The 144,179-nt window shown below is 39.1% G+C and overlaps 7 protein-coding genes across 31 annotated transcripts in view; 3 read left to right on the plus strand and 4 right to left on the minus strand.

The window, feature by feature from the left end:
* LOC110623887 (ribosome biogenesis protein slx9) overlaps positions 1-261 on the plus strand; it is a 9,254-nt gene extending 8,993 nt beyond the window's left edge. For all 3 annotated transcript variants that reach the window (XM_043961221.1, XM_043961222.1, XM_021768903.2), the window contains exon 6: positions 1-261. This exon is cut by the window's left edge and continues 156 nt beyond it. In XM_043961221.1, coding sequence (XP_043817156.1) covers positions 1-49 — 49 coding nt within the window. In that variant the 3' untranslated portion in view covers positions 50-261.
* A 39,496-nt stretch (positions 262-39,757) lies between these two features.
* Positions 39,758-53,775, plus strand: LOC110625176 (putative disease resistance RPP13-like protein 1). Of its 22 annotated transcripts, none has more exons than XM_043961036.1 (9): positions 39,758-40,321; positions 41,279-41,350; positions 41,940-42,398; positions 44,757-44,849; positions 47,823-52,106; positions 52,258-52,299; positions 52,838-52,969; positions 53,043-53,104; positions 53,213-53,775. In XM_043961036.1, the coding sequence occupies exons 4-5, from the start codon at positions 44,804-44,806 to the stop codon at positions 49,478-49,480; spliced, it is 1,704 nt and encodes a 567-aa protein (XP_043816971.1). In that variant the 5' UTR covers positions 39,758-40,321; positions 41,279-41,350; positions 41,940-42,398; positions 44,757-44,803; the 3' UTR covers positions 49,481-52,106; positions 52,258-52,299; positions 52,838-52,969; positions 53,043-53,104; positions 53,213-53,775. The 22 variants fall into 22 exon arrangements, with proteins under 22 accessions (XP_043816971.1, XP_043816974.1, XP_043816963.1 ...); XM_043961039.1 differs by having other exon boundaries at positions 41,986-42,398; XM_043961028.1 differs by lacking the exon at positions 41,940-42,398 and having other exon boundaries at positions 53,213-53,261; positions 53,390-53,775.
* Positions 49,812-53,251, plus strand: LOC122721274 (putative disease resistance protein At3g14460). Its single transcript, XM_043960680.1, has 5 exons — positions 49,812-49,924; positions 50,038-51,970; positions 52,064-52,165; positions 52,228-52,299; positions 53,213-53,251. The coding sequence occupies exons 1-5, from the start codon at positions 49,812-49,814 to the stop codon at positions 53,249-53,251; spliced, it is 2,259 nt and encodes a 752-aa protein (XP_043816615.1).
* A 1,700-nt stretch (positions 53,776-55,475) lies between the features above and the next one.
* LOC110624127 (ADP-ribosylation factor) lies at positions 55,476-60,046 on the minus strand. 2 transcript variants are annotated; one of them, XM_021769233.2, is made up of 7 exons: positions 59,834-60,046; positions 59,595-59,674; positions 57,823-58,842; positions 57,595-57,665; positions 57,340-57,459; positions 56,963-57,081; positions 55,476-55,838 (listed from the first exon to the last, which is right to left on the minus strand). In XM_021769233.2, exons 3-7 carry the CDS (start codon positions 57,977-57,979, stop codon positions 55,748-55,750), a joined length of 558 nt encoding a protein of 185 aa, XP_021624925.1. In that variant the 5' UTR covers positions 57,980-58,842; positions 59,595-59,674; positions 59,834-60,046; the 3' UTR covers positions 55,476-55,747. The 2 variants fall into 2 exon arrangements, with proteins under 2 accessions (XP_021624925.1, XP_021624924.1); XM_021769232.2 differs by lacking the exon at positions 59,595-59,674.
* Positions 60,047-81,046: 21,000 nt separating this feature from the next.
* On the minus strand, positions 81,047-84,303 carry LOC110624863 (D-3-phosphoglycerate dehydrogenase 1, chloroplastic). The gene is made up of 4 exons (XM_021770278.2): positions 83,666-84,303; positions 82,268-82,755; positions 82,083-82,178; positions 81,047-81,952 (listed from the first exon to the last, which is right to left on the minus strand). The coding sequence occupies exons 1-4, from the start codon at positions 84,198-84,200 to the stop codon at positions 81,281-81,283; spliced, it is 1,791 nt and encodes a 596-aa protein (XP_021625970.1). The 5' UTR covers positions 84,201-84,303; the 3' UTR covers positions 81,047-81,280.
* A 7,673-nt stretch (positions 84,304-91,976) lies between these two features.
* On the minus strand, positions 91,977-94,182 carry LOC122724819 (myosin-4-like). Its single transcript, XM_043960681.1, has 2 exons — positions 93,304-94,182; positions 91,977-93,233 (listed from the first exon to the last, which is right to left on the minus strand). The coding sequence occupies exons 1-2, from the start codon at positions 94,180-94,182 to the stop codon at positions 91,977-91,979; spliced, it is 2,136 nt and encodes a 711-aa protein (XP_043816616.1).
* A 38,228-nt stretch (positions 94,183-132,410) lies between these two features.
* On the minus strand, positions 132,411-134,345 carry LOC110625162 (probable carbohydrate esterase At4g34215). The gene is made up of 2 exons (XM_021770713.2): positions 133,679-134,345; positions 132,411-132,889 (listed from the first exon to the last, which is right to left on the minus strand). The coding sequence occupies exons 1-2, from the start codon at positions 134,219-134,221 to the stop codon at positions 132,689-132,691; spliced, it is 744 nt and encodes a 247-aa protein (XP_021626405.1). The 5' UTR covers positions 134,222-134,345; the 3' UTR covers positions 132,411-132,688.
* Positions 134,346-144,179: the final 9,834 nt, after the last annotated feature.

A 144,179-nucleotide genomic window follows, 5' to 3' on the forward strand; every position in this document is an offset into this window, starting at 1 on the left:
GGGGAAAAAGGCTAAAGTTTCAAATCAATGCCAATCAATGGATTTCTGAATGGGCCTTTGTCTGGATTTCTAATGTGGTGACATTCAGTTTTCCTAGTTTGGAATGTTATTGCCTTTGCGTGTTAATGAACAATTCACTTTGAGAATTCAAATTTTGGTCGATGTGTTATTATTCTTTATTTATTTATTTAATAATTTATAAATAAAATTTTTGTAATTATTCACGCATAGCGCGGGTATTTAACTAGGTGATATTATATCTTTTTTTCTCTCCCGAAAAACCAACATCTAGTATAGTGAGTGCCGTTATTCTCTTTCTATACTTGACAATTTGAATCTGACTGATGCTTTTGATGATGTGGATGTTTTGCTTTGTGGATGAAGATCTTGCTGTTCCCCCACATTCCTCTGTTTCTTTTCTACTTTGTGTCCCTGGGTGCTTGTTAACGGATGATTGATAAATTTTCTAGCTTTTCAATCTAGTACTTTTTCTCATATTTGAGAACAATTAGGATTTTTTCTCATATTTGAGAATAATTTTTAAGTTTTTAAATTCATCAATAAAAATAGGTTTTTTTTTTTTCGGTTTATTCTTCTTGAGAATGGATTACAAGTAAAATTGTTATTTTGTTATTAGTAGTCGTAATAATCCAAAAAATATGAAAATGTAAATAATTTAGTAAATAAAAAATATATAAATATAAATAATTTAGTAAATAAATTAATATTAATGCGATAATAATTTTTCATTAAAATATAACTCTCAATAAAATTAAATTATTATAATAATAATATTTTAGTGAGTTAAAATTTATATTCCATCTAATTTCAAATCAGTTTTGGCATGATACTTAAAATTAAGTTAATTAAGTAGGTAATTTCTTACCAATTATGTAACTTTTAGATTATGAGATGTTCACATCATATGTCAAAAAACATTAAATAAATGAATATTACTCATCCTATCTTACTATGAATGCTTTAGCAAAACCTACATTGTTAATGATCTTAGTTTTGATAAGCATTTAATACATGAGTGGCATTAAAACTTAAAATTTATAGTAAATGATTATATTGTCTTGCATTTATATATCATGGCATTCTATATATATATATATATAAATTATCAAGTATAGTATCATATAATAATATGACAAAAAATATGTAAACATGACATAGAATGACCAAAATTTAAAAATGATCTTCATAAGCTAATATAAAGATCATAAGGACAACTTAGGTGTAATCCTGTTACATTAGTTGCAATTGAACATATCTTTATATCTTGAACTTGCTTGTCAACATCATAGAATCTACTCGTAATTAGAAGTCAACTTCACCATTACCATGGAAGCATGAGTCTTCTCTCTTCTATCTTGTGGATCTCTATTTATAAAATAAAAATATTACATAAAAATAAACGACATGCAGCCCGTATTTAAAAATTACATTTCATATGAAGATAACAATAATCAATCTTGTAGATTAATATGGCTATGCTATGCACCATGTCGAGACTTCACATAATCACAATATATTTCATATAAACATGTTATAAATTTATTATATTAAAGTTCATTTGTTGCGAGAACGATATCTAAGGTGCTATGCAGACGACAGTCCCGCTATGTGTACTGTAAACTGTCTTAATTATCTTATTCTGTATATCAATCAAAACGATTTTACTAATATGATCAGTAATCATATGATCATATCAAACAATCATTGACAATACAGAAAATGATACCATCATTTATTAACCATATTAACAAACAACAGTAACGTATATGTGTTAATCACTATTAACATCTTTCTAAAACCCTTAATCGAATAACCTATTAATCATATCAACACTTATAATCAAAATAATATCTTGTTAATCCAATTAGCAGAAAAACGTATATGTACTATATGAAAATGATTTTCACATAAAATCTACAGATATAATTTATTCATATCACATACAAATCTATTGTTTTTAACATCATATGCAAAATGAATTGAACAATTCAATTATCATGCCATTCTAATAAATCTATATCACATATAGTACATCAATCATGGCATATTCGACTTAAATGAAAAGCACAAGTTAGCTCTAATACCACTGTAAAGAAGCCCAGAAATTACTGCAATTCAAAATTACGCAGCGGAAAAATAAAAAATCTCTACTTTTCCTTTCAGGATCCGAGTGCTTCGTTTAATTCGAAAGAAAGGATAAAGAAACTAACATTTTAGATTCCGAAAATCCTAGCAGGACTGTAACTTTACATTATTTTTTTTACGAAAAGAAACTGTTCCGAATTGATGGTGTTGTTTCTGAAACGAATACTCTCAATGGTATCCACACGAACGTTTCCGTCTAGAGTGCTAGCTCTCTGAACGGATGGATTAGTTATGTGCTACAAAACTGCAACACAGAAAATAATTACAAAAACCCTCCTCATGCTTTTGTAAAACTCTCAAAGAAGGTGTTTTATATTCATTTGTTTTCTCTCAATCTTTTCATTTTCACACTCCTCTTTTCGTAAAAGAGTTGTGATCATCGTAACAGGTATAGAATTGCAGCTACTAATATATTTGTGCGATAAATACTTTTCAAAAGATAACGAAAAGATCTTTTATCTTTTATAACCATTATAGATAGGCTATAGATCTTTTAAAATATTATTATCATATAATAATTACAAATAATTAATATTATTATTAATTATACTAACGGGCTCTTAGTCCATTAATATGACATACCACATCAATGGCGTTCTTTTGTGTGTGACTCAATAGACTCATATTAATTGGCAATAGGCCCAGTCTAACAAGGCCCATAAATCATAAGCGGCCTCAAGCAAGACGTTATGACTACCCAATTAATATGAGGATCGCTAGTCCGATAAAGTATAATAAACAGAACATGTATTAATCCCTTTGTCACACAATATCTAGTTTGAACATAAGTCATGGTAAATGTCAAACTTATAATGTTCAAACTTATGATTTCTCGATCTCTAAGTAGACTTATAAAACCAAATGATATTGATCACATTATCTGAAACAGTCCAGCCCAAATTGGCCCAAATAACTTTTGGATCCACTCTCCACTTGGTCCAAAATGGTTAATCCAAATTATTTAGTAGTTTCATGCTAACTGTTATATACAATTTCGATTTTCTATAATCTCCCGATGTGGGACGGCTTCCGCAGCGGAAGCAGGCAGCTGACCGTTACACTCGGTCCCTCTAAATTTGTGACGTTCTCATCACAACTGTAATACCCGGCTAGATTCCGGCATCAGAATCCCTACCTTTCGGCGGAATCTCCGTTAGAATCTAGAATTCTGATGATGCCAGAGTCTTCTAGAGGGGTAAAATGTGTTTCTAAAATATTTTCACATGATTTTATGGTTTTAAATGGAAAAGAAATTGAGTTTTGAAAAGAAAAGGCCAAAGAGAAGGAACCCAGATTCGGCCGCCGAACCTCAAGTTCGGCCGCCGAACATAGGGCTGTTTCGGGAGTGCTTTAGGCCTCCGAAAGCTTTGAGGGCAGAAACCAGGTTCGGCCGCCGAACCTCAAGTTCGGCCGCCGAACATGGGATAGTTTAGGAGGCACGTTAGGCTGCCGAAGGTGGTGAAGCTGCGGAGGCAGCTTAGGCCGCCGAAGGTGGTTGACCGGCCACCTATAAAAAGGCCCTCAGACCGAAAATGGGCGAGTTTTCTCCCCATTCTCGAGCTCAGGTGTGTTCATGCCCTCCTTTGGTTGATTTCATGTCTTTTCTTCAATCTCCCAAGGTTTTTATAAGTTTTATGGTTGTTTTGAAGAGTTTTAAAGCTTAGATCGAAGTTTTGGAGCTTGGAGATCTTTGGAGCTTGAGTTCTCCATATCTTCAAGTTAGGATCGCACCAACCCTCAATCTTCAAGAGGTAAGTGTAGATCCTTGATTTCCCTTATGTTTCATAAAGTTTTAAGTAAGTTTAAAGAAGTTTTAATGCTTGAGTATGGGTAGATATGCATGTTAGGGTTTATGTGGGTTTTATGCCCAATGTATGTTTATGTGATGTTATGTTGGGGTTTTAAGTTAGTTTATGCCCTTATGTGCATGTGGGAGTGTGTTTGCATGTTTGGGTGAGAGCATGTAAGGTTTTGGGTGGTTTGGAGGTTGGTTTTGCATGTGTCGGATTCGGACCTGCTGTTCGGAGGGAACCAGGTTCGGCCGCCGAAGGTATGTTCGGCCGCCGAACCTGCATGGAAGGCAGCTTAGGCCGCCTAACGTGCCCCCGAAGGCCAGGACTTTCGGATCTGTGAGAGGCTTCGGCCGCCGAACCTGCCGCCGAAGGTACCAGGCTTTCGGCTCTGGAAGGACTTTCGGTCGCCGAAAGTGCCCCCAAACCTGCATGGCTTTCGGCTCTGGAAGGAACATTCGGCCGTCGAAAGTGCCGCCGAAAGTGCCCTGTCCAGCCCTTTCATGGTTGTTTTCTATGCATGTTTTGAGGATGTTTTAGGGGGTTCTTGGGGAGTTATTTATGAGTTGTTTAGAGTGTGTTTGGCACCTCATTCGAGTCCACCTGTGTAGGATCGGACCCGAGGGACCGAGGAGGCCAGCAGTGTTAGCTGTTGTAGAGTCAGTCCAGCGTCTGCTGAGGTGAGTAGAACTAACTCAAATGTTTTTAGCATGTTTCACGCATCATGAATACCATGTGTATATATTAGGCTATTGCATTAGATTTCACGAAGATGTTGCATTGCATAATTTGATGTTGATGTGGATGGACCAAAGCGACCCCAATAGCCCTAGATATGTTATGTTAATGAAGTCCTGAGGAGCTCGAAGGGCCGGGCATAATGAAGTCCTGAGGAGCCCGAAGGGCCGGGCACCATGATATGTTACAGACAGAGGGAGTTTTGGTGGTCATGTCCATCCGTGATGTGAATTGTTTGTGCTATGACGCATTCCATGATAACATGATATATTATTATTTTCCATGTTTTGCTCACTGGGCTTTTTAGCTCACCCATTTCCTCTAACCCCCAGGTTTGCAGGTCAGAGGTAGTTCAGGAAGACGTCAAGGGTAATGTCATGCTTATGTAATAGTAATAGATTAGCATGTTAGTGTGGACATGTAATGTAAATTGATATAATGTATTGTAAGATAATGTGATGTAATGTAACGTAAAGTAAAGTTATGTTATGGATTAGTATCGTGCTTGGCCCTAAGGCTTGGTTAGTCCCTTTTTAATACATGATGTATGTAATGTTTTAAATGTTGAGTTGAGTTTGAATCAAACTTGTGGCATGTGATGTTAACCACGCTAGAGTATTTGATGAGGACTCTAGTGGAGGTCTTATGTTTATGGTTTCGATGCATGCACAGGTTAGGTTTTGGTCCATCGGATGTGATCCAAGCTTGATGTATGTAATGTTGACCCAGCTAGAGCATTTGATGAGGGCTCTAGTATGGGGTTCTTTTATGTTTTCAGTTATGTAGCATATAGGTCAAGCTCGGTATATACATTAGATGTTTAAGTTTTATGTTAATGTTTTGATCATGTATGGGATTTGACCAGGTGATAGAATGTATGTTAGGCTTGCTACGGGTCCCGGCGGCCTTAAGCCGATCTGGATCCTAGCGCCGGTAGCGGTCCGATTTCCGGATCGTTACAACAACTGAATCAGATACAATTACTAACCAGAACCGGACTCTCGGATATTGTGGTTCACTAGTACCTCGGGCAGCTCCACCTCATCTCACACGGGTAGCCCTTTCCTCACAGGTCCACTAGCTTCGCACAATTTGTCTGATCCAGGGTGGCTCTGATACCAAATGAAATAGTTCGGCCCAAACTGGGCCAAATAACTTTTGGATCCACTTTCCACTTGGTCCAAAATGATTAACCCAAATTATTTAATAGTTTCGTGCTAATTATTATATACAATTCCGATTTTCTATAATCTCTCGATGTGGGACGGCTTCCACAGCGGAAGCAGGCAGCTGACCGTTACATTATCAATTCATTTGAGTACGGTCATGCATTTTTCAGTCTCACTTATCGAGGGGCCCTTAAGATATCTCTCTAAAAAAGATGGATTAATTCTATATTGATTGTTCAATATTCTCTATATAATCTCTATTATACTCAATCATAACCTTTATGATTATTCCATTAAAGATAATGTTTGGTTATGTCAAAACATAACTGATAATCTGAGATCCAGTAAATAGGGTTTTGCAAGGGTTTTGTGAACTTAGAAAACTTAGCCCTAGAGGAGAGTGTTTCCTTCCTTTTATCCTTTTTTTTCCCTCCCTCACGCGGGATGGCTTTCCTGCTATAGGACCACCTACCCCTTAGTGTAGGTTCGTATGCACGGATGACCTCAGGACCATCCCTGTGTCAGAAAAGCATTTAATTCCCTTCGGCGTGTGCGTGGACAGGGCTGCGAAATGACTGGACCCGCAGTCTTTTCTTCTTGTGGCCGGGTTTGAGGGAAAAGGACCGAAACCTAGGAAAGGGCTGGCTTTGGGGCTGAGATGGGCTGGACCAGTCTGATTGAGTGACTTAAATGGAAGTCCGATTTAGGAGGATGAACAGATTGGGCCTGGCTTATTCGGGGGCTTAGGAGCCTCCTGATTGTGGGCTGCTACTATCGGCCCGGCCTTGAAATGGGATGGAGAAATCTGGCGGTCATCAAATGCCCCTTTACCTTCTCATCAGTTAATGCCCGACTGATGAGGGGGTAAATACCGAGAATCATAATGACCGCGCCATCTAAATATAGTGCGCCTCGGAACACCCTTTCACCTTATCATCATATCAATTTCCAAATTTTCTCCGTCTTCTCCCAGTTTCTGCTTTCCTCAGTTATTCGTGCTCGCTGCTATCTGCAATCCTCTGTCTTTATTTTCACGGTACATTTCTTCTTTTACGTTAGCGCCCCTTGCCAGAAGGGGAGTATCGTTCTCCTCGATCCTCATCCTTCTGGCTTAATCGACTCTCAGAAAGATGTGAGCTTGATTTTGTCTTCCTTCGAATCTGTTTATCTGAGCTGGGGGTTCACACCCACGGCGCGTCTGTTCATCGCCTTTTTCGGGGAGGTCAAGATAAGCAAAAAAGCTTATTACTTTGTCCCTCGTGGAGGCCTGTTTTAACCTTGCTTTTGTGATTTTCACCAAGAAGTCTTCTGACTTGCCCCGATCTTGGATTTTTTGCAGCTTATGAAATGAAAGTGGATCAGATCGAGTCCTCTGAGAATTTCGTGCTCTCCTGGTAAGACATGAATACTGCCTCGGGCTCCTTCCTGGCGGGGCGATCGAGAGGGGAGACTTCCCAAGAAGTGGCCGAAGTAAGATCGTCCAAGTCGTCTTTCCGGCCTCCTTCCCCTGCACCTGTCCGAGCTCCGAAGCTGGACCTTCGAGATGCTAAATCTTCAAGATCATCAAGCTGCAGCAGGTCGGGCTCGACCACTCAAGCTGTTCAAGCTCCTAGGTCTCCACGGACTTTGAGATCGAGCGAGAACTCTGGGTTGACGGGGACGAAGCCTGCCTTGCCTTCTGGTGATGCTCTTGGAAGGGGACTCAGGACCTTCGCAACTGAGGTGAAGATCCTTGCGAATGAGACTAAGATCGCATCTGTGGGGAATGTTCAGGGGGCCCCAGTCGAGGGTGCACAGGTTACAGAGGAGAGGGAGTCCGGCTCTGCAGATGGCGAGAGTGTAGCGAAGGAGGTCGGAGACAAGCGTCCTGTCCTTATCAAAGTGCCTGCCCCGGTTCCCATTCCCAAGGAGTCCCAGGCTTCTAGGAGACCGGCTCCTGTCCTCCTTCCTCTTGAGAAGAAAAAGAACGCTCCCGTAGTGTCTCTGATGTCTGCTCCTGACTCAAATTTAGGGAATAACATGATTTCTGAAGCTTATTGTAGAATACAAGATGCGGCTCACATATGTAATATAAAGCAGATCATGGTAGATTCGTGTCAGGATTTCCTTGCTGGAAATGGTGAAGATGATCAGTTTGCTGTTGATTTTGATGTAGAGCGCTTGTGCTATGAGAAACAGAGATCTGCTGCACCCAGTCAAGCTTCCGTTGATGCTTCCCGATGTGTGTTCCGTGATATTCAAAGTTCAGCTCACAAATATACAAGTAGGGACAATGCGTTGATGGCTATGTTTAAACCAGGAAGTAAGGGTAATTTGCTAAAATTAGTCGAACATAGTATGCGTGTAGGTTTGCAACATTTACTTGTTCCATTGCCCTTCAGAATGGTTTACTGGCCTTCTTGTGCTGCTTTAAGTAAGCAAAAGGGTGACAACACTACTGAATTTTCCAAGTTTCATATCCCATCTGTTGTCGCTGAAGGTTCTCTCTTATCCGGCTGGAATCTCCTTTTGAGGGTACTGGGAGGTCTGAGCCAGAGAGTGCTGGGTCTCTCACAATCAGAAATGTAGATAGTATAGATGCAGATTATGTAGATGATAGCGCCCCTAGGCATGTAAGTCCTTTAAGGATGGTCTTCCTTCTATCCCGCGTAGGTGATGAGAACAGGCTGTAATGTACTTTTCTTTTAATGAAAATTTATTTCAGTCTCTTTCTTCATGTTCATACCTGAGTTATTTCCTGTCTTGTGTTTATGCTTGAATTGTTTTTGCCTTTGTCGGTTTTTTTAATACTCCTACCGAGATATCTAAACCATCACAAACACAATGTGTTAAAGGTTTTTCAGAATGAAATACTCAAACTATTCCCCGTAATTCATAAGGAATTGAGCACACAGTCCTTTATTGCTTGCTTTTAAGCTAACCAGGGCTGAAGACTTAGCCCAAGACTTGACTTCTGGCTTGTAAATTTCTTCAATTTCTCAGGGGCCGTCTCACCCGTAGGCTTTTTCCAAGCTGGATTTACCGTAAGGATAAGGCTCCGAGCTGTGCGCCTTTACGGGTTTTGACCCCATTAGGTCCTCAGACGGAGCTTGGTTTTTAACAGTTGACCAATCGTCCTCAATTTCCTTTTCATTACTTCATGCATATGATCTTAGGCGTATAGCCTTTGTATAATTAAAGTAGAATAGATCATGTACCTTTTAAGGGGATAAACGGGGCTGGCCTTCTTAGTTTTAGTTCTGTTCCGGCAGGATTTGAGGCTGAGGCCTTATCTTCTCACGCCATTGGGCTTTTGCTTAGCTTTTAGGAGGTGTGTTTTCTTTAGTTTGATTTTTGAGCTTTCTGAATACCCGGCTAGAGTCCCGCATCGGAATTCCTATCGTCCGGTGGAATCCAGGATGTCGGAATTCTCTAGAAGGGTAAGATTTATGTTTTTCTAAAGTAATGTAGTATGTTTTATTGTTTTAAGCTCAATGAAAAGCGGTTTTGTAAGAAAAGAACCAAGGCAGAAAAGCCAGGTTCGGCCGCCGAAGGTGACATTCGGCCGCCGAACTTGCATGGCTTTCGGTTTCACGATAGGCCGCAGAAGGCGGTCTGGCTAGCCATCTATAAAAGGCCCTCAGTCGGTTGAAAGGATAAGTATTGCCGTTTTCTTTCACTTTCTGAGGTGAGACCCTGACCTGCTTACGTTTTCTTCCTGTTTTCATCAAATCATGCAAAGGTTTGATTGATTTGTATGTTCTTTTGAAGGTTTTGAGCTAAAAACACAAAGTTGTGAAGTGTGGAGAGTTTGAAGGAGAGTTGCTCCAAAACTCCACGTTAGGATCGTTCATCTTCTTGGTTTCAAGAGGTAAGTGAAGATCCTGAGCTTATTTTCATGATTTATGGAAGATTTTTAAGGTTTTGGGGGAGAGTTGCATGATTAGGGTAAAAGAGAGTTTTTTGATATTTTTGTAAGAAAAGCTTGTATATGTGTTATATGTTTTGTGTTGTTGGGGTTTTAAGGTAGTTTCTGACCCCTTTGAGCATATAATTGGGTGTATGCATGTTGAGGAGTTGAGGTGTTTGAGTTGGAGGAAGATGGGTGCGTTTTGGCGTGAGGCAGAGCAAGGTTCTGCCTTGCTGATGAACCCAGCTTCGGTCGCCGAAGAATGGTTCGGCCGACGAATGTGCTGAGGAGGTGGCTTCGGTTGCCTAAGCTTGCCCCCGAGCCTTTGGACTTTCGGCTCTGGAGGGGAGTTTCGGCCGCCGAAGATGCCCCCGAAGGTTAGAGACTTTTGTCTCTGGAGTGCCTTTCAGCCCCCGAAACTTGCCCCCGAAAGGGTTCGGCTACCGAAAGTTGAGATTCGGCCGCCGAAGGTACATGAGTTTCGGCTCTGGAGAGGACTTTCGGCCGCCGAACCTGCCACCGAAAGGGTCCTGTCCAGCCTTTCTTTGCATGCTTTGCATGAATGTTTGAGTGAGTTTAAGGGGATTCTTGGGGAGTTTAATAGAGTTGGTCATAAGCTAGTTTAGTCCCTCATTTGAGTTTATCTGTGCCTACACAGACTAGAGGAACCAGAGAGAGCAGCAGTGAGTACTGCTCCAGAGTGTTCAGAGCCTGCAGAGTCAGTCCAGATAGCCAGAGGTGAGTGGAACTAACCGTAATACTCGTTTTAATTGAGACATTAAATGCTTTTAGCATATTTCATGCACCATGATTATGCAATAGGGTGATTGCATTAGACTTCACAAAGATGTTGCATTGCATACTTACTTGTTAATGTGGGTGAATGCTGAATGATCCAATAGTTCCAGACAGGAAGTCCAGGACCCCATTCTACGGCCTGGCAAGTATAGTAAAGTCCAGGACCCCATTCTACGGCCTGGCAGGTATAGTAAAGACCAGGTGCCCAGTCTACGCCCTGGCAATGGTAAGTACAGGTGTTATATACACGTATACATATACAGTACAGGAAGACCAGGACCCCAGTCTACGGCCTGGCACGGAACAGTTACTGGGACTATGTGGTGACAGGTTTACCCTTGATGTGAATTGTCTGTGATATGATGCATTCCATAAGATCATGTGTTAATGACTTACTTTACTGTTCTAGTCACTGGGCTATAGAGCTCATCCCACTCCCTTAACCCCAGTCTTGCAGGTTCAGTGTACAGTGTACAGGGAAAGTCCAGCAGAGTACAGGAAGAGAGAAGAGTTTTGTAATAGAATATTGTGGACATGTAATATTAAAGAGATGTCACAGTTGTGTATAAAGTTAGACTTGTGCTTGACTTAGTTATTTTTGTGTTGTAAATCTTTTGTATACATGGTCTGTTTATATAATTATTTTACAGAGGATGTGAAAAACCAGGCTTAACAGGTATGAGTTAACCCATCTAGAGCAAGCTCTAGTCAGGGGTACAGAGTACAGAGATAGTGCATGCACAGGTTAAGCCTTGGACAGAGAAAAGTTTTTATTTTCATAGGAAATGTATGATCATGTATGAGATTTACAGGTACCCAGAGAGTATAGCAGGCTTACTACGGGTTCTGGCGGCCTTAAGCCGACCTGCATCCTAGCGCCGGTGGCGTTTCGATTTTTCGGGTCGTTACAGATTGGTATCAGAGCCCAAGGTTCAAATGATCGGACCTATAGAGGGAGTGTCGGGCTCATAGTGGTTAGAGGTGATCAAGCACAATGGGAAATCATGTCCACTAGGATAGGATGTTGCGTCCTGTCTATTTGATACTATGATTTATGCATGTGCTTTATTTTGTAAGTTACTTATCTGTTGTGATATGTGTTGTTTTTCAGAGGTAAGATGAGAGGAACTCGTCGATCAGCTCGATTGACTGGAGTCCCACCAGATAGTGAGAGAACAGCTGCTCATCCTCCTGCATTGCCAAGGGCAAGGTCTCAAAGATCTAGCAGGGAAGGTACGTCAATGGACCCTAGAAGGTCTTTAGACGAGAGCAGAAGAGGTATAGCTAGAGGAGGGAGATCAGAGGAAGTGAAGGAGGCTATGGAGGTTGATCAGTCAGTAGATGAAAGCATGGGTGTAGGCGGATCTGACGAAGGTATGGGAGAGTCTCAGGGAGGCGCTCAGGCCTTGGGGTTTGGTTATTCAGCCTTTCCTCAGGACCCAGGGTATCCGATGGGAGGTATGTCGGAGTACTCTAGTTTTGTCCCATATCCTACTTACATGCCATATATGCCTTATCCTCATTATTACCCACCATATCCTATGTATCCATCTTCCCCTACCCATCCAAGTGCAGCACACCCAGAGCTAAATGAACCAGTACCTCCACCACCACAACCAGAACCAGTAGCTCCTGTTGCCCAAAGACATCGACCTAGGTCATCTGGAGGTAAGGTGCAAATGACAGAGTACTTGAAATTGGATGCTCCCAAATACAACACGGGAGATGATCCATTTGAATACCTCAGATCAGTTAGGATGATAACCAGTGAGTTGGGAGCTGATGATAGTAGAGCCATTAAGATGGCGGGGTTCACACTGAAATGCAAGAAAGCCAGAGAATGGTTCAAGATTATGTGGAGCCCAGGAGGGACAGTATGTCATGGGGAGAGTTCGCCAATGAGTTTGCAGGGTGGGCTTTTCCTGATAGCTCCAGGGAGATGAAAATCATAGAATTTGAGCAGTTACGACAGACGGACGAGATGAGTGTTGATGAATTCACAAATAAATTCCTGGATTTGCTTCAGTACGTGGGTCAGGCCTATGATACTGATCAGAAGAAGGCAAGGAGATATACTATGAGATTGCATCCCAGGTATTCTTCCTTGATTCTTCCAGCAGAGAAGGAAAGTTTCCACTCTATAGTAGATGCAGCCAGGAAAATGGAAGCAAGTGCCAATATTCAGAGACAGTCATAGGCACAGGCTTCGGGTTCTAAGGCCCCCAGTGTAGGAACTTCAGGCAGCAAAAGATGGGAAAAGGCAAAAGGAACAAAGACTAAGTTCTAGAGTAAAGTCAAGTCTGGTCTGGGAATGAGTAGTGGCTCAAGCTCTGGCGTCAGCAGTCCAGTATGTAGGAGATGAGGGAGACCACATAAGGGAGCTTGTCAGTTGGGATCTTCAGCTTGTTATAAATGTGGACAGGAAGGGCATTTTGCTCGGGAATGTCTGCAGGTGACTTTTGCACCATCCCAACAGGTGAGTTCAGGCAGTGTAGTACAGCCAACAGCTCCAGCCGTGCCTCAGAGTAGTGGCAGAGGTAGAGGGAGAGGGTCAGCCTCTACTTCAGCAGCAGGTTCCCGAGGTGGAAATCCAGTAGCCCCAGCACGGATTTTCACTGTGACACAGGAGGAGGCGAACACGTCGAACACAGTGGTGTCAGGTAATCTCATCATTGGGTGTTCAGATGTGTATGCTTTGATGGACCCCGGTGCTTCTCATTCCTTTATTGCATCGAGAGCCATAGAGAGATTGGGTTTGATCATTTCTGAGTTAGAGTATCCTCTCTGGGTCAGTGGACCCAAGTGTGACCCATCAGTGGCAGCGTCAGTCTGTCGTTTCAGTCCAGTGTTCATAGAGGGTAGATGCCTTCCAGCTGACCTTGTGGTTCTTAGTGATGCCGTTCGGGTTGACTAACGCCCCTGCAGCATTCATGGATCTCATGAACTGAGTGTTCAGCGAGTTTCTGGATCACTTTGTTATTGTTTTTATCGATGACATTTTAGTGTATTCCAGAGATGTAGAGGAGCATGCCCAGCATCTGAGGATAGTTCTGCAGACACTGAGAGAGCATGGTTTGTATGCCAAGTTCTCTAAGTGTGAGTTTTGGTTGAGGAGCATTTCCTTCTTGGGACACATGGTATCAGCAGAAGGGATTGAGGTAGACCCCAAGAAGATAGAGGCTGTAGCTAACTGGCCCAGACCCACTACAGTGACTGAGATTAAAAGCTTTTTGGGACTGGCAGGTTACTACAGGAGGTTCGTTCAGGACTTCTCGAAGATAGCTGCTCCTATGACCAAACTGACTCAGAAGAACCAGAAGTTTAACTGGTCAGACCAGTGCGAAGAGAGCTTTGAGGAGCTCAAGAGGAGATTGACATCAACACCAGTGTTAGCTCTGCCTGTGAGTAACGAGGAGTTCACAGTGTTCTGTGATGCATCTCGAGTGGGATTGGGTTGTGTTTTGATGCAAAGTGATAGGGTGATTGCTTATGCTTCTAGACAGTTGAAGAAGCACGAGTTGAATTACCCCACCCATGACCTAGAGATGGCAGCAGTTATCTTTGCACTCAAGATGTGGAGGCATTACCTCTACGGGGTAAAATGCGAGATCTTCACTGATCACAAGAGTTTACAGTACATCTTGAGCCAGAGAGAGCTGAATTTGAGGCAGAGAAGATGGGTAGAATTGCTCAGTGATTATGATTGTACGATCCAGTATCATCCGGGTAAGGCGAATGTTGTGGCAGACGCCCTAAGCCGGAAGTCACTAGGCAGTTTATGCCATATAGCAACAGAGCGGAGACCAATAGTGATGGAGCTTTATAAGCTCATTGAGGAAGGGTTACAGCTAGAGTTGTCTGGTACGGGTGCATTGATCGCCCAAATGAGAGTGACACCTGTGTTTCTGGAGCAGATAGCTTAGAAACAGCACGAGGACCCAGAGTTGATGACGATTGCCAGGACTGTTCAGTCAGGCAACAGTGCAGAGTACAGATTTGACAGCAAAGGGATCCTTCGCTATGGGAGTCAACTTTGTGTACCAGCTTGTAACGACCCCAAAATGGACCGCCACTGGCGCTAGGATTCAGGTTGGCTTAAGACCGCCAGAATCCGTAGCAAGCCTACTACACTCTCTGTGTACCTGTAAATCTCATACATAATCATACATTTTCTGTGAAAATAAAAACTCTTTTCTGAACCAAGGCTTAACCTGTGCATGCACTATCTCTGTACTCTGTACTCTGTACCCCTGACTAGAGCTTGCTCTAGATGGGTTAACTCATACCTGTTAAGCCTAGTTTCACACATATGCTGTAAAATATATACACATATAGATCATGTACATAACAAAAGATTTACAACACAAACATCACTAAGTCAAGCACAATTCTAACTGTTTACACAACTGTTACATCTCTTTAATATTACATGTCCACTAACTATTACACAGCTCTTCTCTTTTCCTGATCTCTGCTGGACTTCCCCTGTACACTGTATACTGAACCTGCAAGACTGGGTTACGGGAGTGGGATGAGCTTTATAGCCCAGTGAGTAGAACAGTAAAACATATCATTAACACATGATCTTATGGAATGCATCATAACACAGACAATCCATATCAAGGGTAAACCTGTCACCAAATAGTCCCAGTATCTCATCCCAGGGCGTAGTCAAAGGCACCTGGATTTCCTGTCTCATATATGTATATGTGTCTATAACACCTGTACTTACCATTGCCAGGGCGTAGTCAAAGGCTCCTGGACTTTACTATACCTGCCAGGGCGTAGTCAAAGACTCCTGGACTTATCTCAGTGACTATTGGATCATTCAACATTCACCCACATCAACAAATAATGATGCAATGCAACAGATTCGTGAAGTCTAATGCAATCAACCTACTGTATATCCATGATGCATGAAATATGCTAAAAACATTCCATTTCTTAATTCACAGAATTAAGTTTAGTTCCACTCACCTCTGGCTATCTGGACTGACTCTGCAGGCTCTGAACACTCTGGAGCAGTACTCACTGCTGCTCTCTCTGGTTCCTCTGGTCTGTGTAAGCACAGATAAACTCAAATGAGGGACCAAACTAGCTTATGAACAACTCTACTAAACTCCCCAAGAATCCCCTTAAACTCACTCAAACAGCCATACAAAGCATGCAAAGGAAAGCTGGACAGAACACTTTCGGCGGCAGGTTCGGCGGCCGAAAGTCCTCTCCAGAAACGAAACTCATGCATCTTCGGCGGCCGAATCTCAACTTTCGGCAGCCGAACCCTTTTGGGGGCAAGTTTCGGGGGCTGAAAGGCACTCCAGAGACGAAAGTCTCTATCCTTCGGCGGCACCTTCGGCGGCTGAACTCCCCTCCAGAGCTGAAAGTCCAAAAGCTCGGGGGCAAGCTTGGGCAGCCGAAGCCACCTCCTCATGGGTTCGGCGGCCGAACCTGAGTTCATCCGCAAGGCAGAAACTTGCTCTGCCTCTCGCCAAAAGGCACAAACCTCTCCCAATCTCAACCACCTCAATTCCTCAACTTGCATACACCCAAGTATATGCTCAAAGGGGTCAAAAACTAGCTAAAAAACCCCAACAACACAAGCACATAACACACAAACAAGCTTTTCTCCCAAAATCACCAAAACCTCTCTTTTTACCCTATTCATACAACTCTCCCCCAAAACCTCATAAAACCTTCAGAAAACATAAAAATAAACTCAGGATCTTCACTTACCTCTTGAAAACAAGAAGATGAACGATCCCAATGTGGAGTTTTGGAGCAACTCTCCTTCAAACTCTCCAAACTTCAAAACTTTGTAGTTTTTACTCAAAACCTTCAAAAACACATAAAAATCAATAAAATCTTTGCATGATTTTATGGAAACATGAAGAAAACTTGAAAAAGGACAGGGTCTCACCTCAGCACGTCAAAGAAACGGTGATCTTATCGTTTCAACCGACTGAGGGCCTTTTATAGGTGGCTGGCCAGACCACCTTCGGCGGCCTATCGTGAAACCGAAAGCCATGCATGTTCGGCGGCCGAACCTCACCTTCGCCGGCCGAACCTGGCTTTTCTGCCTTGGTTCTTTTCTTTCAAAAACACATTTCCTGAAGCTTTAACATGATGCACATATCAAAACATTTTAGAAAAACATAAATCTAACCCTTCTAGAGACTTCCGGCATTCGAAACTCCATCGGAAAGTAGAATTCCGATGCCGGACTTTAGCCGGGTATTATATTCTCCCCCCCTTAAGAACATTCGTCCTCGAATGTTCCGAAAACAAATAACTAACACATAAAAAAGAGGAAACTAACCTCAAAACAAATATGGATACTGCTGAAGCATAGACTCTCGCGTCTCCCAGGTGCATTCTTCTAGATTATGGTGGTTCCACAGAACTTTCACCATCGGAATTTCCTTGTTCCTTAGCTGCCTGATCTGCGTGTCGAGAATCCGTACTGGCTACTCTATATATGTGAGATCTCCAAGGACCTCCACATCAGGTGCACTCAAAACCTGATTCGGATCTGACACAAACTGCCGTAGCATAGAAACATGAAATACCGGGTGAATTCTCTCCATAGAAGCAGGTAAATCCAGCTTATACGACACATTCCCGATCTTCTGTAAGATCTCAAAGGGTCCAATGTATCGTGGAGCTAACTTACCTTTTCTTCCAAAACGAACCACTCCTTTCATTGGAGACACCTTCAGCAATACCATAGTACCCTCCTGAAACTCTAACTGCTTTCTGCGAACATCTGCATAACTTTTCTGTCTGCTCTGCGCTGTTCTGATTCTCTCTCTGATCATGGGCACCACTCTACTGGTAATCTCTACCAACTCTGGCCCTGCAAGAGCCTTCTCTCCTACCTCTTCCCAGCAAACAGGGGATCTGCACTTCCTCCCATATAATGCTTCATAAGAAGCCATCCCTATGCTAGCGTGATGGCTGTTATTGTAGGCAAACTCCACCAAAGGTAGATGCTGCCTCCAAGAACCGCCAAAGTCTAACACACACAATCGAAGCATATCCTCTATGGTCTGGATGGTCCTTTCTAACTGTCCATCAGTCTGTGGATGGAAAGCAGTGCTAAAATCCAATCTCGTGCCCATCGCACTCTGCAGACTTCGCCAAAATCTGGAGGTAAACTGAGGTCCTCTATCTGAAACTATAGATACTGGAACTCCATGCAATCTCACTATCTCCTCCAGATAGACCTGTGCCAACTTATCCACAGAATAATTACTCCTAACTGGAATGAAATAAGCAGATTTCGTGAGTCTGTCTACAATCACCCATATAGAGTCTATCTTGTTGGACGCTGCTAGTAAGCCCACTACAAAATCCATAGCTATGTTCTCCCATTTTCACTCTGGAATTGGCAGTGGGTTAAGCATTCCAGCTGGTTTCTGATGCTCTAGTTTCACCCTCTGGCAAACCTTACAGGCTGTCACAAACTGCGCCACTTCTTTCTTCATGGCTGGCCACCAATAGACCCTTTTAAGATCCTGGTACATCTTGGTGGCTCCAGAGTGAATACTATACCTCGCATTATGAGCTTCCCTCATAATGTCTTCTTTCAAACTGCTAACATCTGGGACACAAAGTCGACTCCCATAGCGAAGGATCCCTTTGCTGTCAAATCTGAACTCTACACTGTTGCCTGACTGAACAGTCCTAACAATTGTCATCAACGCAGGGTCCTCATGCTGTTTCTGAGCGATCTGGTCCAGAAACACAAGTGTCACTCTCATCTGTGCTATCAACGCACCTGTACTAGACAATTCTAGCTGTACCCCCTCCTTGATGAGCTTGTAAAGCTCCATCACTACTGGTCTCCGCTCCGCTGCTATATGGGATAAACTGCCTAGTGACTTCCGGCTTAGGGCGTCTGCCACAACATTCGCCTTACCCGGATGATACTGGATCTTACAATCATAATCACTGAGCAATTCTACCCATCTTCTCTGCCTCAAATTCAGCTCTCTCTGACTCAAGATGTACTGTAAACTCTTGTGATCCGTGAAGATCTCGCATTTAACCCCGTAGAGGTAATGCCTCCACATCTTTAGTGCAAAAACAACTGCTGCCATCTCTAGGTCATGGGTGGGGTAATTCAACTCGTGCTTCTTCAACTGTCTAGAAGCATAAGCAATCACCCGATCACGCTGCATCAAAACACAACCCAGTCCCACTCGAGATGCATCACAGTACACTGTGAAATCCTCATTACTAACAGGCAGAGCTAACACTGGTGCTATTGTCAATCTCTTCTTGAGCTCCTCAAAGCTCTCCTCGCACTGGTCTGACCAGATAAACTTCTGGTTCTTCTGAGTCAGTTTGGTCATAGGAGCCGCTATCTTCGAGAAGTCCTGAACGAACCTCCTGTAGTAACCTGCCAGTCCCAGAAAGCTTTTAATCTCAGTCACTGTCGTGGGTCTGGGCCAGTTAGCTACAGCCTCTATCTTCTTGGGGTCTACCTCAATTCCTTCTGCTGATACCACGTGTCCCAAGAAGGAAATGCTCCTTAACCAAAATTCACACTTCGAGAACTTGGCATATAAACCATGCTCTCTCAGTGTCTGCAGAACTATCCGCAGATGCTGGGCATGCTCCTCTGCATCTCTGGAATACACTAAGATGTCATCGATAAAAACAATAACAAAGTGATCTAGAAACTCGCTGAATACGCGGTTCAATCCATGAATGCTGCAGGGGCGTTAGTCAATCCGAACGGCATCACTAAGAACTCATAACGCCCATATCTGGTCCTGAAAGCTGTCTTTGGCACATCTGCCTCTCTGACTCTCAACTGATGATACCCAGATCTTAGATCTATTTTCGAGAAACAACCTGCTCCAGCTAGCTGGTCGAATAGATCATCAATTCGAGGTAACGGATACCTGTTCTTGGTAGTGACCTTGTTCAACTGTCTGTAGTCGATACAAAGTCTGAGGGATCCATCCTTCTTTCTGACAAAGAGCACTGGAGCACCCCAAGGTGAGGTACTAGGGCGGATGAAACCCTTATCTACCAAATCCTGTAACTGTTCTTTCAACTCCTTTAACTCTGCTGGCGCCATCCTGTAGGGAGGAATAGAGATAGGTCTGGTCTCAGGCAGCAATTCAATTTCAAACTCTATCTCCCTACCAGGTGGTAGTCTTGGAAGTTCGTCTGGGAACACATCTAGAAACTCTCAGACTACTGGTGCTGTGGCTGGTTCCCTAACCTGACTGTCTAGCTCTCTCACATGAGCTAGAAACCCCTGACAACCCCTCCTAAGCAAACGACGAGCCTGAAGGGTTGAAATCAAACCTCTGGGTGTACCTCTCCTGTCTCCCCTGAAGACATACTCTGACCCATTCTGGTCTCTGAGACTCACTACCTTCTCTCTACAGTCCAAGGTCGCACCATATGCAGATAACCAATCCATCCCTAGAATGACATCAAAATCTGTCAAGTCTAGAACCACAAGGTCAGCTGGAAGGCATCTACCCTCTATGAACACTGGACTGAAACGACAGACGGACGCTGCCACTGATGGGTCACACTTGGGTCCACTGACCCAGAGAGGATACTCTAACTCAGAACTCATCAAACCCAACCTCTCTATGGCTCTCGAAGCAATAAAGGAATGAGAAGCACCGGGGTCCATCAAAGCATACACATCGGAACACCCAATGATGAGATTACCTGACACCACTGTGTTCGACGTGTTAGCCTCCTCCTGTGTCACAGTGAAAATCCGTGCTGGGGCTACTGGATTTCCACCTCGGGAACCTGCTGCTGAAGTAGAGGCTGCCCCTCTCCTTCTACCTCTGCCATTACTCTGCGGTACGGCTGGAGCTGCTGGCTGTACAACACTGCCTGAACTCATCTGCTGGGATGGTGCAAAAGTCACCTGAGGACAATCCCGAGCAAAATGCCCTTCCTGTCCACACCTAAAACAAGCTGAAGATCCCAACTGACAAGCTCCCTTATGTGGTCTCCCACATCTTCTACATACGGGACTGCTTGCGCCAGAGCTGGAGCCACTACCCATTCCCAGACCTGACTTGACTTTACTCCAGAACTTACTCTTTGTTCCTTTTGCTCTATCCCATCTCTTACTACCTGAAGTTGCTGAATTGGGGGCCTTAGAACCCGAAGCCTGTGCCCTTGCCTGTCTCTGACTATTGGCACTTGCTTCCATTTTCCTGGCTGCATCTACAATAGAGTGGAAACTCTCCTTTTCTGCTGGAAGAATCAAGGAAGAATACCTGGGATGCAATCTCATAGTATATCTCCTTGCCTTCTTTTGATCAGTATCATAGGCTTGACCCACATACTGAAGCAAATCCAGGAACTTATCTGTAAACTCGTCAACACTCATCTCATCTGTTTGTCTCAACTGCTCAAATTCTATGACTTTCATCTCCCTGGAACTATCAGGAAAAGCCCACCCTGCAAACTCATTGGCGAACTCTCCCCATGACATGCTGTCTATCCTAGGCTCCACATAGTTCTTGAACCATTCTCGAGCTTTCTTACACTTAAGTGTAAACCCCGCCATTTCTATGGCTCTGCTGTCATCTGCTCCCAACTCATCAGTGATCATCTTCAAAGTTCTCAGATACTCAAATGGATCATCTCCTGGATTGAATTTCGGAGCATCCAATTTCAAGTACTCTGTCATTTGCACCTTACCTCCAGATGAGCTAGGTTGATGTCTTTGGGCAACAGGAGCTACTGGTTCTGGTTGTGGTGGTGGAGGTACTGGTTCATTTAGCTCTGGGTGTGCTGCACTTGGATGGGTAGGTGAGGATGGATACATAGGATATGGTGGGTAATAATGACGATAAGGCATATATGGCATGTAAGTAGGATATGGGACAAAACTCGAGTACTCCGACATACCTCCCATCGGATACCCTGGGTCCTGAGGAAAGGCTGGATACCCAAACCCGAGACCTGAGCGCCTCCCTGAGACTCTCCCATACCTTCATCAGATCTGCCTACACCCATGCTTTCCTCCACTAACTGGTCAACTTCCATAGCCTCCCTCACTTCCTCTGATCTCCCTCCTCTAGCTGTTCCTCTTCTGCTCTCGTCCACAGACCTTCTAGGGTCTATTGACGTACCTTCCCTGCTCGATCTCTGAGACCTTGCCCTTGGCAATGCAGGAGGACGAGCATCTCTTCTCTCACTATCTGGTGGGACTCCAGTCAATCGAGCTGATCGACGAGTTCCTCGCATCTTAACTCTGGAAAACAACACATAACATAGCACTTTAGCACATAAACAGCACATACAACTCATGGCATGTCATAATAGTAAACAGATAGGACTCAACACCCTATCCTAGTGGACATGATTTCCTATTGTGCTTGACCACCTCTAGCCTCTATGAGCCCGACACTCTCTCTATAGATCCGATCATGTGAACCTAGGGCTCTGATACCAATCTGTAACGACTCCAAAATGGACCGCCACCGGCGCTAGGATTCAGGTCGGCTTAAGGCCGCCAGAACCTGTAGCAAGCCTACTACACTCTCTGTGTACCTGTAAATCTAATACATGATCATACATTTCCTGTGAAAATAAAAACTCTTTTCTGAACCAAGGCTTAACCTGTGCATGCACTATCTCTGTACTCTGTACCCCTGACTAGAGCTTGCTCTAGATGGGTTAACTCATACCTGTTAAGCCTGGTTTCACACATATGCTGTAAAATATATACACATATAGATCATGTACATAACAAAAGATTTACAACACAAACATCACTAAGTCAAGCACAATTCTAACTGTTTACACAACTGTTACATCTCTTTAATATTACATGTCCACTAACTATTACACAGCTCTTCTCTTTTCCTGATCTCTGCTGGACTTCCCCTGTACACTGTATACTAAACCTGCAAGACTGGGGTTACGGGAGTGGGATGAGCTCTATAGCCCAGTGAGTAGAACAGTAAAATATATCATTAACACATGATCTTATGGAATGCATCATAACACAGACAATCCATATCAAGGGTAAACCTGTCACCAAATAGTCCCAGTATCTCATCCTAAGGCGTAGTCAAAGGCACCTGGATTTCCTGTCTCATATATGTATATGTGTCTATAACACCTGTACTTACCATTGCCAGGGCGTAGTCAAAGGCTCCTGGACTTTACTATACCTGCCAGGGCGTAGTCAAAGGCTCCTGGACTTATCTCAGTGACTATTGGATCATTCAACATTCACCCACATCAACAAATAATGATGCAATGCAACAGATTCGTGAAGTCTAATGCAATCAACCTACTGTATATCCATGATGCATGAAATATGCTAAAAACATTCCATTTCTTAATTCACAGAATTAAGTTTAGTTCCACTCACCTCTGGCTATCTGGACTGACTCTGCAGGCTCTGAACACTCTGGAGCAGTACTCACTGCTGCTCTCTCTGGTTGCTCTGGTCTGTGTAAGCACAGATAAACTCAAATGAGGGACCAAACTAGCTTATGAATAACTCTACTAAACTCCCCAAGAATCCCCTTAAACTCACTCAAACAGCCATACAAAGCATGCAAAGGAAAGCTGGACAGAACACTTTTGGCGGCAAGTTCGGCGGCCAAAAGTCCTCTCTAGAGACGAAACTCATGCATCTTCGGCGGCCGAATCTCAACTTTCGGCAGCCGAACCCTTTCGGGGGCAAGTTTCGGGGGCTGAAAGGCACTCCAGAGACGAAAGTCTCTATCCTTCGGCGGCACCTTCGGCGGCCGAACTCCCCTCCAGAGCTGAAAGTCCAAAAGCTCAGGGGCAAGCTTGGGCAGCCGAAGCCACCTCCTCATGGGTTCGGCGGCTGAATGTACCTTCGGCGGCCGAACCTGAGTTCATCCGCAAGGCAGAAACTTGCTCTGCCTCTCGCCAAAAGGCACAAACCTCTCCCAATCTCAACCACTTCAATTCCTCAACTTGCATACACCCAAGTATATGCTCAAAGGGGTCAAAAACTAGCTAAAAAACCCCAACAACACAAGCACATAACACACAAACAAGCTTTTCTCCCAAAATCACCAAAACCTCTCTTTTTACCCTATTCATACAACTCTCCCCCAAAACCTCATAAAACCTTCAGAAAACATAAAAATAAACTCAGGATCTTCACTTACCTCTTGAAAACAAGAAGATGAACGATCCCAACGTGGAGTTTTGGAGCAACTCTCCTTCAAACTCTCCAAACTTCACAACTTTGTAGTTTTTACTCAAAACCTTCAAAAACACATAAAAATCAATAAAATCTTTGCATGATTTTATGGAAACATGAAGAAAACTTGAAAAAGGACAGGGTCTCACCTCAGCACGTCAAAGAAACGGTGATCTTATCGTTTCAACCGACTGAGGGCCTTTTATAGGTGGCTAGCCAGACCACCTTCGGCGGCCTATCTTGAAACCGAAAGCCATGCATGTTCGGCGGCCGAACCTCACCTTCGCCGGCCGAACCTGGCTTTTCTGCCTTGGTTATTTTCTTTCAAAAACACATTTCCTGAAGCTTTAACATGATGCACATATCAAAACATTTTAGAAAAACATAAATCTAACCGTTTTAGAGACTTTCGGCATCTGAAACTCCATCGGAAAGTAGAATTTCGATGTCGGACTCTAGCCGGGTATGACACAACTAGTAGCAGTCTGAAAGAAGACATTATGAGGGAAGCTCATAATGAGAGGTATAGTGTTCACCCAGGAGCCACCAAGATGTATCAGGACCTGAAGAAGGTATATTGGTGGCCAGCCATGAAAAAGAAGTGGCGCAGTACGTAACAGCCTGTGAGGTTTGTCAAAGGGTGAAATTAGAACATCAGAAGCCGGCTGGAATGCTTAACCCACTGCCGATTCCAAAATGGAAATGGGAGAACATAGCTATGGATTTTGTAGTGGGCTTACCGGCAGCGTCCAACAGGATCGACTCCATCTGGGTGATTGTGGACAGACTCACGAAATCTGCTCATTTCATTCATGTTAGGAGTAACTATGCTGTGGATAAGTTGGCACAGGTATATCTGGATGAGATAGTGAGATTGCATGGAGTGCCAGTATCTATAGTCTCAGACAGAGGACCTCAGTTCACCTCCAGGTTTTGGCGAAGTCTGCAGCGTGCAATAGGCACGAGGTTGGATTTTAGCACTGCTTTCCATCCGCAGACTGATGGACAGTCAGAGAGGACCATCCAGACCATTGAGGATATGCTCAGAATGTGTGTGTTAGACTTTGGCGGTTCTTAGAGGCAGCATCTACCTCTGGTGGAGCTTGCCTACAATAACAGTCATCATGCTAGCATTGGGATGGCTCCTTATGAAGCGTTGTATGGGAGGAAGTGCAGATCACCTGTTTGCTGGGAAGAAGTAGGAGAAAAAGCTCTTGCAGGGCCAGAATTAATAGAGATTACCAGTAGAACAGTGCCTAAAATCAGAGAGAGGATCAGAACAGCTCAGAGTAGACAGAAAAGCTATGCGGACGTTCGCAGGAAACTGTTAGAGTTCCAGGAGGGTGATTGGGTATTGCTGAAAGTGTCTCCAATGAAAGGAGTGGTTCGTTTTGGAAAGAAGGGTAAGCTAGCTCCACGGTACATTGGACCCTTTGAGATTTTGCAGAGGATCGGCAATGTGTCGTATAAGCTGGATTTACCTACTTCTATGGAGAGAATTCACCCGGTATTTCATGATTCTATGTTACGGCAATTTGTGTCAGATCTGAGTCAGGTTATTAGTGAGCCTTATGTGGAGGTCCTTGGAGATCTCACCTATATAGAGCAGCCAGTGCGGATTCTTGACACACAGATCAGACAGCTAAGGAACAAAGAGATTCCGATGGTGAAAGTCCTGTGGAACCACCATAATCTAGAAGAGTGTACCTGGGAGACGCGGGAGTCTATGCTCCAGCAGTATCCATATCTGTTTTGAGGTTAGTTTCCTCCTTTTTCTATGTTTTATGTTTGTTTTAGGAACATTCAGGGACGAATGTTCTTAAGGGGGGGAGAATGTAATACCCGGCTAGAGTCCGGCATCGGAATTCCTGTCGTCCGGTGGAATCCAGGATGTCGGAATTCTCTAGAAGGGTAAGATTTATGTTTTTCTAAAGTAATGTAGTATGTTTTATTGTTTTAAGCTCAATGAAAAGCGGTTTTGCAAGAAAAGAACCAAGGCAGAAAAGCCAGGTTCGGCCGCCGAAGGTGACATTCGGCCGCCGAACTTGCATGGCTTTCGGTTTCACGATAGGCCGCCGAAGGTGGTCTGGCCAGCCACCTATAAAAGGCCCTCAGTCGGTTGAAATGATAAGTATTGCCGTTTTCTTTCACTTTCTAAGGTGAGACCCTGACCTGCTTACGTTTTCTTCCTGTTTTCATCAAATCACGCAAAGGTTTGATTGATTTGTATGTTCTTTTGAAGGTTTTGAGCTAAAAACACAAAGTTGTGAAGTGTGGAGAGCTTGAAGGAGAGTTGCTCCAAAACTCCACGTTAGGATCGTTCATCTTCTTGGTTTCAAGAGGTAAGTGAAGATCCTGAGCTTGTTTTCATGATTTATGGAAGATTTTTAAGGTTTTGGGGGAGAGTTGCATGATTAGGGTAAAAGAGAGTTTTTTGATATTTTTGTAAGAAAAGCTTGTATATGTGTTATATGTTTTGTGTTGTTGGGGTTTTAAGGTAGTTTCTGACCCCTTTGAGCATATACTTGGGTGTATGCATGTTGAGGAGTTGAGGTGTTTGAGTTGGAGGAAGATGGGTGCGTTTTGGCGTGAGGCAGAGCAGGGTTCTGCCTTACTGATGAACCCAGTTTCGGCCGCCGAAGAATGGTTCGGCCGCCGAATGTGCTGAGGAGGTGGCTTCGGTTGCCTAAGCTTGCCCCCGAGGCTTTGGACTTTCGGCTCTGGAGGGGAGTTTCGGCCGCCGAAGATGCCCCCGAAGGTTAGAGACTTTCGTCTCTGGAGTGCCTTTCAGCCCCCGAAACTTGCCCCCGAAAGGGTTCGGCTGCCGAAAGTTGAGATTCGGCCGCTGAAGGTACATGAGTTTCGGCTCTGGAGAGGACTTTCGGCCGCCGAACCTGCCGCCGAAAGGGTCTTGTCCAGCCTTTCTTTGCATGCTTTGCATGAATGTTTGAGTGAGTTTAAGGGGATTCTTGGGGAGTTTAATAGAGTTGGTCATAAGCTAGTTTGGTCCCTCATTTGAGTTTATCTCTGCCTACACAGACTAGAGGAACCAGAGAGAGCAGCAGTGAGTACTGCTCCAGAGTGTTTAGAGCCTGCAGAGTCAGTCCAGATAGCCAGAGGTGAGTGGAACTAACCGTAATACTCGTTTTAATTGAGACATTAAATGCTTTTAGCATATTTCATGCACCATGATTATGCAATAGGGTGATTGCATTAGACTTCACAAAGATGTTGCATTGCATACTTACTTGTTAATGTGGGTGAATGCTGAATGATCCAATAGTTCCAAACAGGAAGTCTAGGACCCCATTCTATGGCCTGACAAGTATAGTAAAGTCCAGGACCCCATTCTACGGCCTGGCAGGTATAGTAAAGACCAGGTGCCCAGTCTACGCCCTGGCAATAGTAAGTACAGATGTTATATACACGTATACATATACATACAGGAAGACCAGGACCCCAGTCTATGGCCTGGCACGGAACAGTTACTGGGACTATGTGGTGACAGGTTTACCCTTGATGTGAATTGTCTGTGATATGATGCATTCCATAAGATCATGTGTTAATGACTTACTTTACTGTTCTACTCACTGGGCTATAGAGCTCATCCCACTCCCTTAACCCCAGTCTTGCAGGTTCAATGTACAGTGTACAGGGGAAGTCCAGCAGAGTACAGGAAGAGAGAAGAGTTTTGTAATAAAATATTGTGGACATGTAATATTAAAGAGATGTCACAGTTGTGTATAAAGTTAGACTTGTGCTTGACTTAGTTATTTTTGTGTTGTAAATCTTTTGTATACATGGTCTGTTTATATAACTGTTTTACAGAGGATGTGAAAAACCAGGCTTAACAGGTATGAGTTAACCCATCTAGAGCAAGCTCTAGTCAGGGGTACAGAGTACAGAGATAGTGCATGCACAGGTTAAGCCTTGGACAGAGAAAAGTTTTTATTTTCACAGGAAATGTATGATCATGTATGAGATTTACAGGTACCCAGAAAGTATAGCAGGCTTGCTACGGGTTCTGGCGGCCTTAAGCCGACCTGCATCCTAGCACCGGTGGCGGTCTGATTTTTCGGGTCGTTACAAGCTCGGCTTTCTTTTCACCTGGTTCTCTGAGTTTATATTTACGTGTCTCAGGTCGGCACCCTCATTTTGATGTTACTTTCATTTGATAATTCAGTTCTTGATACGGATCCAATAGGGCAAATTTCTAACAATGGTGTGGAGAAAACTTATGTCATTCAAATGGATCTAAAAGGAGTTCAAAATCATATTCATATGATCCATATATATTTGGGGCATGCTTCAACTCATATGGGACAGATTTGGTGCAACACTTGCAATCATAGGCTTAGGAAGCCTAATCAAACCTATGGGCTAAAACTACACAAAGGGAAGCCTAAAGTGAAGATCAAGTAAGGCTTTTGTGAAGATTCAACTTTGTTATGATGGGCTTGCTATATTTTTATTATTTAACACTTGTTTTATTTTAGCTTTGTTTGGGCTTGTATTCTGGCCATACTTTATCTTTTAAGTTTTAGAGTGTTGGGCCATGTTTTGGGCTTATGTTTTAATACTTATGTGTTATTTTAGTGTGTGATTGGGCTTGGGCCTTATGTGTTTAAGTCAGGTCCAAGAAGAGTGTCTTAGGGTTTTATTTGTTTTTCTCCTGACTATATAAGGATAAGAAACAATTGTAAGAGGCAGCTTTTAATCAAAATTTCAAAATTCTTCTCATGCCTTTGGCGTGTATTGCTTTGACTGAGAGTGAGGATTTGCTTTCATCAATTGCACCAGGAATCTTGGCTAACTTATCAACTATTCGTTGTGGCGTTTGTTAGATTCTCATCTAAATCCTTTGATCATTGGTGTTTCAGCTTCTCTAAGTTTGGGGTGCCATAGGAGGTGGGTTTATCAAATCTTTGGATTCAATATCTACTTGTGCGTGTGGGTTTGAGGCTTGTGCCATAGGGTTCCGCGTCAGTTGGTAATCTTGGCTTACTTATCAACTATTCGTTGTGGCGTTTGTCAGATTCTCTTCTAAATCCTTCGATCATTGGTGTTTTAGCTTCTCTAAGTTTGGGGTGCCATAGGAGGTGGGTTTATCAAATCTTTGAATTTCATATCTACTTGTGCGTGTGTTAGCCTCCTGCTAAGTCAGAGTGAAGATCCGAGCCAAAACTGACGGACCTTCCCTACGGGAACCTACCGAAGAAAAGGCTGACCCTCTCCTTCTGCCTCAACCACTGCCCTGACACATGGCTAGAGCCACTGGCTGAACCACACTGCCTGAAGTCATCCGTTGGGACTATGCCAACCAAGGCGCAATAGGACACTCACATGCCATGTGACCGTGCCCCTCCTGCTCAGATCTATAACATGCCGTAGTCCCATACCGACAGACTCTTTCGTGTAGCTTACTACACCTCGTGCATCCAGAACTATCTGGACTAGAGCTCAACCACCACCTAATCCCAGACCGAACTAAAATCGCTCCTGAACTTACTCTTACTTCTTCCTACTCTTGGTGCTATTCCACTTTACTCCTCTTGTGGGGGCTGCACTCAGAGATGAGAGATCAACTCTCTCTGTACCCGAGGTCATAAAACCCGAGGCCAGAACACCTCTTAGCAACTCTCTTAGCCCCTCTCTGACACACTAACCTCTAGCTATTACCTCTTCTCTGAACATCTAACTCTGCTAAACTCTCACATCAACTGACCTCCTTCAGGATCCAGTCCTCCTCTGACTGCATCAAAAGACCTTTTAGGGTCCCTTGCTGAACCCTCTCTGCTGATGCTACACTACTCCGCTCTTGGCAGAACAGGGGGAAAAGTCTCTATACCTTTCCTCTCGAGCGAAACTCCTGTCAATCACGTAGATCAACGAGTACCTCGCATCCTGCCTACTAGAAAAAGAGCACACACACAGAAACCATAGCCTCACATGGCCCATGCGGTTACACATGAACCCACATCAAACACATCATATGGTCCAAGTGAAAACATATGAACCCAATCATATACATAGCATATCAAGGATGAACTTGGCACCAATAGCCCTCTACATAGCATAAACTCTATGCCAGGGGCGATTAAGCCACACCTGGTCTTCTCTGCTCATATCCGATCATCACATATGATACTGAGGGCTAAAGGATCATCCAATATCATCCACACTGCACATGCATAAAATCATGGCAGTACACATCATCATACAAGACAGGACTCCACATCCTATCCTAGTGGACATGATCTTCCTATTGTGCTTGCCCTACTATAACCTCTATGAGCCCAAAAACACTCGATAGGTCCGATCATATGAACCTAGGGCTCTCATACCCTTTCGGTCCGATTAAATGAACCAAGGGCTCTGATACCAATCTGTAACAGCCCAAAAACCGATACCCCTCTGTAACGGTCCGAACCGCCACCGGCGCTAGGATCCAGATCGACTTAAGGCCACCGGGACCCGTAGCAAGCCGCTATACTCTCTGTGTACCTGATAATCCCATACATGATCTAGCATTTTCCATAAAAACTGAAAACTTTTTCTTTATATACCAGACTTAACCTGAACATAGTCTGTATGCACTATGAAAGTGATACCTGCTGTGGTACCATACAGAAGCTATAAACATACATTAAGCCTGGTTCATCATAAAACATAAAAATATTTACATAAAATAAACAGACCATGTATACAAAAAGGATTTACAACATGGGTCAAGCACAATACTAAAATATTTCTTTACAATATACATGTCCACACTAGGCTATTACAAAACTCTTTACTCTTCTTGTACCCTGATGAACTTCCCCTTAACTCTGATCCTGCAAGACTGGGGTTAAAGGAGAGGGATGAGCTATACTAGCCCAGTGAGTAGAACAATAAAAACATGTTAATAAACATGCTCACATGGAATGCATCACATCACAAGTAAATCACCCATCTCAGACGGACAGATTCAAAACTCCCTCTGTTCTGTGCCCGGCCCGCGAAGGAGCTCCTCAGGACTTGATTACGCACCCTATGGTGCTTTATGCCCGGCCCTCTCAGGGCTCCTTAGGACTTTACTCGGAGGGCTAATGAATCCAAACTATGTTCGTTTTTGCTTATGTTTTAATACTTGTTTGGGCTTGTATTTTGGCCATACTTTATCTTTTAAGTTTTAGAGTGTTGGGCCATGTTTTGGGCTTATGTTTTAATACTTATGTGTTATTTTAGTGTGTGATTGGACTTGCGCCTTATGTGTTTAAGTCAGGTCCAAGAAGAGTGTCTTAGGGTTTTATTTGTTTTTCTCCTTACTATATAAGGATAAGAAACAATTGTAAGAGGCAGCTTTTAATCAAAATTTCAGAATTCTTCTCATGCCTTTGGCATGTATTGCTTTGAGTGAGAGTGAGGATTTGCTTTCATCAATTGCACCAGGAATCTTGGCTTACTTATCAACTATTCGTTGTGGCGTTTGTCAGATTCTCTTCTAAATCCTTCGATCATTGGTGTTTCAGCTTCTCTAAGTTTGGGGTGCCATAGGAGGTGGGTTTATCAAATCTTTGGATTTCATATCTACTTGTGCGTGTGGGTTTGAGGCTTGTGCCATAGGGTTCCGCGTCAGTTCTTGGGTAGGCCTCAGCTGGGTCCTTTACTGCTTAGATCTTTCTTCAAGCTAGTCGAACTGGTTTAGTGTCGGCAATTAATTAATCTTTTGGGGGTCAGCGTCTTGCTAGCTTGCAATCCGAGTTCGGATTTAGACCTTTTATTTCTGCCTTAGTATCTTTTTGAGGTCGGCACGGCATTTTGTCTCCTTTGGCTGCGAGATCAGAGTTCTGTTCCTCTTAGGTCCCAAGCTCCTTTGGGAGGTCTGGGTCTGGTCTTTCATTGGCGATTCAGGGTCTATCACTGCGTTTTTATGAGTTGTTTTTGCGTTTTGTCTCTGTATGCCGATGTTTGCTGTTGAGCATGTGACGCTGAAGATTCTTTGGGGATCCCGGCCTTTGTCGCTCCGGGAGATCTTTGAAATCTTCGCCGGCCGTTTTTGCTCCGGGAGACCTTTTAGATCTTCGCCGGCCATTTTTTGCTCCGGGAGATCTTTGAGACCTTCACCGGCCGTTTTTGCTTCGGGAGATCTTTGAGATCTTCTCCGGCCGTTTTTGCTCCTGGAGATCTTTGAGATCTTCGCCGGCCGTTTTTTGCTCCGGGAGATCTTTGAGATCTTCACCGGCCGTTTTTTGCTCCGGGAGATCTTTGAGATCTTCACCGGCCATTTTTGATCCGGGAGATCTTTGAGATCTTCGCCGGCCGTTTTTGCTCCGGGAGATCTTTAAGATCTTAGACGGCCGTTTTTGCTCCGGGAGATCTTTGAGAAGATCGCCGGCCGTTTTTGCTCCGGGAGATCTTTGAGATATTCGCCGGCCGTTTTTGCTCCGGGAGATCTTTAAGATCTTAGACGGCCGTTTTTGCTCCGGGAGATCTTTGAGATCTTCGCCGGCCGTTTTTGCTCCGGGAGATCTTTGGGATCCTGGTCTTGTATCTCCTTGGGGTTTTCTGTGAGATTCGGGCTTTGCCACTTTACTGCTACTTTCAAGCTCTTTAGTCTTGCATAGGATTCAGGCTCATTGGCCCTACTGTTGCTTCGTCATCTCAGCTGGTTTTGTGGTGGCGGGGGCACTTTGTGAGCCTGTCCACTTACCCTACTGGAGTCTTTTGGGATCTGTTCTTTTCTCTTTCAGAGAGAGTTAATACTCACAGTAATAAAGATAACATTGCTTTGTCGAATAGTGATTTTATTCCATTCATTCATGTTTTTAGAGTATAAGAATTTTCATTACAAATATTTTAAGGGAAGTACATCTTTAGGTGTTGGATATTCCAGGCGTGAGGCTCAAGGTTTCCCTGCATATCCTCGATTCTATATACCCCTGGCTTGACTACTTTTGCTATTCTGAAGGGGCCCTCCCAGGTTGGTGCCAACTTGCCAGCTGCCGCTCTTTTTCCTGTAGCTTCCAGGTTTCTTAGGGCCAGGTCCCCTACTTTCAAGCTTCTTTCCCTGACCCTTTGATTGTAATATCGGGCTGCTCTTTGTTGATAAGCGGTAGTACGGATCTGAGCTTCCTCCCTGACTTCCTCTAGGGAATCCAGATTACTTCTCAATTTATCGTCGTTAGTGTTTTCACTGTTGAACTGGACTCGGTGTGTGGGGACTTGTAATTCGACTGGGACTACGGCTTCAGTGCCAAATGCGAGTGCAAAAGGCGTTTCTTTAGTGGACGTCCTGGGGGTAGTTCGGAGTGCCCACAGGATGCTATTGAGCTCTTCCGCCCAGTTCGCCTTTGCCCCATCTAGCTGTTTTTTCAATCCCTGGAGGATAGCTCGGTTGGTGACCTCTGTCTGGCCGTTGGTTTGAGGGTTAGCTACTGAGGAGAATTTGTGCCATATGCCCATGTTTGCCGTAAATACTCTGAAGGCGCTGCAGTCAAATTGTCTGCCGTTGTCTGAGATGAGTACCCTCGGTACACCAAACCTGCAGATGATGTTCCCCCATACGAAATCTATCATTTTGCGGGCTGTGATTGTGGGGATTGCCTCCGCCTCTGGCCATTTTGAGAAGTACTCCACAGCCACCACTACAAACTTTTTCTGCCCCGTGGTTTTGGGAAATGGTCCCAGGATGTCTATTCCCCATTGTGAGAACGGCCACGGGCTGGATATGCTAGACTGAGGAGTGGCTAGGACATTGATGGCGTTGGCAAACCTCTGGCATACATCACACCTCCGGACGAACTCTTCTGCCTCCTTCTTGACAGTGGGCCAGTAGTACCCTTGTCTGAATATCTTATTAGCCAGCGTTCCTGCTCCTTCATGAGCTCCACACATCCCCCTGTGTATCTCTTCCATCACCTTTATTGCCTCCTCCGGGCTCACACATCGGAGCCACGGGCTGGATTTCCCCCTTCTGTACAAAGTCCCTCTTACTGCCTAATAGTTAGCAGCGCGAGCTGCTATCTTTTTTGCTTCATCTTTGTCCTCAGGGAGCTTTCCTTTTTCTAGGTACTCTAAGTACGGGGTCATCCAGTTCTGGTTTTGTTCCACCTAAAATACAATGACTGTTTTATTAAAAGCAGGCGTGCTGACATACTGTATGTATACCTCCTCAAGAAGTTGTTCTAGTTCTTCTTTGGTCAACCGACTGAGCAAGTCTGCTTCCTCATTCTCCTCTCGGGGTATTCTTTGGTATTTAACTGTGATTCCTCGACCCTTGAGCTCGGCCTCTATGGCTTTTACCTTTGCCAGGTAATTCTGCATGGTTGGGTCTCTAGCCTGATATGCCCCGGTTATCTGATTAACCACCAGCTGGGAGTCACTGTTTACTTCGAGGTCGGTTGCCCCTACCTCCATCGCTACCAGCATCCCATTTATTAGGGCTTCGTATTCTGCCACATTATTGGAGGCCTTGAATTCTAGGCACAGGGCGTAGCAGACCTTAAACTCCCCAGGTCCTTTCAACATTATTCCAGCTCCACTACCCCCAGCGCCTGATGCCCCATCCACATACAGCTTCCAATTAAATTCTTTAGAGGACTGCCCTTCTCTCTCATCTTCTGGTTTCCCCGAAGGCGACTCACTCCTTTCCTTCTATTCTTCATTGAATGAGCATTCTGCTATGAAGTCAGCCAGGGCCTGAGACTTTATAGTTGTTCGAGGTCGATACTCCAGACAATAAGGACTGATTTCAATATACCAAGCCAGCATCCGACCTGAGGTTTTCGGTCTGTGCAGAATCTTCTTCAGAGGCTGGTCTGTCATCACTACTCCCTGGTGGCTTTCTAGATAGACCCTGAACTTCCGGACTGCTAGCAACAGAGCGTATGCCATCTTCTCGATGTTCAAATATCTGGTCTCGGCATCTTTAAGCACCCTGCTGACATAAAAGATAGGCTTCTGCACTCCCTCATCTACCCTTACCAACACTGCACTGACTGCTTGTTCAGAGGCCGCTAAGTATATCAGAAGTTCTTCTCCTTCTAGGGGGCTACTGAGTACAGTCCTCGGTCCATTCGAAGTTCGGCACTTTTCTCAGCTTTTTAAAGAACGGCAAGCATTTTTCTGCCGACCTCGACATGAATCGATTGAGTGCCACTACTCTTTCAGTAAGTCTCTGGACATCTCTCACGCAGGTTGGCTCGGGCATGTTCAAGATAGCTTCTACTTTCTCCGGATTGGGCTCGATGCCTTTCCCGCTCACCATGTAACCTAGAAACTTTCCTCCCCTGATGAAGAAAGCGCATTTTGCTGGGTTTAACTTCATCCTATACTGTTCTAGCACTTCAAATACCTCCCTTAGGTCTACCAGGTGTTGCTGGAAAGTAGGGCTTTTCACCACCATATCATCTACGTATACTTCTATGTTTCTGCCGATCTGATTTCTGAAGATTTTGTTCATCAGTCTCTGGTATGTTGCCCCGGCATTCTTCAGCCCGAAGGGTATGGCCTTATAACAATAAGTCCCATCTTCTGTTATGAATGAGGTCTTTTCTTCATCTGACCTGTCCATTGGGATTTGGTGATAACCAGACATAGCATCCAAAGAAGACATATAATCAAATCCGGCCGTAGAGTCGACCATTTTATTAATGTCGGGGAGGGGGTAACAATCTTTAGGGCATGCTTGATTAAGATCAGTGAAGTCTATACACATCCTATATTTTCCATTGGCTTTTTTGACTAATACAGGATTTGCTAGCCACTGTGGGTACATAACCTCCCTGATGAATCCAGCCTCTTCTAACTTTTGGACCTCCTCCCTGGTGGCCTGTTGCTTCTCCCTTCCTACTACCCTTTTCTTCTGCTTCACCGGTCTGGCTTCTGGGAGGATATTCAGCTTGTGCATCATCACTCCAGAGTCAATTTCGGGCATGTCAGCAGGCTTCCAGGCGAAGCTTGACGCGTGACCTCGGATTAGGGCCATGACCTTGATTTTCTGCTCTTCGGTGAGGTCCGCGTTGAGACTGAAGACTTTATCTGTCTCTGCTTCTGATAAGGGAAAAGTCTCCAGCTCCCCCACAGGTTCTGTCCTAGCCTCTTTCTTTTCGTCTCTAACCTCCAGCACTTCTGAGTCTAACTTCTCTCCTGCCGAGCTCGGTTATGCCACTGTGGCTAAGTACACCGCTCTCGCTTGTTCCTGGCTTCCCCGAACTACTCCCACTCCTGCCTCTGTCGAGAATTTCATCGTCAGATATCTGATACTGGTAACGGCTTCGAAATCAAACAGTGCAGGTCTTCCCAATATCGTGTTGTAGCTCAGTGGGAGTTTTACCACTAAGAACACCGCATAATGAGTGCGAGTTCTTGGTGCTTCGCCTAAAGTGAGAGCCAGCTTTACCTTCCCCTCCACGGGCACTGGTACTCCTCTAATCCCCTTGACTGGTGCCTGATCCCGGACTAACTGCTCCTCGGGGATTCCCATCTGCTGAAAAACCCAGTAGAGCAACAGGTTCACCTTGCTCCCATCATCCACTAAGATCTTTTTAACCCGGTAGTTGTGAATGACGGCTTCAATGACAAGAGCATCGTCATGGGGAATCTGAACACCCTAAGCATCCTCTGGAGAGAATGTGATGGCCACTGAAGAGTGCTCGATGACCTGCATGACCTCAGCGTTGTTGCTTTCTCCCTCTCGACTCCTCTTCTTCCCCCTTCGGCTCATCCGGCCTCCTATGCCTCCAACAATCATGTTGATGGTCCCACTGGACCCATCATTCACCGGTCCGGCTCCTGCTCTCCTTGGTGCTTGGGCTGCCGGGTTAGGCTGAGGCCTCTGCCCCTCCGGCTTCTTCACGAAGTTTCTGAGGTGTCCCCTTTTTATCAGTCTCTCGATTTCAGCAATCAACTGGTAGCAGTTGTTGGTGTCATGGCCATGTGTACGATGATACTGACAGTATTTATCAGGGTCCCGCTGGTTTGCTTCGGCTTTCATGGGTCTGGGCCATTGAAGGAACTCCTTGTCCTGTACTGCTATGAGCACCTCGGCTCTGGAGGCATTGAGTGGGGTCAGGCTCTCTGGAATCCACGGAGGGAGCGATTTCTATTCTGGGACCCTTGGAGGGTGGGGTCTTTGGTCCCTTCGCTCCCAGGGCTATCTGTAGGTTTCAGGCCTTCTGCTTTGTTTCTTCTCCTGCCTCTCCAACCTTTTTTCTTCGGGGGATTTTCCTCTGTCCTCTGCCCCTTTGGCAAACCTGCTCGTCATTAAGGCATCATCCTGCCTTATGTATTTCCCCGCCCTCTTCATGAGCTCTGCCAGCGAGGTCGGGGGTTTCCTGCTCAGCGAGGTCGGGGGTTTCCTGCTCAACGAGCCAAAGAACTTGGGCGAGGTCGTTCCTTTCTGCATGGCCTCCACCGCTCGACTCTCATCCAGCTCGGGGATCTATAGGGCCTCTGTGTTGAAACGGGCCACGTACTCCCTCAGCGATTCATCCTTCCTCTGCTTGACCGTCTCCAAGTAACTGGTCTTTCTCTCTGCTGGCACTCCGGCTATGAACCGGCTGATGAAGGCATTGGCCAAATCCCCGAAACTCCTGATGCTCCCTGCCTCCAGGCTGTTGAACCAAGCCCGCGCTGGTCCTGTCAGAGTTGTAGGGAATACCTTGCACATTAAGGCATCCGACATAGTCTGCAATTCTATAAAAGTTTTGTAGTTGAGGACATGCTCCCTCGGGTTGCCAGCCCCGTCATATGCTGCCATGGGAGGCATCATAAACTTCTTGGGGACGATCTCCTGCTGCACCCACTTCGAGAAGGGTGAAGAGGTGGGCAAGAGAGTTTGATTCTGATCCTTCATTCCCAACTCGGCCAAGAGCTGCTCTCTCATCTTTTGCAGCTTTTGGTCTACACTCTCCTCCTCCTGCCTGGGTTTCTTCTCCCGGTGGTACTCCTATTCCTCCGCTTCGCTTCTCGTCCACTTGGTTGTTCCGACAGAATAACTGTCGGCTTCGTCATTCTCAATCAACTCCCTTACCCTCCTTCCGTGAACCCTTGCTTCTAGCTCTTCTTCTCCACCGGCTCTCCTGCTTCTCTCTCCTATTTCTCGGCTGGTTGTTTGAGGAGGATTGAGGGTAGGTTGGTGAGGTTCATTGGTTCTGGGTTCTTCTACCATTGGCAACACATTCACCGGGGTGTTAAGGCCCCTTTGTTGCATCATCAGCCCCAACCAGCGAGCGGTGTTTTGTAGTTGCAGGTCCATGGTTTGAAGGTCCTGGTTGGATAGAGCAGCTCCAGGCACGTTCCCTGCCAAGCTTGGCGAGGGGTTGAAGGGAATTGGTGTTTGGTTGTTTGGGGTTGTGGGACTGGAAAAAGAGAACTGTTGTCCCTCCTGAGCGGGGCTCAGGTCATTAGGGGTGTTGACAAAGTTGTTTTCGTTGTGGTTAGCCATCGTGGATCTCAATGGGTATTGTGAAAGTGGAACTCCGGCGATGAAAAGATCTCCTTCGTTTCCCACAGACGGTGCCAAATGATAATCTGAGATCCAGTAAATAAGGTTTTGCAAGGGTTTTGTGAACTTAGAAAACTTAGCCCTAGAGGAGAGTGATTTGATGACCGCTGGATTTCTCCATCCCATTACAAGGCCGGGCCGATAGTAGCAGCCCACAATCAGGAGGCTCCTAAGCCCCTGAATAAGCCAGGCCCAATTCGTTCATCCTCCTAAATCGGACTCCCATTTAAGTCACTCAATCAGACCGGCCCAGCCCATCTCAGCCCCAAAGCCAGCCCTTTCCTAGGTTCCGGTCCTTTTCCCTCAAACCCGGCCACAAGAAGAAAAGACTGCGGGTCCAGTCATTTCGTAGCCCTGTCTACGCACGCGCCGAAGGGAATTAAATGCTTGTCTGACACAGGGATGGTCCTGAGGTCATTCGTGCATACGAACCTACACCAAGGGGTAGGTGGTCCTATAGCAGGAAAGCCATCCCGCGTGAGGGAGGATAAAAGGGAGGAAACACTCTCCTCTAGGGCTAGTAGAATTTCTTTTAAATTGTGAATATTTATCTTTTTGTTGGAGAAAAACTTATATAAAGGCTTCCCTAGAATTAACCTAGGCATCTCATATTTTTTTCTCTTCTTCTCCTCTCTCATATTCGGCCACCTCCTAGCCGCCTTCTTCTTCTTCTCTTTTTTTTTTTTATTTCTTTGCAATTCTATTATGACCCTTAGAGGCTAAACACTTCTTTTCAGTTAAAGGTTAATCAAAATTGAGGTTTATTCAAAGTTGTGAGATTTTGTTCTTAACTTCTCTCCATCTTATTTTTGTTTTCAATTAATTTCTATTTTCGAGGAACACTATCTCCATTGTTTTCATCTTAGGAATTCAAGAGGCCTATTGAATATCATGGGAAAACAACATATTGTTAATTAACTCAATCACATTCGTAATTATTTAATTAGGTTAATAACAAGTAGCAATTAGCATATTCGTTTATGTTAAGGAATTAATTTATTTGATTTAAATAATTTGTGTATTATTATTGATCAAGTTTAGGTTTTTCTCTTTTAAAATAGTTAACTAATTAAATCTACACATGTGTTGGTGTTATTAGTTAACTATGAATTAATTTAAGCGCGTAGCGAATTAATTTAATCATAATAAAAAATTGGCGGGATTCGAATGTTTGAACACTATAACCAAATAATAGATAATAAAATGAATTGTCTTTCTAATCAATGATCAACTGTTAACCCCTCAATTTAATTACCTTTAGCTGAATTTTAATTTAATTATTTATTTTACCATCTTAATTGCATTGTTTTTCTTCTTTAAAGTTTTTGGCTTACTCAAGGCAAAATCAATTTCTTCCAACAAAGATTCTCTTCTTCTCTTTTTTTATTTTAAACTATTCTTTTTATTCTATCAGTCATTTAAATTAAACAAAATTAAGGTATGTGGGATCGACACTCATTTGTCCTATCTACAAATTCTTTTAAATCAAGAAAAAGAAAATAAATTTTAAATTGATGGATTCGACGACCATGAGTTTTGAGCTTAAGAAACAATATGAAAACATGGATGCTCACACCATAATCTTTCATCTCAAGAGAATTGTTTAACTCTCAAGGTAAGAGTGAGAGGTATGAGACCTTAAGAATTGTTCAGCTGCAAGATGACGCAAGGCTCCTCAGTCTATGCCCATGGTTTGAAGATGATTGGGTTCATAGAAAAATTAGCCCAATCAGGGTTTATCAAGGACCATGATTTAAGTGTTGACTTGGTCTTAAAGGTAGCGGCTGAGCGGCGGATAACAGAAGGCACAGAATCAAGAACGAGGAGTCTTTTCGCCGCTAATGCGGCAGGACATGGGCTCGGCGGCACCAGCACCTCTCTTTACACTAGGCACATTCAATGAGCAAAAATATCAAACAAATTAAAGAAGATACAAGATTATGTAACTTCTGACAACTGCGATCTCCTCATTAGCTGCAATGTGATCCCCATATTGACTGCTAAAATCTTCCTCCTTTGTCGTTTGAGTCTGCAACATGAAGACCAAAGGCATGACTATTCGCCGAATGCACAGATTGAAAGCTTTGAAAATGGGTACGATGAATTTGTTTTTCTTTTTCTTTTTCTTTATTTTTGGAAAGCGAAGAATTTGTATTTTTTTCAGGCCTGATTGTCGTTTAATTTTGATAGTATTACTTTTTTTTTTTTTTTTGAGATTAACGAAGATGAACTATCTATATATAAAGCTAAATTGTTTATTTTGATAAAATACAGAGACTTACTAATAATTTACCCTGTAAAAAATTAGAAATTCTTAGACTCAAATGTATGGTTTCATTCGTCTTCCTACCTAATATTGTTTTCTTTTGGTTCCTTAAATTTTCCTAGAAGTGGAACTATTAGGATTTAAATTATTGACTGCTATGGTGTAGATCAGTTTGGTTTTGGTTTTAGAATTATTAGGATTTAAAATATAGAACTGAAAGTTTTACCTCAGTTCTGATTGGAAAACATTTTTATTTGAATGTGATATGAAATGATTCTTAAAATAATGAAATTTCATATTCATTCTAAAAAGCTATTTATATGCGAAATGGTATAATTTAAAATATATAATGTATTAAATTATATTAAAATTAAATTCAAATTCTCAATTGCAAGTATATGTATCCAAGCGTTGCATAAGATATTTTTTCTGTTTTATTTCCAGTTTCAAACCGAACCATGCCCGGTCTACTTCTTATAGTAGGAGTATCTTATATCAACAAACATATGTTTTTCCTTTTATTTATTTTTAAGATAAAACCGTGCATCCACAATTCTTTGTTAGTGTGGCAATCTTGGATTGATGAAGTATATAAACATTTCCTATCAGCTCAATGTGAATGTAGGAAAAAATGGATATTTTTTAAAAAAAATATTTCAACTTCCGTGTATAAATTGCAAGCAGTAGACAATTAGGTTACTGGAGTAAGTCAGTCAACTAAAAGTCTAGAAAGAAAAGTCTTTCTTTTACTGGTTACATTTCTATTTCCATACTTTGCATTTCAGAATCTTTACCAAGAAAATCCCAAGCATCAGCCTGCCTGCTCAAATTAAGCTTCTGGTCTTCTTCTGATAAAGGTATATGCATAATTTCTTTACAACATCTATAATTTGTTGTCATAAAATTTAAGCTTAATCTCATCTCCTAAGATTAATGTGTTAGGTTTGGTACTAAACTCTAGATTTTAAATCCAGATATTAGCAAATAGGTAATTCCCAAACCTATTTTCTTTCTTTACTGGCTTGTTAATTCATCACTCAGGCAAAACAAGTGTTAGTATTATGATATTCTAGTAATACTAATAACCAGTTTGAGAGTCTTCATTAACAATCAGTATATGGTATTTCAATAATTATTTTGGCCCAAATATATGTTTATATCCCGTACTATTTTAGATTAATCTATTAAACACCTAAACTAAAATTGTAACCTATTAAACACCTTGTTGAGATTTTTTCTATAAATAGTCTAGATTTGTAGTAATAATTAGGATATGATTATGTGATATAATTGGGACATAATTAGGCTATAATTAGGAAATTAATTTATTTTCTTACCTAGTATGTACTTTTGTAAGTAGTATATATACTCCAATTGGTTTGAGGGGAAATAATCAAGTATTTTCTCTCAAAGATTTTGCTTTCTTTTTCTTCTTTTCATCATCAGTTTCACGGTATCAGAGCCAAAAACTTGATTCACCTGTGAGTGGCAGATTTGCCTCCTTGCTTTGGAGACATTTTGGAAATCAATTGGTCTCACCACCTAGCCATCCTCCTCGCCAGCTTTCGATCGGCTTCCTGATGAAGCGCTGCCGTCAAAATCGGTCCCACGCGCCGCTCAAAGCAATCTGTCTCCGGTGCACATGCCGGCGCGTGAACTGTCCTCCGACGACCGTTTCATGCCGGCGACTCTTCCTCCAGCATCGTCCGATGCCGGCGACTCCAGCCTAGTAGGTCCAGTCACCTGCCCAGCCCGTCTTCACATGCCCCTTGTGAACAATAACATCAGATTTACTGTTCAAAGGCTCAGATCTTCCTTATTTGGCAGATTCAAGTCCCTATTCAGTCCCTTGTTGTTCCAGAATCTCTCTCCTCAGGTCTGAGAAGCAGAACACCCTCAATACAGGTTCTGAGACTTAAACCTTTCTTTTCAATTGCTACAGTAAAGTTGCAAAAAAGTAATAATTATGTGTCTAAGGCTGCATCCATAGAATTATGGTTTTTAAGATAGAGGTATGATGATCATTTAACAAAAAATGCCACTGATATCACTGCCACTGATAGAATCAACTGGGTTAAGATTGATACTCAACTATGTTGTCTTCTATGGCATTCGTTAGATCCAAAATTGCTTGCTTTGTTTCAGTCTTGCAAAATTTGTTGTAAAGTTTGGACTAAGGCCAAAACATTGTATACTAATGACATATAATGCATCTATAAGGTTGTGTCAGATATGGTTCACTTACAACAAATAATCATCAGGATATGGCTAGTTACTTGGGTCAAGTAGAAACTCTGAAAGCTAAATTTAATTCTCTTATGCTTTTTACTGATGATGTTGATGCGCAAGAAGAACAACGTGATAAATTCTTTATGGTTTTGACATTAATTGGATTGCAATTTGACCTTTGCTCTGTGAAAGATCAAATTTTGACTGGTTCAATTATTCCAACTTTAGAAGATGTGTCAGCTAGGCTCTTACATATTTCCCTTAGTATGAGTGACGCAATAGATATGGAATCCTCAGTTTTGGCTATGTAATAAGAGAATAAAGGACAAAGAGGAAATCGCAAAGATAAAAGGGAAGAAGTTTCATTGCTGTTATTGTGATAAGAAAGGTCACACACGGGATACATGTTGGGCATTGTATGGCTGACCACCACGGCCCAATCAACCCGATAATACTAGCAAGTCAGCAACTCATCTTGCCCAATCTAATGAAGAAGGCTTGCTTCCACAACCTACCAATAAACATCAGGAACTAGATTCAATCATTTTAACTGGAGAAGACTATAAAGAATACTTGCAGTTCCAAACAGTTAAGCAACATCTTCCATCTTCCAGCATTGCTCACTCCAGTAATTCCTTTGCTTGACTAACTAAGTCTTCACCTGTTGGTCCATGGATCCTTCACCTGTTGCTTCTGATCACATCTCTGGTAATCACAATCTTTTCTGTACTATTGTTTCACCTTCCACACTATCTAAAGTCACCTTAGCTAATGGTTCACAAACTCAAGTTAAAGGAATAGGAAAAGTACAACTTCCTTCTATTTCCTTAACTACTATCTTATTCACTCCTGCATGTCCATATAATTTAATCTCCATTAGCAAATTATCCAAAAATCTTAATTGTTCAGCAACCTTTACTGTTGATTCCGTTGTGGTGCAAGACCAGAGTACTGAGAGAATGATTGGAATAGGATCTGAGTCATAAAGATTGTACCACCTCTCCACCTCTCCAGTTGCTTTTGTTTCTACCACTTCCGCTGAGCTTATTCATAACCGTTTGGGACATTTTAGTCTTCTCAAATTGCAGAAAACCGTCCTAGTCTTTCTTCTTTGTCTTCTGTAGCATGTGAGTCATGTTAACTTGAGAAACAAACTCGAGCTTCATTTCCCAAGCGAGCCAATAACAGTGCCACCTCGATGTTTGACATTGTTCATTCATACATTTGAGGTTCAAGTCATGTCAGTACAACTTTGGGATTTCACTTTTATTGATGATTATTCTCGTTGTACTTGGCTTTTTTTAATGAAGAATCGCTTCAAGTTATTCTCCATTTTTCAAAAATTTTGTGCTAAAATACATAATTAATTTGGTGTTCGCATTAAGGTTTTGCGTAGTGATAATGCATGAGAATATCTTTCCTCCTCTTTTTCTCATTTCTTGTCTACTCAGGGTATTACTCACCAAACTTCTTGTACCTATACTCCTCAACAAAATGGTGTTACCGAGCAAAAAAATGGACATTTGATTGAAACTGCCCACACCTTACTCATACATCATAATGTTTCGCTGCGTTTTTGGGGCGAGGCGGTCTTTACTGCCCGCTACTTGTTCAACCATATGCCTTCCTATCTTGCAGCATCAGAGTCCTCATTCGGTTCTCTTTCCTAACCAGAACTCCAACCAGTTGTCTCTGCGAGTTTTTGGATGTATATGTTTTGTTTATGATCATACCCTTGGTAAAGACAAACTCCAGCCCTAATCAGTTAAATGTGTCTTTCTCGGCTATTCTTGGCCTCAAAAAGGTTACAAATGCTATGATCCCACTAACAGATATTTTATCTCTGCAGATGTCACCTTTTTTGAAACCTCTCCTTACTTTTCTTTTAGTCCAATGCACAAAACCTTTGTTCCTAGAGTTTTGCCTATACCTGCAATTCTTATCTCTCCCCCCCTCCTACACCACCTCTTCAGGTCCACATATGTTGGCCTCACCCATCTGCTACTAACAATGATACTTCTCTCCCTGATGCAGGTGCTTTTAATGACTCACCTCCAGTTCCATCATCACCTACTTCGGTCATGCCTTCAATAGCAACAGCTACTCCTCCTCTTGCTCTTTGGAAAGGTATTCGCTCTTCTCGAAATCCTCATCCCATTTATAATTTTGTGAGTTACCATTATTTGTCTCCTTCCTGTTATATTTTTGTTTTTACCATGTCTGTTGTTTCTATACCCAAGACAGTTAGAGAAGCATTGGATCATCCTGGTTGGTGTAATGCAATGGTTGAGGAGATGACTGCTCTTCATAATAATGGACCTTGGAAACTGGTCTCTTTACTACCTGGCAAGTATACTATTGGTTGTCAATGGGTTTACACAGTTAAGGTGAGACCTGATGGCAAAATTGAACGCCTTAAAGCTCGCTTCGTAGCTAAAGGTTACACACAGATTTTTGGACTTGATTACAGTGATACTTTCTCTCCGGTAGCCAAAATAGCTTCTGTTCGCCTCCTTATCTCACTTGGTGCAATTAATCACTGGACCTTTCATCAACTAGACATTAAAAATATATTTCTTCATGGTGAGCTCGTCGAAGAAATCTATAAGGAGCAACCTCTAGGGTTTGTTGCTAAGGGGGAGTCAGGTGTAGTATGTCGTCTTCGACACTCCTTGTATGGTCTAAAACAGTCTCCAAGAGCATGGTTTAGACGATTCAGCACTGTAGTTCAACAGCTTAGAATGTCTCGAAGTAATTCTGATCATTCTTTATTTTTTCGTCATAATGGCGATAGATGCATCTACTTGGTGGTCTATGTTGATGATGTTGTCATTACAGGAAATGATCATGATGGAATCTCTCAGCTTAAGCAATATTCATTCAATCATTTCCAAACTAAAAACCTAAAAAAATTAAAGTACTTCGTGGGGATTGAAGTGGTACAGTCTAAAACAGGTATTGCAATTTCTCAACAAAAATATGTTTTGGACATATTGGAAGAAACATGCACGTTAGACTGTAAACATGTGGAAACTCCCATGGATCCAAATGTCAAACTGGTTCCTGAACAGGGGGAGTCACTTAAAGATCCTACTAGATACAGAACATTAGTTGGTAAGCTCAATTATCTCAATATCACTCAACCAGATATTTCCTTTGCTGTAAGTATAGTTAGTCAATTTCTTCAAACTCCATACAGACTATAAACATGTGGAAACTCCCATGGATTCAAATGTCAAACTGGTTCCTGAATAGGGGGAGTCACTTAAAGATCCTGCTAGATACAGAAGATTAGTTGGTAAGCTCAATTATCTCAATATCACTCGACCAGATATTTCCTTTGCTGTAAGTGTGGTTAGTTAATTTCTTCAAACTCCATACAGTAGTCACTGGGATGCAGTTATTTGCATTCTTAGATATATCAAAGGAGCTCCAGAACAGGGACTACTCTATGAGGACAATGATCACTCACAAATTATTGGTTATTCTAATGCAGATTGGGCAGATTCCCCTTCAGATAGACGATCTATTTCAAGATATTGTATTGTGATTGGAGGGAATCTTATATCCTGGAAAATTAAAAAACAGGGTGTGGTTGCAAGATCAAGTGCAGAAGCAGAATATCGAACTATGGCTTTAGCAACATACAAACTCATTTGATTGAAGCAACTCCTAAAAGAATTGAGATATAGTGATACTGGCCAAATGAAGCTGATATGTGATAATCAAGCTGCCCTTCATATTGCATCAAATCCAGTTTTTCATGAGAGGACGAAGCATATAGAGGTGGATTGCCATTTTATTGGACAAAAGATTGAATCGGGATGCATTTCTACTGGCTTTGTCAACTCAAATGATCAACTAGCTGATGTTTTCTCAAAATCTCTCCGAGGTTCACAAATCGAGTATATTTGTAACAAGCTTGGAGTATATGACATGTATGCTCCAGCTTGAGGGGGGGAGTGTTGAGATTCTTTCTGTAAATAGCCTAGATTTATAGTGATAGTTAGGGATATGATTAGGCTATAATTAGGGAATTAATATATTTTCTTACATAATATGTACTCTTATAAGTAGTATATATACTGGCTTGAGGGGAATAATCAAGTATTTTATATCAAAGCTTTTGCTTTCTTCTTCTTTTCATCATCGGTTTCACACCTAAACTTATATAAATCATAATAATTAAATATAAATTAAGCATATCATTGATATTTTATCAAAAGAACTCAAATATAGTTCGAATTGTTGCTAACTGTGCGCGAAATTTTAATAATTGGACTATAAATTTTCATAAATTGATAAAATTACCCTCATATAATTTTATCAATTTATAAAAATTCAGAGTGTAATTAATAAAATTTAGAATACAATTAGCAATATATGTGATCAATTTTATTTTTTTACGATACTTTTAATATTATGACTCATTTATATTTAATTGTTATACTTTTACAAGTTTAGGTGTTGAATAAGCTATGATTTTAATTTGAGTATTCAATGGGTTAATTCCAATTAATATAAGGGTGTAATATATATCTACCTAATTAGTTTGTATTAATTTTTTAATCTATAGATTAATATGAAAAAAGATCAATTTTTTTATTAGTAAATCTTAGTTTATGTAATTTTGCTTATATGCAAATCTGAAACTAGCACTGATTATGGCAAAAGCTCCAATACATAATTTTTATATTTGTTAGGTGTTGGATGCCCCTATAGATGAATTGACTTGCTTATTGAGGATCAAATAGAGATTAGCCGGCTCAACAACTAAAACAAGCAAGCCCTTGAATTACAGATCAAAATACAAACTTGGCCCGAAAAGATTTGGAGTAAAAATAATATACGAGGCCAATAATAAAAACTATTGTAGCCTTAGGATGAATTTTTTTTTTTGGAGGGGGGGAGAGATCATTTATAGCTACATGGCTGAGCATTGTATTTATGACTTTATTATGATCATTACACTAAAGCATGAAGGTATCTATTTCCAAAGAAATTAAAATCACTTAGAAATAGCGTTTGAAAAATAAAATTTAATTGTGTATATCTAATATAAATTGACCAAAATTTGGTGAACATGATTGCATTCTACAGAGAATACATCTTGTAAGATGGAAGTTGTTGGAGAAGCTATTCTCTCTGCCCTTCTTGAGCCTTTGGTTAAAAAATTGACCTCCTCAGAATTGCTCAAGTTTGCAAGGAAAAAGCATATGGATGATGAGGTTAGGAAGTGGGAGTCAAAGTTGTTGGAAATTCACGCAGTGGTCAATGATGCAGAAGAGAAGCAAATAACAAACCCAGCTGCAGAAATATGGCTAAGCAAGCTCCGAAGCTTGGCTTATGATCTGGAGGATATACTGGATGAATTTGAAACAAAAGCTTTGCGCAGCAAGCTAAAGGCAAAATCTCAAGCGAGCACTGTTACAGCACAGAAGCAAATCCCAGTCAATTGCTATAGTCTGAAGTCAGGTGGAGCTGTATTTAATATGAAGAAAGGGTACAAGCTAAGGGAGATAACAACAAGATTGCAAGAACTTGCAACAGAGAAAAATGACTTGCACTTGAGAACAAGTGAGGAAGGAAGGTCCAACAAAGCAAATGAAAGAGTGCCAACAACATCCTTGTTGAAGGAATGCAATGTTTATGGGAGGGAAAAGGATAAGGAGGCTATACTTCAATTGTTAATGAGTGATGAAGCAAGTGATTCTCGATTCATGGTGATTCCCATAATTGGAATGGGAGGTGTTGGTAAAACAACACTTGCTCAACTCATTTACAATGACAAGGGAGTGCAGTTTGGTTATAAATCATGGGTTTGTGTTTCTAATGATTTTGACATCCTCAAGATAACCAAAACAATTCTACATTGTGAAAATTGTGAAGCTAGTGACTTAAATTCACTTCAAGTGCGATTGAAGGAGAGGTTATCTGGAAAGAGGTTTTTGATTGTTCTAGATGACGTTTGGAGTGAGAAGTATGAGGAATGGACTGCCCTTTGTAGTCCTTTCACTTCAGGCGCACCAGGAAGTAGAATCATTGTCACAACTCGTAATGAAGGAGTTGCAAAACTAGTGGGTTCTGTTGATCCATACCCATTAAAGGAGCTGTCACATGATAATTGTTTGTCTTTATTCACCCAACATGCCTTAGAAGCAAAAAATTTTGATGCGCACCCCGAGTTGGCAAAGATTGGACAAGCAATAGTTAAGAAGTGCAAGGGATTGCCTTTGGCAGCGAAAACTCTTGGAGGCCTCCTACGTGGGAAACAAAGTTTTAAAGAGTGGAAATATATATTGAATAGTGAGATATGGGATATACCAGAAGAGAAAAGTGGCATCCTTCCCGCTTTAAGATTGAGCTACTATCATCTTCCCTCCTATTTGAAGCGATGTTTTGTGTATTGTGCAATTTTTCCAAATGATTATGAATTTGATAAGAGTGAGTTAGCTTTATTGTGGATGGCAGAGGGCTTTTTGCATCAGCCACATATGAAGGATGTGGGTTACAAATATTTTGATGACTTATTATCAAGATCCTTCTTTCAACAATCCATGAATGACAAATCACGATATGTTATGCATGATTTAGTGAGTGATCTGGCTCGATTTGTTGGAAGAGAACTATGTTTTCAGTTGGATGATAAGTCAGAAGCTGAAACATCATATGCAGAGATTCGCCATTCATCATTCAGTAGTCATTACAATGATATTGCACAAAGGTTTGAAGTTTTCTACAAAATGAAGAATTTGTGAACCTTCTTAGCATTACCTTATGAATTATATGGGAATTTAAGTAGTAAGGTTTTGGATGATTTGGTGCCAAAACTAAAATGCTTAAGGGTTTTGTCACTGGCAAGCTATTTTCTGCTAGAGTTGCCTAGCTCTATTGGTGCACTGATTCATCTTCGGTACCTTGATTTGTCTGACTGGTATTGAAAGGTTACCTGAGTCAATAACTGAACTCTTCAACTTGCAGACATTAAGACTGTATGGGTGCGAGAGACTTATTAAGTGTCCTGTAGGTATCAGCAACCTGGTCAACTTATGTTACCTTGATATTAGCGGTACAGATAGTTTGCAAGAGATGCCACCACATATGGGTAATTTGAAAAATCTCTCTGTGCTGCCTAAGTTTATTGTTGGAGAAGGCAACGGAGTTGAGATAAAAGAGTTGATGAAATTGCCAGATCTACAAGGGCATCTTCATATCTTGGGGCTGCATAATGTGGAAAATGTTCAAAATCTTGCTATGCCAATTTGAAGGGAAAACAGGGCCTTCGTGTATTAACCTAAGAATGGGATTATTTCAGTGGCTCAAGAAATGAAAGATATGAATTGCAAGTCCTGAACACACTGCGGCCCCATCAAAATCTGGAGAAGCTCTATATTGACGGCTATGGTGGTACGAAATTTTCATTGTGGATAGAGGATTCTGCATTCATTAACATTGTAGAGTTAAATCTTCGAAATTGTCATAGAATCACATCTCTACCACCGCTCAGACAACTGCCCTTACTTCGGTACTTAAGGATACAAGGAATGGATGAAGTAAAGACAGTGGGTGTTGAGTTTTGTGGCAATGGATCTCTTTTCAAGGCTTTTCCATCATTAGAGACTCTATACATAGGGAACATGCCAGAGTGGGAGCAATGGTCTTGGTCTATCGGTGACCATGAAGAGACTGCAGGAAAATATCCAAATCTTCGAGAGCTTACGATAAGCAATTGTCCCAAGTTGATTGGAAAATTACCCAGGTGCCTTCTTTCTCTTGAAACACTTTGTATAGACTGTTGTCCACGCTTAGAAGATTTACCTGAAATGCTTCCGGCTCTTTGTGAACTGGATGTTGATGATTGTCGAGAGGTGGTTTTTAAAAGTGTGTCTGATCTCACCTCACTCACTACCTTAAACATTCAGGGAATTCCAGGCCTTATAAGTTTAGATGACGTGCTTATACAGGCATTGGTATCACTTAAACATCTGAAGATTGTATGTTGTGAGGAACTGAGATACTTGTGGAGAAACGGAACCAGTTTAAGCAAATTGTCTTCTTTGAACAGCTTAGAAATTTCTGGATGCCCACAGCTAGTATCATTGGTGGGGGAGAAGATGGACTTCTACCTTTCCAGTCTTGAAACTTTGCAGATAGGAACTTGTGATAACCTGGAGCAGCTACCACATGATATGGGCGGCCTCACATCTCTAAAGAACTTGGAGACTGATGATTGCAAATCACTTGTGTCATTGTTAAAGAGAGAGGAAGTGCTTTTACCTTGCAATCTTGAAAATTTGCTGATAACGAGATGTTGGAACCTGGAGAAGCTTCCAAATAACCTTGGCAACCTTGCATGTCTCAAAAATTTTGAAATCTATGATTGCCCAAAACTTGTGTCAATTCCAGCTACAGGTTTGCCATCTAATCTTAAAAGTCTTAAGATTTTTGCCTGTAATTCTCTGGAGTACCTGCCTGAGACATCTCATCTTGAGAAGTTTGAAATCTCCAATTCTCTGGGTTACCTCACATCTCTAAGTCCCTTTACTCCCCGCTTTCAAAACTGGGATTCACAGAAGAGACTTGAAATTTACAATTGTTCGAAGCAGTTATTAGAGTGCCTGCACGGGAAGATTGTTCATCTTACTTATTTGGAATTGATAGACTGTCCTGCGTTGGAGTCATTCTCTGACAGGGGATTATACATCCCCACTCTTACTTCTTTTACCATTCAGAATTGTGAGAATTTGAAGTTTCTGCCTAATCAGATGCAAATCCTCACCTCTCTTCAGAACTTAGAGATTAATAACTGTGGTATATATTCCTTTCCAGAAGAAGGTTTGCCCTCAAATCTAATCAAACTTTACATCAATGATTGCAATAATCTGACACAACCAATGTCAGAGTGGGGACTCCATGCACTTACATCTCTTAGAGAATTTGAAATCTATGGTTATTGTACAGAAGTGGTTGCTTTTCCAGATGATGAGGGACTGTTGCTTCCTGCTTCTCTAATCCATCTTTGCATTGGAAGATTCAAGAATTTGAAATCCATATCCAGAGGCCTTCACAATCTATCCTTTCTGAGAACATTATACATTTCTAACTGCCCTAAACTCCGCTTCTTGCCAAAGGAAGGTTTCCCTGCCACACTTGAAGACATAGAAATCCGCAGCTGCCATCTTCTGAGTAAAAGGCTAAATCAGAAAGGAGACTGTTGGCCCCTAATTGTCCATATTCCCCATGTTGAGGTAGATGGTGCTCGCATCCATGCAATGAAAAGGGAAGAAGAAAATCACTTGTTGCATTTCAATTGGCTTTGATGAACTATGGATGATTAGCAGTTACTGGCACCAAAAAATGTGAAGCACTCGGCGTTTCTTGCTTGTATGTTTTTCTATTTATTGCTTTCTTTTTACGGATTACTTGACCAGGATTTTCTTATGGTGTGCTTGACCTTTCTCAGCTTATCATTTACATTGTGTAAGGTTTCTTCGTGCTTCACTAGCTATTGACAAATAGGCTGTATTTCGTGCAGAAGTTGCAAAATGAAGTTCTGTGTCAAAGTTGTGGTCACCTGGTAATCTTATATTCTCTGTTTTTTCCTGTTTTGATTTATAGATATTTTCTTAATTCTCTTAATTATGATACATGCTTTGTTAATTGTTATTGCACTATTGAATTCTGGTCTCCAGTTCTACTGTTTAATGTGCGCTTTAAGGGGACCTTGAGAAGTATATCTTGAATGATTATGGTTGATGCATTTGCATATGCATACACTTTAGAATCTCATGGAAAGGAATAAACAGAACCTCATAACTCTTTTCAACAGTAAGCAGCAATGCAACAGTGAAATTTCAGATCACTACCTTCCGAATATGTTTCTCTTGGACCCTTGGCATGAGAATTTGATACGAATATTTAGTTTCAGAGACACAAAGACACTATTGTTATTGATTTGAAGATAATATCCTGAATTATATTTCTTGAATGGATAATTTGCTCTGCATGCCTATTTGTGTTGCTTTTGTGAAGTCTAGTAATGAATAAATAGTTTTTCTTTTTTGGGGTTACTCATCTTAACTTGCTTCACAACAGTGATTAGTTGTTTCCTCCAGATAAAGATCGAACTCCTTTGGGGTTGAAAGGCATACAAATCCACACCACAACCTCATCGAGTAGTCATGAGAATTGCATATTTGGACATTTCCTAAGCTTCTTGTCTGGATAAGCTGATGTATTTCATCAAGGTAGGCCCATTCATGTAACTCTAATGTAATAATATCCATTAAGTGTGTGTCTTAATACATTTTGTCCATGCAGTTAGGAAGGAAGAAAAGGGAAGTTGGTGATCTTCTGTAATCAAACATTCAACTCTTTACATGGTTCGTCTCTTTCTAGTAATAATTTGCTTCTGTTATTGCACATGCAATTTGGCATTAGTTGCTGGTGTGTCATAATTTTAACAGACTGACCTGATTTTTTGTTTGCAGGCAAGTTTGACATTTCTAAGCAATGAAGACTGGCTTTAATGAGGTAGATGTAAGCATAAATCTCTTTTGTTCTGAATGCTTGACCGCTATCCTTGTGCTTGAGAATTATGTTCTATGTAGTGACATAGGCACCGTGTGGCATTGTTTTGTCTAAACAAGTATACTATGATGTCCCAGAGACAGATTCCAAGGAAAGGAAATGATACTGCCATTGATTAGATGGATAATATTTCACTGAATCTTAACCAAGCTTACAAGGTGACAACTATCATCGGAGTGCTGTCTTCTATTTGCCCATTTTTTATTCTGCAATAAGCTTTCGGTCCAAAGGTAAATACCATTTTCTCTACAAAATTTAAGCTAAATTTCGTCATTAACTTTTTGGCAAGAGCAAGAGAAGTGACATGATTGGCTAGTCGGCTACACAAACACAGCAGAAATCAATTGTACTTTTGCCAATCTATTTTAAGAACTCTCAGATGGTATTAGGTTAGTTTGGTATAAACTTTTTTGTAACAAAGCTCAACGTTCATGTTTGATATGCAAATACATTTTGATTTTCATGTTTTTTTCTTTTCTTTTCATGAGTGGTCTTGCGGTTGAAATGGGAAACAAAATTCATTACTTCTGTGTTTATGCTTGCATAACATTGTCAAGCCTCTAGTTAAAAAATTGAGAAAAGCAAATATAGATGATGAGCTTGAGAAGTGGGAGTAAAAGTTGCTAGAGATCATGCAGTAATCAAGAATGCAGAAGAAAGCAAATGAAAAACCCAAATTTGCTGCTATAGCCAACGGCAACCTTATGCTATTCTGGCTTGCCACGAGCAAATGTGTCTGAATAATCCACTTTGTCTTGTCTTTTGTTTTATCTATAGTACTATAAAGGATGAATATTGATTTTGTAAACCCAGTTTACACCCATTATCTTCTGATTTGGTGGCAATGTCAACAAGCTTCCAAGTTGAGTTTTGTATCTCATCTCCTCTTGCATAGCTTTTCTCAAACCAAACATCAATTACTGCCTCCGTATAACAAGTTGGCTGTAATTCTGCTATGCTGCGTCTCTCACAAGTGGAGTGACTACTATTTAGTTCAAACCGGAAAACTCAATATAATTTAAAATTTTGATTCAGTTTTTATAATTAATTTTAAATTTTGATAATTTTATCTGATCGGTTTGATTTTAATCGGAACCAAACTGACTGCTTTTCCATTAGATTTAAATAATTTTATTTATTGAGTTCAAATTATAGTAGAGTTCATAAAATAACGAGATATTGAGGTCCAGTTAAATAATGCATGCAAAATCAGTCCAAAATCAATTTTTGACCGCAACAAATTGAATCAAATGGAATTGATGCAATTCATTTCTCTTTCGTGCGATTTAATTTAATTTTCATATTTCAAGAATTTTCATATTTCGATTTTAATTAGTTTTGTTTGATGAACCGAACCGATTGATGCTCTTATCTACCCATAAGTTACAATAATAGCTCTATTTCATCTGATAGCAACATCAAAATTACCATTTTCTGATAGATTGGCTTTTAGAAAAGTGCATGCAAACTAAGGATGATAGTGGGCAAGGTACCGCAAAATTATATTAACAAAATCCGCTCCAAATGCAATTAAAATTTACTCAACCCAATTATTATTACCGAATGTGGACACATTTAATTTTATAATTTTTAATTTAATAATTATATAAAATATAATTGAAGGATTAATTTATATTTAATAATTAAATAAAATATCTACAGTATATTTACTATATATATAATGTGTAAAAAATATAAATATTATTATAAAAACAAATACAATATATTTAGTTATTTATGTATATACTCCAACCAAACCTAATAAGGATATTATTCAAAATCTACTCGATAATAAGCTATCCAAATCTTATACCTGCAAAAACCCGATCCAATAGATGTTACTTGAGTAACTTGGCCACCATTTATTTACTAAAAAATATTTTTTACATTTTTCCATGTTCGTAAGATTAAAAAAATTGATAACTTAATTTTAAAAAATTAAATTATTTTAAAAAAATAATTTTTTTAAAAGAAAAGTTATTTTTCGAACTTCAAAGATTTTATGATTATGTATATAAATTTATTAATTTTTTTTTAAATCACAACTAAAAAATGTAAAAGAAGGTTATTTTCTTAAAAAATCTTTTATTTTCACGAAAAAATGTTTTTTAAATAACGGAGCAAAGCATCATAAGCATTTTTTTTCACCTTTGAAAGGGGAAGTGAATCCAATAACAAGATCCACCATTATACTCAACACATCCACAAATAAACAAAGCTTCCTCCCCTCTTCTTAAAGTGAAAAATAGTACTGCAATTTCACAAATAACAAGATTCACCAGAATGATTGATCACCAACCCCTCCCTATCAGAGCAGCACTTGAAAATTTGCATTGCGATTCCAGTGAAGCATCCACCATTATATATATATATATACATATACAGTGGGAATTATGCCACAGAATGATTGTCTCACAAAGAGTCATGTTCTTACATCATGTTGCCTTGTTAGCGATATTGTTGGCTAGCCAAGCTAGACCCTCATAGAGTCCTTGTCCAGCCAAGGCAGAACAACTCTGGATGTACCTGAACAAATATTTTACACATAAACTACCAGTCAAAATAATCATTTTTCTTTTCTCTTCTCTTGTGGCACATCAAAAAAATTGAAAAGAGAGAGGCATTGCATGCCTAAACTCCTGCATCACAAGGCAGGCACAAATACCGGTCCATGGTATCCAAAAAAAAAAAAGGAAGGAAGGGTTAAAAGGGAGCTTCTCCAAAGTTCTCCAAAACTTTTCAAGTTCAAGCAACCACTTTTGCATGATTTTACATAAATTCATTTAAAATTTTTTCTTGCAAAATGAATCATGTCAAACGAAGAGTTGTTAGACCCAAATTGCTCTACTCAATAAATATGATAAATTACTTTCCGTCCTCAAATTGTGTTCAAATTAATTTATATGTGCATCTGTTTTTAAAACTCAATAACCCAAATCCCCTATTTCACCTCTATTAAATTGAGAGTCCCTCCATCCATGTTTGAATGCTATTTTTCAGTTTGATAAACTAAAAATATGGGGATTAAGTTATTTATATTTGAAAAATCGAGGAATATAAGTGTTCATTTTGTCATAATCTAAGGATTAAAAAGTAGTATACCTTCGAAGGTATTTTGGTAATTTCTCAAAAAATAATAGAAAGTTGATGGAAAATTGGATGCGGAGACCTCAATTTACTAGATTGGACATACATGGACTAAACTTTTGAGTTTTAAAAATAGAGGGACATATATATTAGTTTTGACATATTTTAAAGACAAAAAATAATTTACCGCAATAAATAGTACCTAATTGTTTGGAAGGAGATAGAGTAAAGATTTTCCAAGATATACTTTTATAAGGTAAGGTTTTTCATGATTTTTAAACCTTAATAATTTTTTGTTTAGGAGGAAGAGAAAATTTTCTAAGGTATTTGAAAATTTTCAAAATAAAACCTTTTAAATCCACCAATTTGGTAGGTTGTGAAATTGAAAGGTTTTAAAAAAACTCAACAAGCATAACTTTAAAAACCTCCATTCTCTCAAACACAGGTTCAAGATTTTTAAATCTTGAAAAACCTCCAATTACTTTAAAAAATCTCCTCCTGAACAAAGGCTAAGAGACTCAGGAATCAAACAGATGAAATTAGATGAGGGTGTTGTTATTTACCAGCAATGTTGGCGAAGAGCATGGAGCCCAAGTTTATCTGCAACCTCATCAACACGCATAGCATCCTGAATATCTTGCTTGTTGGCAAATACAAGTATTGTTGCATCCCTTAGCTCACTCTGTAAAAACCATATAGATTAAAATGTGATTCTTAATACATTAGTAAATGAATCGAAATCAACAGAATTTCAAGACAATGACTGATTAGATATACTGAAATTACAGGACATAGTTAAAGAGCCTAAGAGAAAATGGTGATCCAGTTGCAACAGTCTTTAATTTTCAAACGTTCTTTTTTTTTTTTTATTCTTTCCTTTGCCTTGCAGTGGAAGGCATTATTCAATATGAAGACAAGAACAAATGTAGAGATTACTAACATCACCTAAAATCTGATGCAGCTCATTGCGTGCTTCTGAGATTCTATCTCTATCGTTGCTATCCACGACGAAGATTAGTCCTTCAATGTTCTTTAAGTAATGTTTCCATAAAGGCCTAATCTGTTTTGCATCAGATAAAAAAATAATAATAAAAATAAAAATAAAATCTTAATTGCATATAACAGATCTCTATATTCCTTGAGTTAGTTCAATTTTTCCAATGCATGAACAAGAAATTTATCCAAATCTTAGTACCTTTTTTTGTCCTCCTACATCCCAAACGCTAAAGCTTATGTTTTTGTAGTCCACTGTCTCAACATTGAAGCCTGTTCAATTAAACAAACTTCGCAGTATATCAAGAATCTCAAAGAAAAGGCCAGAAGCGCAGAGAAAATTAAACTACAGGAAGAAGCAAAATGAAATTAATCAAGATCAACTAAGAATTCTTTGAAGCCATGTATAGAGTTTATTGAGGGTAGATACCAATTGTGGGAACCGTTGAAACCATTTCTCCTAGCTTCAGCTTGTATAAAATGGTTGTCTTCCCAGATGCATCTAGCCCCACCATCAAAATCCTGACTTTACACTTTGCAAGAAACTGTTTTGCAAGCCGTGATACGATTTTGCCCATAGCAACCATTAGTTAAACTCCAGAAACAAAACACTGTTCATGGAAGAAAATGCAAAAAGAGAAAGCAATCTATCTGCAACTGAGGAATATAAGTTCATATTTATAGAAACCTGGAAGAAAGAATTTGATCAATATGAAAAGCGCAATTCAAAATAGCATGGTAAAGGAGATCTTCTTGTGCTTAAAGTGAATATCAGGTATTGCACTTTCACATGGAAAAAGCTAAGAGAATAAATTCTCAAGAAGTAAAGAATGATTTTTCTTTGTTTTGTTCCTCTTATTTCTTAGCAGTCGCTACAATTTCAAATAGATTCTGTTCAATAGTTGCCAGGAATCCAATAATATAATTAGAGAGAGAGAGAGAGAGAGAGAGACTTTACTCAGCACTCACAATTATGCTTCCTTATCCAGCAAATTTGTTTATCATAAGATTATTGTAACTCAATCTAATGAGATTCTGACATAATCAAAATAATAGCAGCAGTTGATTCTCAAAGCTAATCAAATGTCTTCTTCATATCCTGTCTATTCAGATATTAAACAATTCCCAGAATCATATAGAAGCTCTAATTGAACTACATTACAGTGAACACAGCACCATAGAAAGAAAGGGGTCACAGAGACTATATTTTCCATCATTTTACATTCTCGAGTATTGCTCCGTTCTTGACTGTAAGACAAATTACAACTAGCCATCAACAAAAATGTAAACTTAAAGATCTTTTGAATCACAACTTTACAAACACTGAAACCCAACAAGAAGTGTAGGACCAATTCTTAGGGCTGGCTGGAAGGAAAATAGCTGTCAAAACACCCACTGATCCCGTTATTGCCAATGTTAATGTACGTAGTGATGTTGAAAGCCCAAAATTCTGCAAAAACAAATTGTACATAAATTTGAAAAGATATTGCTCATAAAAATAGAGAATATTATGTGCAAATGCAAAATGCATATGATGAGCAAGTGCAAGGGGAGACAGAAAACATCATGGTAAGTTGTGACATAAATCAATGACACAGTAAACAACTATTTTTTAAAACAGTAATAATAAAAATCCTTTACTTTGCCATAAAACAGAGGAAAAGATTTAGAACATCACTGCTGTAATTCAGAAAGTCCAATTGTAGCGTTTTCAAAAATATCATTTTCTGGCAAAACTTCTTGACAATCAGTGTTGAAGCTCTACATACCAGGCTCCATTAGGTCTAAAAAAAAAAACAAAAACAAAGACCAAAGGTTGGATGTGATAGACATGAATTCTACAGGGTTCATTTAAGTAAATTTTCATGTCTACTCCCCTTCCTGCACTTCTTTTCCCAAAATCACAATAATCATAATTGGAGCAACTAACAAATTACACCAAAAGGAAAGATGATAATGAAATGATTAGATTTAACCCAGTTGCAATTAATCCTAAAACGGAAACAATGAACCAAAATGAACAAGTGCTATGGAAGAAGGATTAGGAATTATTGACAAAAAAAAATCAGTGTTAAAACCTAAACGCAAGTAAAAACCATCTAGCTTCAAAGTTGCCACCAAGGTAGGTTTGCTCAACTATTAACACCAAGCACGCAAGAAAGAGAAATAAAAAATTTGAAAAAAAAAAAAAACAACGGTTACCCTCTTGACAATTGAAGCCATTTTTATATATGTTGCAATCGGATTCAGAGCAAAAACATGTGCATTCCTTATGCATCACACTGTAAAGGGAAGTAAATATAGACAACAATCATGCAATCCAATCCACTTCAACGACCTACCCATTAATTGGAATTTAAAACCAATGCACAATTAAAGAATGACAGTGCTTCATTGAATCAATAAGAAAGATGCAAAAAATGAATGATGATGTATCTTACAGAGAGATCCGGGCGGCAAAATTGTCCCACTTTTAACAAAACTTGAAGTCTTGTTGCAGAGCTAACAGCACAAACATCTGCAACATGATTTCGGCAAAGCTTGAACAAAAAGAAATCTATGAATCATAAAACCTGTAAAAGATAGCGAGGAGAAAGAAAGTAAAGCGGATGGAGAGGGAGAGAGAGCAGATTTGAGCTACAGCCATGGTTGAAGGCGAGAGAAATACGTGTGGCACTGCCCTTTATTTAATGGAATTTATTTTCTGTTATGCCTGTTAATTTTTGCCACGTGTTATTATTCATGTGGACCATGGTGTAAAATAAGATTTATACCTAGATAAAACTCATATTTCATCCATTAATATAATAATATTTTTTGTTAATAATAAAATTATTAATTAATTATGCTAAATGCAATTTAGATTTACACTAATTATTGTAGTAGAAAATTTATACTAAAATTTTCAAAAACCTTCCATATTTGGTGAGTTAGAAGATTTTTAATTCTTCAAATACCTTTAAAAATTTTATTTCTTTTTTAAATAATAAAAAATTATTAAAATTTAAAAACTATGAAAAACTTTTTCTTATAAAATCATATGGTAGAAAATCTTAATTTACTCTAATCCTACCTCCTCCCAAATATAGCTCTGTCATTATCACTGCATCTACTTTTCTTTGCTTGTGTTTTATATTTTAAAATTAAAAAAAAATAATAATATAAGTGATATTTTATTAAGGGGCTTTTTGAGTTTTTAGGGTTTAAAAAACATTTAACCTTTTAAGTTTCACTCAAAACTATGTGCCAAATAGTAAGGCGCTAGGCGGCCGCCACTGTCATTCAGGTGTCTCTTTTTTTTTTCATTAAAAAAAATTAATGACTTGATGCGGTAACGACAACAAATTTAATATTAAATATTTTTTATATAAATTAGTGATTAAAATATATAAAATTAAATAAATTTAAATTTTATTTGAATAATAATAATTAAATTTAAATAATTTAAATTAATTTTTAATTAAATTCAAAATAAATTTAAATATTACTAAAATAAATTAAATTCGTATTCAAATAATTTAGATTAATAAATTAAAATATACTATTATTAATAAAATTAAATAGTTTTATAATAAAATAATAAAACATATTTTATTATAATATATAATAGATTAAATATATTTTTTAATAAAATTAAATGTAATATAAAATATATTTAGTATTATATTATACAATATAAATTTATTGTATATAAAATAAATGAAACAGTATCCTTTATTAATAATATTTTTTAATTGTTGTCGTATTGAAATTAAATAGCACTCAGAATAATTTTTTTTTTATAAATTTACAAAATTTTTTAATATTTTTTATTTTTATAATATAATATTAAAAATAATTTTAATATTGCTAAGTGGTCTGCTGCATGACAGGCCTTTCAACACAATCTGTCATGCGGTAGGTTGTAGTTTTTTAATTAATACGAATATTTAAAGTTATAAAAATTAAATTTATATTTTATTTACTCTTTATATAATTGTATATGTTTAATTGGAATATAATATTAATTTTATAATATTAATAATATTTTTTAAATTTAAATAAAATAATTAAAATATAAAAATTAATTAATATAATCTAAATTAATTATTTATATTCTACTATTAAATTTAAATTTAATCGTTAAATTTAAAGAAAATGTGTTGTTATTATTTATAAAATTAATATTTTAATATAACTAATAATTATTTAAAAAAAGCTTTAGATTTTATGAATTTCAATCATTATATTTTAAATTTTTTAATAAATATATCTAAATTAATTTTTCAATTTAATTTAATTTTTAAATTTAATTTATTTTATTTATAATTTCAAATGATATATTTTTAAAAATAGATAACTCATTTTTAATATGTTTTTAATCAACAAATATAACTTTTAAGATAATTATAAATCAATAGAGCAATAATATTAACTCTAGCAAATTAAAAAGCACAATCCTCTTTACTTAAAAAATTAGTTATATTTATTATATTTTTTCTTATTAAGGTTGATGACCGCTGGACTTTTTCACCCTGATTTGGGGCCAGGCTCAGGGTACCAGCCTATTATTTGGAGGCCTTCAAGTCTCCCGCATGAACCAGGTCCGGTCCGCTCAGTTTTAAGACCGGGCTCCAGTTATCTTCCTCAATCGGGCCGACCCAGTCCATACGGCCCATTAAACAAATCCTATCTGGGCTCAGCTTTAATCCTATCTTCAGGCCCAGTTCGACATCGGGAAGGGGATCAATCCATCTGTCTTGTGGGTCCATCCGCATGCGCGCCCGGGGAGAATCAGAGGTCGTTACGCATGGGGTAGGGATCTGATATTCTCGTACGTCCGAATCAACATGGCAGGGACAGGTGGCTCTATGAGAGACAGTTTGTTATACGTCACTAGCAAACAGAAGAAAACAGATAAAAGGAGAAACACTCTCCTCAGGGAGGGGGCTTTTTTTTTGCTAGTTTTACATAACCCTTGTAAAACCCTATTTTCTGGATCTCAGATCATCAATTGGCGCCGTCTGTGGGAACGAAGGAGATCTTCTCATCACCAGAAGTTCCACTCTTACAAAACCTACTGAGATCCACGATGGCTAATCACAATGAAAACAACAATATTAACACTCCCAATGACCTGAGCTCTGCCCAAGAGGGGCAGCAGTTCTCTTTTTCCAGTCCTACAACTCCAAACAATCAATCACCCATCCTTTTTAACCCCTCGCCAAGCCCGGCGGGGAATGTGTCCGGCGCTGCCTTGTCCAACCAAGACCTCCAAGCCATCGCCCTTCAGTTACAAAACATCGTCCACTGGCTGGGGCAGATAATGCAACAACGGGGCCTCAGCACCCCAGTAAATGTGTTGCCGGTGGTAGAAGAGCCCCGGACCAATGAACCTCAACCTACCTTCAACCATCCCCAAACTGTCAGCCGAGAAACTGGGGACGGGGGGCGAATGGCTATAGAAGAGGAGGAACCGGAAGCTAGGGTCCATGGAAGGAGGGTGAGGGAGATGATTGAGAATGATGGGGCCGACAGTTATTCTGCCGGAACGACCAGGTGGACGAGAAGCGAAGCGGAAGAGGAGGAGTACCACCTAGAGAAGAAGCCCAGGCAGGAAGAGTAAAGTGTAGACCAGAAGCTGCAAAAGATGAGAGAGCAGCTCTTGGCCGAGCTGGGAACGAAGGATCAGAATCAAGCTCTCCTGCCCACCTCTTCACCCTTCTCGAAGTGGGTACAGCAGGAGACCGTCCCCAAAAAATTCATGATGCCGCCCATGGCCGCATATGACGGAGCTGGGAACCCCCGGGAGCATGTCTTGAACTACAAGACTTTCATGGAGCTGCAGACTTTGTCAGATGCCTTGATGTGCAAAGTGTTCCCAACGACGCTCTCGGGGCCAGCACGGGCGTGGTTTAATAGCCTCAAGACCGAAAGTATTAGAAGCTTTGGAGATCTTGCCACTCGCTTCATCAGCCGCTTCATCAGCCGGTTCATCGCCGGGGTACCTACAGATAGGAAGACGAGCTACCTAGAGACAATCAAGCGGAGAAGGGACGAATCGCTCAGGGAATACGTCGCCCGTTTCAATACGAAGGCCCTGCAGATCCCCGAGCTAGACGAGGGTAGAGCGGTGGAAGCCATGCAGAAGGGAACGACCTCACTTGAGTTCTTTGGCTCGCTGAGTAGGAAGCCTCCCACCTCACTGGCGGAGCTGATGAAGAGGGCTGAAAAGTATATAAGGCAGGATGATGCCTTGGTAACAAGCAGGTTTGCTAAGGGAGTGGCAAATATGGGGAAAGCCCCGAAGGAAAGGAGGCCGGAGAGACACGAGAAGAAGCACGGCAAGAAACCTGAGCCTTACAGACAACCATGGGAGAGAAGGGACCAAAGACCCCTCCCTCCTCGGGTCTCAGAGCAGAATCCACTCCCTTCATGGGTTCCAGAGAAGCCGACCCCACTCAATGCCTCTAGAGCCGAAGTGCTCATGGCTGTCTAGAACAAAGAGTTCCTACAATGGCCCAGACCTATGAGAACTGAAGCAGATCAACGAAATCCTGACAAATACTGTCAGTATCACCGCACACACGGCCATGATACCAATAACTGCTTTCAGTTGATTACTGAGATCGAGAGGCTGATAAAGAGAGGATACCTCAAGAACTTTGTGAAGAAACCAGAGGACAGAGACCTCAGCCTAACCCAGCAGCCCAAGCACCGAGGAGAACGGGACCCGGACCAGTGAATGATGGGTCTAGTGGGACCATCAACATGATTGTGGGAGGCACAAGAGGTCAGATGAGCTGAAGAAGGAAGAAGAGGAGCCGAGATGGGGAAAGTAGCAATGTCGAAGTCGTGCAGGTCGTCAAACACTCTCCAGTGGCTATCACTTTCTCTCCGGAGAACGCTCAGGGAAAGAAGCCTGAAGCTGGGAGACCTAGCCCTGAGAAACCTAGAAGCTACAGGAAAAAGAGCGACAGTAGGCAAGTTGGCGCCGACCTGGGAGGACTCCTTCAGAATAGCAAAAGTGGTCAAGCCAGGGGTATACCGAATTAAAGATATGCAGGGAAACCCTGAGCCTCATGCCTGGAATATCCAGCACCTGAAAAGGTACTTCCCCTGAGATATTATCAAATGTAAAAAACCAAGTGTACTCTAAAGCATGATAATAAACTAAGACGTTGATTATCGTCTAACTTCTTTATTTGTCGTTACTCACATTGCTTTCATGAAAGAAACAAAAAGAAAAATGGAACAGGCATAAAAGCCCACAAACTGACCTGAGACATAAAGACCTCAGGGAGGTAGAAGACCGGGATCCCCAAGATCTCCTGGAGCAACAAGTCCAGGATCCCCAAGATCTCCTGGCATAACCGAACTAAGACATAGAGACCTCAGGGAGGTAGAAGACCGGGATCCCCAAGATCTCCCGGAGCAACAAGTCCAGGATCCCCAAGATCTCCTGGCATAACCGAATTGAGACATAGAGACCTCAGGGAGGTAGACGACCGGGATCCCCAAGATCTCCTGGAGCAACAAGTCCAGGATCCCCAAGATCTCCTGGCACCACAAACCGACCTGAGACATAGAGACCTCAGGGAGGTAGAAGACCGGGATCCCCAAGATCTCCCGGAACTATAAGTCCAGGATCCCCAAGATCTTCTGGCATCACAAACCGATCTGAGACATAGAGACCTCAGGGAGGTAGAAGACCGAGATCCCCAAGATCTCCCGGAACAACAAGTCTAGGATCCCCAAGATCTCCTGGCATCACAAACTGACCTGAGACATAGAGACCTCAGGGAGGTAGAAGACCGAGATCCCCAAGATCTCTCGGAACTACAAGTCCAGGATCCCCAAGATCTCCTGGCACTATAAACCGACCTGAGACATAGAGACCTCAGGGAAGTAGAAGACCGGGATCCCCAAGATCTCCCGAAACTACAAGTCCAGGATCTCCAAGATCTCCTGGCATAACCGAACTGAGACATAGAGACCTCAGGGAGGTAGAAGACCGGGATCCCCAAGATCTCCCGGAGCAACAAGTCCAAGATCCCCAAGATCTCCTGGCACATAACGGCCGGCGAGATTCTCAAGATCTCCCGGAGCGAAGCTAGGCCCCGACCTCCCAAAGGAGCTCAGGTCCTAAAAGAAAGGGACTCAGATCTCATACGACAACCAAAGGAGGCAAAGCGCCATGCCGACCTTAAGAATACGCTAAAGTAGATATAAAAAGTCTAAATCCGAACTCGGATTACAGGCTAGTAAGATACCGACCCAAAGATTGATTGATGGCACTAAACCGGCTCGGCTAACCCAAAGGAAGATCTAAGCAACAAAGAACTCAGCCGGGGCATACCCAAAAACTGAATCATCGGATGAAGAACAACAAGAGGCCAAAAGTGCCGACTTGAAAACACGAACTCGGAAAGCCAAGCAAGAGAGAACTGTAACGACCCCAAAATGGACCGTCACCGGCGCTAGGATTCAGGTCGGCTTAAGGCCGCCAGAACCCGTAGCAAGCCTGCTATACTCTCTGTGTACCTGTAAATCTCATACATGATCATACATGTTTTGTGAAAATAAAAACTCTTTTCTGAACCAAGGCTCAACTTGTGCATGCACTATCTCTGTACTCTGTACTCATGTACTCTGTACTCTGTATCCCTGACTAGAGCTTGCTCTAGATGGGTTAACTCATACCTGTTAAGCCTGGTTTTGTGCCGGATTCTAGCCGGGTATTACAAGAACCGAGCTCGAAAAGCTCAAAAACAAACTGAAGACAACAAACCTCTTATAAACTAAAAGGAAATCCAATGGCGTGAGCAGATAAGGCCCCAGCTTCAATTCTCGTCAGAACAGAACTAAAAAACAAGAAGGCCAGCCCTGCTCATCACTTTAAAGGGTACATGATACATTTCCCTTTGGTTATAAAGGCTATACGCCTGAGCTCGTATATATGAAATAATGGAAAGAAAATGAAAGTGTAATACCCGGCTAGTTCAGGCATCGGAAACTCTTACCGTCCGGTGGAGTTTCGAATGTCGGAGTGTTCTAGAAGGGTATAACATGGGTAAAACAATGTTTAACAAAGGTTTTCTAAGTGTATTTTAATGTATGTTATGGTTTTAATGCAAAAGAAACTGAGTTTTGGAAGAAAAGACCAAGGAGGCAATTGCCAGGTTCGGCCGCCGAAAGTGAAGTTCGGCCGCCGAACATGGAAAGGCTTCGGGAGCGCCTTTGGCCTCCGAAAGTCTTGTTTGAACGAGCCAAGGTTCGGCCGCCGAAAGTCAAGTTCGGCCGCCGAACTTGCATGAGTTTAGGGGGCACGTTAGGCCGCCGAAGGTCTTCGACCAGGCCACCTATAAAAGGCCCTCAGATCGGAAATGGGAGAGTTTTCTCCCCATTCTCGAGCTCAGGTGAGTTTTGTCCTCCCTTGGCCGTTTTCATGTTCTTTCTTCATCTCCTTCATGTTTTCATGAGTTCCATGGTTATTTTGAAGAGTTTTAAAGCTTAAACGGAGTTTTAGGAGCTTGGAGCTTTTGGAGCTTGGATTCTCCACATCTCCAAGGTTCGGATCACACCAACCCTCGATCTCCAAGAGGTTAGTGTAGATCTCTGCTTTTCTTTATGTTTTAATGAGTTTTAAGTAAGTTTTAAGGAGATTTGATGTATGTGTTTGGGTAGAGATGCATGATAGGGTTTATGTGAGTTTTGTGCCCAATGTATGATTACATGATGTTTTGTTGGGGTTTTAAGTTAGTTTATGCCCCTTTTTGCATGTGGGAGTGAGTATGCATGTTTAGGAGAGTGTATGTAAGGATTTGGGCATGTTGAGTTTGGTTTTTGGCTTAGCAGAATCGGACCTGTCGTCCAGAGGGGACCAGGTTCGGCCGCCGAAAGGAGTTTCGGCCGCCGAACCTGCATGGGAGGCAGTCTTTAGGCTGCCGAACGTGCCCCCGAAGGAGGGACTTTCGTTTCTGTCCCAGGGTTTCGGCCGCCGAACCTGCCGCCGAACTTACCCGAGTTTCGTCTCTGGAAGGGACTTTCGGCCGCCGAAGGTGCCGCCGAAAGTGCCCTGTCCAGCCGTTTCTTGGGTGTTTTCCATGCATGTTTAAGTGATGTTTAGAGGGGTTTTTGGGGAGTTGTTTATGAGTTGTTAGAATGTGTTTGGCACCTCATTCGAGTCCACCTGTGTAGGATCGGACCCGAGGGATCGAGGAGGCCAGTAGTGCTAGCAGTTGCAGAGTCAGTCAGCGTCTGCCAGGAGGTGAGTAGAACTAAACTTAATCTTTTATGCACAAAATCTAATGCCTAAAGCATGTTCATGCATCATGATTATGTTTAGTAGGTTGATTGCACTAGTTCACGAATATGTTGCATTGTATTATTTCATGTTGATGCTGAGGTAGGTTTGGACCAAGGCGACTTCAATAGCCCATATCTGTCATTGAGTCTTGGGTGAGTCTTTTGAGAGCCGGACAAGTACATATAGGAAAGTCCTTGTGAGCTCTCTGTGGACTAGGCACCCTGTCATGTATGTGAAAGTCCTGTGTGAGCTCCTTTGGGGGAGCCGGGCACCGACAGAGGGATTTTTGAGGTCATGTCCGATCCTTGAGAGTAAAGATGCTAGCAATTCAAAGGAAACTCTCTAAAAACAATCCGTGGGGAATATGCATCTGCATGAACCCCGAGACGGACCAGAGAAAGTTATGTGATTTACTTGTGTTATGACGCATTTCATGAGAGCATGTAATTAATGAACTGTTTTCTATGTTTCTACTCACTGGGCTTTTTAGCTCACCCCTCTCCCCTAACCCCAGTGTTGCAGGTTTAAGTCAGAGCTCAGAAGTCAGCAGGGTAAAGATTAAGAGACGTGTGTTTTATGTAATAGTTTATGTTTATGTATCAGTTTAGTAGTTTTAGAAGTGGACATGTAATATAAGTTGATGTAATGTAAATTGAGATAATGTATGTAACTGATAGTAGAGTTTATGTTTATGGATTAGAGTGTGCTTGGCCCTATAGACTGGTTAATCCCTGTTGATGCATGGTTATGTAATGTTTTTATGTTGAGTTGAGAACCAGGCTTGTTGTATGTAATGTTGACCCAGCTAGAGCATTTGATGAGGGCTCTAGCATGGGGAAGTGTATGTTCACAGTTATGTTGTAGCATACGGATCAAGCTTGGTGTATGTTCAGTTTTACAGGTTTTATGTTAAAGTTTTTGATCATGTGTGGGATTTGACCAGGTGATAGTATGTATGTTTGGCTTGCTACGGGTCCCGGCGGCCTTAAGCCGATCTGGATCCTAGCGCCGGTGGCGGTTCGGGCCGTTACAGAGGGGTATCGGTTTCCGGGCTGTTACAGAATGGTATCAGAGCTTTGGGCCTCAAGAGTACGGTGTTTTGAGCAAGGATGCTCAGGGATGAAGGTATCCCACATCGGAAAGAGGTTAGCCTTAAGGTCATAGAAGGGCAAGCACAATAAGAAAGATCAAGAGTAGAATCATGTCCACTAGGATAGGATGTTGAGTCCTGTCTTGCTATGATGATGTGATATGCCATGATTTCATGCATGTGCATAAATGCTATGATGTATGACATGTTATGTATGCTATGTATGTATGATGTAGGTTCATGTGTTTCCACATGGACCGTATGATGCTGATGTTGTTTGATTGCTTGTGTGTTGTTCTTCAGAGGAGCCAGAATGCGAGGTGCTCGTCGATCTGTGGAATCGACTGGAGTTCCATCTGAGAGGGAAGGTATGGACACCTTTCCCCCTGCTCTGCCAAGAGCGCAGTCTTGGGGAGTTAGCAGATGGGAAACATCAAGGGACCCTGGAAGGTCTTTTGATGCAAGCAGAGAAGCGATGGCTCCAAGAAGGATGTCAGCTAGTATGAGGGAAGTAGAGTCAGATGTTCAGAGAAGGGATGTCAGTATGGGAGTCAGAGTACCTGAAGAAGGTATGGGAGATTCTCAGGAGGATGCTCAGACTCAGGATTCTAGGATTTCAGGTTCAGGAGGGATTGATCCCTCCATTCTGAGTACAGCCGCCACTAGAAGAGCGAAGTGGGGCAGAACCCTTAGGGGTAAGAAGAAGAAGTTTTGGCAAAATTTGAAGGCTAGTTTGGGTTTTGGTGGCTCAAGCTCTGGCTCAGGCAGTTCAAGGTGCTTGAGGTGCGGAAGGCCGCACAAAGGAGCCTGTCGAGTTGGAACGACAGCTTGTTTTCGGTGTGGACAGGAAGGACACCTAGCACGTGAGTGTCCTACTGTGCCCAGGTTAGTACAGTCTCAGCCAGTAGCTCCAGCCGTGTTTCAGGTTAGTGGTCGAGGCAGAGGAAGAGGGTCAATCCCTCATTCTTCAGGTTCCCGTGGAGAAGGTCCGTCAGCTTCAGCTCGGATCTTCACCCAAGCTCAGCAGGAGGCAGACACATCGAACACAGTGGTGCCAGGTACGCTCACTTTGAATGTTCTGATGTGCATGTTTTTTGTGAACCCTAGTGTTTTTCTCTTTCTTTAGTTACTCTAGGAGCCGTCGAGAGGTTGAGTTGATAGCTTCTGGGCTAGAGTGTTCTCTTTGGGTCAGCGGACTCACGTGTGATCCATCTGTGGCAGAGTCAGTCTGCTAGTTCAGTTCTGTGTCAGTTGAGGGTAGATGCCTTCCACCCGACTTTGAGGTCCTAGACTTGACTGTCTGGACGTCAGTTTAAGGTTGGACTGGGTTTTTCTGCTCGCGGTGCTATCTTGGTCTGCAGAGACAAGGTAGTCAAGTTCGGAGGACAGGATGGGTCAGCGGTAGTCTTCTAAGGACAGAGTAGGGATGCCTAGAGGTTTGATGTCAGCCTGTCAGGTTCGTAGGGTGCATAGGAGGGATTGTCAGAGGGTTCTAACCCTTGTTTGGCAGTTTAGTAGTCAGGTCAGGGAACCCGCCTCCATGCTTGTTGAAGAGAGAGAGAGAGAGAGAGAGTTCTTAGATGTCTTCCCAGATGAGTTGTCAGGTTTACCATCTGTCAGGGAGACAGAGTTTGGAATAGGAATGGTGTCTGGACGCAGAACCATTTCTTTCCATCCCTACAGGATGGCACCTGCAGAGTAGAAAGCAGTTGTGGGACTTGGTAGACAAGGGTCTTATCCGACCTAGTACCTCACCCTGGAACACTCCAGTGTTGTGCGGGAAAAGTAGGATGGATCCTTGAGTCTTTGTAGACACTGTAGACAACAGTTGGACAAGGACACTACCAGGAGTAGGTAACCTCTACTTTGGATTGATGGTCTATTGGGTCAGCTGGCAAAAGTCGGTTGTTTCCTAAGATAAATCTGAGATTCGGGTTTTGGGTTGCTGAAGGCTAGAGCAGAGGAGAGGTTAGGAACAGAAGAAAGAGAAGAACCGAGAATAGTGATAGTAGAGAGAGAAAAGGTATAGCAGAAAGAAAAGTAAGAGCAGAGAAGGAGGAAGAAGGAAAGTATCAGAGTAGCGCAGCAGGAGCCTGTAGAGTTCAGGAGCTTGGAAGTTCTTACTCCAGCGTATCGGTATCTCTCTTGGAGAGAAGTTAGGCATCGCTTGCTTGTTGTATGTTATGTGTTGTTTTAACATTCGAGGACGAATGTTTTTGTAAGGGGGGTAGAATGTAATACCCGGCTAGTTCAGGCATCGGAAACTCTTACCGTCCGGTGGAGTTTCGAATGTCGGAGTGTTCTAGAAGGGTATAACATGGGTAAAACAATGTTTAACAAAGGTTTTCTAAGTGTATTTTAATGTATGTTATGGTTTTAATGCAAAAGAAACTGAGTTTTGGAAGAAAAGACCAAGGAGGCAATTGCCAGGTTCGGCCGCCGAAAGTGAAGTTCGGCCGCCGAACATGGAAAGGCTTCGGGAGCGCCTTTGGCCTCCGAAAGTCTTGTTTGAACGAGCCAAGGTTCGGCCGCCGAAAGTCAAGTTCGGCCGCCGAACTTGCATGAGTTTAGGGGGCACGTTAGGCCGCCGAAGGTCTTCGACCAGGCCACCTATAAAAGGCCCTCAGATCGGAAATGGGAGAGTTTTCTCCCCATTCTCGAGCTCAGGTGAGTTTTGTCCTCCCTTGGCCGTTTTCATGTTCTTTCTTCATCTCCTTCATGTTTTCATGAGTTCCATGGTTATTTTGAAGAGTTTTAAAGCTTAAACGGAGTTTTAGGAGCTTGGAGCTTTTGGAGCTTGGATTCTCCACATCTCCAAGGTTCGGATCACACCAACCCTCGATCTCCAAGAGGTTAGTGTAGATCTCTGCTTTTCTTTATGTTTTAATGAGTTTTAAGTAAGTTTTAAGGAGATTTGATGTATGTGTTTGGGTAGAGATGCATGATAGGGTTTATGTGAGTTTTGTGCCCAATGTATGATTACATGATGTTTTGTTGGGGTTTTAAGTTAGTTTATGCCCCTTTTTGCATGTGGGAGTGAGTATGCATGTTTAGGAGAGTGTATGTAAGGATTTGGGCATGTTGAGTTTGGTTTTTGGCTTAGCAGAATCGGACCTGTCGTCCAGAGGGGACCAGGTTCGGCCGCCGAAAGGAGTTTCGGCCGCCGAACCTGCATGGGAGGCAGTCTTTAGGCTGCCGAACGTGCCCCCGAAGGAGGGACTTTCGTTTCTGTCCCAGGGTTTCGGCCGCCGAACCTGCCGCCGAACTTACCCGAGTTTCGTCTCTGGAAGGGACTTTCGGCCGCCGAAGGTGCCGCCGAAAGTGCCCTGTCCAGCCGTTTCTTGGGTGTTTTCCATGCATGTTTAAGTGATGTTTAGAGGGGTTTTTGGGGAGTTGTTTATGAGTTGTTAGAATGTGTTTGGCACCTCATTCGAGTCCACCTGTGTAGGATCGGACCCGAGGGATCGAGGAGGCCAGTAGTGCTAGCAGTTGCAGAGTCAGTCAGCGTCTGCCAGGAGGTGAGTAGAACTAAACTTAATCTTTTATGCACAAAATCTAATGCCTAAAGCATGTTCATGCATCATGATTATGTTTAGTAGGTTGATTGCACTAGTTCACGAATATGTTGCATTGTATTATTTCATGTTGATGCTGAGGTAGGTTTGGACCAAGGCGACTTCAATAGCCCATATCTGTCATTGAGTCTTGGGTGAGTCTTTTGAGAGCCGGACAAGTACATATAGGAAAGTCCTTGTGAGCTCTCTGTGGACTAGGCACCCTGTCATGTATGTGAAAGTCCTGTGTGAGCTCCTTTGGGGGAGCCGGGCACCGACAGAGGGATTTTTGAGGTCATGTCCGATCCTTGAGAGTAAAGATGCTAGCAATTCAAAGGAAACTCTCTAAAAACAATCCGTGGGGAATATGCATCTGCATGAACCCCGAGACGGACCAGAGAAAGTTATGTGATTTACTTGTGTTATGACGCATTTCATGAGAGCATGTAATTAATGAACTGTTTTCTATGTTTCTACTCACTGGGCTTTTTAGCTCACCCCTCTCCCCTAACCCCAGTGTTGCAGGTTTAAGTCAGAGCTCAGAAGTCAGCAGGGTAAAGATTAAGAGACGTGTGTTTTATGTAATAGTTTATGTTTATGTATCAGTTTAGTAGTTTTAGAAGTGGACATGTAATATAAGTTGATGTAATGTAAATTGAGATAATGTATGTAACTGATAGTAGAGTTTATGTTTATGGATTAGAGTGTGCTTGGCCCTATAGACTGGTTAATCCCTGTTGATGCATGGTTATGTAATGTTTTTATGTTGAGTTGAGAACCAGGCTTGTTGTATGTAATGTTGACCCAGCTAGAGCATTTGATGAGGGCTCTAGCATGGGGAAGTGTATGTTCACAGTTATGTTGTAGCATACGGATCAAGCTTGGTGTATGTTCAGTTTTACAGGTTTTATGTTAAAGTTTTTGATCATGTGTGGGATTTGACCAGGTGATAGTATGTATGTTTGGCTTGCTACGGGTCCCGGCGGCCTTAAGCCGATCTGGATCCTAGCGCCGGTGGCGGTTCGGGCCGTTACAGAGGGGTATCGGTTTCCGGGCTGTTACAGAAAGATGTTGAGTCAGCTGTTAAAAACCAAGCTCAGGGGAAAGACCTAATGAGGTCAAAATCTATGAAAGAGTACAGCTTAAAAATTTTTTACCCTTAAAGTAAATCCAGCTCGGAAAAAGCCTGCAGATAAGAATACCCTTGTGAAATTGGAAAGTTATTAAGTCAGAAGCCAAGTCTTTGGTTAAGTTTTCAACCCTGATTAGCTTAAGAGCAAGCAGTAAGGGACTGTGTGCTCAATCCCTTATAAATTATGGGGAATAACTTAAAGGTTTTATTCTTAACAAATTAAACAAGTTATACTTGTAATAGTATAAGTAGCCCGATGAAGTTGAAAAAATAAGCAGAGACAAGAGCTGTTCAAGTATGCACAATAAACAGAAATAAATCTTCATTAAAAGAAAAGTATATTACAACGTATTCTAATCACCCACACGGGATGGAGGGAAAACAGTCCTTAAGGGACTTATACTCCTAGGTACATCATCACCTACACTATCTTTATCTACATTTGCACTATTTACATTATCATCTGGGAGAGGTCTGGCACCCTCCTGCACAGACCCCTCAACCCCCGTGAAGGGCACAATCTCCTGCCCTGGAGGCCCAGCGTCTTCATCCCTTGACACGGAGCCCACCTCAGAAGGTCCAGTGGCAATACGAGGAGCCCCTTTGGGCAAAGGCCTATCGTCCTCCCCGTAAAGTACCTCCTCGCCATCAGAGTCTTCCTCTGCAGCTCGGAGTTCAGTCAACGGGGTAGAGGGAGCGTATCTGGCTGTCCTTAGGCCCCGGTTGCATCCAGAGACGAACATGCGAAAGCCCTTATTCCATATGGCTGTCTTCATTTCGTCAGAAGCTTTAAACTCCGCAAGTGTAATACCCGGCTCGAGTCCGGCATCGGAATTCTACTTTCCGATGTAGGTTCTTAATCCTAGCGCCGGTGACGGTCCCTTTTGGGGTCGTTACAGCAAGTCGCTTCTCGCAGGCCTCAGCAACCTCGGCTTTAAAATCAGAAGAACTCTTGAAATTCTGGAGGCAAGCTTCACAGGCCTGCTCGATCTCTTTCTTCAACTTGGGAGACTCCTTATATTCCATCAAACGCCTCTCACACTCCAGTTGGACCCTATCTTCAGTGAGCCCGGCATCCTCGAGCAGGGCTGAGCATCTATGCTCCAAAGTCCTGACCTCATAGCAGAGCTTTTGATTGTGAAGCTTAGACTCCTCTGCCGCTGAAGCTAGGTCTCTGATACGATCAGAACTCTTACTCAGCTCCTGCTCGAGAACCTCCACCCGAGCTAGTGCTCCCTCTTTTTGAATCTTCACCTTATCAAGGTGAGCCTGAGCTCCTTCAAAATCAGCCTTCAAGGCTACGTACTAACGCCGGACCTTGTCCCTCTGACTCACAGCCTCATCCCTTTCGCGAAGGGTCTCTCCACCATAGAGGACAGCTGCTTCAAGACTTCTTCACAGCGGACCTCAGCTGCAGCTGCCCTCTCGTCAGATTCCTCAAGAACCCTTCGGGTGTGAGACAACTCTGCTTCCAGGGACTTGACATGCTCCTGTGCCTCAACTGTCTTCCCGTCAGCCCTTTTTAAGGCCTCCAGTGCTGTGTGCAGCTCTATCGGGAGGGACCTAGAATGCTCTCGAGCTGCCGCAAGGTTGCTCCTGGCATCACTGATTGCAGAAAGGTTCTCCTCCAGCTGCGCCTCCTCAATCCGACGATCAACAGATTCTCGGAGAGAGAGGTCACGAGCGTCCACCTCCATAGAGAGGCCCATCACCTAGTACAAGAAAGAAAACAACCGTAAGGGTAAAGAAATCAAGGAAATTAAAATGAAAACAAAAGGGATAACTTACCATCAGGAGCATCTCCCTGATCCTATCTCCGAGCTCCCCTCGAGGTAGAGACTGGAATGCCGCCTGCTCTCGTGTGAAGCCAGCCAAATGGCCGATCAAAGCAAGCAGACGAGAGTCCGAAGCCTCTGTGATTCCCCCGAACATTTGCTCCAGCAAGATCTCCGCTACAACGCTCGCCGGAGTTTGATGAGTGATGTCCTCCGCGTTCAAAATGTCGTTGTCAGGAGCAGACAACAGGGATATCACAGGGACAACCTTCTTCTTTTCAAGAGGAGGGAGAGTTGGAGCTGATCCCTTGGAAGCTTCCTTTTTCTTTCCAATAGGAGGGAGAGCTGGAGCTGATCCCTTGGAAGCTTCCTTTTTCTTTCCAATAAGAGGGAGAGCTGGAGCTGATCCCTTGGAAGCCTTGGATTTCTTCCGAGCAGGAGCTGGGACGGACATTTCAGGGGGGGCAGGACGCTTGTCCCCAGCCTTCTCTGTGACACCTCCGTCATTAACAGGGCCGGATCCAACCTCCTCAGGAGTAGGGGCATCTCCGGTAGGGGCCTCCTGGACATCTTCTTCCACAAGAATAGCCTCCATTCTTTTCCCTGGAGCTTCCTCTTCAGTAATGGGGGCCTCGAGCCTCACCTCGGGGACCTCCTCCTCAGCAACAGCGGAGACCTCAAGCCCCACATCAGAAGCGTCCACAGGAGGAAGGACAGGATCTGTCCTCACCAGCCCGGCATCCTCAGCCACTTCAGAAATAACTCTTGGAGCCTCTCCCATCCTTTCAGTAGAAGCACGTCGAGGCCGGGGGGCTTGAGAGGACTGGTGAGCCAAGCCCGACCTGCTGCGGCTGGAGGGACGAGATGACTTGCTACGTTAAGAGCTCGGTCTAGGAGCCTGAGAGGAGACCGGAGGAGGAGGAGGAGGTCGGATAGCTGACCTAGAAGAGATAGCTTCGGCCACCCTTTGAGTAGCCTCCCTCACGGATTGCCCAGCCAGGAGGGCATCCAGAGCAGCGTCCATGCTCTCCCGGGACAGCACGAGATTCTTGGGGGGCTTAATCTGGTCCATTTTCACTGAAGAAGCTGCAAGAGCCACAAAAATAAGACAGGTTAGGACCATTTTCAACAAAACGTCATAAAGACAAAATTAACGCAGGCAGATAAAATAAGATACCAGCGTCCTTAATATCCCGAAGGTTGGACGCGAACAAGCACTTTTCGACGTCATACTTCTTCTCCACAGAAGTCAGTCGAAGGTATCCGACCTGGTCGGAAAGGCTCAGCTGGGGCAGGTCATTGCAACCCAGAGAGACATCCTCCCAAGGGAGATCAAACTCCCAAGCCAACCCCGTCTCCTTCTTCAACTCTACCACCAAAAACCCCTCTACCCAGCCTTTGATAGAGTCCTTATAGCCCGTGAAGATGGACAGTCCTCTTTGAGGGGCAAAGTAGTAAAATTTTTTGCTCGCTTTGACCAACCTGAAGAAGCTGACGAACAGATGAACCGTGGGTGTGAACCCCCAGCTCAGACACACAAATTCGAAGGAAGACATGAAAAGAATGGAGTTAGGGGTTAGCATTCAAGGAGTGATCTCGAAATACCGGAAGACCTCTTTGAAGAACGGAGAAAATGGGAAAGACAAACCATACTCCCTCTGCTTGAGGAAGAAGACTAGACTGAAGTCCCTTTGAGGGTCGACTAGGCCAGGGGGAGAAGGATCAGGGAGAACGATCCTCTCATTCCGGTAAGGAGCCCAGATGTGAAAAAGAGGGGTATCAAGGTACTCCCTGGAGATGAAACTCCTAATGTTGGACGGGGTGATGCTAGACTCTAGGTTGATGACATCGGGGAGGCTAGAGCTATCCATGGCAAAAGAAGAGGCGTACTTGGAGAATAAAGACAGGGAGGCAAAGACAGCAATGTGCTCGGGGAACAAAGGAATGCAAGAATTTGGAGAAGACAGAGGAAATTTGAAATCTGAAATGACAATAAGGTGAAAGGGTGTTCTGAGGCAAATCTTACTTAGACGGCGCGGTCATAATAATTCTCGGTATTTACCCCCTCGCCAGTCGGGCAATAACTGGCGAAAAGGTAAAGGGGCAATTGATGACCGCTGGACTTCTTCACCCCAGTCTGGCGCCAGGCCCAGGGTACCAGCCTATTATTTGGAGGCCTTCAAGTCTCCCACATGAATCAGGTCTGGTCCGCTCAGCTTTAAGACTGGGCTCCAGTTATCTTCCTCAATCGGGCCGACCCAGTCCATACGGCCCATTAAACAAATCATATCTGGGCTCAGCTTTAATCCTATCTTTAGGCCCAGTTCGACATCGGGAAGGGGATCAACCCATCTTTCTTGTTGGTCTATCTGCATGCGCATCCGGGGAGAATCAGAGGCCGTTACGCATGGGGCAGGGATCTATATTCTTGTACGTCCGAATCAACATGGTAGGGACATGTGACCCTATGAGAGACAGTTTGTTATACGTCACTAGCAGATAGAAGAAAACAGATAAAAGGAGAAACACTCTCCTCAGGGAGGGGGCTTTTTCTTTGCTAGTTTTACAGAACCCTTGTAAAACCCTATTTTTTGGATTTCAGATCATCAAATGTGAAAGTTAATAATTAATTTAATAAATTTAAAATAATTAAATTTATTAGATAAAATATAAATTTAGTTATAAATTAGATTGAAATTAAATATTTTCGATTAATTAGACTGATCAATAAATTTTAGCTCTATTAAAATAAATATGATAAATACAATTAATTTTTTAAATAGTGACAATTGTGATTTTTAATTTAATAGTGATATTATTATCATAACATTTATAATCAATAACTTATACATTAATAAAAAATAAAAATATTTTTTTAAATGAAAATTGGGGATTAGACTTTTAAAATGTAAATGAAATTGAAAATAAAAATTAAATAAATTAAACAAAATTAATTTGGTATATATTTATTAAAAACAAGTTGAGAATATAATTATTAAAATTGATAAAATTTAAATTTTTTTTAATATTATTATTTAAATTATATTGAAATATTAATTTTTAGTGCCTAATTAACATGATGATTAAATTTAATGATGAAACTGAATGGTAAAATATAAATAAATTTAGTTTATTAATTTAGAGTATAATAATTAATTTTTATAGTTTGAGATATATTTATTAAAATGCTAATGATGAGTTTTTTATTATTATTTTTAAAATATATTATTGTAATATAATTAAATATTTTTATAATAAATATAATAAATTATTCTCTTAAATAAATTAAATATATTTTTATTAAAATTAAATATAATATAAATTATAAATTAAATATATATAATTTATTATATTTACATGTCAATGTTATTAATAATATTTTTTAACTGTTATATTTTTTTATTTATTAGTACTGAATTATGTAGTAAATTTTTTTTTTTAACCCTCCAAACCCAAAAACCCAAGCCAAAAACTCTTATACAATGTTCAAAAAAGGATTTACTAGAACAACATTTTACAGGCTTTTTATCAATTTAGCAGTGGAAAAATTTTAATTTGTGAATTTGAAATGAAAAAAAAAATATTTATGAATTTAAAATTAGACTCTCCTGATAATCGAAAAAATTATTTAATGCTTAAAATCTAAATTGTGGGGCGCCAGACATTATTTATTTTTTTAAAAACAATCGTGGGCAAGTGTTGTCAGGATTTTTTTTTTTAATTATTAATATATTATAATAAAATATTTATATTATATTAATTTAAAATATTATTTATATTATATTTTTATAATAATAAATATTTTTTTATAATTTTAATAGAGTAATATTTAATAAATTTTTTATTAATTTTTAAATAAAAAATTACTGATATTATATAATTTGAAAGGCATAAAATTAATATTATATTGTAATTAGATATATAAAAATAATTGAATTGTGATTAAATGCATAAAAATAATTTAATAATATAATATATATTTATATAATCATAAAAATTTTTATTATTTTATTCAATTAATACAATAATATTATAATTAAATAATATCAGTAATCTTGTATTGTAATTAAATAATATCAGTAATCTTGTATTAAGACAAGCTAAAAATAGTTATTATATTTTATAAAAGTATTTTTAATATATAAGGATTTAATAGCAAAGAGACTGCATATAAAAATATTTATAATTATAATATTATTCTGCTATTAAAAATATAAAATATCACTTCACTAAATTAATTACTTAATTTATTTATTTTTTCTCTTTAATAAATTATAAATAATTCAATAATCACATAAAATATTTAAAATTATTATATTATCTACATGTTATATCACAACACTAAAATTATTTATAATTTATCAAAAATAAATAAATAAATAAATTTAATTATAAAATAAATTAATTAAATTAATTATCTTTAATAAATATTAATATATTTTATATATTAATCACATTATAATTTTATTTTATAATTTTAAATATTAATATAATTAATATATTAATATTTAATATATTTTATTATTAATATTTAATTTAAAAATATTATTAATTCTATATAATTTCAATATTATAAAATTAATATTATTCTGTAATTATATACGATACTATAAAATTAATATTATTCTATCACTCCACAATAACAATTTAATAAAATTAATAAAATATATTATAAAAAATTTTATAATTAAAAAATATAATATAAATAAAATTATTAAATTAATATAATATAAAAATAATATATTAATTAATTTATACTATTATAATAATTTAATAATTAAAAAATACACACAAAAATATTTAAAATTATAATATTATCCTGCAATTTAGAGAATCGCTTGACTGAATTAATTACTTAATTTATTTTTTAATAAATTATAAATAATTTACATAAAATATTTAAAATTATTATATTATCTTACTATAAAATTTTATATAAGAATACTGAATTTTTTTTTTAAATAAAAATGAGGGGAGTAGAATCTAAAATATCTGGGTTTACACTTACCATGAGACTATATCTATGATTGCAATACTAAGTTATTTATAATTTATAAAAATAAATTAATTAAATAATTTAATTACAGAATAAATTAATTAAATTTATTATTTTTGATAAATTATAAATAATTAGATGATGACGTATAATATTTAATGACATTATAATTTCATTCAATAATAACAGTCCAATAAAAAATAAATTTAATTTTTATAATTTAAATATTTATATAAATTAGTTTATTTATTTATTTATTATTTAAATCATAACATAATTTTATTTTATAATTATAAATAGCAATTTAATAAAAAAATAAATTTAATTTTTATAATTTTAAATATTTATATTAATTAATTTATTTATTTATCTATTTTTTATTAATTATTTAATTCAATATTCTTATATATATATTTAATAACAATAAATAAATTTATAATTAGTATTATTTAATTATAATATTATTATAATAATATATTAAATTAATATAATATAAATATTTTATTATAATATATTAATAATTAAAAAATAAAAAAAAATAAATCATAACCTAACACGCCACGCGATATTTAATAAAAAAAATATTTGACACCACTTAAAAAATAAATAATGCAGTCACCACGCTCGGTTGCCATGCTTTTCCTCCAACTCTAAATTTACAAATTAAAATCCTTCCACTCCTAAATTGATAAAATTTACAAATTAAAATTCCCCCACTCTAAATTTGCAAAAATCCCGCCTAGTCGATAATAATTGTGATTAACGAACATCCGCATGGAAAATTGTAAAGGAAATACATACAAAAGAAAGCCAATTGCATATTCAACAAGCTAAAAGAAAGTATGCATTAAAAATAGATAGTACCCAAGTACACAATCTTATCTAAAGATGGATTATTATTTTCCCTCCCAAAACCTACCACAACATTCAAATCAAAATCGGGCACTACAATGAAGTAATGATCCCATCCCAGAAAGAAGTAAAACACTATAAAAATCATAAAATGGCAAGAAAATTTAGCAAGATGGAAAATTAAGAAGTGATGATGCCACACTACAACTTGAGGAAGACAAACTCTTCGATAGCTGGAATATCTCCAATCTTTTTCAAAGTTTCTCTCTTGGGTTGCTCATCAACTCCAATTGCCATAACAGCTTGCTTTCGCGGAGCAATCCTTCCAACACTCATGAAGCTGACATTCACATTCTCCTCTCCCAGTATGCTTCCTACCTTACCGATCATTCCGGGCTGATCTACCTGTCGGCAGAGTATAATGCTACCTTCCAAGCTCACATCCACCTCAAAAGATCCAACTTTAGTCAAATGGGGAACTCCATCCTTCACTCGTCCCTCAACCTTAATCTCACCAGTGTCTGATATGGCACTGGCAAATTTTGATTCAACATTGGAAATTTGAACCTGGATAAAATCGAGTGGACTCTCAGGTGAACCATCCAGAGTTGTGCGTTCTTCAGTTATCCTTAATCCTCTCTGTTTAGCAGTGAAGTCAGCATTAACCAAGTTCACAAAGACACTGGATATGGGCTCAATCAGACCCTTGGTAATCATAGCCCGGAGCAGCCTGGTGTCAAGGTCATCAGGGGCTCTAGCAGAGCCATAAGCCACTTTAACACTTTTCACACCACTTCCTCCTGCTACAAGCTGGACAGCCAACCTCCCAAGTTTTTCAGCAAGCACAACGTATGGTTTCAGTTCTGTTAGGACCTGCAGCAAAGGAATAACAAGAACAAGGTAAATGATATATTCATCACTATCACACCATTCCCACAAATTAATTAAGCAGAAAAGTTGAGACTGAAGCAAATAAACGATAATGAAGAGGTTTAAATGTTACCTCAGCAGGCACCATTGGTGCATTGACCGCAGTAGCAGCTAGTTCACCTTTCAAGGCACCAACTACAGCTTCAGCTATCTCAATAGCCACCCCTTCCTGCACATCAAATCCAAATGTTTTTAATGTGATAGCAGTAGAAAGAAAGAATGGAGCAAGAGAAGCTGGAAGCTTATAAATAAACATACCTGAGCTTCCACAGTACTAGCACCAAGATGTGGAGTCACAGTCACCTTCTCATGCTGCACCAACTTGCTGTCTTTTGAAGGGGGCTCCTCTGCGAAAACATCCAGTGCTGCCTGAGCAACAATTCCAGCATCTATTGCCTTCACCAAAGCTTCTTCGTCAATCACTCCTCCACGAGCAACATTTACAATTCTAACTCCTTTCTTCATCTTTGCAAAAGTTTCATCATTAAGCATCTTTGATGTAGTTGGGGTAAGAGGCATGTGCAAGGAGATGAAATCTGCATTTGCCAATGCTTCTTCAAAGCTCACAAGATCTACGCCAATTGCACGAGCTCGATCAGCTGGGGCATATGGATCATGGGCAATCACATGCATACCAAGCCCCTTGGCACGCCGGGCAACTTCCGATCCAACCTTTCCAAAACCCATCACAGCCAGTGTTTTCCCAACAAGTGACACACCCACATATTTGTTCCTTTGCCACTTTCCTGAACCACTCCAATACACAAAAGAATTTAGTGCATCTGTAATCTGGACAACAACTAAAGCCTGTTTACCGGTATAAAAAGTTTATACTAGAAAGAAAAACATATAGCAACACCTAGGAAAATTTCATCCACAGCATAACTTTATAACTTGTGATAAAAGAAACTCTCCCTAATTACGTAAGTAAACAGGTAGGTTAGCCGCGAAAATTAAAATATACGAACCCGTCTCAACTCTTTATTATTATCCGAATAAAACTCGAATTAGTTTAATCTTATATTTTAATTAATAATTTATATAAAAAATATTTTTCATTAATAATTTTCATTTAAAAAATCCAATACTTCTAAAGAATATTTAAATTTAAATTTTTAAATAAAAATATATAAAAAATTTATAAATATTATTGTAAAATATATTTTTTATATTAAGTTAATTATTTATATAAATGGGTTATGATAATGGGCAGCCTGTACACGAGACCGAACCCAGTCTGATATTTTTTAAATTAGAATCCGTCTCAAATTTTATTATAATTACCCAAATCTATCTATTAGGATTGGTACCCGATCTCTTGTCATCCCTATCCCCAATCGGAATATTCTCCTAAACTTCCTTCTAAATCCCAAACATCAAAGACTAACAGATCTGAAGAGTCTAGCACTATACTACACTATACTACGTCTTCTTAGTATTAGTTGAAGAAAACTTCACCTACATCTGAAATTTTATAACTTAACAGAGGAAAATTCGTACAATCTCATTATAGTTCCGAAATCTTCTCTCTAAACCAAATAAGTTAACCAAATCAGATATAGAAATCATTTCTTAAGCAAAAGCGTCACTACCAACAACAGAAAATTCCCAAACATGATTTCACTAAAAAAAAAAACTATAAAGATCATATATTACCAGCCTTAACAGAAGCATCAGCTTGAGCAACATTTCTCGCCATGGCAGCCAAGAGCGCGATCCCATGCTCCGCAGCAGCAACAGTATTGGCAGTAGGCGCATTAACGACCAAGCAGCCATGCTCCGTTGCAGCAGCCAGATCCACGTTATCAATTCCCACACCAGCTCTTCCAACAACTTTCAATCTCCCACCAGAAGATTCAAACACCTCACGATTCACTTTCGTCCCGCTCCTTACAATCAAAGCATCGCAAAGGGAGATCTTGGTGCAGAGCTCCTCTGGCGATAGATTATAAGAACAGTCCACGTTAGCAAATTCTTTTAGGAGTTCAAGGCCCGCTTCTCCGAGCTTCTCGGCCACAAGCACTGTGGGCTTTGGGTCGAGGTTGGCGGAGAGTACTATGAAGCGGGATTTGCGGCTGGGATGGCTGACCGCGAGGGAAAAGGCAGAAAGCTTGTTGTTAGAGGAAATAGATAGGGAGGAGAGTCTGCGATTGAGAGATTGAGTGCTGAGATTGGTAGCGGAGGTTGCCATTTTGGGGTTGGTGGTTGGTGGTGGACAAGGTTGGTGTGGACGGAGGGATGGAGAGATCTGAGTAGGCTTTATAGTAGCCCCGAGTGGAGGGGTTTGGTGAGGGTTTGGGAGAAATTAAAAAGCGTCCACGTGCGTGGAATCTGTGTGATCAAATGAGCAAAGAAACCAAATTTAGAATGAATTCATTAATTATATTGAAATTTAAAAGTTAAAATATAATTTACTCAAATTTAATTTACTATTTTTATATCAAATTAAACTCACTCTTAATTTAATAATTTATACTTTATTTTAATAATATTATTAAATGATTATTTTTTATTATAAATTAATTTTTAATATTTGATGTTCATTATTGATAACCGCTGGATTTCTTAACTTCGGACCAGGGCCTCGACTATAGCCAAAAGCCCATCAAGCAGAGGCCCCCACACGCGAGACAAGCCTGACCCGTATGCCTTCAAAGGCCGGGCTCACCCATCTCCTCCATTCAGGCCGGCCCGACCCGCGCCAAGCAAGCCCTCTCCTCTTGGGCTCAGCATCTGGCCCGACTCTCAGCCCAGCCCAGTGTCCAGACCCAACTCAGACAGCCTGGCAGATCCGCACGGATGTACGCATGGAGAGAATCAGAGGCCGTTACGCATGGAGCAGGCGGCTGATACCCTCGTACACCCAAATCTGCATGCCAGAGCCGCGTGTCCCAATCACGGAGAGGCCTTTACACTTCACCATGAGCAAAGCAAAAAGGATAAAAGGGGAGCACCCTCCCCAGACAAACTAAGTTTTTGAGGGAAGTCTAAGAAAGCTGTATTAACCATCATTCTGTAATACAAAACCCTTGTAAAACCCTACTCTATTGGATCTCAGATTATCAATTGGCGCCGTCTGTGGGAAACGAAGGAGATCTTTTCATCACCGGAGTTTCCACTTTCAAAACCCACTGAGATCCACGATGGCAAACCACCAAGAAAGTAACCTTAACATTCCAAATGACCTGAGCTCTGCCCAAGAAGGGCAGCAGTTTTCTTTTTCTAGCCCCACAGCGATGAATAACCAAACACTTGTTCCCCCTAATCCACCACCAAGCTTGGCAGGGAATGCTCCCACTATGACCCTGTCCAACCAGGACATTCAAACCATGGCTCTCCAGTTACAAACCACTGCTCACTGGTTGGGGCAGATAATGCAACAGAGGGGTCTTAGCACCCCAGTGAATGCACTCCCAGTAGTAGAGGAACCCAGAACCAATGAGCCCCGACCCACCTCTGACCACCTCCGAACAAACAGCCATGATGCCGGAGAAGGAGAAGAACCACAGGCCCGAATCCATGCGAGGAGGGCGAAAGAAATGATAGAAAATGAGGAGGCAGATAACTATGCCGCTGAAACAACCCTGGAGACGGGAACGGAAGTGGAAGAGGAAGAGGAAGGTAGCTCGGGAGACGAGAAGATGAACCAAAAATTGCAAAAGTTGAAAGAACAGCTCTTAGCCGAGCTAGGTAAGAAGGATCAAAGCCTAACTTCCTTGCCTACTTCTTCTCCTTTCTCGAAGGTGGTACAGCAAGAGACTGTCCCCAAGAAATTCATGATGCCGTCAATGGCTGCCTATGACGGAGCTGGCAACCCGAGGGAGCATGTCATGAACTATAAAACGTTCATGGAGTTGCAAACTCTATCGGATGCATTGATGTGTAAGGTATTCCCAACAACGCTTTCGGGACCAGCACGAGCATGGTTCAATAGTCTGGAGGCCGGAAGCATCAAAAGCTTCGGAGATCTGGCCACTCGTTTCATCAGCCGGTTCATAGCCGGGGTGCCAGCAGATAGAAAGACGAGTTATCTAGAAACAGTGAGGCAGAAGGCAGGAGAATCGCTTAGAGAATACGTTGCTCGTTTTAACACGGAGGCCCTACAGATTCCCGAGCTAGACGAAGGAAGGGCAGTGGAGGCTATGCAGAAGGGAACAACCTCTGCCGAGTTTTTCGGCTCTTTGAGCAGGAAACCTCCGACCTCACTGGCCGAGTTAATGAAGAGAGCGGAGAAATACATAAGGCAGGATGATGCCTTAGTGACAAGCAGATTTGCCAAAGGGATGGCAACAAAAGAAAAAGCCCCGGAGGAGAAAAGGCCGGAGAGACATGAGAGGAAGCATGGGAAGAGGCCTGAGCCGTATAAGCAGGCCTGGGAGAGAAGGGAACAAAGGCCTCCTCCCCCTCCACGAGCGCTTGAACCAAGGACGCTTCCTCCGTGGGTTCCTGAAAAGCCAACTCCCCTTAACGCCTCCAGAGCCGAAGTGCTCATGGCAGTTCAAGATAAGGATTTTCTCCAATGGCCAAGACCCCTGAGGTCGGAGGCAGACCAAAGAAACCCTGACAAGTACTGTCAGTATCACCGGACGCACGGTCATGATACGAATAACTGTTTCCAGCTGATTACGGAGATTGAAAGGTTAATAAAGAGGGGGCATCTCAAAAATTTCGTTAAGAAACCGGAGGGACAGAGACCTCAGCCCGGACCGGCAACCCAGATGCCGAGGAAAACAGGAGCCGGGCCAGTGAACGATGGATCCAGCGGGACCATTAATATGATTGTTGGAGGAACAGGAGGACGGATGAGCCGTCGAGGAAAGAAGAGAAATCGAGAAGGGGAAATCAGCCAGGGTGAAGTCATGCAGATCATGGAGCATTCTCCTATGACCATTACTTTCTCTCCGGAAGATGCACAAGGCATTCAGATGCCTCACGATGACGCACTAGTCATTGAGGCTGTCATCAATAATTTCCGAGTAAAGAAGGTCCTGATAGATGACGGGAGTAAGGTTAACCTACTGCCGTACCGGGTTTTCTAGTCATTGAGGCTGTCATCAATAATTTCCGAGTAAAGAAGGTCCTGATAGATGACGGGAGTAAGGTTAACCTACTGCCGTACCGGGTTTTCCAGCAGATGGGAATTCCGGAGGAACAGCTAGTTCGAGACCAGTCACCTATCAAAGGAATCGGGGGTGCGCCGGTGTTCGTTGAGGGAAAGGTGAAACTGGCTGTCACCTTGGGAGAGGCGCCAAGAGCTCGCACTCATCACGAGGTATTTGTGGTAGCCAAACTCCCATTGTGCTACAACGTGATTCTGGGAAGGCCGGCGTTGTTCGATTTCGAGGCTGTCACTAGCATCCGATATCTGGCACTCAAATTCCCAACAGAAGGAGGAGTGGGAGTAGTTAGGGGCTGTCAAGAAGAAGCAAGGGCTGTATACCTGGCTACAGTGGCAGAGCCGAGCTCAATTGGAGAAGCACTTGACTCGGAAGTTCTGGAGGTCAGGGATGAGACCAAGGAGGCCCGGACAGAGCCAGTTGGAGAACTGGAGACTTTCTCCCTGTCAGAAGTAGAAGCAAGCAAAGTTTTCAGCCTCAATGCCAACCTCACCCAAGAACTGAAAGATGAAGTAATGGTTTTAATCCGGAGTCACGCGCCGACCTTCGCATGGAAGCCCTCTGATATGCCGGGAATTGATCCCAAGGTAATGACGCACCGGCTGAATGTCCTCCCTGAAGCTAAACCGGTGAAGCAAAGGAAGAGAGTAGTGGGAAGAGAAAAACAACAGGCCACCCGGGAGGAAGTGCAGAAGCTAGAGGAGGCAGGTTTTGTTAGGGAAGTAATGTACCCGCAGTGGTTAGCAAATCCTGTGTTAGTCAAAAAAGCTAATGGCAAATACAGGATGTGTATAGATTTTACCGACCTAAACAAGGCCTGCCCTAAAGACTGTTATCCCCTCCCCGATATTAATAAAATGGTCGACTCAACGGCCGGTTTTGATTACATGTCTTCTTTGGATGCTATGTCCGGTTATCATCAAATCCCGATGGAAAGCTCGGATGAGGAAAAAACCTCATTTATAACCGAAGATGGGACTTACTGCTACAGAGCTATGCCCTTCGGGTTGAGAAACGCCGGGGCAACTTATCAAAGATTGATGAATAAGATCTTTAAAAACCAGATTGGCAGAAACGTGGAGGTGTATGTGGATGACATGGTGGTCAAGAGTTCAACTTTCCAGCAACACGTTGCCGATTTAAGGGAGGTATTTGGGGTGCTGGATCAATATAGAATGAAGTTGAATCCAGCAAAATGTGCCTTTTTTATCAGGGGAGGGAAGTTCCTGGGGTATATGGTGAGCGGAAAAGGGATCGAGCCTAATCCGGAGAAGGTGGAAGCTATACTAAGTATGCCGGATCCGACCTGTGTAAGGGATGTACAAAGATTAACCGGGAGAGTAGTGGCGCTCAACCGATTCATGTCGAGGTCGGCAGAGAAATGCTTGCCATTCTTCAAGAAATTAAGAAAGATGCCAAACTTTGAATGGACAGAAGACTGCCAAAAAGCCTTTGCAGAGTTGAAGAAATATCTTAGCTCGCCCCACGTGCTCAGTAGCCCCTTAAAAGGAGAAGAACTCCTGATATACCTGGCAGCCTCAGAACAGGCCGTCAGCGCGGTTTTAGTAAGGGTGGAAGAAGGGGAGCAGAAACCTGTTTTCTATGTTAGCAAGGTGCTCAGAGATGCTGAGGTCAGATACTCGAATATCGAAAAGATAGCCTACGCCCTGTTGTTAGCGGTCCGGAAATTCAAAGTTTACCTGGAAGGTCATCAAGGAGTTGTAATGACGGATCAACCCTTAAAGAAGATACTACACAGACCGGAAACTTCAGGACGGATGTTGGCATGGTCCGTGGAAATCAGCCCTTATTGTCTGGAGTATCGACCTCGGACAGCGATAAAATCTCAAGCACTGGCTGACTTTATAGCGGAGTGTACATTCAACAAGGAGAAAGGAGAATCAGCCTCAAGCATGTCGAAAAAAGGGGGAGAGGGAGAGCCTTCTCAAGAATTCAGCTGGAAGTTGTATGTTGATGGAGCATCAGGCGCTGAGGGCAGCGGTGCTGGAATAATGCTTAAGGGGCCGGAGGGCTTTAAAGTGTGTTATGCCTTGCGGCTAGAATTCAAAGCTTCTAATAATGTGGCCGAGTATGAAGCCCTGGTGAATGGGATGTTGGTAGCTTCGGAAATAGGGGTAACCGACCTCGAAGTAAATAGTGATTCACAGCTGGTAATCAATCAAGTAATGGGAGTGTATCAGGCCAGGGACCCCATCATGCAAAGCTACCTTGATAAGGTAAAAACTTTAGAAGCCGAGTTCACAAGTCGAGGAATCAACATCAGGTTTCAAAGAATACCTCGAGAAGAAAACGAGGAGGCAGACCTGCTAAGTCGGTTGTCTAAAGAGGAGCTAGAGCAGCTCCCCGATGAAGTGTACATACAACATGTCCATACCCCTGCATTTGAAAAGACAAACACGGTACTGCAGGTGGAACAGAGCTCAAACTGGATGACCCCGTATCTAAAGTACCTGGAGAAGGGCGAGCTCCCCGAGGATAAAGACGAAGCCAGAAAGATAGCTGCTCGAGCGGCCAACTACCAAGTAATAAGGGAAACCTTGTATAGAAAAGGAAAGTCCAGCCCATGGCTCCGATGTGTGAGTCCGGAAGAAGCCACAAAGGTAATGGAAGAGATTCATAGAGGTCTATGCGGAGCCCACGAGGGAGCAGGGACGTTAGCCAGCAAAATATTCAGACAGGGATATTATTGGCCCACGGTCAAAAAAGAAGCAGAAGAGTTTGTTCGGAGATGTGACGTATGTCAAAGATTCGCTAATGCCATCAGGACCCCTGCCACTCCTCAGGCAAGCATATCCAGTCCGTGGCCTTTCTCACAATGGGGAATCGATATCCTGGGACCCTTCCCCAAGACTACGGGGCAAAGAAAATTTGTAGTGGTGGCCGTGGAATACTTCTCTAAATGGCCAGAGGCAGAAGCTATAGCCACCATCTCAGCTCGTAAAATGATAGATTTCGTATGGGGGCATATCGTTTGTAGATTTGGCATACCCAGAGTGCTTATCTCAGACAATGGTAGACAATTTGACTGCAACACTTTCAAAGCCTTCACGACGAACATGGGAATATGGCATAAGTTTTCCTCCGTAGCTCATCCCCAGACCAATGGTCAAACAGAAGTTACCAACAGAGCTATCCTCCAAGGGTTGAAGAAGCGGTTAGATGGTGCAAAGGAGAATTGGGCAGAAGAACTCAATAGCATCCTATGGGCACTCCGGACCACTCCCAGAGCGCCCACAAAGGAAACTCCATTTGCACTTGCTTATGGCACAGAGGCCGTAGTCCCAGTCGAGTTGCGGATTCCCACTCATCGAGTCCAATTCGTTAGTGAGGACACTAATGGGGACAAATTGAGAAGCAACCTGGATGCTCTGGAAGAAGTGAGAGAAGAAGCTCAAATCCGAACTGCTGCCTATCAACAACGAGCAGCGAGGTATTATAATCAAAAGGTCAGAGAAAGAAGCTTGAAGGTAGGCGACCTGACCTTAAGAAACCTAGAAGCTACAGGGAAAAGAGCAGCTGCAGGAAAATTAGCGCCAACCTGGGAGGGACCTTTCAGAGTGACGAAAGTGGTCAAGCCAGGAGTATACCGAATAGAAGATACGCAAGGAAATCCTGAACCCCACGCTTGGAACATCCAGCATCTAAAAAGGTACTTCCCTTGAAATATTTGTAAGAAAAGCATTGTATTTCGATAAAAATGAGCAAAATTGTTTATACAATGTGATTATCTTTATGAATAATATTTTCCCACAAAAAGACCGGGATCCCCAAGATCTCCCGGGTAACCAAACAAGACCGGGATCCCCAAGATCTCCCGGGTAACCAAACAAGACCGGGATCCCCACGATCTCCCGGGTAACCAAACAAGACCGGGATCCCCAAGATCTCCCGGGTAACCAAACAAGACCGGGATCCCCAAGATCTCCCGGGTAACCAAACAAGACCGGGATCCCCAAGATCTCCCGGGTAACCAAACAAGACCGGGATCCCCAAGATCTCCCGGGTAACCAAACAAGACCGGGATCCCCAAGATCTCCCGGGTAACCAAACAAGACCGGGATCCCCAAGATCTCCCGGATAAAATAAAAAAAAAAAAAAAAAAAAAAAAAAAAAGACCAGGATCCTCAGGATCACCCCGGAGCAAAAAACAAACAGGATCTCGTAAGATCTCCTGAAAATAATGGTCGGTGAAGGATTTAAGAGCCTCCCGAAAAATGAAAATTTCCCCTATCATACGCAGGGACAAATTCGTAAAAAGCGGGTTCCGACCTGAAAAAGCTCGGGGCATAATATTGTCGACCTCGCAGAAGATACGGTTCCGACCTCACAAAAAAAGGAGAACCCTAAAAAAAAAAAAAAAAAAAAAAAAAAAAAAAAAAAAAAAAAAAAAAAAAATCAAGAAACAAATTAGGTTCCGACCTCGAGGAAAAGTTCGGGGCACCCCAGCCAGTAAACATGTTCCGACCTCATAAAGAGGCAGAGGGCACGACGGCTAAAGAGTGCCGAACCCAAAATGCATACTAACGATTAAAAATTTAGCCAAGATAAAAGGCCGGGCTCCCAGCTCGGATAAACATATATCATCAAAAACCCAAAGGCATGAAGGCCAAGGAAAAAACCAAAATTCTCTAGAAACTTAACCGTCTAAGGCATAAATAAAGAAGAAGAAGGCTACATCCGAAGCCCAAGTCAGTTTACCAAAGTACGAGATTTGATCACACTATTAGCTAAAAGCTAAAGGTCAATACAGCACTTATAAGAATACATTACAAGGCATATGAAAAACCAGGACAGTTCAAAAAATTGATATTTTATTAAATCATTACAATTCACCTCTCAGGCGAAGTAGGAGGATAGATAGTCCTTAAAGGACTTACATCAGTTAAAACTCCCTCGCCCACACTATCCCTATTTGCAGTAACATCTGCAGGAAGCTCAGTATCCCTTGGATCAGAGCTCTCAACATCAGCAGCAGGAGCAATTTCCGACCCAAGGTTGGGGTTCTCCTCCTCAGCAACAGGGTCGTCATCCTTCGACCCAAGGACTTCCACGTCCTCTTCTTCCAGCTCGGCGTCATCCGAGGAAGACACAGTTGACCGGCCACCAACACGGCAATCTCCCCGGGGCATAGGTAAATCATCCTCTCCATACATTACTGGCTCGCCATCTGAATCTACTTCACGCTTGCGAAGCTCTGACAACGGGGTATCAGGAGCCCACCTAGCTTCTCTTAAACCACGATTATAGCCGGTTGAGTAAAAACGAAGGGCTTCATTAACAATAGCCCTCTTCATTTCACCAGAAGCTAAATATTTACCAAGATGCGCTTCACAGGCCTCAGCTACAAACTCCTTAAACTCAGAAGAGTCCTTGTAGTCCTGAACAGCCGACTCACCGGCCTGAACGATTTTCTCCTTCAGCTCGTCAGACTCCTGATACTCCGCTATGCATTGCTCGCGTACCAGCTGAGCTTTACATTCCAACGCCCTGACTTCCTGGTTAAGTTGATCATGACGAAGTTTGAATTCTTCAGCCAAAGAAGTCAGATCTCTGATACGGTCAGAACTTGCACTCAACTCCTGCTCGAGGACCTGCACCCGAGCTAGGGCCGCCTCTTTCTGAGTTCTCTCCTCCTTCATATGAGCTTGAAGTCCATCAAAATCTGCCTTTAAGGCATCATACTGGCGCTGGACCTCCGCTTTTTGGCCCAAAGCCTCATTCCTCTCTTGAAGAGCATTCGCCATAGAGGATAGTTGCTCCGAAACTCCCTTGCAGCGAGCCTCCAAGGCCGTTGCCCTCTCATCAGACTCTTGGAGAACTTTGCGAGTCCGAGACAGCTCATCTTCTAAAGACGAGGTGTGCTTCGCTGTCTCAGCTGTTTCCTCCTCAGCCCTTTTAAGGGCCTCCAATGCAGAGTTCAATTCCGCCTGGAGGGTCTGGATTTGTTCTCGAGCAGCAGCCAGATTCCCCCTCGCATCATTAGTTGCAGATATATTCTCCTCTCTACGCGCTTCCTCAATCCGGCGGTCTACAGACTCCCGGAAGGAATGATCACGGATATCCACCTCCGTGACAAGACCCGTCACCTGGCACAGGAGAACAACAGTCAAGAAAACAAAACAGAACAAACTGAAAAGACAGGGAAAAATGACTTACCATCAGTAGCATCTCCCTGATTGTGTTCCCGAGCTCTTCACGAGAACGAGATCGGAAAGATACCTGTTCCTCAGTAGAACTGGCTAAGAGACCAGTCAGGGCAAGAAGACGGGGATCCGAAGCTTGTGTAACCCCGCCGAACATCTGCATTCTGAGCAGGTCAGCAACAGCACTGGCTGGAGACTCAGAGGTAATGTCCGACGCTTTCAAAGCGTTGCCAGAGGAAGGTAACGGAAGCTCGGCAGCAGCACTTTTTCCTTTCCCAATGGGAGGAAGAGCCATGGAAGACCCTGTAGTAGCCCTGGATTTCTTCCTAGCTGGAGATGGGACAGACGTTCTCGGAGGAGCTGGGCGCTTGTCCCCGGTCTTTGCTGGAACGACCCCAGAACCCTCAGGTTCAGTCCTCACAGGGGCAGGGGCATCTTGGGTGAGATCCTCCGGAGTTCGGTCCTCAATAAGGACGATCTCCAGTCCTGTCCCGGAATCCTCCTTGTCTTTACCCCCAGATACCTTCTCAGGAGAGTGGGCAGTACCCCGCTCCACCTGCTCAACAACAGAAGTCTGCTCCGTGATAACCAAGGAAGCCTCTATCACGGCCTCTGAGGAGGCTGGAGCAGACCTAGACCCTTCGGCAGACTCCAAAGGCGAGCTCGGTCCGCCACGGCCAGATGGCCTGGATGACTTGGAGCTGCGAGAGCTCGGCTTTGCAACTTGAGAGGGAACTTTGGCTGGAGATCGGCTAACCTTCTTGGAGGAAGTAGCTTGAACCACTTCCGCAGCAGCTTCAGATACTGAACGACCAGCTGAAAAGGCGTCGACGATTGAATGAATATTGTCCCGAGATAGGACAAAGTTCTTGGGAAACTTGACCTCGTCCATTTTTACTTCCGAAGCTGCGAAAATGCGAAATCATGAAAGTTAGCATACATCCTGATATTACAAGCAAAGGAGAAACCAAATAACTGGGCAGAGTGCTATACCCATGGACCGGACGTCCCTACGATTAGACACGTACAAACACTTCTCGACGTCATACTTCCGATCAACGGAAGTCAGCCGGAGCAACCCTACTTGCTCAATAATACTCAACTCGGGTAGGTCGTTGCAACCCGGATAGATCTCTCCCCACCTTAAATCTACCTCCCACTCTCGGCCGGAACCTGATTTCAGCTCGGCCACAAGGAAATTCTCTACCCATCCCTTTATAGAATCCTTGTAGCCAGTGAGGAGAGACAGCCCCCTACGGGGGGAAAAGTAATAGAAGTTTTGAGCCGCCTTTACCAGGCGGAAAAAGGTAACAAACAGACAGGCCGTGGGTGCAAAACCCCACCCCAGGCAGATAGACTCGAAACAAGACATGAACAAAATGGAATTTGGGGATAACATTCGAGGAGTTACCATGAAGTAATCAAAAACCTCAATAAAGAAAGGAGTAAAAGGAAGTGGTAAACCAAAATCTCTCTGCTTCAAGAAAAACACTATACTACGATACTCTTGAGGATCCACCAAACCCGGAGGAGGAGGATAAGGAAGGACTATCCTCTCATTTGGGAGAGGTGCCCGAATCAGATACAGAGGAGTATCCAAAAGCCTCCGAGAAATGTATTTAGTTATGTTAGCAGGGGTAATGTGGGACTCAATGTTAACAACATCAGGGAGTTCTGAAATCGCCATAGAAGAACAAGGAAGCGTACCTGAGAATGAAATAAGGTAAAAACGCAGAAGGAATGGCAGGAAGACAGAAAGCAGAAAGGAGTTGTTTTCCTCAAAAGGCAGAAGGAATTCGAAATGACAGCCAAATAATGAAACAGCACTTTAATCTGTACAGTTTTGTCTTGGAGCGGCGCGATCATTAATTACCCTCGAAGTTTACCCTCCCGACGGTTGGCTAACCGGTGGGAAGGTAAAGGGGGCAAAAAGAGGGGCAAAAGGATGACCGCTGGGCTTCTCTGCACACAACAGGGGCCAAGTCCATCATAATGGCCCAGGGTTCAAGGGCCCACGCGCCGCATAAGAAGCCCAACTCGTCAGTCAAAGTAACTTAGCCCACAAAGATTTACCTCTTTATCAATAAAGGGGATAAAGGGGCAAGTTGTGAAGAGACTCAACAGTACGAGCGAACAGGAGCACAGTCCAGGTCAGACTTGCTTATTATTTAGAAAATTATAAGTTCTGACGCGATTGTTATTAAAATAAATACTGAGAGACCGGGGCGCTGAGGACACCTCGGAGTCATACAGAGCTAAAGGCTCAGAGTTCAACTTAAAAGCAGAACTCACAGCTCGGTATTCTAGCTCGGGAGAAGAAAATCGAAAGCAGAAGCTCACGACTAAGTATTTTGGCTCGGAAAAATAGGGCTCGCAGATCGGTCAGTCCAGTTCGGAAAGCGTAACTTGAGACCTCGATCAACCAAAGAAGCACAAAGCTCAAGATAAGTCCGAGCTCGTAGGTCGGATAGTACAGCTCAGTGGAGTTAACTGACCTCCCAGTCAGTTGAGTAAGTCTTAAAGCCGAGCTCATAGGCCGGATAATACAGCTCGGAAGAAGCTAACCGACCTCCCAGTTAGTTATATCTTAAGATCGAGCTCGTAGGTCGGACAGCATATCTCGGGGGAGCAAGCCGACCTCCCAATGAGTTGGGTCAGTCCGGAACTCGGTTTGTCGACTAAAAGCGGAAGTTCCCGAGTATTATTATTTTAGTTCGGAAGAAACAAAGTTCAGCTAGTTAGAACTACAAAGAAGACAATACAAGTACTTCATCCACAACAAAGAAAGAGACAAGCTCAAGTATGAACGAAAAATAGGAATTTCATTAAAAGAAAAGTACATTACAGAATGGAAGACTATCCTTTAAGGATTTACATATCCGAACCTACATTACAGAATGGAAGACTATTCTTAATGGATTTACATATCCGGGTACTTCGTCGACTACATCCGACCTCAGTATTCAAGTCTTCGGTCCGGAGGATACTCCAGCTCGATATGTGAGTCCGGCAGAAAGGCCAAGATCTGTCTCGCCGCTGTAAGGAAGCTCCTGACGTTGATTCAGAGAAAGCGTTTCCCCCATAGGTCGGCATTCGGTTACCCAAATGCGATGCAGGAGGTGCGGTGGACCTTGGTTCCGCATAATATTGATACTTCACACCAAGGCCACGCAGGATACAGGTATTGAACAACATTCACTGTTCCATCATAGATAGACATTCTGAAAGGCAATGGAACAAGTGAATGTTGCAAACCTACACCCGAATGTGAGGCTCGATACAACCATGCACATTCAGGGAAATCAGCGAAATATTCTGAAGAGCAATGGAACAAGTTAGAACCCTCAGCATCTTGAAACATATATGGAGCCAGCACCTCTCAGGAGCCCGAACAACACGCAAAGGAGGAGGCCGGCCAGACGACCTGGGTGAAACCGTTTCAGCAACTTGCCGAACAGCCTCACCCAGCGACTGTCCTAGCAGCAGAACCTCCAAAGCCTCGTTCAGACCCCCTGAAGGTAACCTTAAATCTTTAAAATTTTTGAACTGACCCATTTTTATCTCAGGCACTGCAAAAAGTTCAAAAACAGATACGAGTCAGAACGAATCCTTATCAGAGAAAAACAAAATAACACAAAAACTCAGGATTACCTCCGGCCACTTAAAGAAGGCGTCAGATGGATCCTCCACAGATGAAACAGGACGATCTCGCCGAAAGAAGGGAGCAGACAGAAAATTGCAACGAGGGCAACCCTTGTACCAACAGAGAGTTTGAAAACGAAGAAAAACTGGCGTTGATATATACTTGAAGTCTGAGGCCTAAGCACAAAATAGAGTTATACTAGACTCTAAGCTAGCCAAGCCAGACGTTCCTCGGAAAGGAAAGAAAAGACAAGCCCAGATAATGATGACAGAAAAGCAGAAACAGCGGAGAACAGAAAGAATAGAGAAAAGCCAGAGATGGAAAAGGCAGATGGGACTCAAAGACTGCGCAACGCCAGAAAGATGAAAGAACTTTATGGAGGCATCTGAACACGAACAGACGCGGTATTAATGGTTTTTGATATTCACCCCCTCGACAGTCGGAGCAATAACTGCCGAGAAGGTGAAGGGGCAATTGATAACCGCTGGATTTCTTAACTCCGGACCAGGGCCTCGACTATAGCCAAAAGCCCATCAAGCAGAGGCCCCCACACGCGAGACAAGCCTGACCCGTATGCCTTCAAAGGCCGGGCTCACCCATCTCCTCCATTCAGGCCGGCCCGACCCGCGCCAAGCAAGCCCTCTCCTCTTGGGCTCAGCATCTGGCCCGACTCTCAGCCCAGCCCAGTGTCCAGACCCAACTCAGACAGCCTGGCAGATCCGCACGGATGTACGCATGGAGAGAATCAGAGGCCGTTACGCATGGAGCAGGCGGCTGATACCCTCGTACACCCAAATCTGCATGCCAGAGCCGCGTGTCCCAATCACGGAGAGGCCTTTACACTTCACCATGAGCAAAGCAAAAAGGATAAAAGGGGAGCACCCTCCCCAGACAAACTAAGTTTTTGAGGGAAGTCTAAGAAAGCTGTATTAACCATCATTCTGTAATACAAAACCCTTGTAAAACCCTACTCTATTGGATCTCAGATTATCAATTATATTGTCAAATACTTTCTTCTTTTAATTGATTAAAAATAATTAATTGTAAATAATATAAATTGACATGTAATTAAGTTTTCAAAATATATATATATATGTATTTAAAAAAACAGTCAAGTCTCAAATTTTGCTTTAATTAGTCATTTATTTTTACATAAAATAATAATCTTTTAGCTTTCATTCAGTGGAAAATGTTTATTTTTTAATTGCATTATATATATATACACACACACATTAGTAAGAAACTTCAACTAAGATTTTTTTATATCATTTAATCATTAAAAATTAAAGTTCTGTTTAATGAAATTAAAAGGAAACAACTAAAAAAAAAGGATATACCAACAAAAAGGAAGCTTTGGTATAGAAATGATTAAAAAAAAAAAAAACCATGTATTCAAAGTTGGCGTTTGAGTTCAAATTGATTGAACATCAAATGCAATGCAGATGTAAATTACATATATTTTTAAAATTCAGGAGTTAAATAGTTGTAAATTTATAAAAATTAATAATAAAAATATAAAAATGCCAATTAATTTTTTTGAAAAGGCAAATTATATATTTGACTAACCTAAAATTCAAAACTTATAACATGTATAAATATATAATCTTATTTTATAAATAATTAAATAATATTTTAACTTATAAATGTAAAGAGTATTTTCTCCGTACATAATTAATATCTAACAATTTTTCTAAATATATTTACAGATTTAATTTTGTAGTAAGTCTCCTGATCTCAATTTCAATCCCAATTTTTATTTTCAAAAAAAGTAATTTTTTAAAATAATTATCAAATAAATATAAAAAGATGAGTTTGAGTTGAATATTATAAAAATATATTTGAAAATGATGAAAATAATTTATGAAAGGAGAGAGGAAATTTATTGGTCGATCAATTAAATCCGCTTAATCTAGTTTGCATTAAAGTGAAATTCAGAATAGAAGCCATTACACAAATCTCGTAATGAGATCATAAAGGAATATGGGGATAAACAAACAGGATATTCTTTACTCGTCTAGGTCTTGTCCTTGAATCTCAGGGGGTAGAGGTGCGGCGCGTATGATCACCACGTGCAAAGGTTCACCCTCCAGTATTCTTTTCCCCTTGAAAATGCTGGTTATAATATATGGAATTATCGAATAAAAAAATCAATTAAGTGTAACTATTTAATTCTGAATACATGTTCGCTTTAAATTTTGAAACGTTAAATAGTTATATTTTTATAAATGTTAATAATTAAAAGTTAATAATAAAAATTTTAAAATATTTATTATTTTTTTATAAATTTCAGGGTTAAATTATATAATTAGTATTTATATTTATATTTTATATTTTAGATAATAAAATGAAATATTTTTAATTTATGGTAAGTATAGTTAAAGAAAACTAAATTAAATTTTAAAAGTTAATAATAAATTATAATATAATTTTTAAAGTTTTATATTAATAAATATTAATATATTAAATTAAATTTTGCTCGAACGTAAATATATTTATATTTATACATATAATAGTAAATATATTGCTTTCAAAAAAAATAGTAAATATATTATATGTATTAAATATTTATATAAATGAACTTATTACATAAAATACAATATATGTAAATATTATATATTAAAATATTTTCTTAAATGTTGATACTCAACCTTATAAATTAAGAAAAATTACTTTTTAATTCTCGAGTTTTAATGTAATTAACATTTCTGTCCTTCTATTTTGACGATCCAACACTTAAATTTTTCACTTTTTGTTTCGTCCAAACTCGTAGTCTTTCCATTTAAAATAGTCATTTGGAATACGTGAATTGATAAAATTGACCCTGATTAAAAGTCTTTCTATTTCAAAATTATGAAACCTTATCCCTCTTTCTTCTCCCTCTCTCTCGCGCTCTTTCTATCTCTGTTAAAGCTTTATCCTTCTCTCTTGCGCTCTCTCTGTCTCTCTCTATCAAAACTTCCTTCTCTGTTTCTCTATCGAAACTTGTCCCTCTCTCTCGCACTCTCTTTGTCTATGTCAAAGCCTTGTCCCTCCTCTCCTGCTCTCTCTCTGTCTTTATCAAAAATTTGTCCCTCTCTCTGTGTGTGGTCCCATTGTCCCTCATTTCCTTAATCTTCTTGAGAAACACTGAACCCACCATATTCTGAAAGTGGAGTCAGTGTTCATTTATGCAGATGAAAATGAAATTGTGGTCCAATTCAAAAGTACAAAAATCCCTTTTATTTTACGATGAAAATAAATTTGTTGCTTTAATATTTAGATTTTTTACATTACAATAAATAATTTTTTATTTATTGGTTGTTTTAGGGTTTACTATTTAGATTAGGGGTTTAATGATTTTGAAATTAATTTTGTAATTATTTTTGCAGATAGCAATGGATAAATCTGATAAATATAATTTGTTAATCAAATATAAAGGGTGTAAGGAGAATGAACAATTTGTTTGTTGACAGGTACTCCTACATCAGACTGTTAACTGATACATATAGTTATTGAATTTAAAGAGTGATTTTATAGAGATTAAGGCTAGTAATGGTTTGACAATAGAGAATGATGTTAACCTAATACTTATATTTGAGCTTTAAGGAAAATCGAGAAATACCATTAGTTGTAGTATTAAATGTAGAAATACTTGGAGAAAATAGAAAAGGGAAAAATGTATGTTATATTGATGTTGAGCAGGAAGTTGATGTTGTTGAAATTATACTAGTTAGGAATTATGAGAGGGGAAATGGTAGTTGCAGTAATGCAGGTTCTGTCAGGGGCAGTGAGGGTGTGTTTCATGAAGTTAATATTGAGGGTGCCAGTACTGGAGATAATGAAGATGATGAAAATATAGAAGTAGAGGAGGAATGTAATACCCGGCTAGACTCTGGCGTCGGAATTCCAATCTTTCGACGGAATTCCAATCTTTCGACGGAATCTCCGTTGGAATCCAGAATCTCGAATGTTGGAACCTTCTAGAAGGGTAAAATATGTTTTTACAAAATGATCTTCATGGTTTTATTGTTTGGTTTTGAGTAAAGAGATTGAGGGAAAGGCCCAGGTTCGACCGCCGAACCTCATGTTTGGCCACCGAACATGGGGCAGTTGCGGAAGCTCTTTTGGCCCCCGAAGGTGGTCTGGCCAGCCACCTATAAAAGGCCCCCTGTCCGAAAATGGGCGAGTTTTCTCTCTCCATTTTTGGGCAAGGTGAGTCTCCGCCACCCCTTGATGATCTTGTATTTTTCCTTCAAATCTCTCAAGATTTTTATGAGTTTTTATCTTGTTTTTGAAGATTTTAAGCTTAATCCAAGATTTTGAAGTTTGGAGACCTCCGGAGACTCTTTCTCCTCATCTCCAAGTTGGGTCGCATCTACCCTTGATCTTCAAGATGTAAGTTTAGATCCTTGCTTTTCCCTATGTTTTAAGTAAGTTTTAATAAGGGTAAGGGTTGAATATGCATGATTTGGTTAGATCTATGTGTTAGGGTTTATGTTAGTTTTATGATAAATGTATGCTATGTGTTGTTTTGTTATTGTTGTTGGGGTTTAGGCTAGTTTTGTGCCTTTTATGCATGTGGGTGTGAGAATGCATGTTGTAGGAAGTTGGGTGTGAGGATTGGAGAGTTTTGGGGCGGAAATGCTTGAGGTAGAATCGGGTTCTGCCATCCTGGAGAACCCAGGTTCGGCCGCCGAAGCAAGGTTCGGCAGGTTCGGCCGCCGAAGCAAGGTTCGGCCGCCGAACCTACCTGTGGAGGCAGCCTTTGGCTGCCTAAACTGCCCTCGAAAGCAAGGACTTTTGAATTTGGAGGGGAGTTTCGGCCGCCGAACCTGCTCCCGAAGGTTGGTGACTTTCGAATCTGTGGAGACTTTCGGTCGCCGAACCTTGCCCCCGAAAGTGCCTGACTTTTGGATCTGTAGGGACCTTCGGCCGCCAAACCTGCCGCCGAAAGTCCCCTGCCCAGCCTTCCTTTATTTATTTTGTGTGCATATTTTATGATGTTTTAGGGGGGTTTTTGGGGAGTTGTTTAGAGTCTTGATAGAGTTATATTTGGTTCCTCATTTGAGTCCATCAATGTAGGATCGGACCTGAGAGACCGAAGAGACCACCAGTGAGGTAACTGCTCCAGTATTAGTAAAAGTGTCAGTCAGAGGTGAGTAGAACTAAACTAATCTTCTATTTTTAAGTAATTAAACTTTTGAGCATGTTCATGCATCACGATTGCCATGTTTATAGGATATTTGCATTAGAATTCACGAATATGATGCATTGCATAATTTATTGTTGATGTGGATGGATATTGGATGACCCACTAGCCCTCGATATGATATGATATGATATGATATGATATGAAAGTCCAGGTCGAGGCCCATTCTATGCCCCTGGCACGATGTAAGAGAAAGTCAAGGTCGAGGCCCATTCTACGCCCCTGGCACAGTTGGATATGTTATGTTATGTTTAAGCGAAAGTCCTGAGGAGCTCCGTCGAGGGCCGGGCACATTGGATATGTAGAGGGTTACTGGTGACAAGTCCATCCTTGATGTGAATTATTTGTGTTGTGATGCATTTCATGAAAGCATATGTTTATTAAATTATTTTATGGCTCTGCTCACTAGGCTCTAGTAGCTTACCCCTTTCCCCTAACCCCCAGGTTTGCAGGTCAGAGATAGTACAAGAAGTCAGCAAGGGTGATGTTTATATTGATGTAATAGAATAGTAGAGGATATGTACTATGTAATGGGTTAGATTTGTGCTTTGCCCTAGTTTATGTTTTATAAATCCCTGTTGTACATGATCTTTATGTAAAAAAATTTAATGATGAGTTTTGTTGGAACCAAACTTGAGGCATGTGATGTTTACCATACTAGAGTATTTGATGAGGACTCTAGTGTGGGTTTTATGTATAGAGTTATGATGCATGCACAAGTCAGGTTTTGGTTCGTGAAATGTTTAAATTGTATGTAAATGTATGTTCATGTTTGGAATTTTATCAGGTATACAGGAAGCATAGTAGGCTTGCTACGGGTTCCGGCGACCTTAAGTCGATCTGAACCCTAGCGCTGGTAGCGGTCCGGTTTCCGAGTCGTTACAAGGAAAACATAGAAGGAGATAAGGAAAATGTAGAAGGAGCTGAGGATAGTGCAGATTCTGTAGGTGTTGATTATATGAGTGCAGATTTTGCGAATGTTGATTTTATGGGTGTTGATAGTGAAGACAGTGATAATAATGAATTGTGTAAGGAGGATGAGATGGAGGATGAAATGATGGATGAAAGTGATTTTATCCCTTTCTCTGATTTTCATAAAGGAGATGAAGACAATGTCGATGAAGAAGGTAAAAATGTAGATGATCAGGTTGTCAGAAAAAATGGAAAAATCATTTTAAAGGATTATACTTATATCGATTTTCTTGTCAAAAAGGAAAAGAAATACAATTTAAAATTGATCAAGTTTTTTTTTTTATAATGTCCAAGCAGTTAGAGATGCATTTAGGGACTATGTAGTCAAAGGGGGCTTTACAATAATTAGAAAAAATGATAATAGAAAAGTGACTGCAGTATGTGACCATGGTAGTTGTCCTTGGATATTTTATGCTTCTATTTTACCTGACAAGATTACATTTATGATTAAAATATTGCAAGATGAATATACATGCATAAGATCAATTGACAACTAAAATCATAACCATACTTGCATTTTGATTGCTGAAAAACTTAAGAGTAGTTTGATAGCTGATCCTGAAATGAGTTATGAATTAATACAAAATGAATTAAAGGAAAATGGGGGGTATTGAGCCCCCTATATGGTAGTTGTATAGAGCCAAATGTAAGGCAAAGAAAAAAAAAACTTGTTTTGCATGAAGACCCTTACAAACAATTGCACAAATATGTACACTTCTTAGAGATGTTCAATCCTAGTATTGAGGTGAAAATTCAAAGTGATGAACTTGTTAATTGTAATGAAACTAGGGTGTTCAAGAGAGTGTTTATCATTTTTTATGCTGTTAGAGCAAGATTTATAGATGGATGTAGACCCTTTTTTGGATTGGATGGACGTCATCTTAAGGGACTTTATGGTAGGATATTCTTATGTGCTATTGTATTGGATGGTAATAGGGGAGTGTTGCCCTTAGCTTTTGTAGTAGTTGAATTTGAATGTGGAGATAGCTGGAGGTGATTTCTAAAATGCATGGAGTCACGTATTAGGCAAGATATAGATGACAAACCATGGACAATAATGTCTGATAGATAAAAGGTATATGTTCATTATCTGCATTATATTCCTTTCACAATTATTTCAATAGACTTCATATAATGAACACTTAATTTTTTTTGCAGGGATTTAAGGAAGCTATGAAGGACATATTTCCTTCAGCTACTCATAGATTTTGCTGTAGACATTTATACAGTAACTTCAAGGAGTTTCCTGGGTTGACTTTGAAGAAAGACTTCTGGAATGTAGCCAAAGTTACTCATGGATATGAGTTTTAACTGCATATGGAAAACATGAAACCTAAGGAGTAGAAGTCTTATAATTGGTTGCTGAAGATACCACTTTCACAGTGGTCAAGACATGCATTTTGGAGAATAGCAAAGTGTGACAATTACACCAAAAATTTCACTAAATCATTTAACAACTGGATTGAAAACTAAGAGGTTTGCTAATAATTCAGATCAATGAGAAGATAAGGTAGAAATGTATGCTTAGATTCTATGAAAAGTATGAGAATGCTACAACTTAATAGGGTAAGGTGATCCTAAGAACTCATAAGACTTTGAGAAAAATTATAAATCAGAGTACATTTATGAAGTTAATTCCTGGAAGAAATGATGAATTTGAATGTCATGAAGGTCCTTACAGATTTGCAGTTTCACTTGAAAGGGGAACTTGTTCATGTGGTTAGTGGGAGATTTCAGGCTTGCCATGCAAGCATGCTGCTAAAGCAATAGGATTGAGATTGAAGACTTTTGTGATGAATGTTTCACCATTTCTACATACAAGAAGGTATATCAATATGTAATACATCCTATACAACAAAGAGATTTGCAATCAGATGAGGATCACCTACCAATGCAGTCCCCTCCTTTGAAAAGACAACCAGACATACCAAAAAAGGCAAGGAGGAGAGAAGATGGTGATACAAGTACAACTCTAAAGAGAAGAAGGAATGCCACAGTGGTTTGCACTAGGTGTCAGAAGTTGAGACATAACAAAGGAACCTGTCAAGTTACATCTGGTGGGGTAAGAATATATTTCTAATTGCTATTTTTATTTACATATATATCCATTTACTATTTCAATTTATTTGACTATTTCTACTAATTTTAACTGCAGGCCATCAGTAATCATAGGGGAAATCATTTTGAAATGGGACAGACTGGACAAGAGACAATGGACATTAATTATACTCAACTAATGGACCTCTATAGCCAAGCATAAGCAAACTAAGAAATTTTTTGAAAAATTAAAGATATTTTGGAACTTACATTTGTTTGGGCAGATTTTTTTTTTTTTCATGTTGTGATTTTTTTTTTTTTGCATATGTATGCAGGTTGTGACTTTTTTGTTGGATATATTGGATATACAATATTTTTTAGACAGATTTGGTGAGTTTTCTTTTTGTCCAGATTGGATGAAATTATGATTTTTTGACATAATTAGTGTGCAACTTTTTATATTTATTTTTTTTTTACAGATTTGATTTTGCAAGTTTTGAACATATGTCAGTGACGGGTGTCAAATCCGTCAATTTAAAATTTACTCTCCTTTTCTTGATTTAATAAGAACTTGTAGATAAGGTAAATGAGTATCGATCCCACCGAGACCTTAACTCTGTTTAATTTAGATGACTAGTTGAAATAAAAGAGTAGTTTAATACAACAAGTGAGAAGAAGAGAGTTTTTTGATGAAATTGATTTTTTTGCCTTGGATAAGCCAAAAATATTTAAAAGAAAAATAAATAATGCAATTAAATTTGAGAAACAAATAATTAATTAAAAATTTAGCTGAAGATAATCAAATTGAGGTGTTTTGCAGTTGATCATCGATTAGAAAAATAATTCATTTTATTATCTATTATTTGGTTATAGTGGTCAAATACGCAAATTCCATCAATTTTTTCTCATGATTAAATTAATCTGTTTCGCGCTTAAATTAATTCCTTGTTAACTAACAACTCCAACACGCGTGTAGATTTAATTAGTCAACTGAATTAAGAAAGAAAAATCCAAACTTGATCAATAAAAACACGCGAATTATTTAAATCAAATCTACTAATTCATTAACATAAATGAATATACTAATTGCTACTTGTTATTAACTCAATTAAATAATTACAGATTTAATTAGATTAATTAGCAATATATTGTCTTCTCAAGAGATTCAATGGGCCCCTTGAATTCTCAAGAAAACAACAATTGAGGTGGTGTTCCTCGAATTCAGAAATTAACAGAAAATAGAAATAAAATGAAAAAAATTGAAGCACATAACCTCACAACTCGAATAAAACTTCAATTTAAATTAACTTTCAACTGAAAATAAATTGTTTAACTAAAGAAAAGAAGGAGAAAATAAGAAGAAAAGAAAAGAGGAAGATGGAGAAGAAGAGAGAGGGGGGGGGGCTAAGAGAAGAGGAAGGGAAGGGGAGAAGAGAAAATATGATGCTTAGGTTTAATTCTAGGAGCCTTTATATAGGAAAAAAAAGATAAAATTTAATAATTTAAAACGAACTATACTACTCCTATCTCATCCCTACTCTAATCTGATTGTATCTGATCAAACTTTAAGCTAAAACCTTTGTTAGGGTCCTTTATTTCATCTGATATGGTCGCTTTTGAGATTATTTATCACATGAAACTAAAAACTAGGGGGAAAAAATGAGAGATGGTTCTAAAGATTAATATTAGCAAAGCCTATGATAGAGTCAATTGGACTTTTTTGTGCCTAATAATGAGCAAGTTGGGTTTTGATCAAAAGTTTGTTGACCTAATTATGTTATGTGTTACTACTATTAGGTACTTTATGACTATGAATGATTATGAGTTTGGACCTATTTTTTTAAAATGGAGTTTCAGATAAAGTGATCCTCTTTCTCCTTATTTATTTATCCTTTGTGCTGAGGGTCTTTCAACTCTATTTAAGAGAGCATATTCATGAGGAGAGGTACATGAGGCAAAATTTGCAGACAAGCTCTTGGTGTCTCCTATTTATTATTTGTTGATGATAGTTTTTATTTTCTTTAGAGCCACCAGTGATGAGTGTAATGCCGTTAAGCATATTTTATAGAATTATGAAGATGCATCAGCGCAAGCAGTAAATTTTCAGAAATTGGGAATTTTTTCAATTCAAATGTGGATGAGGTGACAAGGTCAAAGACTTATAGAGAATTAGGGGTTACATCCTCCCTCCTCCCTAATCATGTTAGATAGCTCGACTTTTAGTCTCTCATAAGCGAAATAAGAAATAGGTTTTTTACTTTTCTTAAAGAAAGAGTTTGGAAATGGATTACCAATTGGCAAGGGAGATTCCTTTCTGGACCAGGCAAACAAACTCTTTTGAAATATGTTGCACAAGCTATTTTCTCATATTGTATGAGTATCTTTGATATGCTTGTTTCTTTATGTGAGAAATTGCAAGGGATGATAAATTCATTTTGATGGGATTCAAAACGAAATGGGCATAGATGGATACACTGGTTGTCATGGGAGAAATTGTGCTTAGGAAACGAATATATTGGAATGGGTTTTCATAGTTTCTATCACTTTAATTTAGCTATGCTTGGCCGGTAGGGTTGAAGAAACATTTCTGACCCATATACTTTTTTTAGTAGAATTTCAAAGTTGAATATTTTTCTAGAAAGAATTTTCTGCATGCATATGAAGGGCTTAATCCCAACTTTATTTGGAAAAGTTTATTGCAAGTTCAAGCACTACTTAATAAATGATTAAGATGGAGAATAGAGAATAGTTAAGATGTGCGAGTTTGGAAGACTCATGGATTATTAATGATAGATAGTTTGTTGTAGAGATTCTGTCGATTGACGGTTCGACTAACTTTAGAGTATTAGGATTGATTGGTTTAGATAGTCGGAGCTGGAATATTGATCTCCTTTTCGGATCGCTTGTGAACAAAATCTTTAGAATTTCTTTATGTATGTCTAACTAAGAGGATAAACTTATTTGGCCATTTTAATGATTTGATTGCTAAGTATGCTATTTTCTGGTGAATGGAAGGAGATTTGAAAGTTACATATCCCTTTTAAAAATAAAAAATTTCATATGGACATCGGGGAATTATGCGAATTAAATCAAATATGAAGTACAAATAAATCATTATATAATAAAATATTACTTTTGTAAATTTAAATATTAAAAATCAGTTAATATTTTTATTCATGTATTTTATGTTTTTAGTTTTTATTTTAATTAAAAAATAAATAAACTAAGAAAGGTAACAGCTTCCCTGTTTGGGAGTTGAAAAGTCTTCCCTGTTTGGGAGTTTTTGTCTTGTCTTCTATGATAAGATTTCCTATGATTTGTTATTTTCTTTAGAATTTCTTCATGGCAACTGACGAGGATGCGGTCTCAGTGGAGATGGCGAGTTTATCTGTTGACGGCGAGGCGGATGATGATGACGGCCTAGTTGTTGGGGTTGATGATGGTGTAATCGGCCAGGAAGATCCTTCGTTGTGTTTGGTGGGGAGTTTCCTAACTAATCGGCCTATAAATTTCAATGCCATGGAACACACTTTGGCTGCTCTATGGCAACCATTTGATCAGATTTCTGTTCGGAGAGAGGAGGGTGATTTGTATGTGTTTCAGTTCTATCATGCTATTGATGTGCAATGAGTTTTGGATATGCGTCCGTGTACCTTCAACAATCATCTCCTTGTTCTTGAAAAGTTGGAGGGCTTTTCCCATCCAACTGAGGCCCCCCTTACACATGTTCCATTCTGGATTCAGGTGCATGGTCTGCAGCCAGGTTTCTTCTCTGAACGGGTGGTGGCCCGCATAGGTAATGAACTAGGAGTGTTCTTGGCGTCCGATCCTTATAATTTTCTTGGACCACGAAAATCTTATGTTCGGCTCCGCTATTATCACGACCTCTCCAAACCCATTCATAAGTCATTGAGAATGCGCAAAAATGATGGTGCATGGTTTAATGTAACCTTTGTTTATAAAAGGGCTCCCAGCTTCTGTTTCATTTGTGGACTTTTTGACCATACGGAGAGATTTTGACGCGAGCTTTTGAATCTTGGAAATGCTCCTGTGGTTTGTAAGTTCGGTCCTGAATTACGTGCAAACTATCGACGTCCTCAAAGCCATGGAAGCAGGTGGTTGAAGGGAGAAGGGGGAGAAAACAGCAACCAAGGTCCATCGGGCATCATTTTTGGTAATTCCATCGCTGGCGAGCAGACTACGCCACCAAATCCAGTGGACAATGATGATCGTGATATGGACGAGATTCGTGAGGACTCTTTGAATTCATATCCTACTGATGGGGAGGAGGTTGCTAGGGGTTTGAAAGCTGGTGTTACTATTGTCGACCCTAAAAGACGACGTATGGGCACTGAAAACAAGAAGTCCAATGGGGAGAAGCCCACAATGGATCATGGATTAAGTGGTGGTTGCAAGCCCACAATGGATCATGGATTAAGTGGTGGTTGCAGCAATTAGTCAAAAAACGGAGTAGCGGCGGGCCCTGGAGTTCAGGCCCACCGATCGCAATGAGTTGTATTAGTTGGAACTGTCGTGGGCTTGGCAACCCACAAGCAGTTCAGGTCCTGAAAGAGATGGTTAGAGTTAAGAGGCCAAATTTTCTTTTCTTAATCAAAACTTTATGTTGTTCTACTCGGGTGAATGAAATAAAAGACTTGTTGGCTTATGATGGTTTCTTCAGTGTGGATTGCTTGGGTCGTAGTGGGGGTCTGGCTTTACTGTGGAGATCGGTTTCTTCTATTAATCTTCTTAGCTCATCGCAACACCATATTGACACCGAAGTTTTTATTGAAGGGGTTGGTAATTGGCGCTTGACAGGCTATTATGGCGAGGCTGATCGGAACTTTCGTCATTTATCTTGGCAATGGTTGCGTATGCTGGCATCTCATCATGAAGCACCCTGGGTGTGTTTAGGTGATTTCAATGATATTCTATCACCTTCTGAGAAGCGAGGTGGTCGTCCTCAACCTTCACGTTTGATTAATGGCTTTCGGGACGCGCTTTGTGATTTTGGTCTTATTGAATTCCCCATGACGGGATATCCTTTTACATGGGAGCATGGAAGAAATAGTGATGGCTGGGTGGAATCTAGGTTGGACCGTGTTTTTACTAATGCTCAGTGGCGTACCAGGTTTTCTAATTCTACTGCTGAAGTGTTGGGTTTCTCTACTTCGGACTATCTGCCTATTCTTCTTGCTGTCAGATGCTTTGTGGATCAATGCCATGCTCATCGTTTCCGGTTTGAGAATACGTGGCTCCGTGAGGCAGGGTGTCGGACCTTAATTTCGGATATTTGGCAACTTTCTCCAGATATGGATGTTGAGGGTAAGCTTGTGGCCTGTCGTACTGCTTTGAAATCGTGGGGCATGAATCTTAGACTTCTGCATAAAGCTGAGATGGACGAGAGTCTTGCTATTATGACCCGTTTACGCAGCTCTCGGCTACAGGTGCATATGGATGAGTTTTTACGAGCCAAATCCCGTTTCTTTCATCTTTTAAATCTCCGTGAGATCATCTGGAAGCAACGTGCTAAGCAATTTTGGCTTAAAGAGGGTGATGCTAATACTCGATTTTTCCGCAATGCTGCTTCTGCTCGGAAAAGGAAAAATACAATTGTTAAATTGCTGGATGATTCGAACGTATGGCATGATAAGAATTCAGGTCTGGAGGAGGTGATGTCTGGATATTTTATGTCTCTCTTTACTTCTCATGATTGTAATTCTGAACCAGTTTTGCAGTGTGTTCCATTATTAGTGTCACATGATCATAATGCATCTCTTTTAGCTCCTTACAGTTGTGACGAGGTAAAATCTGCAGCTTTTTCTATGAAAATTGATAAATCTCCTGGGTTAGATGGTTTCAATCCTGATTTTTTCCAGCATTATTGGGATATTATTGGTGAGGATGTGTCTCGTTTTTGTATTGATTGCTTGCATTTAGGGTCTCTCCCACCGAAGTTGAATGAGACTGCTTTAGTTTTGATACCTAAGAAGTGTGTCCCTGAGCGAATGAGTGATTTGCGTCCTATTGCCCTCTATAACGTGGTTTATAAGATCATGACTAAGATGATAGTCAACCGGCTTAAGTCCATCTTGCCGTCTATTGTCTCCGAAAGCCAGAGCGCTTTTATTTCTGGGCGCAGCATTCAGGACAATATAATCTTAGCTTTTGAGGCTATGCATGGATTTAATATGTTTCATCGAAAGAAAGAGTTATCTGGGGCCCTTAAAATGGACATCAGCAAAGCCTATGATAGACTAGAATGGGATTTCATTCGTGACATGCTCATCCGCATGGGGTTTGCACAACGATGGGTTACTTTGGTGTTTTCTTGTATCTCTACTGTTCGTTATTGGATTCTGCATGATGGCAGGGAAATCGGCCCTATCTTACCAACGAGGGGACTGAGGCAAGGAGATCCCTTGTCTCCTTATTTATTCATTCTTTGTGCTGAGGGGCTATCCCGCCTTTTACAAGACAGTATAAACCGTGGCAGTCTTATTTCCCACCTTTTTTTCGCGGATGACAGCTTGATTTTCTTCAAAGCAAATGTTCAAGAGGCGTTGGAGCTCAAGCGTATTCTTTGCATCTATGAGAACACATCTAGACAATTGGATAACTTGCAAAAATCATCTCTTTCTTTCAGCAAGTATACTCCTGTGCTCTTCGTGATTCTATCTGTTCAGTGCTCCAGATTAAGGAGAAGCCGAAATTGGGTAATTATTTGGGACTCCCTTCTCATGTTGGTAGTAACAAGAGGGAAGTGTTTAGTTTTGTTAAGGATCGTTTGTGGAAGCGGCTGAATTCATGGAAGCATCGTGCGCTGTCCCAAGCAGGTAAGGAGGTCCTCTTGAAAATAGTCCTCCAAGCTTTGCCAAACTATGTTATGAGTTTGTTTTTACTGCCTCGGACTTTATGTGCTGATTTTGCAGCGTATGATGACTCGATATTAGTGGAGTAAGGGTACTGATCAAAATCGCGGTATTCACTGGCTGGGTTGGCATAGAATGGCGAAGCACAGACTGGACGGCGGGTTAGGTTTTAAATCGCTCCATGATTTTAACTTAGCCATGCTTGGTAAGCAGGGTTGGAACATTATTAACAGGCCTCATTCTTTAGTGGCCCGCGTTCTTAAGGCTCGTTATTTTCCAACAACATCTTTTTTTGAAGCATCTTTGGGCCGCAATCCTAGCTTTTTGTGGCGTAGTATATGGGCGACTCATAGTCTGGTTAAAGCTGGTGCTTATTAGAGAATTGGGAATGGCAGGTCAATTTCTATTTGGACTCACCCTTGGTTGAAAGAGGCGCCCGACCTCCTCCGAACTGTACTCTTTCTGTTGTTGCAGATCTTATGATCGGCCATAGATGGAATGAGAGTTTAATAGCTCAGTTGTTCAATGATAGAGACAAGAGTTGTATTTTGAACATCCCTCTAAGTCTTTCTTCGCACCCAGATGCGTGGTGCTGGAAGTTTGCGTCCAAGGGTCACTATTCTGTTAAGAGTGCTTACAGATTTCTGGTTGCTGGGTTTCGACATAGGGAAGGTAGTGAGATATGGAGTCGTTTTTGGAAGACGAAGGTGCCTCCTAAAGTGCTTAATTTCTGCTGGCGTGCTTTAGTTAATGTAGTTCCTTGCCTCTCTTTACTTCAGTCCAGGAGAGTTCCGGTTGATTCGATGTGTCCGTTGTGTCATGAGGCTCCTGAGACTATCCTACATATTCTTGTTCAGTGTCCTTTTGCCCGTAGTTGCTGGTTGAGTTCGCCTTTGGGTTGGCCTGCATTCTCCGCTGCCTCTATTAGGGACTGGTTTCTCTTTAGCCTTCCTTACTGCTTCTGCAGAGAATGCTTCCTTTATTCTAATGATATGTTGGGCTTTGTGGCATAACAGAAATAATGTTGTTTGGAAAGCTCAGGGTCGAACTGCGAGTGGTGTGTTCTTCATGGCATTGAATTTTTTGCAGCAATGGAAGGGGGTCTGTTCTGATTCTACCAGCTGCACCAATGTTGTGTCGGCTTTGACTGTTTGGTCTCCTCCACCGCAGGGTTGGATTAAGGTTAATATTGACGCCTCTTTAAACTCGCAACGAAGTTCGCTAGGCTTCGGCTGTGTAGTCCGAGATGCTAATGGTAGATTTATAGCGGCTAAAGTAGGCTGTTTTTGCAGTCAGATGGAGGTTAAGTGTGCTGAGGCTGTGGCTTTTCGAGAGGCATTGAGCTGGATTAAAGAGTGCGAATGGGATCGAGTTCTTTTCGAATCGGATGCTCAAGTTCTTATTGTGTCCATTAACAATGTTTCATTAGATGATTTATCACCTTTTGGTCTTTTAGTTCAAGATTGTAAATTGCTTCTATCCAGTTATGAGGAAGCAAGATGTGCTTTTATTCACAGGTCTGCGAATGATGTCGCTCATATTCTAGCAACATCGGCTCATTCTGAGTTAGGTCAAGGAGTTTGGATTCATGTCTCTCCTCCTCATATAGTTTTCTTGATCGCTTTGAGTTAATAATATTTCTTTCATTTTCAAAAAAATAAATAAATTTGACATCAAATTATTAAAATATATTTATTATTAGAAAAAAATTGAATTAAATTATTTGGACTTTAATAAAAAAATTATAAAAGCTTATTTGAATATTTGCCAATTTATAAATTTTTTCACTTTTTTTTTTATCAAAGATAAGTTGGTATATCATTAAAAATTTGGGCTAAAACCCATTACAATAAGAGGGAGGCCTGAACAATAATAATAAAAAAATACTAAGGCCCAAAAACAGATAAGACCAAACCTATACTATAATCCATACAATCCTAATCTAAAAGAAAATTTTGGAGCATGCAAAGCAGCGGCAACAACTTTGTCTCAGAGGCCCAATCTCAAGGGAAAGGCGCATGCAAGCTCAAAAACACCTGATCAAACCACCAGATTTAGAAGGGAAGATTGACTGCTACAGAGAAGGGAAGCCTTTTCAATAATGCCCAAAGGACTAACCAACTAACTGAAGAGCAAAAAGCTTCCTTAGTACACCTCCAAGCCAGAACAACTGAAAGAATACAGAGAAATCAAGCTATCTTTTTTATTTAAGAACCAATGCTAAGGAGAGAAGAAAATCAAACAGCTAAAAGAAAACATACAGATTAGCTATCATTAACTCTTGGAGATAGTCGTCGCTGAACGAAGCCCTCTCTGATCTTCTTTATCTCCACCAGAAATCACATGAACTGAATATTCAAACAATGCAAGCCCATTCTTGCAATAAAAGAGAAAGCAACCCAACAACCCAACAAAAATAAAAATAAAAAATCTTTCAGTTAGAGACAAGAAAACACTAAAAAAAAAAAAATAATTAAACAGAAAAAGCCGCTTGCCAGCAAAAAAGAGGACTCTCTTCAAAAGAGAACAGAAAAAATGAAAGGATTTTCTCTCGCTAGTGCGGCTCACCTTACCAAACTAATCTGGCAACTTCTGCAACATGCCTCACTAAATCAATCTGGCAACTTCTGCAACATTTACGTCATGGAATATATGTGATATATATAGCTTAATTATATTTGTAAGTTGTCTGTTAGTCGCATCTAAACATTTAAATATTTTATTATTGGATTATTATATTTCTTTATTATTTATTTTTTTTATTTTAATAATAAAATAAATAATATTTGATGATAAATTAATAATTATATATATTTTTTACTTTTAATATTGACTCGGAATGGACACCAATAAATAAATAATCATATCCTCAGACTTATAATTAAAACAATATTTAATATCAACAATCTCACTTAAAAATATTTATATCATTAACAATTAAACCAAACGATGATCTAACGATAAATTTAATGAATTAATTATTTAGTATCCAACTTAGCCACTACAAATTTTTCATATAAGTCGTACAATAGCACTTAAATTCACAAAATCCATACTCGAACTGATAAATACATTCACATTAACCTTGATAGATGATATAGAATAACAATTAATAATTATGTATTTATTTTAATAATAAAATAATTATATAACATATACTTTACTATTCATTTTATATATTAATATCAAATATCGTATATAGTTTTACAAAATACTTAAAATAAATCAGAATTTATAGCTATTAAAAATAATTATCTTTTAACTGTTAAACCGAATATAATTTTAATATTATTTAAAGTGTGCAATTAATTTAATTTGGCTAAATAAAAAAAGAATAGAAAAGCATATTTTTATAAACCTTTCATTTAAAATTAATAATTTAATGAGAATTCAATTCATTTAATTTTTTTTATTAAAAATTTTAATATTTGAATGGAAAGAATGAAGTCTTTTTAATTTAAAAAAAAATTATTTTAAAAAAATTGAAATCATATATGATTTTATAAAATTTATTTAAATTTTTTTTACAAGATGAATCATGCCAAACAAAAGAAATTGAATTAAATCATATGAAATGAAAAAAAAAACTCTTCATTTAATATTTGAAAAATAAGAATTCAAATAAATTTTAATAAAATTATATATGATATTATTTTTTGAAAAAATAAAATTTTATAAATTAAAAAAAAATTTATTCCAAACAAAAATTTTATTATTTTTTTAGTTTTAACTATTTCATGTTTATTTGGATTAAGATGTGTATTAATTTATACATATAAATTTGATCGATGTAGAATCCTTTTTTCAAGTGTAAAAACTATAAATAAATGTAAATGAATCACACACAAATATTTCTTTTCTTTTTATAAAAATGTGAAAAATTATCTTATAAAATATTATATACATAAATGTGCAATATTAACTTAAAATTTATGCAATATTTATATAAATGTATTTTTTGATATGCATTCAGAATAAATAATTATATTTAATAAATTTAAATAATACAACATTCGTTAGAAAATTTATTGTTCAATTTTTAAAGTTCAAATGAATTAAAGATAAAGGATTCAAATCTTGGATTCGCCTCAGTTTATTTAACAGATTATTTTTTTAAGAAAATATTTTCCATATTTATATTTTATATTTTTATGACCCTCAACAAAATTGTCAAACTATCAATATTTTATTTACCTTATTTATTTTCGGTTTGTCACTAAATAATCAACTACTTGTGTCATTTTGTTCATTTTTTAAGTAATTAAAAATTAAATTAATATGAGCTTGTAATTTGATAATCGTCGGATGTCTTACAAAGAACGAGGCCCAGAAAATGTTACAAATTCAAAACTCATCAAGTCACGTGAAAACAGATCGGCTCAATATCGCGTGATTAGTTTGGGAAGAATTAAATGACCGTTTGATATAGAGAGAACTCTGACACATTTCGTACGTATGGATCTGAATGACAAAAATGACCGACATTATAGTAAAAAAACAGTTAGATATCATTAGTAAATAAAAAAAATAAAAGAGAAGAAATTTTTTTTTTTTGGGGCCCAATTGAATTGAGTGAAAAATTAAATTCACATTACTCATGTAACGACCCGAAAATCGGACCGCTACCGGCGCTAGGGTCCAGATCGGCTTAAGGCCGCCGGGACCCGTAGCAAGCCTGACGTATAATCCTGTAAACCTGTATAATCCCATACATGATCCACAACATACATAAAAATTAAACTTTTCTTTTCATAAACATCAACCAAACTCAACCTGTGCATAAACATAAACATAACTTTGATCCCTCTGTGGGATCTCATCTGTGCCCTCAATGGGTGACATACATCTGTTGAGTTGGTTTACATAAGTGACATAAAATAACCAAGATCATGTATAAAAAGGGATACAACATTCTATGGTCAAGCACACGCTAACATCCATAAACCTTATTACATAACTATACTGTACTTTTACATTACAATTTGATCATGTCCATTGCTAGCTATTACATAAACAAAACTTCATTACCCTATCCGGACTCCTGCTCTATCCTGTACCTGCAAGCCTGGGGGTAAAGGGAGAGGGGTGAGCTAAAAGCCCAGTGAGCTGAACTATAAAACATATTAACACTATGCTCAAATGGAATGCATCATAACACAGACAATTCACATAAGGGTTGGGTGAACTTGTCACCAATTAGTCCAAGCTAACATAGTGCCAGGCCGTAGCATGGGGTCCTGGTCTTCCTGTCATACATACATTACTTACCATTATCCCAGGGCCTCCTCTGGGCTCCTGGTCTTCGAGTCCACAATCGTGCCAGGCCGTAGAATGGGGTCCTGGTCTTTCATTTTCATGCCAGGCCGTAGAATGGGGTCCTGGTCTTCCTGTCATGGACTAATTGGGTCATCCAACATTCACCCACATCAACAACACATGATGCAATGCGGCATATTCGTGAAACTAATGCAATCACCCTATTGCATAATCATGATGCATGAAACATGATAAAACATTTATCTTAAAAGATTAAGTTTAGTTCCACTCACCTCTGGCTGACTCTGACAACACCGAAGCAGCTGAACTCACTGCTGGGGTCCTCGGTTCCTCGGGTCCGAACCTACACAGGTGGACTCAAATGAGGGACCAAACACACCTGAACATAACTATAAAATACTCCCCAAAAACCCCCTAAAACATCATGAAAACATCACATAAAAACATGCAAGAAATGGATGAACAGGGCACTTTCGGCGGCAGGTTCGGCGGCCGAAAGTCCCTCCAGAGCCGAAAGTCAGGCAGGTTCGGCGGCACCTTCGGCGGCCGAATCTCCCAGACAGAGACGAAAGTCCTCTTTCGGGGGCAAGCTTCGGCAGCCGAATGCTGCCTCCACAGGAGGGTTCGGCGGCCGAAAGTCCCTTCGGCTGCCGAACCTGATTTCTCCCCAATGGGCAGAAACTTGGCTCACATGAGCCTCTTGCCTCCCAAAACCTCAAATCATGCATATAGCTCAACTAAAACATGCATACAAGTTCCTAGGGGTCTCAAACAATCATATACCCCAACTACAACACTTCAAACACACACAATCAATACACATTGTCCAAAACATCAATATTAACCCATAACTCAACATATGTCCTAACATGCATTTCTACCCATAGATCTAGCATAAAACTTATTTAAAACACATAAGGAGCTTAAGATCGGCTCTTACCTCTTGAAGATCGAGAGGGAGACGACCTAAACTTGGAGATCCACGAAAATGAGCTCCTGAGTTCCCAAAGCTCCAAAACTTGTTTCAAAAGCTTAAATCTTCAAAACCAAGTGAAAACAAGTGAAAATCTTGAAAGATTTAGAGGAAGAACATCAAAAATGGGTGAGGGACGGCGGAGACTCACCTTGGCCGAAAATGGGGAAAAGCTCGCCCGTTTTCGGCTAAGGGACCCTTTTATAGTGGCTGGCCAGACCACGTTCGGGGGCCGAATGTGCCTCCGCATGCATGCCATGTTCGGCGGCCGAACATGAGGTTCGGCGGCCGAACCTGGACTTCCCTCACTCATGCTTTCGGGGGCCTAACGTGCCTCCAAAACGCATGCATGTTCGGCGGCCGAACTTGACTTTCGGCGGCCGAACCTGGGTTTTCCTCCAAGGACTTTTCATGCAAAAACTCATTTAATTTCATACTTAAAACACTAAAATTCATGAAAACATTTTATAAAACATGTCTTTACCCTTCTAGAAGTTCCCGACATTCGAAATTCCACCGGACGGTAGGAATTCCGATACCGGAGTCTAGCCGGGTATTACAATTCAATTTTATTAAATTGCACTCTTGTTCTTAAATTTTTAAAAATAGTTGGTAAAATAAAATATATTTACATATGATCATATCTATTTTAATAATTATCTATTTTAATTTCACTAATAATTATATTTTTTAACTTATTTATTTATAACATATTATAGATAATAAAATGCATGCTTAGGTTCATTTTAACTTATTTTCAAGTAATAAAAATTGAATTATTAAGAATTCTAGTTGATTGTCAATTTTAGCCAAAGACTAGACTTTTGCTTGATAAGTAGCGCTCTACATATGAGTCAAATTCTTTAAGTAATAAAGAAAATATTCATTTTCAATTGGGACCCTATGGAAAATGAATAAAAGAAATACATATTTATATATTTTTTCCTTTTTAGTTCATAAACGTACATATTATTATGATATTTTTGTTTTAATTCGTAAATAGTCTATTCGGTTAATTTGATTCGATTAATAAATCAAAATATAGTATTTAGAAAAATTGAACTAAACTCATTTTAGACAAAAAATTAATTTAAATTGAACCGATGTAATTTGATTCAATTTAATTCGGTTTAATCAGTTAATTTTTTTAATAGAATTTTTAATTTTTATATTTTGTTTTTAATATTTTAAAATTTAATTAAAATATTTCAATTTTAATTATAGTCTAATCTCATTGCATTATAAAAAATAATATACTATTATTACTAATCGGTTCAATTTAATTTTTTTTAATTTTTTCTGATCAAAACTGAACCGAACTAAAATAACCGAAATTTTAAAAATTAAAAATCAAAACGAATCAAAATGAATGAAAAAACAATTAAAATTTTGAATTAATTCAATTTGATTCGATCAATTTTTTTACTCATACTTATTTTCTACTTCCTCCATCCCATAATTTTTATACATATTAAAAATTATAAATTTTTATTAACTTTTCAATTATATTCCTCTTAAATATATTAAATTTTATTGAATACTAAAAAATATTTAAAAAAATTTCTTAAAAATAAAATAAAATAAAATAAAATTATAATAATTAATTTATAAAAGAAAATTAAATAATAATTTTAAGACAATAAAAAAAGAAAAATAAGATAAAAAATATAAAATGAAGAGAATAGTTATTAGAAAAAATAGTAATGGAATAAAAATTATAATTTTACGTTGAATTGTTTGTATGGTGTTGAAAGATTTTGATGATATAAATGTTTATTATGAAGAGTTAAAGAGTGTTCAATTTATAAGGTATAGTTAATTAGTGTTTAGGAGGTTTATACGGTAAAGAAATTAAATTTAATACAAAAATAAGTGACTGCAATTTACAATTAAATTAAGTAAATTTATTTTTAAAAAATTAGGGTATGATTATTTAAAGTAATTTTTTTGTCTTTTACTATTCTCCTTTAAAGAAATAAGTAGATTACTTTCCATATTCTCACGATAAAGTAGGATGATCCTGTGAGTAAGGACGATAAGATTCAAAGGCCATCCATTTTGGTCAAGGTCATCTTGCATGTTTATACATATCTACATTTTATGAGATTTAGAAAACAAAAAATATGGCATGACTAGATCCAATCTCGTAATCCCTGTAAAAAGAAAAAGGAAATTTGAGGTTTTTTAATAATTAATTAAAAAATTGATAAAATTTTTAAAAATTAATTAAAAAATTGATAAAATTTAGATTTTTTAATAATCATGTATTTTGAGTTATATTAACAATTATATATTTGTTAAAAAAGTTATAAAAATTTGAGGTTTTTTAACTATCACCAGAATGGCAAGTCCAGGAAATCTAAACAAAAGGAAATTTCACCTTGCGGGAACCATCCATTTCAGTTGGACAAAAAGAGGCCATGCAAGAAGGCCATACAGAAGTGCGTGTTATTGAATCCACGTTGGATCCTAAAAACAATGCAGTAATAAGAATGGAGCTTTTTTAAAAAATTTATCAATTTAGAGTTGAAGAAAATATATTTATGAATTTCAAATTTAATAAAAAATGATGTCTCGCGTCAGTTATAAAGACGATAAGGCCTGACACCACTTTCATTTTTGGCGCTAAGTTTAGGGATGTCAGGCAGGCGGGTTTTTACGGGTACCTGATCCACCCAAACTCTATTAGGATGGATTTGGATTTTTATAAAATGGATTTGGGCGGATTTGAATTTAAAAAATTTTACCCATTTCGGATTCGGGTAGGGTTCGGGGTTAGATGATCGGATACCCGTTACTCGAACCCGATTACCTATATTAACAAAACTAACTCTAATTTCCTTTTTCATTTTACTCTTTCCTCTCTCCATCCGTCGTGTCTCTCTCCCTCGCTTCCCTTTCCTCTCTTCGTCGACGCCTCTCCCCCACTTCATGACGACTGCCGGCAGCTCAGTCGGCACCGACGACGTCTCCTTTCTCTCCCCGATAAATCTTCTCTCTCCACAGTGCGATATCTCCTTCTCTCTCTCCAGTCGGCGATATCTCCCACTTCCCAGTCAAGGCCTCTCTCCCCCACTTCACTCCCACTTCCCAGTCGGAGACAACTCTTCCCTCTCCCCGGTCGACATCGGTAATATTTATATTTTATATATTAATATTTAATATATTTTATTATTAATGTTTAAATTAAAAATATTATTGATCTTATATAATTTTAATAATTTAAAATTAATATTATTATGTAATTATATACAGTATCTTACAATTAATAAAATTAATATTATTCTATGATTATATGACTAGTAATCTAATAAAAAATAAATTTAATTTTTATAATTTTAAATATATATATTAATTAATTAATTTATTTATCTATTATTCTTACTAATTATTTAATTCAGTGCTATTGTACATATATTTAATGATAGATAAATAAATTTATAATTAATATTATTTAATTATAATATTATTACAATAATATATTAAAATTAATAAATTTTATTATAATAAAAAATATAATATAAATAAAATTATTAAATTAATATAATATAAAAATAATATATTAATTAATATAATTATAATATTTTATTAATTAAAAAATAAAAAAAATATATTTAGCGCCACTTGAAAGCGGCGCCATGCGATTCTTAAAAATAAAAAAAATATAATCATATGGCACCATTTAGAGTTGCGTGAGAGATTTAATTTTTTTTTAATTTTTTTAATTATTAATATATTATAATAATATATTTATATTATATTAATTTAATAATTTATATTATATTTTATAATAATAAATATTTTTTATAATTTTAATATATTAATATTTAATAAATTTTATTATTAATATTTAAATAAAAATTTTTAATATTATATAATTTTAAGATCATAAAATTAATATTATGTTATAATTAAATGTATAAAAATAATTCGGTTGCGATTAAAAAATATAAAAATAATTTAATGGTATTATATATATTTGTCTAGTGATTTTTTTATTATTTTAATAAATTAATATAATAATATTAAAATTAAATATTATCAGTAATTTTATATCTGTTTAATTACATAATAATGTTATTTTATAACTCTATAAAATATTAAAAATTTTATAGAATCAGTTATAAATAATTATTATATTTTATAAAAATATTTTTAATATATAAGAGTACTATAAAAATTAATAGCAAAGACACTACTAACAAAAATATTTAGAATTATAATAATATCATATTATTAAAGATATACAAAATCACTTCACTGAATTAATTATTTAATTTATTTATTTTTTTTCTTCATAAAATGTTAAAATTGTTATATTATTTTGCTATTAGATATTATATGAAAACACTTAGTTATTTATAATTTATTAAAAATAAATAAATAAATTTAATTATAAAATAAATTAATTAAATTAATTATTTTTAATAAATTATATCGCATACAACATTTAATTACAATATAATTTTATTTTATAATTCTAAATATTAATATATAAAAAATATTAATATTTAATATATTTTATTATTAATATTTAAATTAAAAATATTATTCATCATATATAATTTTAGTATTATAAAATTAATATTATTATGTGATTATGTATATTATTATAAAATTAATATTATTATATAATTATATATGTCAGTAAAATAACTTATCAATACAAAATTTATTATAATAAAAAATATAATATAAATAAAATTATTAAATTAATATACTATAAAAATAATATATTAATTAATATAATTATAATATTTTAATAATTAAAAAAATAAAAAAATTAAATTATATTCTTAAAAATAATAATAATAATAAAAAATAATGCATGCGGCCTTTATAACTGCGCCAGACACCATTTTAAAAATAATTATAATAAAAAATAATACCTGACGCCTTTATAACTGACACCATATACTATTTTTGATATGGCGGTAAAACCTCAAATCCACTTTTCTTTGATTCTAAATTGATAATTTCTTTTATTTTCAACCCTAAATTTACAAAAAGCAAATTGGGTAAGGAGTGGTCTTACCCAATCTTAAGGAAAATCACCTATCAAAGAGTCCAGGAAGAGAATGATAGCCCCACCTAACGTTATAAACATCCTGGACATGTATAGTAGACCACCGGAATTGGTTGATAATTCAAAATTGGGGACTACTACTGTCAGTGATATTTTACCAAGAATTGCTTAGATCATTCCTCACTAACTCCTGGGCTGGACACTCTCATGAGCGAGGATCAGGAGGACGGTGTTGGTGAAGGGAATAACACGGAAGACGCTAATGGGATGATGACAACTTCTTTGAAGAAGAACCTTTCGAAGATTCTTATCTCCAAGACTAAGGTGGTATGGTTTTTTTTTTTGATCTTCGTACTATTTGGTTTTTACTATCTTATTTTTTTTTTACTATCTTATTTTTCTCATGTCAATTATTATTTGGAATTGCCAGGGGGCTGGAGGCCCTTCCTTTTTAAGTGCCTTCAAGTTGATTATGGGAAGCACAAACTTGATCTCTTTGTCTTGTTGGAGCCTCAGATTACGGGTGTCAAAGTCGGTGACGTTATTCAAAAAGCTGGGTTCATGTATTCTCACCAGATTGAGGCTACAAGCTTTTCTAAAGGCATCTGGCTCCTTTGAAAGGGACCGTGGAGCATTCAGGTTATGGATAATAAAAGACAATTTGCTCATGCTTGTATTCTTATAGAGGAGGTATCAGTGGTGATGTTTATTGCTATTTATGGGAGTCTTACTGCTCACAATAGGAAAAGTCTTTGAAATATTCTCAGCTATATAAATTCAATTATGAAGGAGGCTTGGCTTATGGCCGGTGACTTTAATGCTCTTTCTTAATAGACCAGGTGTCTCCGGGACTTTGTCAACTAGTTCTCTCATTCGAACCTTATTGATTTGGGTTTTAATGGTCCTAAGTTTACTAGGCAAACGGGACAATCTTTTTGAAAGACTTGATGGAGCTCTCTGTAATAACAATTAGAGCACAAAGTATTCGAAAGCTTCGATTTTTCATCTGACATGTATCCAGTCTGATCGCAGACCAATTATGATTAAGCTCCAAAGTTTCAATCTTCCTAATGCCAATTTTCAGCCTTTTAAGTTTCAGACAGCCTGGATGACCTACAGTGATTTTAGTTGCTTCTTACAGCATAATTGCGCTTCTAGTAGTTTTGTCATGGAGGCTTTATCAAATTTATTTTTCAGCTTGAGTTCGTGGAACAAAGATGTGTTTAGGAATGTCTTTCACTAAAAAAGATGCCTCTTAGCAGGCATAAAGGGTATTAAAAAATTCTAGACAATCATTATTCGAGTCATCTGCATAACCTAGAGCTGGACCTCTATAGAGAGTCGGACACAATGCTTCATCAAGAAGAGATAATTTGGTATCAAAAATCTCTAGCGAAATGGGTTCAACTAGGAGATAGGAAAACTACATACTTTCATGCTAAAATGGTAAGTCGACGGAAAAGAAATAAAATTGAGCTTCTCTAGAATGATCAAGGTATTTGGATTGATAATTAGGAAGAGTTTAAAGTTTTAGCCTGCAACTTTTTTAAAAATTTGTACTAGGAAGAGATTTTGGATCGCCCGACCTATCGCCTAACAGGTAAGTTCCCTCCTCTAATGATGTGTTAACTGCCTTGGATAACCCTGTCTCTACAAAGGGAGTTTGAGTTGCTCTCTTCGACATGAAGCCTTGGAGAACTCTTGGACTTGATAGGTTTCATGCTGGCTTTTTTCAAAGTCAGTGGCATCTCCTTGGTAAGGATATTTGTAATGAAGTTGATAGAGTGATGAATGGCGGTAGCTTGGGTGGAGGTTTGAATAACATTCTTATTTCCCTTATCCCAAAAGTTTCTAATCCTATGTCCATCAAAAGCTTTAGGCCTATTGTTTTATGTACTATTCTATATAAGATTATTACCAAGCTCATTGCTGATAGGATTAAAGGTCTGTTTCCTTCTTTAATCAGTTCTAACCAAACTAGTTTTTGTCTGGGGCAGAAACATCATAGACAATATCATCATCGCTCAAAAGGTGATCCACTCCATAAGAACCGAAAAAGGAACTAAAGGCTTTCTTGCTTTAAAAGTGGATCTAAAAAAAGCTTATGACAGGATCAACTAGAAGTTCTTAGAGTATACTCTACATGAAGTAGGTTTACCCCGAGCACTCATTGGCACTATTTTGACTTGTGTATCTTTTGCTTCTATGCAGGTTGTTTGGAATGAAAGTTTAACCGAGAGTCTCTACCCTATCAAAAGCCGAAGATAGGGGGACCGCTTTCTCCTTACTTTTTTTTCCTTTACATGGAAAGGCTTGCACATGGAATCAGTGATGCTGATACGGATCCAATAGGGCAAATTTCTAACAATGGTGTGGAACAAACTTATGTCATTCAAATGGATCTAAAAGGAGTTCAAAATCATATTCATATGATCCATATATGTTTGGGGCGTGCTTCAACTCATATGGAGCAGATTTGATGCAACACTTGCAATCATAGGCTTAGAGAGCCTAATCAAACCTATGGGCTAAAACTACACAAAGAGAAGCCTAAAGTAAAGATCAAGAAAGGCTTTTATGAAGATTCAGCTTTGTTATGATGGGCTTACTATGTTTCATTATTTAAACACTTGTTTTATTTTAGCTTTGTTTGGACTTGTATTCTGACCATATTTTATCTTTTAAGTTTTAGAGCGTTGGGCCATATTTTGGGCTTATGTTTTAATACTTATGTATTTGATGTGTTATTTTAGCGTGTGATTGGGCTTGGGTCTTGTATGTAGTTCGGCCAGACCTAAAGAGAGTGTCTTAGGGTTTTATTTTCTCTCCTTACTATATAAGGATAAGAAACACTTATAAGAGGCAGCTTTGAATCTAAATTATCAGAATTCTTTCATGCCTTTGGCGTGTATTGCTTTGAGTGAGAGTGAGGATTTGCTTTCATCAATTGCACCAAGAATCTTGGCTAACTTATTAACTATTCGTTGTGGCGTTTGTCGGATTCTCATCTAAATCTCATCAATTGCACCAAGAATCTTGGCTAACTTATTAACTATTCATTGTGGCGTTTGTCGGATTCTCATCTAAATCATTTGATCATTGGTGTTTCAACTTCTCTAAGTGTGGGGTGCCATAGGAGGTGGGTTTATCAGATCTTTGGATTCTATATCTACTTGTGCATATGGGTTTGAGGCATGTGCCATAGGGTTCCACATCAGTTGATACCAACTGATGCGGAACCCAGAATCAACATGTAATAAAAAACTCTATCACACAACTTGACAAAGAACAAGACAAAGATATCTTTCAGAAGGTTACTCTACTACACCCCTAACCAACTAATGTGATTAGAAACATAGATAATCAAGCGAAGGTTGCTCTACCACACCCCTAACCAACCAATGTGATTAGAAACATAGATAATCAAGTGATTCCAGCTTCGAGAACGCCGCAACAAATTCTTGATAAGTTTACTAAGCATGGAGGAGATCCATATTAGAACGCCACAAGGTTAAATCTTGATAAGTTGCTAAATAATGGAGAAAAACAAATATTGTTCATAAAATCATCTTTATTCATTGGCCTCCTATGGCTGCCACCTTAAGAGTGTTTTTATAGCCTTCAAACCCTAATTCTATTGTAGGAAGGTGTAATTACAATATAGGAAGAGTATCTAGTCAAATAGTCAAACCTGAATTATAGTAAAGATCATTTTCCTAAATTATCTTGAAGAAATCTCCTTCCTAAATGGGCTGCACGAATTTGGCTTCTAATATAGGCCAAATTAATTTAAAATAAATCCCACAAAATACTATAAAACCAAAATAATAAAATTGGTCTAAATGAAATTTAGCCATACATGCATTTCTGAAATTGTGTTGTGTGTCCACATGTGTTGAAGAGAGTGTGACTTGTTTCCTTATTCTCCCATGCGTTTCAAATATAGTTCTCATATCGTAAGCCTTGAATTAAGCGATGATAACTTGATTTGTCATAATTTGGAGTTTTTCATTTTAAATCTTTGAAGTATCGTATTATTTTCTTGCTCGTATCAGATGCCATCACTCAGGGAATCTAGAGACGATCATTTTAAACCGAAATGGCCTTGCTATCTCACATTTATTCTTTGCAGATGACCTTATTCTGTTTGCGAAAGCCAATCTAGCTCGGGTGGACACCATCAATATAGTGCTTAATGAGTTCTGCATAAGCTCCTATAAAAAAGTCAATAGAGATAAGGCTCGAGTCTTCTTTTCCAAGAATGTGTCTCGTTCAAATCGCCGTCTGCTTAGCAACCAGCTTAGAGTTAAAGGGACCACTGACTTGGGAAAGTATTTGGGAGTTTCTCTTCTTCACTGTCAGGTCCGAAAGAACACTTATTAGTATATCATCGATAATATTCGAAGTAGGATCGACGGTTGGAATACAAAGAGCTTGTCATTGGCGAGATGCATTAGTTTGGCCCAATCAGTTATCATGGCGATTCCTAATTTTAACTAATAGCCATTTGTGACGAGATTGAAAAACTATATTGGATCTTCATTTGGGGTTCTACAAGTGAAAAGAGGAAGCTTCCGTTTATCTCAAGGAATCAAATCCAACAACCGAAGGACCAAGCGGGTTTGGGCTTTTGAAGCACCAAAACTATGAATCAAGCCTTCTACATGAAACTTGCCTAGAGTGTTTTGTTAGAATCTCAATCTTTATGGGTTAAGGTGATTCACTTTAAATACAGAGTGACCTCTTGTATGACGGCTGCCTTCATAAGAAGAACCAATTGCTCAAATCTTTAGTGAGGCATATGCTCTGTTTAGGACGACTTAAAAAAGGGAGTTATCTGGTCCACTAGTAATAGGAAGATTGCTTCTTTTTGGATAGATTCATGGCTCAAAGAGGATGTTTGTCTTTCACAGCTAGCCACCCAGCCTATCCCAACCTCCATGATGAGTGATGTTAGTAGAAACTGTGTTATGCCTAGGGACAGTGGGACTAGAGATGGATTGAGGTGTTCCTTCCTGTATCGGCCCTGTTGCTCCTGTCAAAGTGTCACCCGCCTCAGCTGGAGGTGGGTCTATATACTCCTATTTGGAAGTTTGAGGGCTCTGGATAGGAAACAGTTTCTTTTGCGTATAAGGCTCCTTTGAGGGGCTCCCCTTTGAACAATAACCTATATTGGTTAGTCATCTGGCGTTGGAAGGGACCTCAGTGGGTGTGGGTGTTTCTTTGGCTATGTACCATAGAAGAATTCTCACTAATATGGAACGTATGAGATGCGATCTATACTCTTCTTGGTATTATATTATGTGCCGTGGAGGAGCTGAGACTACTTGTCATGTTATCCGAGATTGCTCGGTTGCCACTTTCGTCTCGAAAAGAATTATCCCTCCATCTTTTTAATATGACTTCTTCAATGAGAAGGACTCCACACATGTTTGGCTTGTGAACAACCTGCAAAAATCCAACCAAGTGCTTGGTGTTCCATGGAACCTCGTTTTTGGTTTTGTCTGTTGGAAGCTCTGGAATGGTAGAAATGAGGTTGTCTTTAATGGCAATATTAGACAAATGAACCTGAATGTATTTGCCAATCTAGTTATCATAGAAGCTAGATAGTTTAACTCAATCTTGAGCAATGTTCGGTCTCTATGGCCATCCCTTTGATGCCCACCATGCTACCATGTTAAACTGTTTTTGGTTCATAGAAACAAAAATTTCACCATCTGTACGTTAAGTTTTATCAATCTAGGTTTGATTCATAGTTCAAAAAATACCAGATTCGAAACATATATACTAAAATTTTTAAACCTAACAATGAAATTTTTTTTTTAAAATATATGAAGGGATTGTTGTAAAATGAATTTAAATTTTAAAAGATTTTTTGACTTTATTATATTATCTCAAGATTTTTATAACAATTTATAATGATTATTTTTTCAATTATAAATAGCTTGTTATCTTTACAAAGAATGATACTCCTATTTTCTATTTTATTTTTTCTCTTCTTTATACTTTGAGTTATAAATTAGAGATAAATTTTTGTTGTCATTATCCTGAAAATTAAAATTTCAGAAATTTTTTTTTAATTTTAGGGGATTGCAAAATAAATAGAACAGTATCCAACACGAATTTAATTTTATTACTCTATCTTATTTTTTCAACAATTTATTAGTGTTATGATGATAAATTACTAATTTTATTTGATTTTTAATTGATTAATAAAATTAAAATTGTTAAATAAATTTTAGAAATTTTAAATTTTGAAATTCTAAAACGGAATAGGAATAATGTGATTGTTAAAAATATTTATGATAAATTAATAATATGATAATAAAGAATTAGTTTTACTTTTTTAATTGGAAAATAAAATAAAATAAATCAATATTTTGATTAAATATTAACTAATAAAATTCTAATAAAGAATAAGAATCTTAATAGAATTTTAAAGCCATTTTTTAAGTAAAATTAATCCTATGTTATTTATATGTGAATGCTTTTAATTGATTGAAATAAAATAATAATTTTAATTAGTTGAAATAAAATAACACAAAAATTAATTTGATTGGTTTAGGAATCCAATGGAATTTCAAAGAAGAAAATAATATTTAATTGATTGAAACACATGAATTTAACATAAATCAATATTAATTAAGTGTAAACTATAATTATCAATTATTATTATTATTATTATAATAATAAATAATTACGTTTTATCGATTAAAATTAATGTATAATAGTAATATATTATTTATAAAAATGAATAAAATATATAAAAAAAATTATGCTACGTAAAAACGAGTTAAATAACTACATTGCACGGTTGAAAAATAAAGTATTACCATCAAATGTGGGAGATGCATTGTATGTGAGCTCTCTTAGCTAAACAGGTTGGAGGATAATTACTAATCCCTCTTCTCTACTGGCTAAAATATTCAATTTTTTAAATTCATATATATATATTTTTTTCTGAGCTTCACAAAGTAAAAGGATATTTTGAGGATGACGGAGTATTCTATAGAGAAGAGAAATCCTGAAGAAAGGGGTTAGATGGAACTTGGGCAATGAGAAAAATATCTTCTACAAAGAGGACAACTGGGTGGCATACCTCTTTTGAGAAAAATTGAAAACTAAGCAGTATCATAATGGTAACATCTATCATGTAATTTCCTCCCCGCATCAGATTCCTGGTTGGACTTCACCAATCACCACTACAAGGATGTGGGTTCTTGGTTGGACTCCACCACTACAAGAATGCGGGTTCCTGGTTGGACTCCACCACCACAGGATTTTGTTAAACTTAACTTTGATGCTGCATTTGATTCTAAGGTTAATGTTGATATATAAATTTTTATGCCTATGAAAAAATAATTATTTTTCTTTTATTTAGTAACCTTTAATATTTAAAATATTAAATAATTATTTGTAGAAAAATAAATTACATAAAGTTAAATATAAAATTGTTCTATCTATGTTGAAGTTAAACAAGATTATTAATTTTCTATTTTTTATTTTATATTGTAAAGAAAATATTTGTTTCATTAATTTTATATAATATCCTCTTTTAGAATTATAAGAAAGCCAAAGCACATATAAAATTATTCTTTTAGCATTGAACTAAAAGTAAAACTATTTATTTATTGCTCTAAAAAATAAAATATTTATAACTTCGTAAAAAAAAAAAAAGTTATTTGGAACATGTATTTATATTTGAATAAAATTTTAACCAAAATCGACATTTGAAATTCAACTTTTTGTACATATATCCTATTATAATAAATATCTATTTATTATATATGACAAATTTAATTTAAATTTTGATTAAATTTACATCTATATGAAAAGATTAAGACAATAAATTCAAAATTAAAGCATTTAAATTAAAATAACAAAACGATTTATTTTTCAATTTGCCTAAAAAAAAAAAATTTGTATTAAGAAAGAAGTAGCATAAGTTTCAGAAACAAGTATTAAAATAGATTACAAGTTTAATCCAGAGGTATACTTTAAACCCTTGAAATCAGAGAACTGGAATTAACACGAAGAATCAATCAGCCAGCTAACTGATAACCTAAGCAAGTAATCAATCCGTTCCAAGCAAAACCCTGATTTTTCAACAACAGTTTAGTGTACAAGTCATCCTCAACTATATCTGAGCGTACACGCCCGACCAATCAACAATGCTCATTTTACTAGTCCCAGTATTGGTGCTTATCTCTGGTTTCAGAGAATAGGCCTGATTTCCACAGTTCCTTTGAATTCTCTCTTATGGCCAAAAGATGATAACAGAGAATTGGGTATCTCTCTCTTGGTGCAAACTACAATACCCAGAAAAGCTACGGAAAAAGAAAAAACAAATCTGCACATGCACGCTTGAGTTCAAAGACGATAAAACCAAAATTTATGGTTACAGAAAAATATATGCCATTTGCAACTTCTAGGAGATGTATTACAAAAACAAATATTTCTTGGTGGCTATGGCGAACACCTTCCTTAGCTTCTCACAACCATGAAACTTAACATCAATTATGTACCAAACCTGCACAGCCCTTTGAAACAGAAAAAAAAAAAAAAAAAAAAAAGGATGAAATAGAAAGAGATTTGGTTGAGAGAAGAACATAGACACTCCGTTTTGGCATTGATTTATTTTACAAGAAAAGAATTCAAATAAATTCTTAAAAAATTATGCAAAATTTCAACTTTTAAAAAAAAAATGAAAAATTTTTAGTTAAAAGGAATTGAATTCTTCCATTCTAAACAAGCTAATTGTGAGAAAAGAAATTAAGTGAAATGAATTCTTGTGAAAATTTTGATTCCAAACAGATTAAAAGGGTAGAATATTCAGAGAGAATTAGGGGAGATACAAATATGCGCATTACAAGATAGCTTCTGCTGAGAGATACAACTCCCAGTCACTGCTTTAACAGAACCAGCCAGCTACCACAAATAAACGTCTTTTTTTTTTTTTGAAAGCAACACAAATAAACATCTTTTAACTCCTCGACTACCATATACCACCCTTATTAGCCATAAAGAATAACCCATGGATATTGATTATTCGTGTGTGGCCTTGACATTACAAACTGAAAATAAATTTCCATATTATGTTTTTTTTCTTCTAAAATTATACAAAAAAAAATGTAAACACACTTGTGAAGCGGGTGATATATTTATTGAGTAGTCTATCACACTACAAGAACCCACAACAATCATAATCAAACACAATGGAAAACAGATACCCATTGAAGGTGTTGAACTAGCAAGGTAGAAAATCAAAGACATAACATAATTGAGAAGACGGAATTGGAGAGAAGAAAAAGTTGCATGCAGAAAAGATCAAAGACCAAGAATAAGCAAACAATTCAAAACACAACAGAATGTGGAGAACATAGATTAAATTCCTTTGAAGTGAAGAAATTTTAGGATGATGCAAAATGCTTAAGGTAGGCTTCAGCCAGCATTTGGCCCAACTTAACTTGAGATTGAGTTGTTAGGTGGAGATTATCATGTTTGAGTTGCAATCCCTTGGCATCCACACATACCACATTTGGGATATTAATCCTTTGTTGTGCTTCTCTCACTTTCTCCAAGTATTTCTCATCCCCTGATGCAATTGCTACCTGCATTTCACTCCATTTTCAATTTTTCTTAATCTATCTATAAAGTTTTGAATAAAATAATCAAGAATCTAAGCAATATCAGAAATTTACTGTTTACTCCTTATAATATGAGGAAACTTATTAGTTAGACTTTCATTTTTGAAAAATAAATTAGAACATCTATAAGATATTAAAAAAATCTACTAATTAGTCTTTCCGTTAGTTTTAACCGTTATGATTTACTATTTAGTCTATGTAGTATGAGATAAATCATTAGCTAGTCTCTTATTTTTGTGAAAATATATGCTAATTAATCCTTACTTATTAAGAATATTTTTTAGATTTTTCTACAATATTTACAATAAAAATTAGTGGATGGATATTTTTCAAAACGGATGGACTGTCTAATGGATTTCCCTATAATAAGAACTAAATAGTAATTTTCTCTTGCTATTCAGTGCCTTCTATTTATTGTCATGAAATTTAAAATTCTACTTTCTATTCTCATAATGAAACCTAAATCTATTAATAGTCACAAAATAACCATTACATTTCAGTAATGCAGTTTACTTTGGATGAAATTGCTAGCTCTTCCTAATTTTAATTTAATTTCTAATGTGAAATAATTATAAGAATGCAATGCTTATTCAACAAACATGAATTTTAATTAAAATTTAAATGTTATACTATATAAAATAGATATTTATTTCTCTTATAACTTAAAAATAGCTATAAATAGCAGAGAAAACCCACTTCATTCTGCGAATAAATAAATAAATTCATTTAATCCTTGAACTTCCATAACCTAACCTGAACAATTGGAAGAGAAGGCAAAGCCAGATCCTCTCTCACATTCTGAATTAGCTTCTCCATGCTCCCCTGGTACGCCTCAGCATCATGTTCAGTAGACGTGTCGCTCTCTCCTTGGTACCACAACAAACACTTGATCTCTCCACCTTCCTTCACACTCTCCTTTGCCCGTTTCACCATCGTCTCATACAGCTCCTCCCCACGAGCCCACTCCTTAATCGCCGTCCCACCTACGGCGCACGGCACCAGACCCACCACCCCGACGCCGCAATCTCTCAGGGAGTTCGCGAATGACATCCCTGGCCCCACTCCGCACACTTTCTTAGTGTCGATGTCGTCATGGAGAGGTTCATGGGCTTCAACCCACTGAAGCTTGGCGGTGAACCGGAGGATATCTGGATGAGGATGGCATTCCGGCGGGACGTCATGGTCCCAGTGCTGGTGGTGCTGATGGGGATCTCTAATTACTCCACCCCGACCAGCCATGTTGCTCTGGCCGGATAAGATGAAAATCTGTTTGGGTTTTGAGGAAACTTTTTCCATTTTCCGGTGGTTGTTAGATCGGTTGCTGGGTCATGAAGTGGGACGCAGGGAACTGAATGGCTCGATGAGGGAAAACGATGGGTATTCACCTAGTCCTCTTAGAACGAACGTCGTTGACTAGACCTTTCTAATTAATGAATGAGAATAACTATAAAATCCATAGATTTTAAAAAAAATTCACTTAAATCCCTCATTTAAAGTGTTACAATATTTTTTTATATAATTTATATGGACCTTCTTAAAATTTAAGAAAATCTATAAAATAATCTTTTCAGTAAATTTTTAATAATAAATTAATTTTTAAATTTAATTTCTATCTAATAAAATAATTTTTCGCTAATACAAAATACAAATTGTTATTAATTAACCGTTGACTAGAGATTTTATATTTTTTAATAATCAAAAATATCATTTTAAATGTTTACTTTTTTTAATAAAAAATTAAAAAATTTTAATTTTAATTTTAAAATTCAGTGAATTTATTATTTTTATCAATTACTATTTTTTATTTATTATCATTATAAATAATTTTAATTTTTAAAATATAAAAATTAATATTCTATAAGTATAAATTTTATACTTGTAAAAATCAATTTAGGTAAATTCTAATTATATTATGTGTAAGTATAAAAATTAATTTTTAATTTTAGTTAACTATAAAAATTTTTGTATGTATAAAAATTAATTTAGACGGAGTCCTAAATATAAAAATTAATTTTTAATTTTTAATTGAGTATAAAAATTAATATTTAATTTTTAAATGATAAGAACCAATCAGCACAATTATATAGGAATCAAGGGAGTAAGGATTCATTTGTGCTTTCTAGTAAAGAAATGCGAGATAGCGAATCTGTTCTATGGAAGTGATAGTAATAAAGTTAAGAAGTTTGAAACAATTATGAATTTACATATTTAAGAATAAAAAACATAAGATTTGACTCAATTTGCCATTGGCAAATGTCTTGTGGAGTTTGAAGATACACCTAAAATACTCATCTTGCTTGAGGTGTGTAATGGAGATGGCGCTGCCTAATTTATTCAACTTTATTATGATGGACTTACTGTAATACTCGGCTAGACCCCGGTATCGGAATTGATACCTTCCAGCGGAATTCCCGTTGGAATCCGGAATTTCTCGGATGTCGGAGCCTTTTAGAAGGGTAAAATAAAGGTTTTCTAAAATATTTTTACATGTTTTTATGGTTTTAATGAAGAAAGAAATTGAGTTTTGAAAATGAAAAGAGCTTGAGGAAAAACCCAGGTTCGGCCGCCGAACCTCATGTTCGGCCGCCGAACATGGGGCGGGTGCCGAGGCACTTTTGGCCCCCGAAAGTGGTTTGGCTAGCCACTTATAAAGGGCCCTCTGTCCGAAAATGGACGAGTTTTCTCTCTCCATTTTCGGGCAAGGTGAGTCTCAGCCACTCCTTGTCGATCTTGTGTTTTTCCTTCAAGTCTCTCATGATTTTGATGAGTTTTTACCTTTGTTTTAAAGATTTTAAGCTAAAATCAAAGTTTTGAAGCTTGGAGACCCCCAGAGCTCGTTCCTCCATATCTCTAAGTTTGGGATCGCATCTCCTCTCGATCTTCAAGAGGCAAGTGTAGATCCTCATATTCTCTTATGTTTTAAGTAAGTTTTATGAAGGGTTAAGGGGTTTTGATGCATGTTTAGGCTAGTTGAAAAATGTTAGGGTTTATATTAGTTAATGATAAATGTGATGCTTAATGTGATGTTTGTTGGGGTTTAGGCTAGTTTTATGCCCCTGTATGCTTGATAATATGTTTATGCATGCTTTTGAGTGTTGAGTATGTGTTTGGAGGGTTTTGGGAGGCTAAATGTGTGAGGCGAACGGGTTCTGCCATTCTGGAGAACCCAGGTTCGACTGTTGAAACCATGTTCGGCCGTCGAACCTGCCTGTGGAGGCAGTTTTAGGCCACCTAAACTTGCCCCCGAAGGTTGGTGACTTTCGGCTCTGGAGGGAGTTTCGGCCGCCGAATCTGCCCCCGAAAATGCCTGACTTTCGGATCTGGAGGGACCTTCGGCCGCCGAACCTGCCGCCGAAAGTCCCCTGCCCAGCCTTCCTTTGCCTGTTTTCCCATGCATGTTTATGATGTTTTAGGGGGTTTTTGGGGAGATGTTTAGAGTATGTTTGGTCCCTCATTTGAGTCCACCTGTGTAGGATCGAACCTGAGGAACCGAGGTGATCAGCAGTGAGATAGTTGCTTCAGAGTTAGTTCAGAGTCAGCCAGAGGTGAGTGGAACTAAACTAATCTTTTATTTCGAAGAATCAAATGTTTTAAGCATGTTCATGCATCATAATATATATAAGGTTGTTTGCATTAGAGTTCACGAATATGACATATTGCATTATTCATTGTGGGTGTGGATGGACAACAGGACGACCCATTAGCCCTCTAGATATCATGTTATGTAATAGAAGTCCTGAGGAGCCCCACCGAAGGCCGGGCACAGAGCTTATGTATGTAACAGAAGTCCTGAGGAGCTCCACCGAGGGTCGAGCATAGAGAAGAGGGATTTTTGGGTCAGTCCATCCGTGATGTGATTTGTTTGTGATGTGATGCATTTCATGAAAGCATATGTTTATTAAATTGTTTTTACTGTTCTGCTCACTGGCCTTTTGTAGCTCACCCCTCTCCCCTAACCCCCAGGTTTGCAAGTTCAGGATAGACCGGGAAATCATCAAGGTTGAAGGTTGTGTTAAGTGTAATAGATTAGTAGTGGACATGTAATGTATAATGGTATAATGTAATGTTATGTAGAGATATATTCCATGGATTAGTATTGTGCTTGGCCCTAATGTATGGTTAATCCCTTTTGGTACATGATCTTAATTAAATGTTTTAATGATGTTATATGTTGAACCAAGCTTGATGTATGTTATGTTGACCCAACTAGAGCATTTGATGAGGGCTCTAGTGTGGGGTTTTATGTTTATAGTTATGGTGCATGCACAGGTCAAGCTTGGTATATGGAAAGTTTAAAATTTTTATGCAAAAGTATGATCATGTATGGGATTTTATCAGATGTACAGGATGTATGTTAGGCTTGCTATGGGTTCCAGCGACCTTAAGTAGATCTGAATCCTAGCACCAATAGTGGTCCGGTTTCCGGGTCGTTACACTTACTATATTTTATTATTTAAACACTTATTTTATTTTGATTTTGTTTGAACTTGTATTCTGACCATAATTTATCTTATAAGTTTTAAAGTGTTGGGCCATCTTTTGGCCTTATATTTTTTCACTTATAAGTTTGATATGCTATTTTAGTGTGTGATTCAGCCCTTGTGTGTGATTCAGCCAAGTATAAAAATAGTGTTTTAAGATTTTATTTTTTTCTCCTTACTATATAAGGATAACGAACGCTTGTAAGAAGAAACTTTTGAATCAAAATTTTTAAAATTATTCTTCATGTCTTTAGCATGTATTGCTTTGAGTGAGAGTGAAGATTTGTTTTCAACAATTGCAGATTTGCTTTCAACAATTGTATCAAGAATCTTGGCTAACTTATCAACTATTCATTATGGCATTTGTCAGATTTTCATCTAAATCCTTCTATCATTGGTGTTTCAACTTCTCTAAGTGTGGGGTGCAATAGGAGGTGGGTTTATCAAATCTTTGGATTTTATATCTACCTATGTGTGGGTTCGAGACTTGGGTCATAGGGTTCCACGTCAGGTGGTATCAAAACCAAAGTGTGATAAATTCTGATTTATCTTAGATTTTAGAGTTTTTTTGAGTTTTCCTTTTCTTTGTTGTCGAATTTGGTGAATATTCCTTGTGTCCATGGCTGCATCTTTTTTTATTGTTGAATCATTACTTAATCTCATTTTTTAGAAGACAAATTTGAAATTTACAATAATAATAATAAAAAAAAGAAAATTCTAAGAATTACTTGTTTGGCTCTTTGCCTTATTTATCTTGATATTGGTCGAAATTGTGATATCTTCTTTTTATTTTTTTTTTCTCTTGACCGAAAATTATGATATGTTTTCTATTTCATCTATATTATCTTATCTTTCTCAATTGATGGCTAAAATATATGAAAATCAATTTTGAATTCGCTTGAATCCATATTTAAGGCGATTGCACCTAAATTAATTTGATATCAAATCCTTCTTTTAAGACCAGAAAATTAGGCCATAGTGCTATTTGTTGAGTGAAATTTATTTTTCTGTTTCTATTAGTGGGGTTTTGATACTTGCCTTTTTGGGTAGATTTAAATAGATCCATATTTAATTTACTTTGTAGTGAGTTAAATTCATGTTTGATCATATTCGTTTCCATTGATCTCTAAGTTTCTGTTTTTGGTTTAAGCTTGCTTTTGCTTCCTTGATATTGTTAAAGTATTGTTTGCTTGTATTATACTCTAGGTGATAATTTTCAAGTAGCATAAAAATCTTATTCGTGTGTTACTTTTTAAATTGTTAGTGTCTTCTTTCTAGTTTTGCATGCTTCCTTCTTTCTTTAGGGTTCCTTCTTTTTTTCTTTCTTTAAACGCACCTTGTGGTTGATTGGTTGACCTTAGTTTCTGAAGTGCAGTTGAAGAATCAATAAACACTTGAGTGCTTTTATTTCTAACACAATATTTGCTAGCTCTTTTTGTTCTTTCTGTTGATCTAAGGCAGAATGAGTAAAGACAAGGATGTGGTGGATAATGATGATGAAAGTGAGCAGGATATGACTAATGATTATAAGTTCTTCAAAAAGACAGTCGGTGGTGAGTTTGAAAGGCTCTATTGGCCTCTTGAGAGGATGACCGAAGCTATAGAGAGTTTAAAAGCTTCACAGGCTTCCACTTCTGCAAGGATGCCTCAAAGAATTCTTAACCTCGATAGATCCTAAGTCCGAGAACCTCAAGTCCAAGGTGAAGTTGATGATATAGGAGATAATGTCAGACAGGAAAGGAGAAGAGGTGAAGTTCAGGGCGGTATTAGAATTGGTGTTGGGAGGAATAAAAATGGAGATGCTAGACTTGGTCAAAATGATGCTGAGGCCGAGACTTACCAAACCAACATAATTGATGGTGACTTGAGCTCCATAAAGATGAAAGTTCCTGAATTTAAAGGGAATAACAATGCTGAAGAGTATATTGAACGGGGAGAAAAAGTAACTCTTAGTGTAAAAACTAAGGAAATTGTATAACCTAGCTCAAGATCATCATACGTTTGGTTAGCTAGAATTAGGTCTCTCTATTTCTTAATGCAATTAACGGTTGAAAAGTAAAAAATTCCAAGGACGTTCATCGGCAACTTGTTAATTAGTGATTAATTATCGAACGTTTCTTAATTAATCTATGCTTAAGGAGGGATATGGTTGTGAGAAGCATCTTCCATAACCATAACTAATTTATTAAACCAAATAAAAGAATCTTAGTCTCAATGATCAATCCCAACAGCTGAAATGGATCTTATGCTTCAACTAGAGCAGATATTTGAGTGCCATAACTATACTAAGGAGAAGAAGACTCATATAGCTACTGTTAAGTTCACGGGTTACGCTTCTTTCTGGTGGGATCAATTGAAATCCACTAGGAGAAATAAGGGCTTAAGGGCAATTCCACCATGGGAAGATTTAAAAGAGTTGATGTGCTTGAGATTCAATCCTTCACACTATTATAGGGATTTGTACAACAATTTGACAAGACTGGTGTAAGGAGAAAAGAGTGTGGAAGAATAACACAAGGAGATAGAGATGATGATGGCTTGGGCTCATATTGAGGAGAATGAGCAAATGTTGATGTCCAGGTTTCTAGGTGGTCTCAACCACTACATTGCTGAAGAACTTGACATATACCAATACAACACCATGGAGGATATGATTGATAAAGTAATGAAAATAGTAAAGCGTCACCAAGGCAGAAATAACCTTAAAACTACCTACAATTCTCAAACAATGGTGGTGGATTTGAAGGTTATAGAAGTGGAGAAAAGAAAGACTACAAAAGCCCAATCCAAAGGGGCAAGGATTTAGTCTCTACTAATAAATGTCCTTCTCAAGAGAATAACAAACAACAATAAGGTAATTTTAACTTGTCTACTCCTAGTAGTGATATAAAATATTTTAAATGCTTGGGAAAATGACATATTGCATTTCAATGTCCTAATAAGAGAGTTATGATAGCAACTGCTGATGGAGGTATAATGTCTGATTCTGATCATAGTGATGATGAGATATTGTTGATATGCCTGAATTGATTGATGCTCATTATGACTGTGATGATTCGGATGTGTTTGTTGATAATGTGTTGCTTACTGAATATGGTGAGATGCTTATTGCTAGGCGTGCTTTGAATATGCAAGTGAAGGAAGAAAGCCTATAATAATGGGAAAATATATTTTACACTAGGTATTTGGTTAATGGAAAAGTGTGTACTCTTATTATTGATAAGAGTAGTTGCACAAATGTGGCTAGTGAGTATATGGTGGAGAAATTAGGCTTGTATTAAATACTCTAAGCCATATGATTGCAATGGTTGAAAAATTGTGGTGAGGTTAGGGTTACACACTAGGTGGTTATACTATTTTCTATTGGTAGGTATAAGGATGAGATTTTGTGTGATGTGATACCTATGCGGACAGGCCATGTGTTGCTGGGTTGGCCATGGCAATATGATAGAAAGGTGCAACATGATGGATTCAATAATAAATAATCTTTCACTCATGAAGAAAAAAATGTTATACTTGCTCTTTTATCACCTCAAAAGGTATATGCTGATCAAATAAAGATACTGGAGAGGGAGAGGGAAGCTTCGGCCTTGGCTACAAAAGAGAGAGAGAGTGAGAGTTCGAGTTCTGTGGAAAAAATAACAGAAAAAGGACGAAAAAGAATCAAAACAAATAAATGGCCCATTGGTGAGAGAAGAAACGTAAGAGGGGAGGGCAAAATAAACATTTTATGTAAGAGCGAGGGAGGTTAAGTGTGCTATTTTCTTAGGACAGCCTGTTTTGCTTATAAAGTATAAGGAGATTTTATTTGTTGACACTGATATTAACATTTTTTCTTTGCCTTCTAGCTTTGTGTCTATGCAGGAATTCACTGATATCTTTCCAAATGAGCTACCTAGTGGATTGCCACCTTGTAAAGAGATTGAGCAACGCATAGATTTCTTGCCTAGTTCTACCATCCCAAATAGACCAGCTTATCGAAGCAATCAAATGGAAACAAAGGAGATGCGAAGGCAAGTTGACGAGCGTATGGAGAAGGGATTGGTAAGAGAGAGTTTAAGTCCATGTGTTATTCCTGTGTTGCTTGTTCAAAAGAAGGATGGAACTTGGCGAATGTGTATTGATTGCAAAGCAGTTAACAAGATCACAGTGAAGCACAAACATACTATACCTTGGCTGGATGATATGTTGGATGAGCTTCATGGTACCAGGTACTTTACTAAAATTGATCTTATGAGTGGATATCATCAGATTAGGATGAAACTTGGTGATGAATGAAAAACTGCATTTAACATTAATTATGGTTTGTCGAATGCACCTAGTACGTTTATGAGGTTGATGAACCATATATTGCATGCATACTTGGGAAAATTTGTAGTTATTTATTTTGATGATATCTTGATCTATAGCAGTCTCTTGACGAGCATATTGAGCATGTTAAGTTGGTTTTGTAGGTTTTGAGGCAAGAAAGCTTGTATGCTAAACTTAAAAAATGCATATTTTGTATAGATAGACTTTTTTTTTCTTGGTTTTATTGTGAGTGTACAGAAAATTGAGGTAGATGAAGAGAAGGTGAAGCTATAAAGAATTGGCTTATTCCTAAATCTATTTCAGATGTGAGGAGTTTTTATGGCCTGGTAAGCTTTTACAAGAGGTTTGTGCGGGATTTCTTTACTATTGCAGTGCCACTCACAAGAATTATTAAGAAGGAAGTTGCGTTCAAGTGGGGAGAGGAGCAACAGAAAGCTTTTGACTGCTTAAAAGGGAAGTTAACATTCGCTCCTATATTATCTTTACCTAACTTTGATAAAACTTTTGAAATTGAGTGCAATACTTATAGCGTAGGTAATTGGGGCTATGTTGATGCAAGAAAAGAAACCAATAGCCTATTTCAGCGAGAAGTTGAATGGAGCACAACTCAATTACACAACCTATGATAAGGAGTTGTATGCCTTAGTGAGAGTACTACGTGTGGCAACACTATCTCTTGCCAAAGGAGTTTATGCTACATACAGATCATGAGTCCTTAAAGCACTTGAATGGACAAGGCAAGTTGAATAAGAGGCATGGTAAGTGGGTTGAGTTTATTAAACAATTTCCATATGTAATTAAGTATAAGCATGGGAAAGACAATATGGTTGTAGATGCTTTGTCTAGAAAGTATGTTTTAATTAATGTATTGAGTTCTAAATTACTTGATTTTGAGTATATTAAGGACTTGTACATTAATGATGCTGATTTCGATAATGTGTTTGTGGCTTGTGAACATGGAGCTTTTAACTCTTTTTATAGGCATGATGGTTACTTGTTTAAGGGTAATAAATTATATGCCTAGATGCTCTATGCGTGATTTGCTTGTGCTTGAATTTCATTGTAGGGGTTCAATAGGTATTTTGAAGTATATAAGACTTATAAAACTTTATTTGAACATTTTTATTGGCCTTCTATGCACAAAGATATTGAGAAAGTATGTGCTTCTTATATTGCATGTAGATAGACAAAGTCTAAGTATATGCCTCATGGTCTTTATATGCCTTTACCTATTCCTAGTTCACCTTAGATGGATATTTCTATGGACGTTGTGCTTGGCTTACCTAGGACTAGATGTGGTAGAGATAGCATATTTGTTGTTATCGACAGGTTTAGCAACATGACTCACTTCATTCCTTGCTATAAAACTGATGATGCCATCAATGTAGCTGACTTATTCTTCAAGGAAGTGGTTCAACTTCATGGAGTGCCAAGGACAATTGTGTCAGATAGAGATGTAAAGTTCCTTTCTCACTTTTGGAAAGTATTGTGGGGTAAGTTGAGTACTAAACTCTTATATTCTACTACTTGTCATACACAGACAAATGGTTAGACAGAAGTGGTGATTAGAACTTTTGGTACCTTGCTCAGAGCTATAGTGGGTAAGAATTTGAAAACTTGAGAAGATTACTTACCTTTCATTAATTTTTCATCTAACTGTATTATACATTCTTTCATAAGGTTTTTCCATTTGAGCTTGTTTATAATTTTAACCCACTGATTATACTTGGTCTTATTTCTTTATCTTTACATGAGCTTGCTAGTTTAGATGGTGCTAAAAAGGCAGATCTAGTGAAGTCCTTGCATGAGAAAGCTTGGTCTAACATAGAGAAGAGAAACAAGGTGTATGCTGACAGGGCAAACAAGGGACGGAAGAAAGTGGTGTTTGTTCCCTGTGACTGAGTTTAGGTGCACTTCCGAAAGGAACAGTTTCCAAATCAAAGAAAGAATAAGCTGGATGCTCATGGTGATGATGCATTTCAAATCTTGGAGTGAATCAATGACAATTCCTATAAAATAGACTTGCCAGATGAGTATGAGATTAGTGTTACCTTTAATGTGTTTGACTTGTCTTATTTTGACCATGTTGAATATTTGAGGATAAATCTTTTCAAGGAAGGAGGGAATGATACGAACTAGTAAGCACAATCACATGGGAATTAAGGGAGCAAGAATCCTTTGGTGCTTCTTAGTGGACTGGTGACAAAGAGCAAAGCTAAGAAGTTTGAAGCAACTATGAATTTACACATTCAAGAACAAGGAGCACAAGAATTAACTGAACTTGCTATTGGCAAATGTCTTATGGAGCTTGAAGGCACACCTAAACTACTCACCTTGCTTGAGGTGTGTAATGGAGATGGAGCTGTCTAATTTATTCAATCTTGTTATGATGAGATTACTGTGTTTTATTATTTAAATACTTTGTAATGACCCGGAAATCGGACAGCTACCGGCGCTAGGAT

Source organism: Manihot esculenta, chromosome 10, assembly GCF_001659605.2.
Source record: "Manihot esculenta cultivar AM560-2 chromosome 10, M.esculenta_v8, whole genome shotgun sequence".
NCBI classification, from domain to species: Eukaryota; Viridiplantae; Streptophyta; class Magnoliopsida; order Malpighiales; family Euphorbiaceae; genus Manihot; species Manihot esculenta.

Coding starts and splice junctions, on each gene's coding strand:
- LOC110624863 (XM_021770278.2), bottom strand. CDS start 84,200: ATGGCAACCTCCGCTACCAATCTCAGCACTCAATCTCTCAATCGCAGA. Junction 82,756..83,665: donor TGATGCTTCTGTTAAGGCTG/GTAATATATGAT, acceptor GGAGTGGTTCAG/GAAAGTGGCAAAGGAACAAA. Junction 81,953..82,082: donor CACCAATGGTGCCTGCTGAG/GTAACATTTAAA, acceptor CCTTTGCTGCAG/GTCCTAACAGAACTGAAACC.
- LOC110624127 (XM_021769232.2), bottom strand. CDS start 57,979: ATGGTTGCTATGGGCAAAATCGTATCACGGCTTGCAAAACAGTTTCTT. Junction 57,666..57,822: donor TTCAACGGTTCCCACAATTG/GTATCTACCCTC, acceptor TTAATTGAACAG/GCTTCAATGTTGAGACAGTG. Junction 57,082..57,339: donor TGCATCAGATTTTAGGTGAT/GTTAGTAATCTC, acceptor TGGTTTTTACAG/AGTGAGCTAAGGGATGCAAC.
- LOC122721274 (XM_043960680.1), top strand. CDS start 49,812: ATGCCACCACATATGGGTAATTTGAAAAATCTCTCTGTGCTGCCTAAG. Junction 49,925..50,037: donor AAATTGCCAGATCTACAAGG/GCATCTTCATAT, acceptor GGATTATTTCAG/TGGCTCAAGAAATGAAAGAT. Junction 52,166..52,227: donor TTGACCAGGATTTTCTTATG/GTGTGCTTGACC, acceptor GTGCTTCACTAG/CTATTGACAAATAGGCTGTA.
- LOC110625176 (XM_043961031.1), top strand. CDS start 40,264: ATGAAGACCAAAGGCATGACTATTCGCCGAATGCACAGATTGAAAGCT. Junction 40,322..41,278: donor ATTGAAAGCTTTGAAAATGG/GTACGATGAATT, acceptor TTTGCATTTCAG/AATCTTTACCAAGAAAATCC. Junction 44,850..47,822: donor TCCTCTTGCTCTTTGGAAAG/GTATTCGCTCTT, acceptor TGCATTCTACAG/AGAATACATCTTGTAAGATG.
- LOC110625162 (XM_021770713.2), bottom strand. CDS start 134,221: ATGGAAAAAGTTTCCTCAAAACCCAAACAGATTTTCATCTTATCCGGC. Junction 132,890..133,678: donor CTTCTCTTCCAATTGTTCAG/GTTAGGTTATGG, acceptor AGTGAAATGCAG/GTAGCAATTGCATCAGGGGA.
- LOC122724819 (XM_043960681.1), bottom strand. CDS start 94,182: ATGGACGAGGTCAAGTTTCCCAAGAACTTTGTCCTATCTCGGGACAAT. Junction 93,234..93,303: donor TCAGGGAGATGCTACTGATG/GTAAGTCATTTT, acceptor CTCCTGTGCCAG/GTGACGGGTCTTGTCACGGA.